This window comes from Octopus bimaculoides, chromosome 24, assembly GCF_046866305.1.
Source record: "Octopus bimaculoides isolate indiv1 chromosome 24, ASM4686630v1, whole genome shotgun sequence".
NCBI classification, from domain to species: Eukaryota; Metazoa; Mollusca; class Cephalopoda; order Octopoda; family Octopodidae; genus Octopus; species Octopus bimaculoides.
Window position 1 is genome coordinate 33,282,711 of NC_142951.1, and position 137,471 is coordinate 33,420,181.

At 36.7% G+C, this 137,471-nt stretch overlaps 5 protein-coding genes and 2 non-coding genes across 8 annotated transcripts in view; 6 read left to right on the forward strand and 1 right to left on the reverse strand.

Annotated features, from left to right (window-relative positions):
* Positions 1-648: 648 nt before the first annotated feature.
* LOC149131266 (small nucleolar RNA U3) lies at positions 649-880 on the forward strand. Its single transcript, XR_016238302.1, has one exon. It is a non-coding gene; the product is annotated as a small nucleolar RNA U3 (small nucleolar RNA).
* Positions 881-1,962: 1,082 nt separating this feature from the next.
* LOC128250837 (small nucleolar RNA U3) lies at positions 1,963-2,195 on the forward strand. The gene has a single exon (XR_008266811.1). It is a non-coding gene; the product is annotated as a small nucleolar RNA U3 (small nucleolar RNA).
* A 4,774-nt stretch (positions 2,196-6,969) lies between these two features.
* On the forward strand, positions 6,970-39,508 carry LOC106876774 (type-1 angiotensin II receptor-associated protein). Of its 2 annotated transcripts, none has more exons than XM_014925463.3 (7): positions 6,970-7,186; positions 28,166-28,200; positions 30,107-30,221; positions 30,767-30,860; positions 33,074-33,110; positions 38,426-38,532; positions 39,350-39,508. In XM_014925463.3, the coding sequence occupies exons 1-7, from the start codon at positions 7,160-7,162 to the stop codon at positions 39,457-39,459; spliced, it is 525 nt and encodes a 174-aa protein (XP_014780949.1). In that variant the 5' UTR covers positions 6,970-7,159; the 3' UTR covers positions 39,460-39,508. The 2 variants fall into 2 exon arrangements, with proteins under 2 accessions (XP_014780949.1, XP_014780950.1); XM_014925464.3 differs by lacking the exon at positions 33,074-33,110 and adding an exon at positions 34,833-34,863 and having other exon boundaries at positions 6,996-7,186.
* A 7,347-nt stretch (positions 39,509-46,855) lies between these two features.
* LOC106876761 (xyloside xylosyltransferase 1) lies at positions 46,856-51,120 on the forward strand. The gene is made up of 2 exons (XM_014925448.3): positions 46,856-47,507; positions 50,356-51,120. The coding sequence occupies exons 1-2, from the start codon at positions 46,989-46,991 to the stop codon at positions 51,028-51,030; spliced, it is 1,194 nt and encodes a 397-aa protein (XP_014780934.1). The 5' UTR covers positions 46,856-46,988; the 3' UTR covers positions 51,031-51,120.
* Positions 51,121-62,634: 11,514 nt separating this feature from the next.
* Positions 62,635-74,906, reverse strand: LOC106876753 (solute carrier family 15 member 4). Its single transcript, XM_089341169.1, has 8 exons — positions 74,075-74,906; positions 67,592-67,772; positions 66,018-66,141; positions 65,687-65,861; positions 65,294-65,416; positions 64,750-65,011; positions 63,892-63,990; positions 62,635-63,215 (listed from the first exon to the last, which is right to left on the reverse strand). The coding sequence occupies exons 1-8, from the start codon at positions 74,660-74,662 to the stop codon at positions 62,845-62,847; spliced, it is 1,923 nt and encodes a 640-aa protein (XP_089197295.1). The 5' UTR covers positions 74,663-74,906; the 3' UTR covers positions 62,635-62,844.
* A 13,972-nt stretch (positions 74,907-88,878) lies between these two features.
* LOC106876777 (uncharacterized) lies at positions 88,879-118,932 on the forward strand. The gene is made up of 3 exons (XM_014925484.3): positions 88,879-89,011; positions 110,168-116,845; positions 117,474-118,932. The coding sequence occupies exons 2-3, from the start codon at positions 111,042-111,044 to the stop codon at positions 118,195-118,197; spliced, it is 6,528 nt and encodes a 2,175-aa protein (XP_014780970.3). The 5' UTR covers positions 88,879-89,011; positions 110,168-111,041; the 3' UTR covers positions 118,198-118,932.
* An 11,376-nt stretch (positions 118,933-130,308) lies between these two features.
* The window catches only part of LOC106876767 (SUZ RNA-binding domain-containing), a 13,317-nt gene continuing 6,154 nt past the window's right edge, over positions 130,309-137,471 (forward strand). Inside the window, exon 1 of the mRNA XM_014925456.3 lies at positions 130,309-130,653. Within this exon, the coding sequence (XP_014780942.1) occupies positions 130,600-130,653 (54 nt within the window). The 5' untranslated portion in view covers positions 130,309-130,599. The remainder of the gene's footprint in view (positions 130,654-137,471) is intronic.

Consider the following 137,471-nt stretch of genomic DNA (forward strand, 5'->3'; position numbering starts at 1 on the left):
TTCAGTATCATCTCTTAATAATTTATAGTTTTCTGTTTGGGGTGTAGTTTATTTCATATTTGAATGAACACAATAATTGCAATTTACACCGAAATTGATTTTGATAATCATTTGATATAAATATAAAACAATACGATTACTTATGGAGATAACATCAGTCGGAACGTTTATTGGTGTTTCACCGGGAAGTAATTTCTTAAGCTTGTAAAAATATAATTCACTGTTGAACCATACGGAATTTGAATTAACAACGTAAAGTGAAATAATGTGTAGACATAAAGTATTATCATCTGAAAATATTAAGATTGATAATTATATTAAGTATAAACAGCGATAAGTGATAATACAAGCGAAGAATAATGACGCATGTCAAATACGAAACCGCATATTAGAAGCAGCTGATGATACAATCGCAAAATTTAACAGAAGTAGTTTATACAAACCAGTTTATACATACTAAACCTAATGTTTTTTCTTAATATTTAGATACAAAACAATTTAGAATAACTTTAAAAAGGAAAATATTTATTTAAACTTTACATTTACTTGAAAAATTAATTAATTTCTTTGTTAATTGTATTCTTCGAGACCACTACATAATTAGAACACCAAAATGTATATTAATCTGCCGGTTGCTGTTGGTTATTTAAGACCATGCTTTTAAGGATCATTTCTTAAGTATGTGTCGCAACGGTATCCGATTCTATTGAGCGGATCAACAACATCACGATGATGCGAGATCGTATTGGGTCCTGAGCGTGAAGCAGGATTTTCTTTATCGTTCGTTACTCCGCCTCCAGCGAATGTGAGAAATCCATTGAAGATCGTTCTTGAGAGGTTTAATAACCTCTTAAGAGGGACTCAATACTTTCTGAGTGATGTTATTTTTATTAAATTAACAATAGATTGTTTATCATCTTTGAACATGGTGTTGCGAGATTGTTAATTTCGGTTTGTCGTAAAGTCGACCTCGACGGAACATTGCGGCTCCAAAAGCATTTCGCAAATCGATTCGCCACCGTAAACGGATGAAAATATTAAAACTTCGGTTTGTTCGATAAAATAACATAGCTTCTATCAACTTTTACAATCAATAAAGTATTCCAATTTTTAAAAAATACCTAATAGAAATGAAATAGGATTATTAAAGACAGGGGTTACTCTTTTACTTGTTTCAGTCTTTTGACTGTGGCCGTACTGGAGCACCGCCTTTAGTCGAGCAAATCGACCCCAGGACTTATTCGGTACTACTAAAGCAACACGGTTGCGCGTCCTCGCTAGCTAGTCTTGAGTGGTCGATCCTAACCCTAACCCGCGTGTGCAAATGAATACGTGTTTAGGGTTAGGGTTAGGATCGACCACTGAAGACTAGCTAGCGCGACTGCGCGTTCGGGACCGTGCTGCTTTAGTAGTACCGACTTATTCTTTAGAAGCCTAGTACTTATTCTATCGGTCTCTTTTGCCGAACCGCTAGCTTACGGGGACATAAACACACCAGCATCGGTTGTCAAGCAATGTTGGGGGGACAAACACATACATATATACGACGGTCTTTCAGTTTCCGTCTACCAAATCTACTCAAGGCTTTGGTCGGCCCGAGGCTATAGTAGAAGACAAAAAAAAAAAAACTGTTAAGTAGTTTGTCCAGCTTGCTAAAGATTCTGTCAGCTCGTCGTAAATGATGACGCATGTCAAATGCAAAACCGGATGTAACAAACAGCTGATAGCACTACTACATAATATATATTTTATACAATGCAGTATATATATATTAAATCTAGAGTAATTTCTAAATTTCAATAGTCAGAACTATTTATAATGATGCTCGTGACCATAATAAATGACAGGATCTTGATTTATTTAAAACAATAATTACTGAATTTGCTAAATGTATTCGGTGAAATCACTATAGGATTGTTGAAGCCACATATATATGGGTTTGCTGGGTAGCCAAAGTTAATTAAGACCATGCTTTTAAGGATCATTTCTTAAGTATGTGTCGCAACGGTATCCGATTCTATTGAGCGGATCAACAACATCACGATGATGCGAGATCGTAGTGGGTCCTGAGCGTGAAGCAGGATTTTCTTAATCGTTCGTTACTCCGCCTTCAACGAATGTGAGAAATCCATTGAAGATCGTTCTTGAGAGGTTTAACAACTTCTTAAAGAGGGACTCAATACTTTCTGAGTGATGTTATTTTTAGTAAATTAACAATAGATTGTTTTTCTCATGTAGCAGGTGTCACGAGATTGTTAATTTCGGTCATCGACACCCATCAGCTGGATAGATGAAAGTCAGACCTCGGCGGAATTTGAACTCAGAACGTAGTGCAATTGATTGATGATTCATTTTTTTTTTCTTTTTAAACGAAAGACTTAATATACCTGCTAGAAACAGCAGTCAAAGCTCTTGTTTAAATCGGCGATTTAAATAAGAGTTTTGACTATTATTTCCAGCTGGTAGACATACTTAATCATGTGTTGCAATTAATTTTAATGCTTTTTGGGGCCTGCAATTCATTGTGAATATGCTAGTGTGTTTACGTCCCCGTAACTTACTGGTTCAGCAAAAGACGCTGATTGAATAAGTACTAGGCTTACAAAGAATAAACCCTGGGGTCGATTTCTTCGACTTAAAAACTCTTAAAGACGGTGCTCTAGTATAGCTGCAGTCAAATGACTGGAACAAGTAAAATAATACATATACACTGACTAACTTAAAAGCCGTCCTATCTGGCGGCTTTTAAGCAACTGACCCCGAATAGGAAGATCCGCAAACAGATCTCTGTTTCCTCCAGAGTCATATCCCAAAGATGATCATATTCGTCGCAAAAAAATCGCCAAAAACAGTCGCAGTAATGAAAACATAGGAATTGCGGATTCGGTCCGGAATGTTTTTAATTTACTCGCGGAGTCAGCCTGATTCCAAAATGGTATTATATGTTGGGCTACGGCCTCTAGGAGTAAAGTTGAAAAAGTGTGACACACTGACATTCGCATTTATTATATTAGATGTTTAATTTTGGGGAAACTGTATTTCAATCTAAGTGTATTTTATATATAGCTTAACGCTTTAGCAAAAAATGAAATAAGTAGCAGGCTTTAAAAATATAAGTTCCAGGGTTGATTAATTCGGCCGCTGTCTAATGACTGGAAGAAATTAATAAAAACACACACACACACACACAACCAATCACATATTTTTATATATTTATATGTTGGGGTAATAGTGATTCTCGAAGCACATCACATACAGCTATAAAGTGTAGCATGTAAATGCACACACACAATATTGATTTCTGACGAAGGGACAATAGAGTTGAATGAATTCGCGTCTCCCTGTATAAGACTGATACCTTTTGTTTTATGAACCAAGGAAGGGATCAAGAAGGCAAAGTTTGAACTATTTGTCTATTATTATAATTTTATTCACCTGAAATTATCACAGACGAATTTCGTATTTTGTGGGTCAGTTTTGTTCCGCAAAGGAAACGGGACATAATTAAGAAACATAACCACGTTTTCTTTTGTTAGAGTTATGCCCCTTTAAAATCTTTTACTTTTTTACTAATGTGTAACGTAAAATCAGGCCTCCTTCCAGGGTGGACTATAATAATCCCTTCTGCTATAGGTACAATGCCTGGAATTTGGGAACAAGGGACTAATCGATTACCAGTACACAACTGGTACTTATTTTATCGATGCCTGAAGGAGTGAAAGGCAAGAGTCGACCTCGGCGAAATTTGAACTCGTAGCGTAAAGGCGTACGAAATTGCCGCTAAGCATTCTGTCCGGCGCGCTAACGATTCTACCAGCTCTCCGCCTTCCTGGGTGAAACTATTCTTGTTGGCACTCCGTCGCTTACGACGACGAGCGTTCCAGTTGATCCGATCAACGGAACAGCCTGCTCGTGAAATTAACGTGCAAGTGGCTGAGCACTCCACAGACACGTGTACCCGTAACGTAGTTCTGGGGGATATTCAGCGTGACACAGAGTGTGACAAGGCTGACCCTTTGAATTACAGGCACAACAGAAACAGGAAGAAAGAGTGAGAGAAAGTTGTGGTGAAAGAGTACAGCAGGGTTCACCACCATCCCTTGCCGGAGCCTCGTAGAGCTTTAAGTGTTTTCGCTCAATAAACACTCACAACGCCCGATCTGGGAATCGAAACCGCGATCTTATGACCGCGAGTCCGCTGCCCTAGCCACTGGGCCATTGCGCCTCCACATGAGTGAAACTATAACACAAAAAACAACGTAAATAGAGGAATTGATAAGTGTATTTTTAAACTGTTATCGCCATAAATCATGTGATACATTTACGCATCTAATTATATCGTTTAGACTCTGCACAGTTTTGCACTCTTTCCTGTCAACCCCAAAAAGCTACCGTTCCAAATACTATCAGTCCGGTGGGATAAGGGAGTGGAACAGAAGGAGGGATGGCTATCAGCTGAAATGCCATGTGACAGACATGATGATTTTTACATCCTTCTTAGTTTTCGATTCTGTAAACCGTGTTCAAGTTTCCAGTCCAATTCTTTTATTCCTGTATTCTTTTACTTCTTTCAGTCATTTGACTGCGGCCATGCTGGAGCACCGCCTTTTGTCGAGCAAATCGACCCCAGGACTTATTCTTTGTAAGCCTGGTACTTATTCTATCGGACTCTTTTTGCCGAACCGCTAAGTTACGGGGACGTAAACACACCGACATCGGTTGTGAAGCGATGGTGACACACACACACAAACGACGGGCGTCCTCAACCATCGGGCCTCGGGCTAGTACCAGGCCGCGCAGAAAGAATAGATTTTAAGATTTTGTTTCCATTTTATTGACTTGACAGAATGTTTTTTCATTATATATGCATTATATATGTAATAACTAAATTATATATCATGTACTTAATTGGCGGGGTTGGGGGGTTGTAATGGGCGTGATTCCTTGAGACCCGTCCGTGATGCAACAAAGGTTGGGCACATTGAATAACCATCTCCAAGACCAGAATTTATTTTGCGATGGCGGGCAAGAAGCGAAACAAATAAACGGTTGATTGTATCGATTCCAGTCTTTGACATAATACTTTATACTTTATTTTATCAATCCTGATGGATGACAGAAAAACAAACAAGTTGACCTGGGTGAGATCTGAACTTGTGAAACAGAGAGGTCTTATCGTTAATATACTAAGGTATTTTGTCCGACGCTCTTGTGATCCATAAAAATTAATGTAATTGTCTTTCGTCACAGGATTTGCTTTGTAAATGTCGTCTGCGTTCATCTGCTTCCTTTTAACTGTCAATTTTCCTTTCCTTTCTTTCTTTCGCTCATATTCTATAATCTTTTGTCACTTCTTTTGCGTCCCTTTCGCTTTCTTCTTCCATATCTCTCTCTCTTTTTCCAATCTTTATATCTTCAACTGTTACTCTCTCTCTCTCTCTATCTCTCTCTCTCTCTCTCTCTCTCTCTCTCTCTCTCATTCTTCTTTTCTTTCTTCTTTAGGCTTCTTTTTTCTTTCTTCCTTTCTTCTTTTCTTTATCTCTTTCTCTCTCTCTCTCCACCGCTATCCCTCCCCCTCGCTCTGTTTTGCAATTTCCATCTTCATTTTCAAATACTAACTTTTTTTTTTTATCACCGTTGTTACTTTTTGTAGTTGTTCAACCCCAGATCTGCCCCGGTCGAGCTGACCTATCATTAAAGGCATTACAGCAGTTCAGCCATGACCATTACTTCTTATTTTCAATCCTTATATGTATGTATGTATGTATATATGTATGTATGTATATATGTATGTATGTATGTATGTATGGTAGGGGGGGCACGTCTAATCTATCAACCCTTCTTTAAGACAGGAGAGTGATTTTTGAAGGAGAATTGGCTTCTATTTCTAGACCACCCAGATGTTTCCCTATTCAGTTAATTCATTCAAACGGTATTCATATAACATGAGATGTGGTTATTTATTAAAAAAAAAACTACCCCAATGATTTCTACTCTATACTTTCAGACTTTTTTCACTTTTCATTTTCATTAAAGATCATCTTGTCTTCGTATTTTACCATCTTTTATTAAAAGAATGAATAAGCAGAAGGGAAAGATCGTATATTACAATCTTTCCTTTCTCCTTATTCATTCTTTTAATAAAACCGTTTTTTTTCTTTTATCATATTCTTAAAACACTTTGTCATTCATACCAATTCTTTCTCTTAGACTCTCATTTTAACACTCCTAGCGCTTTTTATATTCCTCGTTTCAGTTAGCTGTCAAGCAGTTGAGCCTTTTACACTTTTTCTTGCCTTTATTTCATTTTATTTTTACTACATTTTCTTTTATTTATGAACTCCTGTCTCTCCATTTTCTTCCCTCTATAGAATTCCCTCCCCGCTCTCTCTCTCTCTCTCTCTCTCTCTCTCTCAAAAGCACACTTGTCTTTCTGTCACTTTACATCATCTTTCTCTCTTATCTCCCTCTTTCATTTTTTATCACTCTATCACTCAATTTCCTTGTCATATTTTCGATGTTCCTCCATAAAATAGTTGCTCTTCACCGCACACACACACACTCATACGTACACATTGACACATACAGACACACATACGTACACACACACACACTTCCCCTCTCTCTCTCTTTCCATTTCTTTCAGTCTTTTTCTAGCTTTCCTCCTACTTCTATTGACACTCCTCCCCTTCGTTCATAATTTCCTCCCTCCTTCACTTCTTTATATATTTCACTCATTCTCTCTGCTATTCTGCCCATCTCTCTCTCTCTCTCTCTCTCACACACTTGCTGCTCCTCTCTCACTCACTCCCTATCTCACTCGCTCACTATCTATCTCTTCGCCTCTTTCTCTCACCCTCTGCATTTCTCTTTCTATCTCACTCGTCGCTTCTTTCGCTATTTTACTTCCTCCCTGTCTTATTTCACTCCCTCTCTGCTATCCTTTTCCGTATGTATATCTCATCCCTTCTCTCTCTCACTCTACTTCACTCACTCACTCTGTCTCTTCCTTCTAACCTCTCTCTATTTTTCCTCTCCTTCTCTGTGTTTCCCCAGCGTCGCGTAACTTTCCTCCCACTTTTCTTCCTCCCCTTCTCACGTGACACCACGATAACGGCTCCTCTTCAGTTACACAGACTGGATTCAGTCTTCTCTGGCCATGGAACCTCCTCAAGTTTCTCTTAAGGTAAGAAATCATTTACAATATAACCGGAAGTATATACCCCATCTATGTGTATATATACATATACTATACACCTTCTTCTATGTCGTATGTATTTAAAATATTTGTATATACGTAAGTATTCAGAACTTTAGTGGTGCGGTTTACGGGTTAACGCGCCCTTCACAATCAATGGATGAATGGGTTTTGCTGTGTTCTCTTATTATATTTATATATATATTATATATATGTGTGTGTGTGTGTGTGTGTGTGTGTGTGTGTGTGTGTGTATAAATATATATGTATCTATATATCTATGTGTGTGTGTAGAGAGAGAGAGAGGAGGAAGGGAGAGAGATATGTGTGTGTATATATATATATATATATATATATATATATTTGTGTGAAGCTACATGCATGGACATGCACATGTATAATGCATTCACACGCAAAAATCATGAATACATGTCATATATATATATATATATATATACACACACATACAAACACGTATATACACATGCATAACGTATACAGCATATATACGCATTTTGTTTACACGCATAACCTATTTATTTTTTTATTGTTAAAATGCATAGCTATAACGATTGAACATTATTAATAAGCGCCCTCCACCATACATACACACGTATTTACACACATACTCTCTCTCACTACCACACACTTCAGTATTGTGTGTGTGTGTGTGTGTGTGTGTGTATCAGTCATGTTCAAAGTAGTCCCAAAAATCAACAACCAGGGATTTTTTGTCAGGCGCTCTACCGATTTCGAACCCAACCAAAAAAAAAAAGGACCAGTTACGTGGTCTACTTGACATACCAGATATAGCAGTCAAATCTCTCCTGTTCATCCCCTTCGTCCAGACCACACATTTAGGGGCGGAGGTCAAGAATACGCACACCACCCGTTTTCGGCGTAACCCTAACCCTAAACCCCGGGTGTGCATATTCTTTACCTTCGCCCGTTTAGTAATGTTGTTAGTCTTAAATGTGCACCGATTGACCAAAAGAGGGCTAGCTCCTATGTAAGCTCTCGACCGGCTAAAAAGAGCAGTCAAATCACACTCTAGAAGTCTTTATATATATAAAGTGATGTGGAGTTAGTGAAGTTTTAGATGGCTTTCCTTCGAAGTCCCACCATACCTTATAGAAAACAAGAAGAGGGTTCGGAGGCGGGTAAAAAATCTGACCCTTACCTTTTTCCTTCCCTCATGTGGTATGACAGACATTCCGAAGCTCTGCTAAAAAGAGGGAAGGAACATGTTGGTGGTGGGGTCAAGTGAGAGGTTCATTATGAAAAGAAATGACAGCTTATAAGATGGATTATTTATGGTAACAAGTCTGCAGTTCAGAAACTGATCTGAGGTTTATCATTTAACAACAAAAACAGTAAAAAAGAAGAGAAAGTCTAGATGATCACGGCGGGAGCGCCTTTGACCATAGAGCTCGCTCAGGGCTGCGTGACCCAGGTAGAGAAAGGGTGATTTTAAAAAATCTAATACTTGACATCTGGCTATGCAAGATTGTATATATTACGTAGTCATATATATACAAATGCACGTACACATACTACCTCTACACGACCACTGGATGGCTAGAAATAGCAGCCAAACTTTCCTCGGTCTAGTTCGCAGTGGTTCCCTGGATTTTCACCCCCGAACACCCTTTTTATTTCAATTAATTTTCCCAACAAATGCCCCCCAGACTCTTTTAAAAGCTTTGTTTACTTGAATTTTTTGAACCCAGCTCATGGCCGCCAAAATTTGCGAACTTCTTCTCCTACGTGGATACCCGACAGGTTAGAAATAGCAGCCAAATAATCCTTCCGCCCACTCACATGTACTATCTCAGAGAACACCGTGCGTACGATTGTAATTCGTGATGTAACATTGATAAAAGATATGATGGTCTTAACTGGAACGCTTATCGTCATAGTTCTCTTTCTATTCGGTGTGGGCTAACCTGGGTTTAAAAAAAGAAACATTACCACCACCATTATCACACATATACACTCATAACTTGGGGGGAGAATTTAACGAGGTTAGACCAAATGGATTGATTCGATAGACATTGATGATGATGGTGTGAAATGAAAGAGAAAACTGATGGAAGGACAAAAAAATCTGGATTTGACATTTGATGGCGAAAGAGGAATAAAGAAAAGAAGAAAGAAAACAACCGTCCCGTCAATTACAAAGAGCAAAGATTTTATTTTATTTTATGCAGTTTCTCTGCATCAAAATAAAATAGGAATTGATGTGTTTAGATTAGTGGTTCTCAACCGGGGTCCATAGAAGATTTTGTAAAAAATCATGGGCAATAAATGGGTTATATTTCTATAATACATAAAATATTTTTGAAATTTTCTCATACAACTCCTAATAATAATTAATTGGGAAAATATGATAGAATTTTTTTAGACATCGAATGGCTAAGGGGATCCACCCGAGTAAAAAAAGGGAATCAACAAGGACCACGGGTAGAAAAATGGTTGAGAAACACTGGTTTAGATACATAGGAAAGTATTGTAATTTTTTGCTCTCTAATGGGACAACTGGTGGTGATAGAAGTGCCCCACGGTGCTAGTTTTATGTAAAAAAAAATAATAACGTCCAAACACAACAAGGTCCACGGATTTGGGGCGAAAGGCGTTCTGTTTGTTGATTGTATCGACACCCGTACTTGATCGGTTTTTTTTTTTTGTTGTTTTGTCTTTTTTTCCGGCCTGGTGGGAATGAAAAGCAAAATCAACCCCGTTGAGATCCGAACGCAGGATGCTCTGCCATTTCTCCCAGTCTTTCACACATACACACACACGTGTGTTTCTTTGTGGAATAAATAAGTATATATATATATATATATCACACACACACACACACACATTACTGCTCTGACGTTTAGTCTGCTTTTTTTTTCGGATATCTGATCCACTGACGTTATATATATATATATACACACACAGACATACACACTTCTGTGTATACATATATATGTGTGCGCTTGTGTATACGTAATATAACTTATGTTTTGGTCACTATTAGTCTAAGCTGTGTCTAACTTAATAGCAGCAGCACCACGGGGGTGTATGTGTGTGTATGTATGTATATACAACATTCGTTCGTTTTAGAGATTGTGCTTAGAACAATTCTGATGTTATCAGAATTGATTTCGTCATCATATATTTATATTTTTAACTGCGGAAATTGAAATGATGCCGACACGAAGATAGGAGATAATCCATACCCAGACAAAATAAATCTAAACAAAGTTACATTACAACGAATTAATCCACCTTTTTATACCCCCATCATCATCAACATCCACAACATTTATTTTCACAAGATAACATCGCTACCTGGTCACGCGATATGCTAGAAATAGCAGCTGAATCTCAACCTATTCCCAAACGATGCCGTCTTAAACAGAGGGAAAAGTTAGATAAGGATGTCTACCCTTAAAACTTTGCAGAGATGGTCACGCCTGGAATACCTCTGATTAGTATATCAGTTGTGCGCATGTCTTTAGTTTTCATTGTGTATGTTGACAAAATTTCAGTCGAGCCTTCCTCGTCCTGTACGTATAAAATCACGACCTATATATATATATATATATATATATATATATATATATAATAGGTCTCGATAGATGGGCGTTTATAGATGTGTGTGTATAGTGTGTGCGCGCGCGCACGTATATTTATGTATATTTATGTGTTTGATGTTTTCTCTGGTGTCTCCGTCCGTTTTCACTTTTAAACTGTTTAATATGAATATTAGATGTGTGTGTGCGCGCGGTCATTATAATTATTTTATCAGCTATTGCACCATTAGCCATTATGTGGTGATATGATGTTTACGTATGTACATATGATTGTGGACATTAGCAATATGAGTGTCTCCTGTGTGTGTGTGTGTGTGTGTGTGTGTGTGTGTGTGTAAACTTGAATAGAGAAATAGAGGAAAATTCTTGGAATAGGAACCTCGAATACTACAGTTTAGTGTTAGTTTCGCATTTATTTTGCGTAGAATTTGTGCTGTTTCACGCATACACACACAGTGTGAAGCTGGATAGGGTAGGTAGACATACATACATACATACACACATACATACATACTCACTCACTCAAATATACACGTTCGCGCTATCGAGTGTGCATATGTATATGCACGCACAACAAAAGCAGACATGTACTCACACACAAACTGAAGGCAATTATGGACATACATACTGAAATCTGACATAGACTCGTACACACACACACACACACCAAATACATCCATAGTCCAAGCAATAGAAACACATCTAGGAGACATGTAAACACACTCACACTCCCTCCCATTATCCCTCTCTCACTGAAGTTACCCAAACACATGTTCACTCTCTCTCTCTCTCTCTCTCTCTCTCCCGCCCTTCTAGGAATGTTTGCTAATGTTTTTGTTTCTTTTAAAATCAAATATAGGCAATGGAATCGTGTGTGTGTGTCGCTCGCCCGCGCATTATTATTATTATTGGCAGAAGTCACAGACTAACTCACGGGCCGGAAGTTTCGTACATTGGCATTTATCAAACTGACTTCAAATCACACTCCCACACTTATATATATAACTATGTCTTTCTAGCCCCTGTGTTTCTCTTGTCCTCAGTGCCAAATCTTGGTCTCCTAAATTGATAAAGACTTAAAGACCGGACCAGTCGCCTCGAGCTGACCGATAAACCCCCCACGCCTTTGCTCAACTTGCTAGAAATAACAGCCAAGTCTCCTCCTCGAACCACACCCTACCATCTTTCCAACAAGAAACGACACTTTAGATGACGTATTTTTAATTCGTGTCGGAAAAATAAGTTTGGACGGTCACCGTTGGAATATATTTGATTACAGATCTCGTTACTTGCCATCCTGAGGCTTACTAACGTGACAGCTGTTTGGTCCTCCCGCCACTTCGATGGACACTAATCAAAGGCGTTCCAGCCATGACTATTCCAATCACTCTCTTTACGATATAGTGTATCCAAGATTGCACATTGTTGTATGTCTTTCCTTTAATTTAAACGAACCTTTAAAAAGAGTTGGTCCGAGTAGACGCGTGTGTGTACGTGTGTCACACCCACTGACCTTTACTGAAGAATCTATAATTTTTCCGAAGAAATATTAGGAGACAGAATGAACGATTGGAGCAATTCTAATTCTTAAGCCTTCCTCTCGACTAAAAACACATTTCCAGTTTTGTACTTCACAAAACGTCATCTCTCTCTCTTTATGATTATATTATGTGTGTGATTCTACCTAGCCAATTAGTGGCGTCCTACATATTGGTGTGCCTCGATTTTTAACGAATCCTTTTAACTGTGTGTGTGTGTGTGTATATATATATATATATATATATTATTGTCTGAGGAGAGTCATTCTGTTTTAATGCCTTATTAACACACTCACCGGTTCGATTTCCACTCATTTACTTATTTATTCCGAAATATACATACATACATACATACATACATACATACATACATACAATGCGTGGCGTCGTGAGCAGGGGTCACTGGGTTGACATTTATCTTGTGAGTGTACCTTTAATTCCAAAGGTTACAGTTTTGTGTCGGCTTGTTCTATCTGAGAATTACGTCAAGGGTACACTTGTATGTGGAATACCCAGACACTTATAGGCTGATTCAATGAGCTGGTAATTCGATTGGTTGAACAACCGAATCCTTCTCGTTAAAGACAGAGATACATTTGTCTATTCATCCATCTATCAATCAGTCTTTATCTGTCCATCCATCTGGCTGTTTGTCCATCTGTTTGTCTAAACATGTCTGTCTCTGTCTCTCTCTCTATATATGTGTGTGTTTCTATCCCTCTGTCTGTCTCTGCATCTATCTATCTATCTATTTATCTATCTATCTATCTATCTATCTATCTATCTATCTATCTATCTATATCACCATTTATTCATCTACCTGATAGATGGCTCTGTCTGTCTCTATCTATCCCTATATATATATATATATATATATATATGTATATATAATTTTCCACAGGATGTTGAAGTTTCTATTTCTTTTAAATATACGAATTTAAAAGTTAAAAACCTTAATATATATATATATATATATATATATATATATATATATAATAGGAAGAGGTTTGTGAGTGTGACTACGAAAGTCTAGGACAACTTGGATATAGATATAAATCAAAAATATATATATATATATATCTTTCCATTTATCAATCCATTTGTCTGCCTGCATCTCTGTCTATCTTTCCGATAGATGACTCTGTCTCTATCTATCTATCTATCTATAACTTTTTTTTTTGTATACACACACACAAATTCAATAGAGATTGTTTATGAGAACAATATACTTTGCAAAATAAACTAATAATCTTGATGTCTGACAAAATGCCACTTGTATAAGGACATTATTTTTCTATTGACAAACACCAGAAAACACATACACACAGAATCGGATGTTGTATGGCCTGAAAGAGAATATAGTAAAATTTCTTTTCTGAGTAAACGTCTGGTTGACAAGTTGTTTGATGCTTTGCTCTTGTGTAATTACAGCCATAGGGTGTGTGTCTGTTGTGTATGGATGGCTGTGTAAACTCTTGTCTCTATTTTCTGTTTTCGTCTATATAATATCTTTCTGAGTACATGTATATATTATCGTGTGTGTGTATATATATATATATATATATATATATATATATATATATACATACATACATATATTTGTTAATAAATGTATATAGGTCTATATGTGTGTGTGATATATTTATGTATTAACGGCTGTGTTCGTTGCTGTTCCTGAGCAAACAGTCTTATGATGAAAGACACCCAGTCCAGTCGTGACCACCCCACTTTTTTTATTCCATACATAGTGTGTATCTGGGATGCCATTATCTCATTTGCTTTTCCTTTCGCTTCTTTATAGCTGTAAGGGATGAGTTGACTGCTATTTCTAGCAAATCGAACATTTCATTAGGCTTCGATATGCCTGTACGTTGTTGTTGTTTATTTCTGGAGCAAACCAATGGTCTAACCATGACCATCCCGTCTTTTTAGGAAAATTCGAGAACAACATTATCCAATGTATCCTTGCGTTTTTTTGAGACGGTAAGGTGAGCTTTGATGGATATTTGACTGTCCTTTTTAGCATGCCGAGCTACCTTGTCGGTTTCGATATATTTGTAGTCAGGTTAATCAATCGATTGGTCATTTGTCGAAACAATATTCTGTGGTCTTTCTCCAAATCCGAAACCCATTTTGACGAGCATATATATATATTTTCGATTTTTGATTTGTGTATAAAAACCTTGTGAATGGTCCATTATTGGCGTTTGTTCTTTTTGTCAACTCTGGAAATCATTTTAACGTCTATTTCGGACGACAGACTGTTTTAACGCCTGTCTTATATATATATATATATATATATATATATATATATATATATATATATCCTCTGTATGTGTATATCGTTAGTAAATCAGAAATCCGAAAAAGAAACACAGTTATAGAGCAGTAGAGTATATAAAGATAGATATGGCCGGTTTCTGGGGTTACCTCTTAGGCCCAGGGTCTGAAGAAACGCTGTAAAACTAATCGCTTTATGGACGTGAAACCTAGGGTAGCCCCATAGACCGGCCATATCTATCTTATATAGGAAAAATAGAAGTTGGAAATGCATTGAGAATAGTTAAAATATTTTTTATTAATATAGTTGAAGTTCCATATTATTATTTGAAACAAGTTCCATGTACTGAATCAAACTGTTTTAAATTTAAGGGTTGGATGATTAGACAGGATCCGTTGGGTCCAAGGACTGCACTGTGCTCCAATGTCTTTTGGAATGGTTTCTGCAGCTGATGCCCTTGCTAATCCCAACCATTTTACAATGTGTCCTGGGTGCATTTTTATGCCACCAGTGCTGCTGAGGTCACCATGCAGCATGCACGACTACGAACTCTGAAAGTGGGGTTAGTTTTATGCTAAGGAATAAAGGGTGAGAGTATGAGAGAAGGGAGGGGCAAAGCAGGTTAAGACAAGCTTCTCGGTTCTTCATAGATGCTCTACTTTCTTCACAATTTTGGTGAGACATTCATATCCACCAGGCAGTTGTTTCTTCTCCATATTTTCATCTCTTTTATCCTCAATTCTTCTCTTTCACTCTTCTGCTACTCGTTGCCTTCTAAATTCTACAGTTTTTATTTACTAAAACTCAAGTGTAAAAGGACACCAAATGAAAGTCTACGGTGTGTCAAGTGACCAGATTAGACATCCGGTTAATTGTGTGTGTGTGTAGTTCTATTTTGGGACGGTCATTTTTTTTTTATTCTTCACTTCAGATTTATTTTATTATCGTTCTTATTTTATGTCCTATGTCAGAACAGGAGGAGACACATGGAATGGAGAGTCGCTGAAGAGGTCACAGGATGCGTAACAAAAGATTTCCAGACAAAGGACATGAAACAAGAACAATAGTAAATCTGAAGTGAAGAACGAATATACAGTGCACGTGTTTAGTTGGCAAAAAAAAAAAAAATGACCAACCCAAAATATAACAAGTTTCAACACGATTTCACATCAAGAATTTTGCAAAACAAATACATAAGCACACACACATATATATATATATATATGTGTGTGTGTATTTCTTCTATCTTAATGAATAAAAATTCTTCTGATAGAATAAATGGGTTAATAGAAACCAATGTAGCAAAGAACACACAATAACTGTGGTTTAGTTCCTATTTTTAAGGCAGGAACTCCTTGAAATTTTGGGTATTTGAGTATATTTAAAAATTTAAGGAATGGAGAAAACGCATGTTATAATTGCATACTTTATTCCTACATATGTTTCAAAGGATTACAACCTGTGTGATCCATAGGGATAGATCCCTATGGATCACACAGGTTGTAATCCTTTGAAACATATGTAGGAATAAAGTATGCAATTATAACATGCGTTTTCTCCAATCCTTAAATTCTTATATATATATATATAAATAAATATACAGGCACAGGCATAGCTTTGTGGTATAAAGCTTGCTTCCAACCCACATGGTTTCAGGTTCAGTCCCATTGCGTGGCACCTTGGGCAAGTGTCTCAACCCGGCCAAATCCTTGTGTGTGGATTTGGCAGATGGAAACTGAAAGAAACCCATTTTGTGTATGTGTGTGTCTGTACCCCACCTTCGGCAAGTGTCTTCTACTCAGCTGAGTGGACTGGAGCAACGTGAAATGAAGTGTTTTGCCCAAGACCGCAATGTATCTCCCGGTCAAAAACCACAATTTTATGATCATGAGTCCAACACCCTAACCACTACGCCGTCTTCCTCCATATGCCATGTATCTAAACACATTTAATGCCAACTCCTCATCTCATGGCAATACTCACATGCACACACACGCACACACACACACACACACACACAAATGGTATACAAAGCGTCCTGCATTAACATAACTACAATCACACATTTCTGTAATGTGGTAGACATCAGTGCACCATCATGAATAATAAGCTATTGTGTTCGTTCATTGTGCGCTCTCAATGTTTTACAAATGGCATGAAGATATTGTGTTTTAAATGCATTGAATTTTGATCATTCTGTTTGGGACATGGTGACATTCTTGGGTACAGTGTTTGAGAATGGGGCAGTGAACCAGTCTTGCTTTTTGTTTAAGTCTGTAGTCGACATGTTGGCATAGACAATGTGCTCAACAAAAGGCCTCATATTTTAACTGGCACTCCGTCGGTTACGACAAGGGTTCCAGTTGGTCCAATCAACATAACAGCCTGCTCGTGAAATTAACGTGCAAGTGACTGAGCATTCCACAGACACACGTGCCCTTAGCGTAGTTCTCAGGGAGATATGGCATGACACAGAATATGACAAGGTTGGCTCTTTAAAATACTTTTCATTTTTGCCAGCTGAGTGGACTGGAGCAATGTGAAAATAAAGTGCCTTGCTCAAGGACACATGCCTCTGGTTATTGAACTTATAACCTTACAATCGTGAGCCGATTACCCTAGCTAATAAGCCACACACCTTCACCCTCATTTAGATTTCTGTGTCAAATGTAATGCTTATTTATTCACATTGTTTTCAGTTAATCATACATTATCTCATAGCTTTGAGATTTCAATGATGTAATTGTTTAGAATGACATTGTTAGGTCAGTGTGAGAGACCAGCTCTGGTCAGTTTGAACATAAGAGGTAGATTATTTGGCTGGATATGGCAGGGTTAAGGCAGTGAGCTGGCAGAATGGTTAGCATATCGGACAAAAATACTTTGTGATATTTCTTGCAACTCTTTACATTCTGAGTTCAGATCTTGCCGAGGTCAGTTTTTTTCTTTTCATCCTTTTAGGGTTGATAAAACAGGTACCAGTTAAACACTGGGGTTGGTGTAATCAACTAGCTATCTCCAAAATTTCAGTCTTTGTGTCTGTACTTTTTACTCTTTTACTTGTTTCGGTCTTTTTGACTGTGGCCATGCTGGAGCACCGCCTTTAGTTGAGCAAATCGACCCCAGGACTTATTCTTTGGAAGCCTAGTACTTATTCGATCTGTCTCTTTTTTCGAACCGCTAAGTTACGGGGACGTAAACACACAAGCATCGGTTGTCAAGCGATGGTGGGGGGACAAACACAGACACACAAACACACACACACACACACATATATATATATATATATATATACATATATACGACGGGCTTCTTTCAGTTTCTGTCTACCAAATCCACTCACAAGGCTTTGCTTGGCCCGAGGCTATAGTAGAAGACACTTGCCCAAGATGCCACGCAGTGGGACTGAACCCGGAACCATGTGGTTGGTGAGCAAGCTACTTACCACACAGCCACTCCTGCGCCTATAAGGGAAAGTATCATCATCATCATTCATTATAGTTGGAGAAAGGACATGTGATATCCCCATCAAATATGGATGGTCACTCTCCCCAGGCTTAGCACTGATAACATAGAATAATAGATGCAAAAGTGTGTGTGTGAATGTGTGCCCCCCCCCCCCCATATACACACGCACGTGTTGGACCAATTTTATTTATATCAGTTGTATAAGAAGTAAGATTGCATGACTTTACAAGCAATTATCAGATTTCTTTTCTTTTCTTTTCTTTTTTTTTTTTGTCTTCTTTAAGCCAAATCTGCTGGCTGAAAGGGACTCAGCAATCACACCATGTGATCCCTCTCTCACACTCTCTCTCTCTTCTCCCCCCCCCCCGCTCTTCTAGCATCAGCATCTCCCAAGTCCTTCAGCCTCCTTAACTAATCTATTTTTGTTTGGTTTTCTTTCTAAATCTACTTTTTTTTTATTTCCAAAACAAAAGAGAAAGTTCTAGAAACACTACCAGTTGTCTTGTTTCTCACATCTTTGTTCTAACCACTTGTAGGCTTCTTCCTCCTCTTCCTCCCCTTCTTCCTCTTTCTCTGCCTCCTCGTCCTCCTCACTCTATCTCTTATATAATTTTTTTTTTTTTTTTTTTTTACCTGCCTTTTCCTTCAGGGTGAAATTATTAATCTCAAGCGTTTCTGATTCGTTTTTATAATGTGCAGTGTGTGTGTGAGAGAGAGGGGGAGAGAGAGAGAATGTGCACATGTGTGTGAGAATGTGCATGAGTGTATGGGGGGATGAGACAGTGTGCCTGTGTGTGTGAGTGAATGTATGTGTGTGTGTGTGTGAGAGAGAGAGTGAGTGAGTGTGTGAGACAGTGTATGTGTTGTGTGTGAGAGAGAGAGTGAGTGTGAGACTGTGTTTGTGAGAGAGGGAAAGCGAGGGCTGAAACTGTGTGTGTGTGCATGAGTATGTATGTATGTATGTGAATGAGTGCGAAGGAGTGAGTCGATGTGCATTTGTATGTATGTGTGTGTGTGTGTTTATTCTTAGTAACAGCCATCTGTGTTGTTCATTGTGTAATCACATAGGTCTTTTCTTCAATTTCATTCAACATTTATAAAGTAATTTTTAGCATTGAAAACAAAAGACAAACAAAACACCGTACCATCAAAAGGATGCATTCATGAATTAATTAGGCCTGATGATATTAATTTGTAAAAATAATAATTATTATTATTGCTGATTTAGGTACAAGGCCTGCAATTTTGAAGGGGGGTGGGTATTACTCAACACCATTGATCCCCAGTACTTGACTGGTACTGTTTTGTCAACTCTGGAGGGGGTGAAAACAAAGTTGGCCCCCCATCAGGAATTGAACTCAGAACCACAATCAATAACAGATAATGGTTTCAGATCTTTGGCATGGGGCCAGCGATTGTAGTGGGTAGGGGTTCCTCGACTACATTGACCCCCATACACACCGTGCTTGATGAATGCTTTATTTTATTGACCCAGAAAGGTAAAGTTGACCTCGGCAGATTTTGGGCTTAGAACAAAAGTCAGAAGAAATGTTGCCGGCCATTTTATCCGACATGGTAAAAATCATACCAGCTTGTCTTATTCTTAAATGTAACTAAAGATTGCCATGCATTTAATGCAACCATATTATAGATTGAGTGGAGGCACAATGGCCCAGTGGTTAGGGCAACGGACTTGCGGTCATAGGATCGCGGTTTCGATTCCCAGACCGGGCGTTGTGAGTGTTTATTGAGCGAAAACACTTAAAGCTCCACAAGGCTCTGGCAGGGGATGGTGGTGAACCCTGCTGTAATCTTCCGCCACAACTTTCTCTCACTCTTACTTCCTGTTTCTGTTGTACCTGTAATTCAAAGGGTCAGCCTTGTCACACTCTGTGTCATGCCATACCTCCCCGAGAACTTTGTTAAGGGTACACATGTCTGTGGAGTGCTCAGCCACTTGCACGTTAATTTCACGAGCAGGCTGTTCCATTGATCGGATCAACTGGAACCCTCGACGTCGTAAGCGACGGAGCGCCAACAATACAAATGTTAAATAGAGCAGAGCCTATTGAGGAAAAGAAACTGGTGTTTGTGAGATTGAATTGTGTAGAGGAGGTCCTATGGCATGTGGCCCCAGCCTTGGGTGAATTCTCAGTCAGATGTCAAAGTTCATTTGGGCAAGGCTGGTGGTATATTCTCCACATTGTGCAAATGATGCAGTGCTCAGCGAATGGATTGAATTGAATTGAACCAGATTCAACTCACGAGCTGTGGCCATGCTGGGGCATTGCCAGTTAAAGGAATGTGCCAACCACCAGATGTCGAAACCCAGAATCGAACCAGGGAAAATATTCAGTCTAACTCTCTCACAACTGAGCAAAATTCAGCCGATGAACCATATTAAAATTGTTTTTGTTTCCAGAGGGTTTGTCTTGTGCGAGAGTACACCTTATGTACTCATAGATGCAATACGCTGGCATTAATTTAATAAAAATTTGTGGATATTGATTTGGAATGTATTTATGCAAACCACATTTTGGCATTTGTAGGAAACTGTGGCAGCGAATCAAAAAAATACAAGAGCTGTACACGAAATCATTAAACCAGTTTATAAATTTAGCTTTTTCGTGCAACATCTGGACTTGTTTGACTGCAAATCTTCTGATCATAATCTTCATTGTTTGACTGGGGTCTCTCTTTCACTCTCCCCACCTCTCCCCCACCTCCATTCGTTTTGTTTGTTTATTCCCTACTTTGTCCAGGTGCTCCCCCTCCTTTCTCCTTCCTCTCTCTCTATCTCTCCCTGACTTTTCTCTCCTCATCTTCAATCTTTTTCTCCTTCCTCTCTCTCTATCTCTCCCTGACTTTTCTCTCCTCTTCTTCAATCTTTTTCTCCTTCCTCTCTCTCTATCTCTCCCTGACTTTTCTCTCCTCTTCTTCAATCTTTTTCTCCTTCCTCTCTTTCTATCTCTCCCTGACTTTTCTCTCCCCCTCTCCTCATTCTTCAATCTTTTTCTCCCTTTCTCTCCTCTATCCCACTCCTCTCTCTTCTTTTCCCTCCCTTCTCTCAATTCCCCTTTTCCACCTCTTCTCCCTTGTTCCCCTTCTCTATATCTGTCCCCTTCCAGTCTCCCTCCTCCCACTTCCCCTCCCCCTTCTTTACATCTTGACCACAGATGTCACCAGCAGTCAGCATTATACATATTTACAGTTGATAAGTTGACAAATTAACTAAGATTGAGATTTTAACCACTCACTGTGTTGAGCTGTCCTTAAAAACCAGATTTTTATCAGCGTTTGTCTCTTCTTATTTGAACTCAGGCCATAAAAAGGTGGTAAGTAAACACAGGAGAGCATTCAAGTGATTCTGCTGTCCATCACACTATTAGTAGTAGCAGCAGCAGTAGTAATAGTAATTTTAAACAACATGCTGCGTGGTAGATCAAGCTATCCGGTGCCAGCATGAAGATAATGGTCATGAAAACTATTCAGATTGGTTGATGGAAACTGAAAGAAGCCCATCATATATATAGATATGTGTGTGTTTGTCCTCCCCACCATCGCTTGACAACCGGTTTTGGTGTGTTTACGTCTCCATAACTTATTGGTTCAGCAAAAGAGACCAATAGAATAAGTACTAGGCTTACAATAATAAGTCCTGGGGTTGGTTTGTTTGACCAAAGGCGGTGCTCCAGCATGGCCACAGTCAAATGACTGAAACACATAAAATAGAATGTAAGACTTTAGCTGAAGTTACTCTCGGTGTCGTGCAATGGAATTGAACCTGGAATCCCATGGATGTAAAGCAAACTTTTTAACCACGTGGCTATGTTTGTACCTGGCTTTCACTTTGCTAAACTCCAGCATCTTCCTAGAGAGACCAATGGGAATTGGCCCTTTTTTGCCACCAGCATAGGGGTGGATGGTGGGGACGGAAATAGGTGTGAGGTGTTTATTTAGCCTGGCAAATCTTCCTGTCCCATTCTTACAGTTTCACAACCTTCACCTATCCTAATGTTAATATGACCAGTTATAGATTGAAGTGAGGTGGTGGTGGTGGAGGAGTAGGGGCAGTAGGCGGAGGAGGGATGAAGGGGAGATTAGGAAATGAGAGGGATGGGGGAAGAGGAGTAATGCAAGGAGGAGCAACAAGTAGAAAAATAAAGTGAGGGAGGGGGAGGAGAGCAACAGGTGGAGAAGTGATAAAAGTCAGGTGGTGGGGTGGGGGGGAAGAACAGCTGGTAGAAATGTCATGAGAGGGAGAGGGAGATTAGGAATTGAGAGGAAGAGGGAAAGGAACAGCTGGAGAAGTAACGGGAGGGAGAGGGAGATTAGGAAATAAGAGGAAGGTGTAGTGAAAGCTTAAGGAAACTAGGAAAGGAAAGCCAATCTGTTTGGGTGGTGGTGGTGGTGGTGGGAGGTAGAAGTATTGTGAAGCCAACTTCCACCCCACCAACCCACCCATCCACCCACCCTCCTGGTCAGCGACTAAATATACTCTGACATTGTATTTATTCGATGTTGTAATTTCCACAAATAATTACTACAATTGTTCGGAACATTTGAAAATTGCTGCCCACTTAACAGAATAATCACCACCCACATCGACAACCCCCCCCCCCCAAAAAAAAACTGAAAATAACATGATCACCTTTCTCCCCTCCTTGAAAAATAGAAGCTCCCATTTACTATATTGTACCAAATAATGCAGCTGATCTGCATTATTGAACACACACACACATACACTTGAATACACACATGCACACGCACAAACATGTTCACATATCTACATGTATTTACACATGCACATACACACATACCCATGTATGCACCTGCACGTGTACACACACACACACACATTCTTCAGTAGCTGTCCCCAAGCAACTCCTAAGGCTGCATGTAGCCCTCAAGCATCCTCCAGGCGGTCCCCTGACAGTTTTCCCTCTATAAATATAATAAATTTTCTTTGACTGGTGTTTTACCTTTTCTTAGTGTTTAATATATATATACATACATATATATATATATATATATATATATATATATATATATATATATATATTGTAGTATTAAACAAAATACAGAAAGCATGCATGGTATTCTTTTAAAACAGAAAAGCAATTTGACAAATTTACTGCCAGAATTACATAATTGTTTGCTGAAACCTTATACAATCTCCCTAAATTACTGCTCCAGTGTTTAATTTCATATATTTTTATGTAGGCGCAGGAGTGGCTGTGTGGTAAGTAGCTTGCTTACCAACCACATGGTTCCGGGTTCAGTCCCGCTGCATGGCACCTTGGACAAGTGTCTTCTACTATAGCCTCGAGCCGTCAATGGTTTATACATAAGGAGGGTGTGATAGATGTCTGTCTGTGTGTCCATCCATCTGTTTATTCTTCTGTCTGAATATCCCTTGCATCACACCCTACCATCTTACAAAAAAAAAAAAAAGAGCAGGGTGTACATTGGATAATGTAGTCCTAGATACACTAAGCCTGAATAAAAGATGCAATGTCCTCAGTTGAAACACCTTTGATCTTAAGTCTTCTCCATTAAGGCTGGTTTGGTGCGAAATAGCAGCAACAACAATAAATATGGAAGTCTGTATGCGGTCACTTAGTGTACTAGAAACAGCAGCCAAAATTCTCACAAATCACTTCACGCTGTGATATTTCTTTTGAAATGATGACCTTATTTGAATAATGTAGTCTTAGCTATATACTATTTCTGAAAATGGGATGTTCTTTGATTGTAGCTCTCTGTTGGATCAGGGTTAAAACGACCACAAAACCTAGCAATTTTGCAATAATGCAATAATGCAATAATGCAACAGCCTGCAAAGAAAAAAAAAGTTCTTTTGAATTCTCTCAACTCTAAAAATACTGTAAATGTATATATGTTCGATTGTCACAGCTTGTCCATGCCAAAGTTGTGGCAAGCTCAATTTACTCTGTTAGATTAGAAGCTAGATGAGATATTATCACCATTCTCGTTTTAATGTCAACTTTATTTCCCCCATGGGCAGATACATTTTCAAAGAATATTGGAAATGAATGACACTGCTTGTATGACAGTGATACTCATTTACTACTATCACACAGTGTCAGTACAAGGAGATACACACACACACACACACTATATATATACTGGCACGAGGGCCAGTCAGGCTGTCCTGGCATTGGCCACGCTTGAATGGTGCTTTTTACGTGCCACTGACTGGATCCTGTGCCGGTGGCACATTAAAAAGTGCCATAAGTGTGGTTGATGCCAGTGCCACCTGACTGGCCCTCGTGCCAGTTGCACGTAAAAAGCACCCACTACACTCTTGGAGTGGTGGGCATTAGAAAGGGCATCCAGCTGTAGAAACCTTGCCAGATCAGATTGGAGCCTGGTGCAGCCTTCTGGCTTGCCAGTCCTCAGTCAAACTGTCCAACCCATGCCAGCATGGAAAGTGGACATTAAACAACGATGATGATGATACATATATGTATATAGATTGTTGGAGTGCCGTAGTAATATATGTATGTATGTGTGTGTGTGTGTGTGTGTATACACACACATACATACATGTACAATGGGCTTCTTTCAGTTTCTGCCTACCACATCTCACAAGGCTTTGCACTACATATTCGTAGATAGGACTCTTTTCATTGAGAGTCTAATATATCATGTCCATGTATATAGCTACCCCACCCCTTAAAACAAAATACAAACTGGAAACAATTCAACCTGCCAAGTCAATGAGAGAGTCTGTATGTGATCGCTTGACCTTCTAAAAATAGCAGTCAAATCTCCATCAGATTACTCGATGCTGCAAGGCTGTATTTGGATGGTTATTTCTAGATATATTACGTCTGAACAGTAGACAGAATGGTCGTAGCTGGAATTGTGTTGTTAAATCTGTCTGATCAGAGCTGACCTAATCAACGAATTTAGTGTGCAGGCTTGATACCTTATCATCTCGCCCAGTTGCAACATTCACACACACCAATTCACACCTTCACCTACATCACATACAGGCACAGCAATACATATCTGGACGTGTGTGATATCGTTTATTTTATTACTCGTTCAGCTGTCTCGGATCAGGTGGATTTGATATATGTTAATCTTCATATCATTATTCTCCATTATTGCATCCAGAGCGGAAAAAAATCAATACATTCAGGGCTAATTAAAGCGTTCGTTATTGATGAAAGCAATGTTGTATAATAAGTAAATAGAGTGCTGCTGAGCTCTGTAGAATATAAAGTTACTGGTTTCAAGCCATCTCTACACTACTAATTCGTGAATTCCATGGGGTGGTCAAATCATTATAGTAACTTGCATTTCACCATTTACACTGGAATCATGATTAGTCTCACTTCAGATCATGAATAGTCAAGCACCTTACTATCATTTTATATATGTATGTGTCATCATTTAACGTCCGTTGTCCATGCTGGCATGGGTTGGACAGTTTCACACTTTCACTGTATGCTACGTGGTGCTGAAATCTACTTCTCAGCCACACAGCCATCCCTACATACACACACACACACACACACACACACACATTTATATATAGACACCCATTTACATGTACGTGTGTGTATACAAGTGTGCACATGACACAATCTCCTGTCGATGTATTCAGCATATCTAATTGGATTCATTGAATACTCAGCAAATACCTTCTGTTCAGAATATATAATTTCTTTTATATTGATTTAGAGCAGAACATCTATTTTTTTTTTTTTTTTTACCTTTTAACTTCAGTTAGTGGGTCGATGGTGGTCTGATCAAATACCGTAAGACCTCACTTCTCTAACATAGTTAGTCGAAAAGCCTCAAACTACACAGTGGTGTTTGTTAAAAAGCAAGAAGGGAGGTAACTCCAATAAGCTCGGTTGATTGAAATGTTTGTACACTATACACCAGTGGTTCCAAATCAATTTTCACCAACAGACCTTTTTGGTTCCTACCTTGTTTGTGTTGACTCTCAGACCCAATCAATGTTTAAAAAATCCAATTATATTTTAATAATTAAATTTTATTAGGAATTGTGCTGAAAGAAATTGTTGAAACATTTTGTAGAAGTATAACTAGTGTGTGTGATTTTGTTGTTGTTGGTACTCCGTCGCTTACGATGTCGAGGGTTCCAGTTGATCCGATCAACGAAACAGCCTGCTCATGAAATTAACGTGCAAGTGGCTGAGCACTCCACAGACATGTGTACCCTTAACGTAATTCTCGGGGATATTCAGCGTGACACAGTGTGACAAGGCTGACCCTTTGAATTACAGGCACAACAGAAACAGGAAGAAAGAGTGAGAGAAAGTTGTGGTGAAAGAGTACAGCAGGGTTCACCACCATCCCCTGCTGGAGCCTTGTGGAGGTTTAGGTGTTTTCGCTCAGTAAACACTCACAACGCCCGGTCTGGGAATCGAAACCGCTATCCTATGACCACGAGTCCGCTGCCCTAACCACTGGGCCATTGTGCCTCCACATGAGTGTGATATGAACACATGAACTTGATTACAAACCCAGAACTAAGGCTGTGAACAGTCAGCATAATGGTTGCCGAGGAGAGAGAGAGAGAGAGAGAGACAGAGGCAATAGTCTTGCTACGGATCACAAAACAAATAGCCTGATTGTTATTCTATTACTTGGCAAGGGGGACATCAATAAATTGACAATTGAACAGGCTGGAAAGGTTTGAGACGGGAGCAACAGTTTTTTTTTTTTTACGACCCAGCCAAGCAGGCTCTGCACGTACAATCAATATTGATAACGAGCAGGATAATAAAAGGCCAGGGGTGGTAGGGGCTTGAGTACTGATTATAATTAATGAAGACACGTGTGAATCGGCTCATCAACCTGGCAACGAGGTTTTTATCTGTTCAACTGTTTCCATTCCATCACCAATATGGTGGAAAGACAGCAATAATCCCTGGAGGTGGGGGTGGGTATATTCTGCCTATTAAATACGGATAAAGGAAAGGCTCTCACCCATGTAATACAGAGATCATCTGCTATCTTGTTCCAGTTATTGGACTCTGGGCATGCTGGAACACTCCATTGAAAGATTTACTCAAACAAATCAAGCTCAGTAGACTTTTTTTACTTTTTTTTTTTGAAAGTCTGGTACTTATTCTATTGGTTTTTTTTGCTGAACTGCTAAGTTACAGTGATGTAAACAAACCAACACTGGATGTCATAGTGTGTGTGTGTGTGTGTGTGTGTGAAGGCTCATGGCCTAGTGGTTTGGGTGTTATACTCATGATCATAAGGTTGTAGTTTTGATTCCCAAACCGTTGCATTCTTGAGCAAAAACATTTCATTTCATGTAACTCCAGTCCACTCAGCTGTAAATGGATAACCTTGCAATGGACTGACCTTCCGGTCAGTGGGGGATGTTGGCCTGCTTGCTTAGCCAGCAGGGTGGCAATTGGAAAGCGAAACGCATTGTCACCTGCAATGTATAACAAGATCCGATAGTCTGGTCAATACCATGATATACATATATATACATATATATATATATATAAGTTTATGTATATATTAATATTATCTCAGTTTTAAAAAACCTTTGACAACCTTAGCCATGTAACATCTTAGCTCGTAAGTTACCTCATCATTTCGCATTTGTCTTGCTTTTATATGTTGATTCCCTGAAGATGAATATATGTGGAATTCCAGCAGCTCTTACTTCTTTGAAGGAGAGCTCACATATATTTTGAAACATGTGTAGGAATTAAAGGAACTTTTATTTATATGCGTTTTGCTCCATTTATTGTTATACATATATATAAAATGAGCTTCCACAAAGTTCCTGTCTACCAAATTCTCTCATAAGGTATTGGTTGGCCTGAAGTTACTTGCATATAGTGCCACACAGTGGGACTGACCCTAAAACCATGCAGTTTCAAAGCAAGCTTCTTAACCACACAGCCACACCTGTCCCTATGTGAATTTCTTAAAATATTCAATTTAATGTTGACTTTCTGAGTTTTGTTTGTTTGATTTTTTTTTTCTCTTTTTATTTTTTTTTCTCTTTATTTTTTTTTCCATTTAACTAAATTCTGTTTCTGTTTTTTTTTTAATTTTCCAGGTCATTGTTATAGTTCACTTTATTTTGACAGTATGGTGAGTAACAACTTTTAACTATCACTAAGATAAGATTTTCGATTTAACTTTCGCTCAAGGACACCACAAATTTGAGAACGAAAGGGAAATAGCATTATTTATCTATTTATTTATTTTTGTCATATTGACCTGGTAGAAGACTACTACACCAGGCTGAAACAGACACTAGCAATATGAGAATGTCTGTCATGGCAACTACCACAGGGAAGTTTGTTCTAATAAAGCATCCATGCTTAAGTGGTTAACTTAATGCTGCCTCTGTTGCTAATGTATATTTTTTTAACTAGCCTATGGAGGGAACATATCTGAGGACTGTAACTGCCACCCACTGACGACCCTCCCAGGAATAGAGCGGGGGACGGGAGAAAATAGAGAGGGAGCTGATGTCCGTATTATATTAATGTTTGTTTTATTGACTCTGGTTGACCTCTCAGCTCTTTGAAGACACAGTGGTATGGGGGGGGGGGTCTGACTGAGGAGGGTGGAGGTGGTGGTGTCATTAGGGAGAGAGAAAGAAAGAAAAAGGGTGTCTAGAGAGGATTGAGCAACTATATTGACAAGGATAATTGTGTGTGTGTGAGAGAGAGAGAAACAGAGGTGTTTGGGTGTACAAATGAGGGAAAAAGAATTTGGAACATGAAACTTTGCATCACCACTTGACAACTGACGGTGTGTTTACATCCCCATAACTTAGTGGTTCAGCAAAACAGACTGATAGAATAAATACTAGGCTTTCAAAAAGTCCTGGAGCCAATTTGTTTAACTAAAAACCTTTCAAGGCAGTGCTCCAGAATGGCCACAGTCAAATGACTGAAACAAGTAAGAGAATAAAAAAATGTGTGTGTGTGTGTGTGTGTACATAGATAGATAGCTGTGGATGTAGATGTTATACCCACAGACATATACACATGTATGCATGAATTGTGTATTGAAATTAAACTAATCCGGTTGAGTAATTTTTAACAAGCTTCGCTCATCTTTTGTTCCATTAACTGATCTTAAAATTTCTTTCAATCCAACTCCTTGGTTGACCTGTTTAAACAAACCAGGTATTGTATAGGCCTAACATCAGCTTCGATAGAGCAAATCTTTGGAAATTAGCTGTCCATTGTGATGGTAGGATGAACTTTGAAAGAGATTTAGCTGCTAATTCTAGCTGGTCAGACTTCCATTTAGAGGTTTTGACACTGACAGAAAAATTTTCTAAAGAAATACTAATGTCTTGAGTGTTTATCTAGGCCACTCCTACACCCGTGTCTTATTTCTGACAATCAACAACAGACTACCAATTGACAAACACTTCCAGCTATATAAACATTGTTGTTGAGCCTGTTGTTAAACTAGTTTAGGGGAAAATAAACTTGCATTGTGTGTTTGTTTTCATGTGTGGAAGTTAACACGAGTTACTCATCTATTTAGTATCAAGTTTATCATATTTTTGTTGTGTGTCCTCATCATCATCATTGTTTAACGTCTGTCTTCCATGCATGGGTAGGATGGTTGACAGGAGCGAGCCAGGTAGAAAACTACCTCAGGCAACCGTGTCTGTTTTGTTAGGGTTTTTGCAGCTGGATGCCCTTCCTAACACTGATCATTTCTGCAGAGAGGACTGAGTGCTTTTTACGTGGCGTCAACACCATTTTATATCTACCTTCCGTGCTACCATGGTTTGACAGAATTTGATGCATTGGATGATAGCATTATGTTCTGTGGCCAAACACTTTGAGTGTGCTGGGTTCTCCCCCCCCCCCCCCACTGACAGCCAGTCTTAAACACCTCTGTATTGGTTAGGGGAGAATTATAATAAACAGGAGAGGGATGAGGACTAAGCCCTGAGGGACCCCTACCTGCATGCAGAATTCATCACTGTCCTTATTGTTAATTCTCATCTTGTTTTGATTTGCAGGGCATCGATGCCAACCAGCTTTTTACCACTTTCCTATACATACATGAATGCCTTTGTCTTGGCATTTGGAGTTTGGGGAATTGTCAACCAGGAATCTACAGATGCCATTAGTATGGTAAGTTAAGAGTTAACAGCAGTTTTATGTCTTCATTTTATCTCTTGCACTTAGCTGTTGGTGTTTATGGTAATAGTAGTCTTATATTATAAAAGAGAAGTGGATTTTCATCTGTCTGTTCGTCACAATATCTGTAAGAGGGAAGGAGAGGAATCAAAATATACATCACAACTTATTTTTAGAAGAAAAGGTGGAGAAAAAGTTGAGAAATACAGTGAAAGAGAGAGAGAGAGTGTGTGTTCTGATCAGAAATGCAGGAATTTTAAGTGCAAGTCTGTCACCACAACACAACACACTTCAGAAAAAGGCTATATGTATCTATATAATATACATTTGGGGGGGGGGGGTATTTGTGTGTGTATTTCTGTCTTTCAACAAGGTAATACAAGCCTGAAAAATAAAATGCCTTTCACTTTGAACAATTTATGAAAGTATGTGCATGATTAACAAATATTTTTACCAGAAGTGTAACTACAGGCAACACCCTAGTAATAATAATAGTTGACTTGTTTCGTTAATAGATATTTATCTTTGTCTATTTTCAGTTTTTAATATTGAAAATATTTACTATAATTCAAGACATTGTTTTCTTGGGTATCTATCAACCAAGGGCCTATGCAGATAATGGAAAATCTTCAGGCAAGTATAATTAATATCTGCGTATTCTGTGCAAGTTAAGAGTGATGAGTGAATATTTTCTGCCTTGTATTGGCTATAGAAAATAGCCTAATATTAGGGCTTATAAACCCCTGAGAGAAACAAAATGAGCATCATTGCACATACCAATGCCCTTTTTTGTCTTTCTCATCAGGGGTTTATATTTTCTAACAGATTATTTTCTATAGGTCTATATGCAATGAAAACATATTTATAATCAGCACAGAATTTTGTCAGTGAACAGGTCGCGGTCTCAAAGCGACGAAAATATTTTGACAAATTAAATTTAAATGTTGAAGTGAATCTAACGGATTTTGTGTGTTATTTTAAATGGCTTATAAACACCTTCCACGCTGCAATTGTTTTCGTTCCAGCACACGATCTCAGATCAGGTCACTTGCTATGCAAGTGCATCTCCATATTTATAAGGATATCCATAGATTTCAGTTTATTTCCATTCACAACTGATATCCTGTTTAAAAAAACGTTTTCAGTACTGATAGACCTGTCTGTTCCCCACTGCCTCTCTCCATCCCCCATTTATTTTCTATGTTATGCTTTGTACGTGTTCTGCCAGGTTTTTGCTTTATTATTATTATTATTAGTAGTAGTAGTAGTAGTTTTTCTTCTTTCAATTTTATTTCTATTTCTTGCTGAAGTAGAAACAGTACTGTACTGTATATTCTTTTTATTTTTATAACTTGTATATGTTTATTTTATTATAAATGCAAAACAACACCACGGAGGACTCGACAGAAGCTTAAATAATAAACCATGATAGGTGAACCACAATATGACAAGGGATTACTTACTGTATACCAAATCAAGTTAAATTAAATTAAAAAAAAAGAATACATTTACATGGAAGGTTATTGTTGTTTAAGTGACAATGCTTCTTCTCAATACATGTGATGTTCCAGTTAAAACAAATCTTTTGCACTTCTTACAGGGATGGTAAGCCAGAGAGCATTCTCAAACCGTTTTCAGTTTCTGTTTTGGTCATTCCTTGCTTAATCAAGGTTGATCTAGGATTCAGATCAATCACTGATCCAATTGGCCATTCTGTGGTCACTTGAATAGAAAATCTAGTTGGAGGTCAAATAAAGAATTTGAATAGTTGGAAACCTTGCCACAGCAGTAACTGCAATCGGTCTATGGGGCAAGGTAGATAACTCTGCCCAGAAGAAACCAGCTCCATTTTTGGCGTACAGGTGAAGTGGTGAGCACTAGGAAGAGATGATGGTGATGAATATTCTGTTCTTTAAAATGTCTACAAAGTAATTTTCTCTGAGACAAAAGCAACAGCATCATACCTTTCAGTGGTGTATATATGTTAAGTGTGATCCACAAGTAGCTATTTTAAAATTTAAAATTCAAGAAAAAAAAAAAAACAGATGTTGCTGTTTAACCCTAGGTCATCCCTGGTCAACTAGGCCCATGATGAAAGGTGTTCTAACTATGGGCTTTTCTTTCAAACTCATCCTTTTATTTATTTATTTTTTTTAAATGATGGCAACATGATAAAAGGGAGATTTGCTTGCTATTTCTAGCAATTCATACAACTGTGTAGCAGCTCTCTTGTTGGCTCAAAGAGAAAGTGTTTGTGTCATTAGATCATTCATCATCATTTCCAGGCTTGCACAAGTTGGACAGAATTTGTTGAGGCAGGTTTTTTTCTACGGCCGGATGCCCTTCCTGTTGCCAACCCTCACCTGTTTCCAAGTCAGGTAATATTTTCCTATGACCGGAATATCACAGAATATTGCAAATGGAGGCCACTGCTTGCATTCACATAACAGTGACACTTGTTTACAACTTAACATGCAATGCCAAAGCAAGGAGACAGTAACACACACACACACACACACACACACACACACACACACACATACGTACAGGGCTATACAAAATGAAACTTGCTCGAGGTGTCACACAGTGGAATTGAACCTGAAACCATGGGGCCCAGAAGCAAACCACACAGCCATTCCTGTGCCTGTTTGATTCAAATGTGTTCTTTAATTACGCTTTCTATCTTAACCACCAAACTTCAGCACTTTTTAATCCTTTTTGCATGCTAATAATAATAATAATAATAATAATAATAATAATCATAATCTCTGCTTTCTTCTGCTTTTAATTCTCAAATGCACGCTGCACCTTGCATGTCTTAAACCCTGCTTTGTCTGTATTTTCAGAAATGAGCTGTGTTCATGAATACAGATTCTCTCTTGCGTATCCTTTTCCCCATTTAGTTTTACCTGAGTTTCTTTTTGTTTGTTTGTTTGTTTGGTTGTTGTTTTCTTGCTTGTTACATTCCTTTCTTTTTTCTTTTTTTTTTTGCTGCACCATTTTCTTAACTCTTTCAAGTCTTCAAGCATGTGGTTGTGGTGTGAGGTTTGCCTACGAGCCTGGCTGCAGTAGTTTTTAGTTAATTATTAAGATCTGTTAATTTTGAAGAATTCTAAGGAGTTAAAAACAAATTGGGGGTGTTTTTTTTTTTGTTTTTTGTTTTTTGGTGGAGTGGAGAGTGACTACAATACAAAACAATATAATATCAAAACAGTGAAATCTAAGGAAGTTTGTCATTATACTGTGACCATCGCTGTAACCAACAGTTTGCCAGTTATTCACCCTGTACTTTGAGAGTACACCTTCACTCACTCTCTCTCTCTCCCCCCACCTGTCTCTGGGGAAACAGACACCTGTTCTTATCCCACTCATAGTTCCACATAGCCTTGGGTCAACTCATACTTTGTGAATGAAACTTGGAGAATGGAAACTGTACAGAATCCCATCAGATGCACCTGGGTCCTGCAATGTCACACTGATCCTGCCTGAGAATTACATTGATGTACATGTGTTTGTGTGTGTGTGGAATACTCAGCCACTTACACGTTAATTCAAACAACTAAATCCTCATCACTGAATGACAGGAAACCAACTAAATGTGTGTGTGTGGGTGGTGTAGGTGGTGTGTGGGTGGGTGTGGAGGTGGTCTATTTGTGTGAATGTGTATGTATGTATATATATATATATGTATGCACACACATTTACCCACACAGAAAAAAATGTCTGACCACATGAATCCTGGTTTTACTGTGAGTATATTGTCCTGGAATTTAGCCCACCTCCCACACATGCCCACCTCCCTGCTACCATTTTTATAGAGAATAGTGGGGGTTGTCGAATATGTGACTGACTTGTCCTATTTAGTTCAAGTACTGGAAGGAAGTACTTGTCATTTATAATGATGGTGATGATAATTTTTTTTTTTGTCTATTTTTGGCTCAAGGTCAGCAGTTTTTAGGCAAAGGGTCAAGTTGATTACATCAACCCCAGTATTCAACTGGTACTTATTTTATCGACTTCCCCCAAAAGGTGGAGTAGCAAAGTCAACCTCTGTCGCATCTGAACTCAAAAGATGATGTGTCGGAAGAAATGTCACGAAGCGTTTCGTTCTTCCTGGTGACAATTCTGCGAGTTCATCACCTTAATAATAACGGTTTCAAGTTTTGGAACAGGGCAAGCTATTTCAGAAGTTCAGGTACTTGACTGGTGCTTTATTTTATTGCCCCCCTACCCTCCTCCCTCTCTCTCTCTCTCTCCTTTGATGGAAAGCTTCTTACAATGTGAAAAAGTAAAAGGTGTAATAATCTTTATATTTCAAGCACAAAAGCCCACCATCAGAGGTAAATAGTCAAGAAATGTTAGTCTATTTCGTACCTATATGGAACCAACTATCAACATGGCTAGCACTGCCTAAACTCTCATTTCTTAGCTGTTTGTCTCTGATGGTGGGCTGTTATGCTTGAAATATATAAAAGTTATGAAACCTTTTCCTTTTTACAATATAAGAAGCTCTCTGTCTTCACTATTTTGTAATACTAATAATAATAATAATAATAACAGCAACAGCAATAATCATCTCACTAAGATATTATTTTTCTATTTCAGATCTCATTGGTACATACCAGTTTGGTCTTGGGTATCCTTACCATTTGGGACTTTTTTCACAACAGGAAAAATGTTCCTTGCACATCCACCTATCTACTCTTGTACAGGACTTTAAACAGTTACATCGTATATTATTTCCTCCCACATGGATTTGGTCTGCAGTCTGAGTTGTCTCTGTCAACTTTTGTCTTTCATCCTCAGAGGGAGGATTTCAAGCTCAGTTGTGTTCTATGTTCTTCTAAATCTTCCAATTTGCAGTTTAGTGTGTGTTCTTACTATGAATAACTGCAAATATCAGCTTTACCACACTTTTCCTTTCACTCAATGTATTAAGAATGAATATGTACATTACTGTTTTGGTTTTCTGTTCTCCATGCATGGGATTATATAATCATAAATATAGAAATCTTGATTGATAGATATCCTAGATAGATAGATGGATAAATATCAATGGTAGGTGGATAGATCAACTGATAGATAGGTAGATAACAGATTGACAGACCGACAGATTGACAGACAGCTCGACAAATAGATTGACAGATCGACAGATAGACAAATTGACAGACAGGTTGACAGACCGAGAGTGACAGATCAACAGGTAGGTAGGTAGGAAGACAACTAACCTAATAGACATTGACAGATCAACAGATAGATTGATAAATCGACAGATAGACAGACAGACAGACAGATATCTGCTAGATTGTTGATCATATGATCATAAGTCACAGTTTTGTTTCCTCCCTTATGGAAAAGCATCTAGTGCAACTCTAATTTCCCATTGTTCCTTCTACTCTACACAATAGTGGTTAGCAATGGGAAGGACATAACCACCAGAGCAAAATTTGCTATTCCGACAAAATGTCAAAAAGGAAGAAATTGAAGTGGAGGCTTGGAGACTTGTGAGTTCATCTCTTAGAACTAGGGAACGTTATTTTTAAAACCTCATTCTCTCTCACTGAAGTGGATTTTAAGTTTTAGCTTCCGTCACTTCATTGGAACATTAATAGCTTTTATGTCATCATTTCCTCGAACAAATGCACTTGGAAGAAACAGCAGCACTGGTGGTTGTGGTGGTGAGGATGGTAGTGGTGGTGGCTTTAAGGAGATAGCAATGGTAGCTGTGGTAGAGGTGAGAGGCAGTGGTTGTAATGAGGATGCTAGTGCAACTTGTTTGATGGTGATAATGAGAGCTTAATGATGGTGATGGATCATATGACAGTGTTCACATATTGACAGCTGTGGTGGTAATAAAAAAAAAGCGCAACGGGCCACAATCATGGCCGTCAGGCCACAATTGTGGCCCAGATAGATGCATTTAATTTATGGGCATTTGTTGGGGTCTAATGTCACACAAATGTTCCAATACCCCTCAGAATGCAAGAGGACTAATAGTTCAACTAATGACTTTCCAGATGGTGTAAAACTTACCACCATTATATACTAAGAAGATATTTTAACTATTTTTTGTTTTTTGTCTGCCATCGTGCCTAGTATATGAATTCGTCTCACACGTCTTATATTAACATATTATATTGTGTCTATATGATATAAAACACAACTGGAGAAATCAACGAACATTCATATCAGCTATTATTAAGGGCAGCAAGCTGGCAGAATTGTTAGCATGCCAGGCAAAATACTTAGCAACGGTTCTGAGTTCAAACTCTGCCGAGGTCAACTTTGCCTTTCATCCTTTCGGGGTGGATGAAATAAGTACCAGTTGAGCTCTGGGGTCAATGTAATTGACTTACCATGCTCCCCAAAGGAGATTCAGTATGACACAGACTGTGACAAAGCTGGCCCTTTGAAATATACGTACAACTCATTTTTTTGCCAGCTGAGTGGACTGGTGCAATGAGAAATAAAGTGCCTTGCTCAAGGACATAATGCAGCACTGGGAATCGAGGTCACGGCCTTACAGTCATGAACTGACTACCCTAACCACTTAGATATAGACCTTCACAAGAAGTACAGCTTATGAGAAGACTGAAGGCTGACTGCAATAAAGACAAGGGGACTGGTGTCCATTGAAATTTATCTAAATATACCACAAAAACAGGTATGCTTCCCAGTTTTTTTGTTTTTGTCTTTGTCTCTCACCACCACTCATATTGTAAGAAACATTTCCTTTCTCTCATCTAATTGACAGGGGATTCTAACTATGAAAATGTTCACAAATATGTATATATATCCATGACCAATGAATAATCAAAATGGAGAGGAGAAACCGGTTGAGGTTATTTTAGTTACCATTGTATTATTAATTACTCTTTCTCTTTTTGTTTTGAGAATTACACTTAGTTGTGTTTTGGTTTTGTTACTCTCTCCCCTCCTTGGCCCAGCCTCGTCTAAGCTTTTCTATTTTTCAGAATTAACACTTTCATTAACATTTTCTAAAGTAGTACGTTATGTTTTTTGTTAATTTTTTAAAATAACTGTAAATTTGGAAAGATTTAATTAACAAGCTTTATTTTTAAACTGTTTGTTTGAATTTTGTTAAATCAGACAAAATTTGTCTGAGAAATTATTATTGTTCTTGGAGAAATCTTCTGAAATGTTGAGATTTTAGCAACCAGGATGAGGGCATTAATCCAAATATATCAATGTATTATGATATTAGCCCTGTTGATACCAATCCAACTGTGACCACCACTGTCTCTTTCAAAGTAATCTAAATTAAAACCTTTCACCAAAATTTCATGTTCATTTATGTTTCAAACACCATCTTAATAATGACAAAATTATCTTATTAAATTCTTGATTATTTTCAAAACTTATTGAAACAAAAGCAGTGTCTTTCAACAGAAATATGACAAGAGAAGGATTAACCCTTTTGCTACCAACTCACCTGAGACATGTCCTGCTTCTATGATATACAAACTTCCTGTTTTAATCCTTTAGCATTTAGATTTTTCTGTCAATTGTAAAGCTTGTCTATTCACATTATTTCAAATTAGGCATTATCTCATAGCTTTAAGAATTCAATAATGTGACTGTTGCATTTTTAAAATGACATTGTAGGGTAGGTGTGAAAGATCGAATCTGGCTAGTTGAACATAAAACATTAAATATCTGGGCTGGATATGGCCAGTTTAAATACTGAAGTGATCTAAATTTTAAATCTGCCATTTAAATTTCATGTTAATTAATATTCCAAATACCAGCTTAATAATGACAGTTATTTTTAGTAAGTTCGTTGTTATTTTCAAAATTAGTTGAAACCTAGGCAACATATTTCAACAGAAATATAGTAACAGTTGGGTTTAGTTGATGTTTGAAATATAGCAAACAAAATATTCTGATATAAAAGAAAATTTCGAGTTTCAGTTGAAATACAAACATTTTTAAAAGGAACAGTTTTGTACCCTGGAAACTAGAGGTTGGATTGTTATCAAGAGTTTAGGCTGGGTGGATTTGTAATTTAGTCTCCAACCTACTCGAGATTGTATTTTTGAGATGTATAGAGATGTATTTTTGGAGCGTTGTAACAGCAGTTTCTTGCCATCCTCATGCATTATTTCTCTTCCGTTGTCTTCAAATCAATGAATGTAAAAAACACGAACAAGTTTCAATTCCTTGACCTCAGCTGTTAGCATGAGCATTGTCAACTTAATTCTAAAGCCAGTCTCCTGTTTCTTACTGTATCGTATCTATCAAGATCGAGGAGGAATCTATGAGACATTCAGCATACCAGGCCTCAGTAAGTAGACTTTGTATGTCTCCTCTTTTTGTTCTTTCAGTTTTGTTTGTTCTTGTGGTTCTTTCTGATAATGGACATTAATACAAGAGATAATATCTGTCTCATCACAATGGGAGATGGGATTTGAAAATATATAGAGTTCACATATTTATCTTCTTTTTATCTATTACAAAATTCCTAAAAATTTCTAATTCGTAGTAATTCTGTGTTCCACTATTTCATTCTTTTTAGAACTCTTCAGCATATTTCATTAAAATTAAGCTGAATTTAACTGCAATGTAGAAGAAATTCATACTACAAGCAGTACTGTTCATATAGTGTAGTCTATACTGCTAACAATAAAGGCACTTTGTTAGTCACGATAATTAGGGTTCTGGTTAATTGGATCAACGGAACAGCTGCACATGGATCATCATGCAAGAGGTTGAGCGCTTCACAGACACATGTTCCCTTAATGTAGTTCTCAGAGATATTCGGTGTGGCACAGAATATTTGGCCTTTGAATTACGGGTACAACTCGTTTTTGCCAGCTGAGTGGACTGGAGCAATGTGAAATAAAGCGTCTTGCTCAAGGACACAAGGCACAGCTGGGAATTGAACTCGTGACCTTATGATTATGATCCAAATACCCTAACCACTTAGCCACATGCCTTCACACTACAAATAATAGTGTGCTCCCAAAACATGCCAATCAGCCATCACTACCCCCATTTTAAATAGCTTTTGTTTCCATGGTTACTCTATTGTTATTCTTATTTGTTCATGTTTGTTTTATCTTGTGTTGATTTTATTTATTTTTTTGTATTTTATTTTTTAGCATCCCATACAGGTGGAACATATGAAAACATTGATCAACCTGTCCCCACTAACAACCTCGAGGCAGCGTCCCCTCGTCATATGGCAGACAAGCTCCCTCTGGACCCCTGAAGTAACGAGAGGAAGCTGAGTTTACATGCAACAAGTTATTGATGGCAAGGTAATTCACAATGTCTTTCTTTTTTTAACACTTTGGTATTCAAACAGGCCAGATCTGGCTTCTCACGTCTATCTTATAATGTCATTCTTAAAATAAACTATTACTTTGTCAAAGTCTCAAAGCCTCATGATTAATACAAAACAATGTGAATAAATAAGCATTACATTTGACAGAGCAATCTGAATGCTAAAGGGGTTTATATTTTGAATTTATTTTAACAAAAAAAAAGCTTTTTAAGGTTTATTCACAAGCAGTACTGCTGGACTACTGACCACATGGTCTGCAAGGGCTGGTCTAACTTCATGGTCAAGTGCTGGACAATTTGACCACATGGACTCCTGGTGTTGGACTACAAACCACACGATCTCCCGGTACTGGACTAACCAACCACACAGTCTCTAGGTGCTGGACAAATGACCACATGGTCTGCAAATGCTGGTCTGACACCATGGTCAAATGCTGAACAAATGACCACATGGTCTCCTGGTGTTGGACTGCTTAACCACATGGTCTCCTGGTGTTGGTCTACCAACCACATGGTCTCCAGACACTGGACTAACCTACCACACGGTCTTTAAGTTCTGGACTGCTGACCACTGGTTGCTATGGTATGAAATGGCATATGATATTAGGTCATCTCCCAGACCAGACACCTTATTCAAACAATTGCAAGAGTCAGGACCCAAGGGACAAATAATGATATTAAACTGGGCAACAGATTAGTTCTGTCATCCAGCAGGCTTCCACACAGTTTCCATCTCCCAAATTTTATTCCTAAAGCTTAGGTAAGGCATGGGTAACCTTCTTCAAGAAGCAGTCCCCTTAAGACACGGCTCAATCAAGTGGGCTGTCGTACTGAAATAAATGAAGGCTATTTTCATCAGGCACAGCTTTCAGAATGTCCCACAGGCTGCAGTTTGCCCAGGACTAGTTCCGGGTCAATGTGAGGTTGGGGTTGAAGTCTGTTGTCCCAGTTTAGTTGAGAGAAATTTGGCTGGTATTTTTAGCCAGTGGATCAACGACATAGACATAGAGGCAGTCTAGTTGGCTCCCCCCACCAATTTTTTTCTTCTTTTTAATTTTATGGAAGCAAAGATTTACCCCTCTCTCTTCTTCTTCCTCTTCTCCATTTCTTTACATATTTTATATTTTGAACTATTTTTTTTTTTTGTTATTGTTGTTTCCTGTTTGAAATACTTTTTTTTTTCTGTTTTTCTTTTTCTCTTTCAGAAGAAAGGAGCCTCAGTTTCTCTGGCTTATTTCTTGAATTAATAAAAGAAGAATGTGAAGAATTACAAAAACAACAAACACCACCACCACCAACAACAACAACAACAACTACTACTACTACTACTACATATAGAACAACAACAACATTGTAATCATTATCATCATCAGTATTTTTTCTCTTCCCATTACTTTCCAAATTTTCAGAATTGAATAAATTTCTTTTATTTTAAATCAGCCCTTACTCCTACCCTTAAATATGGCCTCAACCTAATTTAATTTGGGAGTAAAAGGATTACATTTTGGGGTAGACTTTCCGTCATCAGCCATCAGCATTGTTGTCATCAATCTCACTCTAGAACTTTCTACTTCAAAAGTCTTTCCCATTCGTTTTGCTCATTTGTTCCTGCTTTCACTAATCTCTTTGCTACTACTACTACTACTACTACTGCACATTTTTCTTTTTTTCCTCAATTAATTCAGTCCATACACACACACACACACACACATATATATATATATATATATATATATATATATATATATATATATATATATATAAAGAAATGAATGAGACAATGGATAGTAACATTCTTTATTTCATACCTTTACTAATGCTTCCACACGTCGTTACACCCGTAGTACTTTGGTGAGATGATATAATTAGCATATTGTGCAATTACTGCCATCCATCACCAATGTACTATGGGTGTAACGATGTGTGGAAATAATTGTAACGATGTGAAATGAAGAATGTCGTGCAATCATTTTCTCTTATTCATCTGTTTATATAAACTTTACACATACTATGGAATTCCAGATATATATCCAGTGACAGGAGTATTCCTACTGAATGATGACATTTGATAGCCAATAACTGTGGAAGAGCTTTGTATAGCATAGTACAAGGTTTTTACCCAAATTTTATTCCACTATTCATATATATATGTATATATATATATATATATATATATATATATATATATATGATATATGTTTATGTATTTGTTTTGCAAGATTCTTGATGTGAGATCATGTGTTGAAACATGTTGTTATATTTGGAGATGGTCTTCTTTTTTTTTTGTTTTCTTTTTGCTTAAATGTCCAGACAATGGACATAAGATAAAATAAGAACAATAATAAATGAGTAAAGAATGAGTATATGGCGCAAGTATTTATTTGGCAAGGAAATAAAAAATGACCATCCCGAAATATAACAATACATATATATATATATATATATATATATATATATATATATATATATATATATATATATATATATGTGTGTGTGTTTAGTGTTGACTGTTGGAAGAAAGAGTACTTTATGCCATAGTAGAGTTTAATATTTTATTTTGGTTTGAGTCTGTTGCTTCTCTGAGTATCGCCTGTAGGTGGACAGGGTTTTAGGCGAGTTGTCATAACTTGCTTGGATACCCTGTGCACCCTCAAGCGAAATTCAGAGAAGCAGGAGATTGACTCCACCAAACTAACTAAATAAATATACACTCAAGCATAAGCATGCACTCATACACACACACATACAGACACTGTCTTGGTTTGTTTTGAAGTATTTCATGTTTTCGTTTTGTTTTCTTTCTTCTGTTGATTTTTTTTCATTTACATTTCTGATTAATTTATTCAAAAACTATATTTGTTGAGATTATTTTTTTAAATCTTTGAAATTCAGTTACTCTCTCTCTCTCTCTCTCTCACATACACACACACATGCATGTGTGTATATACTCATATACATGTTTGTGTGTGTGTATATACATATATAACAAATATATACATGCATACATACATACATACATGCACGTATGTGAAACAACTAGCAGTTTTGTCATTGTCTTTATCTGTAGACCTGTAGGTTTACATCCAATTTCATCATTTCCATTTCCTACATTACATGAAGCAACAATAAGGTGAAATCCCCTCTCAAATTATAATATTTTCCTTTTTATTTTTTTGATATTTCCTCCCTTTGTCCACAATCTCAATTCTAATTTAAAAAGAAAATATCAAATTTCATTTGGGAAAGAAATAAATGAAATATAACACTAATAATAATAATAATAATAATAATGATAATAAAATCTGGTGTGTTCAGTGAATGTGATATACAATATAACTCCAAGGCATGTTTACCTTGTTGTTTTATATATAATAGACAAAATTTATCACACCAGATGAAGACCAGGATCAAATCCTGGTCCCTGCTTTTCATGTTTTTTTTTTTTTGTTTTTTTGCTACATTCTACCTCCCTGTCCTCATCCTTCTGTCCCCACTCCCCCAGTTTTTTTCTAGTTATTTTTATTGTCAGGCAACAATCTCCCCCCTCCCCACCTACCTCTCATCCACTCCCACTTTCTGCTGATTTTCAGTTACAAAATTTTGACATAATATATATATGTACATACATACATATATATATATACATATGTATATATATATATATACATACATATATATATACACATACATATATATGTATATATATATAGATATATACACATACATTTGCATTCCTACATAAATATATTTATACATTCATACGTATGTACATACATTCATATATATATATATATATATATATATATATATATATATATATATATATATAATGCATGCATACATACATACACTCAAAAATAAACCTGATGAACCAATAAATGAATAAATAACAACAACAATTTAAAATATGAAGAGACAAAAATATCTATATATTTTTATTTGTTAAATTACTTGTTTAGCTATTTTTTTGCCTGACTAGCCCTGCATATAATTTGGAAATAAAATAATTTTAAAAAAATGAGAAAACTGTGAAACAATAAAAAACAACAAAAAGTGAAAATTTGAAAAAAAAAACAAAAAAAACACAAAAAAACAATTGAAAAAAATTTGTCTATCTGTGTGTCTACTCAATGCTAATTTGAAGTTTTAAATAAAATTAGAATTAAATGTTAAATTTGTTTTGTTGCCTTTTGTTTATGTTATGACTAATAATATCAAGTGTCCAATAAAGAAGTGATGACTGACGCTGCAGTGAATAGGAAACTGCTTCATGAGACAAGGGCCAAGCAACCGAGATTTCGGGGTCATGAGATGAGGAAAGAGGGCTTGGAGAATTTAGAAATGACCAGAAAGAATTGAAGGGAAAAGAAGCAGAGGAAAGAGAAGAAGGATATGGATGGCCAAGATTGATGAATTGGTTGGAAGAAAGTGACATTAAAAATCAGGAAGTGGAACTGTTACAAAATTCAAAGAACAAAGAATTGCAGCAGGATATGTCTTCTTGTGTCCTACATTCTGCACATCTCACCTAAAGATTATTAACCTTAACATGTTGCCTGGTTTAAGACCACAACTTGGTACACTTTGAGGAAAGAATTGACATAGTTCTGTTTAGCAGGTATGGTAAGAACAGCAACATCTAAAAAAAACACTAATTAACCTGAAATTTTGATAGGTTTTGATTAAGCTCTCTTTAAAACAGAAACTTTGTATCATAGAAGCAGGAATAGTCTCAGACAGGTTAATCAACTAAAAAGGTTAATCAACCATAAATCAATGGTTGTCGACCATTTTGTCTTCATGGTGCACTGAATATCAGATAAAATATCATTGGTGCATTCCTCACGGAAAATAAAGAAAAAAATATAGAAATTTTTTAATTTTTAAAAAATTTGTAGAAAACTGTTATCTTGATTTATTAAACACACTTTTATATAATGACATCATGAATAACATTTTTCAATCATTTAAGCATTGGGATATTCTATATCTTAAAATACATTTTTTGAAAATCTATGGTGCACCATTTAACCTATTTGTTACCATATGTTAAAATCCACTGCTTTTGTTTCAATTAATTTTGAAAATATCAAAGAATTTAGTAAAATAATTTTGTCATTACTAAGCTGGTTTTTGAAACAAAAAGTAACATGAAATTTTTTAATGGAAGATTTTAATTTAGATTACTTTTAAAACAAGAAATTTGTATCACAGACTTATGGGCAGTCTCAGGCAGATTGGTGTCAAAAGAGTTAATCCTTTTGTTACTATATTCCTGTTGAAATACATGACTTTTTGTTTCAATTTTGGAAATAATGAATAATTTAGTAAAACAGCTGGGGTTTGGAACAAAAATTAGCATGAAATTTTGATTGAAGGTTTTATTTAAAACAGTAAGTTTGTATCACAGAACAAGTAGAGTCTCTGGTGGGTTGGTGTCAAAAGGGTTAATACTATTGACACCATATTCCTGTTGAAATACATGTGTAGGGCACTGCTCATGGGCTGATAACAGATGAGCTGTAGATAAGAACTTCACTGTGGGCTACATAGTGAGCTGGTCTGCAGAGAAGGGACTTCTGGTTTAGCAGGAAAGGTGTCTGGGGATTTAGATGGCCAATCATATTCGCCCACAAAGTATGCAGCTGATTGAAGCGAAATAAACAATGCACCTACACACCAAAGCTATATATGGCTTTCTGTCTCAGTTTGAAAATAATGAAGAATTTAGCAAAAATAGCTAGTGTTTGGAACAAAATTTAATATGAAATTTTGATGGAAGGTTTTAATTTAAGTAATTTTAAAATAGTGAGTTTGTGTCATAGAACCAAGGTGTGTGTCAGTTTGTCAACAAGTAAAAACCATTGCCAGATATAGGACATCCGATATGCTTGTGTACATAAAGTTGAGATAAGAAATGTATTCGTTTCAAATTCCAAATTGACTAGAATTTAATATACATTATGTTTACAATAAGTTTCAGTCAAATCACAAACACATACACACACACAAACATATATATGTATGCATTTATGTCAGCTAAACAAGTTAGATAAAATGTTTACTTGTGCTATTTAAAATAGGCCAGCTTTTTTAACAATCTTACGATAGATCTATGTTGTTTAGCCCTAGGCCAACTCTGATCATCGAAGTATTTCATCCATGACGAACACATTTTGTTTTCAAATAATGTATCCAGGGCAGCATTATTCAATGTGACTTTCCTGTTTTTAAGGTGGTAAGTTTTGGTTTGAAGGAGAAATTTGGCTGGTATTTCTAGCAGGGCCAGTGACCACATAGTTCATTCATTCTGACTAAAGAATGAATGACTGATCTATTGATTAACAAGCTATAGTAGAAGACACTTGCCCAAGGTGCCACGCAGTTGGACTGAACCTGGAACCATGTGGTTGATAAGCAAGCTACTTACCACACAGCCACGCTTTTTTTTTTCTTTTTTCTTAGTTGTAACACATATGAGCACAGTATAGAACAATTTCTCCCATACACAGGGTGCAGCAGAAAATTTGCCCCGATTTCAAATTATTAACCTTTGAAATCAGGGCAACCTTTCTTCCGCACCCTGTATACAGTGTAATATATATACACAAATGCCTCCTTATATATATATATATATATATATATATATATATATATATATATATATATATATATATATATACATAAGGTTGACAGAATCATTATCACATGTGCAAAAGGCTTAGTGGAATTTTGTCCATCTTTATGTTTTGAATTCAAATTCTGTTGAGGTTGACTTTGTCCTTCATCTTTTTGTGGGTTGATAAAATAAAGTACCAGTTATGCACTTGGGTCAATGTAATCGACTACCCCCCCCCCCGCTCTCCAGGCTTTGTGCCTATAGTAGGAAAGAGTCGCTGTGTGGTAAGAAGTTTGCTTCCCAACCGCGTGGTTCCAGGTTCAGTCTCACTATGTGGCACCTTGGGCAAGTGACTTAAGCCTAGGGCTGACCAAAGCCTTGTGAGTGGATTGGGTAGGCAGAAACTATATGAAGCCCGTCGTATATGTGTGAGTGTGAGTGTCTATGTATCTTTGTTCACCCCACACACACACACACCAACCGGTGTTGGTGTGTTTACGTCCTCGTAACTTAGTGGTTCGGCAATAGATACCGATAGAATAAGTACCAAGCTTTAAAAAAAAGGGGTCGACTCGTTAAACTAAGAATCCAAGGCGGTACCCCCAGCATGGCTGCAGTATAATGCCTGAAACATGTAAAAGAGAAACACATATACGCGCGCGCGCGCACATACATACATACACTTACATATACACACAGACAAGCACAAACACACACACACACGCACACAAACGCGCACACGTACCTCTGGTAACGTTTACACAAAGAGCCATTGAGGTCATCAATTACGTGTGTGAGGACCATGAAGGGCCGCTTGTGTCGTTCAGTAATCAATTATGGCGGAAAGGCGCCGGGCAGCACCTGTCTCAGACAACGAAGTATCACCGGAGAGTCTTCGCACTTACAAATCCAAAAGACATGCTAATACCAAAGAGAAAAGCTTCTTCGATACCCACTTGAAAAGGAAATTCTTATTAGGGGTCCTCATCGTTTCTCTGTTGTTGTTTTTCTGTTTCGTATTATGGAATACCTTTTTTTCAGACTTAGATCAGGACTCGGACGGCGTAAAACGTTCGTCCAGCTCCCATTCTCAACCTCTTAATTACAGGACTGGTTCCGGTAATTTAAAAGGGTTTCGGGATATTAAAGACCAGATCAACATCGTACTCACTTTCACAAATATCGAAAAAAACCCGCGCTTGAGAGAAAAGTTGAAGATATGCGTGAATTCAATTTTGAAACACACTTCAAGTAAATTGGTTATTTTTCTCATCGGCGATCGTTTCAGCCAAATTGTGGCAGGAGAAATCATCGATGGTGCTGCTCTTGCTGTCAATTCCAGGATCAGGTATCAAGTAAGTAAAACAAGTTTCCTTTCCTTTCCTTTTTAAGGGGAGATAGTTACAAACATAAAGCTTTATGTAAAGGTATGTCTACACTTTAGGGCTCCATGCCGTCGACTTTAATTTTTTTATTATTCTTTTGAAAATGTATGTTTTTAAATCAAATTTTACACAGATGCACTTTCGAATGTGTAGATTATGCTTATTTCGATATCATTTTAAAATGATTTATCTTTCAGGAGTTTCGAATTATTCTTTACTCCCAAATGACTTTGCTCCAGATAATTTCCGTTACTTGCGCATTAAAATTTTTGTTTTCAAATTTATATATTTGAAATATTAACATTACATTATATGCACTTTCGAAAAAATATTTTTCCAAAATATCATTTAAAAATATGCTTTCCAAATTATTCTCTCCTCTCTCGCCTGTGTTTTGAAGAAATTCAGTCGAGGAGAGAATGATCCGAATTTCCTCTCTATTTTTTAATTTTTTAGTGTTATCATAAAAAAAAAAATAATATTCTACACTGTCGATAAGATATCTACAGAATTTTGTTAAAATATATATACATTTTCCCCCTGAAAGTTATGAGGAAGCGAGTTCTTGGGATACCAAACTATAGTTATGCACACAATTTTACAACCTTTAATGCAGAGAGGTTGGATATCGTAATATCTTTAGAGTCTACCCACAAAATTCCGTAGGAAAGGAGGAAAAAAAAAATTTTCTATTCACCGATATTGTTTCGAACCTAGAATTATTCCAATAAAGAATAAAAGAGATCGGATTAAAATTTAGGAGAATGGAATATTTTCCTAGAGGTGAGTTTATAAACAAGTGACAATTACTGGAGTACGTAGACGCCCTGGGAAGCAGATGAATTAACAAAACAAGGAACACAAGAATTTAATAGAAAGCGATTACGTTCCAAATCTTTCACAAATCAAAGAATTCTTCAAAAGGATGGGGAAATATTGGGAAGAATCAATAGATAAACAATCGAATTTTAATCCCCCGTCAATGTATAAAATGTATCATACACTGAGAAAAATTAATAAACACAAATTTCGTAAGCTTTGAACAGAGTCGTGTTTCTTAAAGCTATCACAAACAGGTCACAATGGAATCAGTCACTTTTATATTCTCGTGGGAAATATTCAGAAAAAATGTTTGGCATTTATTGGTTCGAGTGTAAAATGTACCAGTCTTAGAAAGAGAGGGGATATTTTAAAAAATGCTCTTAAAAAGCCCACCAAAGCTAGAAGTACGATTCCTTTTCAAAGATCCACCAACCAGTTTATATAGGCTACAATAAGATTTAACAACAGAAACATATAATTGTTGTTTAGTTCGGTAAAAGAGACCTATCGAACAAGTATCAAACTTGAAATATATATTGAAGGCAGTTTGTTTGACTAAACCATATCAAGGTAGTGCCCCAGCATGACCGTAGTCCAATGATTGAAACAAAAGATAAAACAACTGTTCTACCTTTGATCTTATTTATTATTTTTTTTTTTTTTATAGTTCTTTTAAATAAGGGTTCTAATATATCTTCCACGGTTTGTTATGTCCTACCTACACAAACGTATCCCCTGCACGAATTTGTTTCCTCATAACTTTCAGAAAAATGGCAATTTTTTTTTAATGAAATATTCTATAATAAGCTTCAGATGGTGTAGATTCCTATTATATTCGGAATTAATGGGGGGGGGATTCCGAAAGTGGGGAAGAGAAGTTTCGGAAAATTCACGTAAGTCGACTTCGTTTCCTCGTAATTTTTGAAAAAATTATATTTTTAATGAAATTCTCCACAAATACTTTTTAGATGGTGTTGAGTAAATTTTATCGGAATTTGATGGGGAAAAAACTTTTAAAAGTTATGAGGAAACAAAATCGATGGGGTAGGGCACACTTGTGTAAGTATACCATCAGCTTTAGCAGCAGATATTTAAATAAATAAAGCTGTTTGCTTGGCTTATGCAAGGTGGTCGAATAGTCACGAAATGTGTTAATAGTTCGTTTATGTTACGTTTTGAATTTACAACACATTACCATCATATACAGTAGGTAGATAGATAGAAAGGAAATATATGTAGGTTAGGTGTGAAAAATCACATCTTGTAATTTACGAAATAAAAAAGAAATAATAATAGTAATAAAACACATTTATTTAAATTTCAGATCCCTTTGTGAGTTAATCCACCTTGTATACTAGAATCGAGCAAATATGTCCTGTACTTAACAGTACAGCGATGTTTCGAGGTAGAAGACCCGTGTCACATGAGGAAGAAAAAGGTTACGGAAGAAGGGAAAAAGCAAAATGCTAAAAATATAAAATAATAATAATAACAATCAAAATTTTGGGGGAAAATATTTCTTTTTTCCCCACTAAAATCGTAATTTCTGTTGTATGAAAGTCAGCAATACTACTTGTAAAAACAAAAAGGATAGAAAAAAAAACTACCCTTTTCTTTTCCCATGTGGCATGGGACTTATTAATCCGAAACTCCGGTTAAAGAACCTACAATGTTCTCAGTCCAAGTAGTGTGGAGCACCTTGCTGAAGGATGCAATGTACAACTAAGAATCGAGAGAGGGGGAGGGAGTACACATATAGCAGTACGTAAAGGGAGATAACTAAACATTCAATATACCAGACTAATAAGTCAACGACGAAGCACGTATGTGGTCTCACGATCTGCTAGTAATAGCAGCCAGATCTCTTCAAATCATACCCTACTTAAAAAGAAATCGTTATTATTATCAGTTAAATTAATTTCTCTGTTTCTTTTAAATGTTAATCCTCTGATTTTTTTTTTGTTCAATTTTTTTTTTTTTTTTTCATATTTTGCAGTTGATATCTGTCGATATTGAAAGTCTCACTCGGACGCTTAGTGGAATTTTGGGAAACATCCGATCTCATTTCATTTCTAAACCAGGTGATTATTACAGCGATGATCTTTTTTTCGTCTCAATGGCCATGCATCAAGTGATGCCCACTCTACTACACAAGGTAATTATGATGGACATTGACACCAAACTACAGGCGGATGTGGCCCAACTCTTTGGACACTTTGACCACTTCGCCAAGGACAATGTCATTGGGATTGCTCACGAACTCCAACCAGTCTATCGGCATATTCTTCACCATTATCGGAATGAAAATCCGGCCACCCATGTCGGTGAACCACTCCCTGATGGCTTCCCAGGGTTCAACAGCGGGGTCATGTTGCTTGACCTCGATCGTTTACGAGAATCCACGCTCTACAACTCGCTGCTTCAGCCGGAGGTCATTAAGAATTTGACAGAAAAATACAAGTTCAAAGGACATCTTGGCGACCAAGATTTTTACACGCTGGTTGCGTTAGAGCATCCGCAGCTGTTCTATGTGCTTCCTTGCACTTGGAATCGGCAGCTTTGTCAGTGGTGGCGAGACAAAGGCTACGAAAGTATTTTCGATAACTATTATCGTTGTGAGGGCCACATCAATCTTTATCATGGCAACTGTGATACAGTAATTCCAGAGTAAGACCAGAGCGGGGGGGGGGGGGGGGGGTCAGGATCTAAATTATGTAATTAAAAGAGAGCACATTCCAAAGTGAAGTATTCCTGATATTGGCTCTTTATATAAGCGCAAGACCTGAAATTTATTGGTGAGGGAGTTTAGCTGATTATATCACCCTTGTATGTGACTGATCCTCCAAAATGTGGCTTTGTCCCTGTTGGAAGTCTGTATCGTGTTTATACATACATACAAATATACACACATAGAATTAGAACTCAAAACCTGTATATATATATATATATATATATTATTAATCTGCAGGAGTTACAGAGTGACTAAAAGGCTGAGTATTCCATGTATTAGTACTTATCAAACTCTTGGCCTTTGGATTACTCTGCAACATCTGCCAAATAATAGAAACATACACACACACACACACACACACACACACACACACACACACACACTGTGGAGGGGTTGGTGTTAGGAAGGGCATCCAGCTATAAGATCCCTGCCAAAACAGACACAATAGCCTAGGGTAGTTTTTCTACCTGGACCAGGTCCTGTAAACTGTCCTACCCATGCATGCATGGAAGATAGATGTTAAACGATGATTTTATCATCATCATCATCATCATCATCATCATCGTGTAACGTCCGCCTTCCATGCTAGCATGGGTTGGACGATTTGACTGAGGACTGGTGAAACCGGATGGCAACACGAGGCTCCAATCTAAATTTGGCAGAGTTTCTACAGCTGAATGCCCTTCCTAACGCCAACCACTCAGAGAGTGTAGTGGGTGCTTTTACGTGTCACCCGCACGAAAACAGCCATGCTCGAAATGGTGTCTTTTATGTGCCACCCGCACATATATATATATAAATATATATATATATATTTATATATATATATATATATATATATATATATATATATATATATATATATATATATATGTTTTCACACACACAACACACACATATATATTTCAAATGCAGTATCACCATTAAAACAACAGAAAAATTGGGTATCATTACTCTTACAAGGCGGAAAAAAGTTGTCAGCTTCGTCTTGTAAGAGTAATTTTTCTGCTGTTTTAACAGCAATACTGCATTCGAAATATCACTTTCTTGTCTGTATCGTATGATACACATGTGACGCTTCTAAAAAACAAATGTAAGTTTGCTTATATACTCACAAGGTTAGTATATATATATATATATATACACACACACACACACACACACACACACATGTATATACTCACATTATTGTTATAAAATGACTCAGGAAGGATGAAAGGTAGGGTTGACTTTGGCACGATTTGAACTCAGAACACAAAGGGCCATAAATGTTCTCCTGACTCTGCCAGTCTATCACCCAGAAGGTTTACCTGATGTCATTGCGATACTCAGGTGGCATCTGAAACAGGGTTCACTTCATCTGCTGACACTAGTAAATACCAGTGATATCCTAAGTTGGATTGGCAGAACCATTAAAGCATTGAACGGCATGCTTTGCAAAATTTAAATGTGGCTCTTTACATTCTGAGTTCAAATTCCACCTGGGTCAGCAACCAAATACTTGGGTTCATATGATTGACCAGACTCCTACACCAAGATTTATGACCCTGCGCTTATGTTAAAAATAATATACTAAAGTCAAAGGTCATGTATACAGGCTATATTTTTCTTACTCTCACAAAATTTGGATTTTATGCTAGACAAAAGAGTTCTACCTCTTCGCTTACACTTTATATATATTATTATTATTATTATTATTATTATTATATTAATCATAAAGCTAATTTAATCCAGGCAATCACCTCAACAGCAGTTTATGCAAGAGCCTGGCTGCCAAGATGTTCAAATAGTAGTGTAAGAACTACACCTTTCAACCATCCAAAGAGTGATTGGTTATTCTTCAGATAATTATCATAGGAGCATTCCACAAACCCAAGACATGTATACTAAGTAGATAATGTTATAATCGTTGCTGAGTAAATGACAGTAATTTTAATAATGGAATAGAGATGTCATGTTGATGTTACATATGTTTCAGTGAATTATCATTTATTTCATACTGCATACAAGATTTATGTAGTGTTATATAATTCATCTAAGAATGTCTGACAGAGCAAATTGGCTCTAAATTTATTATATAACATAACTCCTAGATAATGAAATAAATGGCTATTCATTGAAATACATAACATTAATTTGATTTCACTATTTCTTCATTAAAAACATATAATTATTATATATACATATATATATGTGTATTATTTACATTATTATAATATATATACTATTATTATTATATAGTATTATTATTTATATTATTATATTACTATATATTATCTTTAATATTATATTCATATATTGTTATTATATAATGGTTGTTGATTGGTAAAGTTCAGATTCCTCCAAGCTTGACTGTGCCATTTGTTCTCGATACATACATTGATAAAATAAACCACCACTAGTCAAATCCTGGGAGTTGAATAATTCAATTGTATTTTCCTCCAAAGTTGGTTTTGTCCCTATGTTGGGCATTGCTTTTGTTATATGTATATATACTATTAAAGCACCAATATGTGAGTTATGATTAAATGTATATTTATTTATATATTATATGTCTATCTTAAAAAACATATTGCAAATCCTTACTGTGAAATTCCTTTAATTTTTACCCAAGCAAGTAACCTCCTCAGAAATCAACATCATTCTACTCTCTTTCTCTCTCTCTCTCTCTCTCTCTCTCACACACACACACAAAACCATAATCCACTCTGACCAAGCTATCTGGATAGGAAAATACTTTCTAGCATTCCATTTGACATTAACATGGGCGGGGGCTGTTCAAGGTTCAGCAGAACTCAGCAATATTATTGGTCTATATTTCTTAACTAAATGAAAATTTAAACTTCTTTACACTGAAGGAAGTCTCTCCAGAGATAAGAGACTTCTGTCGTTTAAAAATCTTAACTCTTGATAAACTCCAGAAAACTTACATCTCTTTCTTTTAATAATTAAAAGTTCAAATTCTTGTAGACTCTAGTCTTGAGTAATGAATATTTTAACTGTAACAATGAACCTCAATAATTTCCTATAATTTATATGTTAATAAATGAGGCCCTACACTACATTCACAAGAGCTCTAACTATCCTAGGAATATAAACAACTTTACAATGACACTATTACAAAACTGCTCTTATATACAGTGAGTCTGAAAAGAAAATAATGGTATAATCTGCTGAATAATTTATCTATAACCATACCAGTCATGAAAATATTTTTTTTTTCATCTATTAAATAACATTCCCCCATTCCCCACTGCATAAATATGAAGAATTTTTTAATCAAAATATATTCTATTACACAAAATTTAGTAAATTCTAACTAATCCTGGTTATGCTTAACTCCCACACTATTCACTGTAACTGTACATAAATCTAAACAATTACCCCAGTCTGTAGAAACTAACAACTTGTCTATGTCATACATTGGTCTTCTTGAGAATCCCTTCAAATTAATATGTAACCTGCATCCCTACACTTGTCACAATCAAAATATAAGCATAGATCTTAGATTATTTCTATATTAATTAATCTCAATTCTTTTTTTTATCTTACTTCTTATTCTTACAACACATACCTCTTTTGTTTTTCACTCTACCTCTTTATTCACTTCTTGTTATGTATATGTATGTATATATAATTTAATATACACAATTACAAAAGAGTTACTAATAAATTCATACTTTAGGAATTGACAGATTTGTATAACGTGTCATGTATCTCCTGAAAGATTGCTTGAAGATACATGACATGTTATATAAATCTGCCAATTTAATGTAACTTAAAGTATGAAAATATTGGTAGCTCTCTCATAATTGTGTATATTAAATGATATTTATTTCTCACTGGATGGAGTACTATTTTTGTTGATTCTACCTATAATGGAACAGTAAACTATATATATATATATATATATATACTTTATTTAAAAGCAGCAGAAATATAACAAAAGACTGTTACTCTGAGTTTCACGTTCCCGTTCATCGGACAGTTTTACTCCGGTATATATATGTATATATATATATATATATATATATATATATATATTTATTATATTTCCTGAATCCAAATTTAATTCATTTTGAAATGATTTTGTTAATATTATTTATTTATTATTTCTTTGGGGTTTATTTAAGTTTTTTTCCTTTCCAGAATTCATGCTGGTCACTAACAAAGTGACAAAGCTTTTAACAGGGTGTGTGGATATGTGAATTAATTAGTGCGTGCAAATATGTATGCTTGTACAGATGTGCATGTCATTTTAGTACAGAAGTGTGTGTGTGCTTCATAATGGTTTATGCTTGTGTGTGTTTGTGTTCATTCCAGAAACTTCAAAAGTTGAATCCCTGGAATGTTTTACAAATTTTCACAGTTCCTCTAATCGATCATCTTTGGAGAATGTAAATCATTTTGCTTTGTTCTTGCTTGGAAAACCCTAGAATTTCTTGGCCCAGGATACCTATAATAACAAGTACAAATGGATGTAATATATTTTTCATTAGTTCTTCATTGATGTTTTCTTTTCCCCTAATTTTTGATAAAACATTCACATCTGCTTGACAGCTGATCTCTACAACAATGCATGTATTTTATTCCCCGTGCCATAGAACAATATCTGGTTCATTGCATTTATGTCAGATTGCTGTTTTTATTGGAATATTCCTCTAGTAATCTATATTTTTAATAAGTATTATTGCATATGTTTATATAAAAATATATACGAGTATATATACAGGAGGCCACTAGGTGATCTTCCTCTAGCACATTACCAGTCCACCTAGTGGCCACCTGTATATATACTTGTATATATTTTTATATAAACATATGCAATAATCCTTGAGATCTCAGATACTTTTTCTGAATCTCCCTGATTCTTTTAATGTGCTAGTTACTTGGTATTAAATTGATATTAATTAATATCCAATTTTTTACCCCATTGTTTAATTTTTATATTTTTAATAATGTAGCTACATTCTATTTACGTATGAATGTATGTATGTACACATGCACACTACGTCCTTCCTAGCTTCCTTTTTATTTTCTGTTATTTTTCCATACACAATATTGAAATTTGATTTTAAGATTTTTTTTTATTTTTAGAAACTTTGCAAGATAGAAAATAAATCATTTTAATGATATAATTCTGAGTAGATAAAAGCTACAAATAATAACATGTAGGTTATTGGGTTAAAAAAAGAAAAAAACTCTTGCATAGAAAAAGATGTCATGGTAGCACATCTGTCATGTTTGCAGATTATTGAAATGATTTGCATTGATTTGGGCCTTTTAATTTAACCCTTTAGCATTCAGATTACTCTCTGCCAAATATAACGCTTATTCGTTCACATCATTTTGAATTAATCATACGTTACCTTGCCTCCTTGGGATTTCAATGATGTGATTATTTAGTTTTAGAATGACATTGTAGGATAGGTGTGAGAGGCCAGATTTGGCCAGTTTGAAAACGAATCAGATAGAATATTTAGGCTGGATGTGGTCAGTGAAAATGCTAAATGGTTAAACTTCTGCAGAGTTTTTCTAATGATTTTCTGTTTACCTTGTGAACTTACGAAGGTGTGTGTATGCATGTATTCATTTTTAACAGTGGAACTTGAAGCAGATAACGCTATAAATAATAATATGTAAATATTAGGTTAAAAATCTCTTTTCATAGAAAAAGTTAAAGGCTTTTTCTAACCAAAGGCATTTTTAGTAGCTTTATCTTTGAGTTCCAAAGTTAAAAATGAATCACTTTATGCTTCTCAAAGTTCTTGTATTCTCATGACATAAATATATACGCACTTATACAAACACACATACACACACATTATCCAGTGTACCTCCCCATTTACCCTTCAGTACTGTGTTTTTGTGTTTGTTGATCCTACACCAATACCATTGCTCAACAAACAATGTTGGTTTGTTTACATCCTCCCAACTTATTGATTTCAGTAAAGAGACCAACTGAATAAGTACCAGACTTACAAGTGCTGGGGGTCAATTTATTTGATTAAATTCTTCAAAAGGTGCCCCAGCATGGCTGCAGTCCAGTGGCTGAAACAAGTAAGAGGTAACAGGAAGTACCCTCTGTAAAATGGTGGGGTGGGTGCATAGGAGGGGGCGTCCAACTGTAGAAACCATGGTGAAGTGAGATGTTTAAATGAGTCGTGATCTCCTGGCCATGCGTGGGCAGGCAATAACTCTGAAAGATAAACCATGACAACCCACCCTGTCCTTGTCAGCATGAAAAGCAGGCAGAAAAGGATGATAAGGTTAACAATATATATATTTATATGTGTGTATATATGTATATATATATGTGTGTGTGTGTATATGTGTGCGTGTATATATGTGTGTGTGTGTATGTATATGTGTGTATATGTATGTATATATATGTGTGTGTGTGTGTGTATATATATATATATATATATATATATATATATTATTGATAGTAATGGTAAGACGACAAAAGAATGAAAGAGACCTCAATATTATGTAAATAGAGGAATTTATCGGTAAATATAATATGTGACAATTATTCGGTAGCCATAATAAGACTCAGGGTTTTCCGCCCCGACATCTGAAACTCAGAGTTTTATCATGGCTACCAAATAATTGTCACATATTATATTTACCGATATATATATATATATATATATATATATATATATGATTCAACTACAATATTTTGTCATTTAGTCAGTGTGTTTAACATTCATGCGAGGTATCAAAATGTGTTATGTGTGTGATATTTATGCAGTGTATCATTATTATTATTATTATTATTATTATCCATGTAATATGTGTTGAATTCATGAAATATATTATCATCCCTGTAATATGTGCTGCCATAACATATTATTATATATCTGTCATCCCTTGTGTAATATATGTTAAATTTATGAAATATTTGTTGTCAGTCATGTAATATGTATCATTATAATGTGTTGTTGTTTATATTTTATAACTTATTCAATATGGGCAGCCACAAGGCATTATTATTTATGTGTCATCTTTTATGTAATATGTGTTAAATTTATGAAATATGCATTATTGGTTATGTAATATGTACCATCATAATATGTTGTTATTTATAAGTCATTATTTATAGAATATGTCATTATTTATTTAATCTGCGTAGCCATAAGGCATTATTATTTACATGTCACCATTTATGTAATATGTGCTGAATTTATGAAATATACGTTATCAGTTATGTAATATGTTATAATTTGTTATTATTTATATAACATCATTTATGCAATATGTAGTATGTGTTAAATTTATGAAATGTATGTTTTCTTTTGTGTAATGTTATCATTTATGCAATATGTGTTATATTGTGTTATTTATATTATCATTTATGTAATATGTATTATCATGTATGTGATGTTTGTTAATATTAATGTAACATTCAGTCATTATGTTTTTTATGTAATAACACGATTTATTATATAGACAAAAACTTCCCTCATAGTTTTGTGTAAGTTTTTTTTTTTTTTTTTAAACTTGTGTTCTAAGCACCAGTTTAATTTAAATAGCAATAAATAAAACCATTAACACTTATTTTACTAATTATTCTCCGAATTCATGATTGTTTTGAAAATTAATTGGATAACCAATTAGTGGAGCCACTAATGAAGTTTTATCCTTTATCGGTTTTTGACTATGTCCTAAAACAAGTTGGCAATTCTGTAATCTCTTGATTAATTTTATAGCATTCAGGTTACTTTGTTACTTATCTATTCACCTTGTTTTGAATTAGTCAGGCATTATCTCATAGCCTTGAAATTTCAGTGATGTGATGGTTTATTTTTAGAATGATATTGTAGGGTAGGTGTGAGAGGCTGAGTCTGGCCAGTTTGAAATAAAACAGAATATTTGGGCTGGATGTGGCCAGTTTATATGTTAAAGAGTTGGGCAACGGTAACATTAAGCTTTCGGATTACCCTGCCAAGTATAATGCTTATTTATTCAGATTCATTTGAATTAATCTTCTATAGGCACAAGGCCTGCAATTGGGGAGTCAGGGGTGCTAGTCGATTACACTGATCCCAGTGCATGACTGGTACTCATTTAATCTACCTCAAAAGGATGAAAGGCAAAAATCAACCTCAGCAGAATTTGAACACAGAACACAGCGGCAGAAGAAATGCTTCTAAGCATTTCGCCTGGCATGCTAATGATTTTGCCAGCTCACTGCCTTAATAATGATAATAATAATAAATCGACCTCAGGACTTATTCTTTGTAAGCCTAGTACTTATTCTATTGGTCTCTTTTGCTGAATCACTAAGTTACGGGGATGTAAACACACCAGCATCAATTGTTAAGCGATGTTGTGGGGAACAAACACACATACGACAGGCTTCTTTCAGTTTCCGTCTGCCAAATCCACTCAAATCGGTCGGCCCAAGGCTATAGAAGAAGACACTTGCCTAAGGTGCCGTGCAGTGGGACTGAACCTGAAGTCATGTGGTTGGTATACAAGCTGCTTACCTCACAGCCACTTCTGTGAAAAAATACTGCAAAACAGTTTCTGATGCTCTAATGAATCTGCCATATTGCTCTGTAGTTGGTATTGAGCTTATTGTTAGACACACATAAACCTTTACATGGATGGATAAAACAGGTATCACCATGGGTGATATTGGGAGACATTTTTCAGCAGGGTAAAAAGTGCATCTTTATATACCAGTAATTAGAATAAAAGAAAAAACAAAATTTAACTGGAAAACAACAGGAGAATTGTAAATATATTTATTAGCATGATATTAAAAAATACAAAAGTGTTGAAGGGGAGGATGAATTTGAGGAAAAAAAATAACCTCTTGGAAATATAATTGGTCATGGAATGAATGTATAAAAATTTACCTGTGTCTCAAGGTTTAGGAAAAAATATAAAATACAAAAATCATGAATTCAGTTCAAGCTTATTGAGCCTTTAAATTATATTTATTTATTTTTTTTTTAATTCACAACTGTTTTAAACTTTATCACAAAAACCAGTGTGGAAGCTTCTAGGGAGTTGCTGGACCTGTTAAAAAGAGCAACCAATTTTTCGTTGACGAATTCCTTAATGTCTTTAAAATATGGTGGAGTGAACACATTTGTTCTTTTTTTTTTTTTTTTTTATTTATCATAAATATTGGAGTAATAAGGTCACACAAAAATTAGAAATGGAACAGGCAGAACTAGAACTCCGATCAAAATGCACACAATTTACACAGGTTAACAAACTTAACATCTAATATCTATGGAACTGGACTGGACAGGACTATATTGGGGGAGACTGGACAGGGCCTTGGTGGGGTGCATGGATGTTCAAGTGAACTGGGTGTTGGATTAAAGGTCAGTATTTAAAAATAATAATAATAATGATAATTATTATTATTATTCAGAATTAGATAACAAGCAAAAAGCAAATCTTAAGTGGCTTCGTCCTGAATGCCTGGCTGGTTTCAATTGAGTGATGCTGAATGTGTGAGAGTGTGTGTGGGTGGGAGGGGACACAATTGAACAACAGCAGCAGTAACAACAACAACAACAACAACTGCTGCCACAACAACGCTATTGTCATACATAATTTCACTTTCAAAGTTAAGCAGAAAATATAAATTATTTTTGTTAATAAATAAGGAAAAAAAAAAAACATTAGGGAACGAGGTTTGACTGGCATGAACATCACAACAACACATTAATCTTTTGCTGTTTTTGTTGTTGTGGGCCATATAATAATATTAAAAAAAAACAAAAAAACTAAGATACACAATGCCAGGTAAAGGTGGGAGGGGTTAACTGATTAAACAATAACATTGGTTTCAAATTTTGACACAAAGCCAGCAATTTCAGGGGTCGGGCTAAGTCAATTACATTGACCCCCAGTGTTTCACTGGTACTTATTTTATCAACCCTGGGAGGATCAAAGGCAAAGTCGACCTCAGCAAGATTTGAACTCAGAATATAAAGATGGACAAAATGTGACTAAGTATTTGGTCTGATGTGCTAACGACTCTGCCAGCTCGTTGCCTTGCTACACACAATAAAATCAAGGACAGTAAGTGTTGTTGTTGTTGTTATTGTTATTGTTATTATTATTATTATTAAGGTGGTGGGCGGGCAGAATCGTTAGCACGCCGGGCGAAATGCTTAGCAGTATTTCGTCTGCTGCTACGTTCTGAGTTCAAATTCCACCAAAGTCGACTTTGCCTTTCATCCTTTCGGGGGTCGATTAAATAAGTACCATAAGTACCAGTTATGCACTGGTGTCGATGTAATTGACTTAATCCCTTCTCCCAAGTTGCCCTTGTGGCAAAATTTGAAATCATCATCATTCTATTATTATTATTATTATTATAATTATAAAGGTAGTGAGTTGACCAAATCAGCATGCTGGACAAAATGCTAAGTGACATTTTGTCCGTTTATACACTCCGAGTTCAACTTTGGCCTTGATACAATGAGTATCGGCTGAGCACCAGGCTCCAGGTAATTATCAAGCCTTGTGCCTATGGTAGAAAGGGTTATTATGACTTTCATCAGAATTATTCTGTGGGCGTGGAGGACCACTGGAAGCCAAATGTAAATGGTAAGTTATTGATAAATTACAAAGTTCCTTCTTGTATTACTGTTGTTGTTGTTGTTAGCATGTGAAAACTCAGTAATGTTATTTTATTACATACATGTGTGCATATTTGTGTGTGCGTATGTATATATATATATATATATATATATATATATGCACACACATGCACGCATACACAAAAATGTATATATATGCATAAAACATATATACAAATGTATACACACATATGAAGACCCATAGAAACACTCATATACACATATATATATATACAGGCATACACATATATACACACACAAAAATGCATATGTATATATATATATATATATATAAATATAATCATCATCGTTTAACGTCCACTTTCCATGCTAGCATGGGTTGGACAATTTGACTGAGGACTGGTGAACCAGATGGCTACACCAGGCTCCAATCTGATTTGGCAGGGTTTCTGCAGCTGGATGCCCTTCCTAATGCCAACCATTCCGAGAGTGTAGATATATATATATATATATATACACACATACATACACACTCATAAAAACTTATCTACATGTATACACGCACATATACATACATGTACGTATACTTTTACTGCACGGTTATGCACAGTTTGGTTGAGATTTGTACAGATGAAATAGGAAAAATATGAAAGGCACTTGGAATATTTGGTCGGGTGTTGCATTTGGAAGGATGCCCTAGAAAACAGTTTGGTGCCAAGTACAATAACTATCAGACAGACAGACACACAGTCACCATTAATTCTACTCAACTACTACTACTACTACTACTACTACTACATCTAGCAGAAGTAGTAAGTATCCAGTGGTAGTAACACTGTCATTGTGCCACACAGCCACCCGGCCAATGATATTTTTTTTTTGTAAATATATATATAAACTGTGGTAAATTAATTGTTAGTTTTGCTTTCGTGTTCGTTTTCCACATCTTCCTCACGGAACATTGAAGTTCTGAGGGATTTTTTCTTTCCTGCTCTATCTCAAAGCAAACACACACACACACACACACACACACACACACACACACACACACACACACACACACACACACACACACACACACACACACACACACACACACACACACCACTGTCAAGATTCCGGTCTGTCCTTTGTTTGAGGAGTCGACTGATTTACCTCCTCTTGCTTGCTGCCCATTTCATTCACTGCTGTTAATGGAACCCCTTTCGAATCTGTTCCTCCTCGAATCCCTCGTCGGCTTGGAAACAGGGTAGGCCTTATTGAAGTTGAAGCAGTGGGCAACAACGATGAAAATGAGGGTGAAGAAAGCAAGGAAAACAGCCATGGCAAAGAAGTAATAGTCAAGATGGTTGGCCTGAGTGACACGACCGTTGTGGTCACACTTCCGTATGTTGATGTCACCAAAGTCTTCACCAAAGAACAGAGTTCCTTTCAGAGATTGTATTATACCAATGCTGACAAGACTGCCAATACCGGAGAAAAACAAGAAAAGGCCCATGATTATTCCTTTCATTGATGTTGGCGCCATTGAATAGGCAAATTCCAGACCTGTCAAAAGACAAAGAAAAAAAGGAATTAAAAATTATTATTATTATTTCATATATGCACAACAGATTAGATTGCTGGATAACAAAAACCCTAACATCGGGCTACAACAAGTAACCTTAGATGCCAAGAACCCTCCTAAGTATTCTAGCTGTCCCTAATAATACTTTTATCTGGAGCTGCACTAAACTATTTTGAGATGCAAGCCGTTTGATGCTTTAAAAAAAAATCATATCTTTTTAGAATTAGGTAATAGAAAAAATTGTATTAAAAAGTTGCTAGAAATATTTTGTTTATTGTAGAATTTTAACCCTTTCGTTACCAACCTGGCTGAAACCGACTCTGGCTCTGAGTACAAATATCTTGTTTTCATAAGTTTTGAATTAAAATTTTCCACCAAACCTTAGTCACAATTTATGCTCCTAATACTAAATGAGTGATAACTAAGTTATTTTACTAAATTCTTTGTGATATTTAAAATTAATTGAAAGAAACACAGAGCATCTCAACATAAATACGATAATGAAAGGGTTAACTAATTTATTGCAGATAAATTTTAGCAAGAAAATCTTATATGGATTCCCCCGCCTCCCTGCCAAGGGTCATATGGACCCTAGTTGAGAACCATTAGTTCAGAGCATAATGGAATTAATGGAAAGATCAAAAGTTTGTTTCTTACCTGCAACACTTGCAAAGACTTCACTGATTCCAAGAAAGGCGTATTGTGGAACTTGGTAGAAGATGCTCATGTCTGCAGCATAGAATTGATCATGTTGCCCTGGAATGGTATATACGGCATATATAAATATTCTTTTGTTCTATTTACTTGTTTCAGTCATTTGACTGTGGCCATGCTGGAGCACTGCCTTGAAGGATTTTTAGTTGAAGAAATTGATCCCAGGACTTATTCTTTATAAGCCTAGTACTTACTTATTGGTTACTTTTGCCAATCCACTAAGTTACAGGGACATAAACACACCAGCATTGGTTGTCAAGCGAGGACGGCAGGGACAAACACAGACACATAAACGTGTGCATGCATGCACACACACAAACTTCTTTCAGTTTCTGCCTACCAAATCCACTCACAAGGCTTTGGTCAGCCTGAGGCTGTAGTAGAAGATGCTTGCCCAAGGTGCCACTCATTAGGACTGAACCCGGAACCATGTAGTTGGAAAGCAAGCTTCTTACCACACAGTCATGCCTGTAGATCTTCCAGTATCCCTGTACACATATATATACAGAGAAAAATGTATGCATCTAGAGAAGTCTGTCTTGCACAGAATATAAATGATAACAGGAATTAAAAGATTGAGTTTTACTAGTCCAACAGCTGTTTCTGGGGGCTTGCTGGTCTGGAATAATGATAGTAACTTAATTCCATCATCTGGTAATACCGCCTCCATCTTCAGGGGAGAATTTTACATTTGAGGTGTTGACAGGATGGCGTTTAAAGATGGAATGATTATGTACACACACACACACAGCCATATAATAATACACACACATATATACAGAGAAAAAGATGTTCACTTACCCAGAGTGCCAATGGTCTGCTCAATAATGTGACACTGGCATTGGTATTTGGGGTCGTAGTAGACAGTTTGCAGCCGAAATAATTCCACCACACCAGCAGCAACCATTGCAAGGACTGCGAATATCATACCAGTGGTGATGCGTTGAGTCAACGAGAACGAATAACCCACGGAGTCAAACCAAGGATAGATGACTTTTTCCATGAGAGGCAAGATCAAGAATATGAGGAGAACATCACAGAGGGACAGCCAGGCTACGGCTACCTGTTGGAAAGGTGAAATGTGGGGGTTTAGAATACTGTCATTACTGTGGAGTATATTGCAGAAAGAGAGGGTGAGAGAGGGAGGAGGGAGACAGACAAAGTGTGATAAAGGGAGGTATGGAAGGAGGGAGAGGGGAGATGGAAGGAAGGAGAGGGAGAGATGGAAGGAGGGAGGGAGAGAGAGACAAAGTGAGATAAAGAAAGAGAAAGAGAGATGAAGAAGCCTTAACACAGTAAATGTGATACAATAAAAAACAAGATGGAGAAAATAAATCACACTAACCTTTGGATAATTAACTTCTGATGCTTTTGTGCAATTATAGTTATGATTTTGTAAGACTTTCGCAGTGCCATTTTGCATTGAAAGCCTCATGTGCAGCCCCTGCACTAAAAATGTTGTCTCCATCTTAAGGAGAAAAGGGAAAAGAAAAAAACAGAAAAATCAGAGTTTGCAAAAATAAACAAAAAAAAGTGCAAGTTTTATATCCAACTTAATGTGGATGTCAGCAACAGAGACCAATAGAATAAGTATCGGGCTTTAAAAAAATAAAGTAGTGGGGTCAGTTCACTTGACTAAGAATTCTTCAAGGTGGTGCCCCAGCACGGCCACAGTCTAATGACTGAAACAAGTAAAAGATTTTTTAAAATGTTAGCATATTTTATGTTAAAGACTCACCTGAAAATACACCATCCAGTAGGGAATTAAAGCAATGAAGAAGATAAAAACTTTCCCAAGAGCCTTTACATCGTTCACCAGTGAATCATGGAAACGCCCTCCGTAACGAACTTTCGAATAATCCAAAAAGCTCTTCTTGTGCAAATTATCCTCGATTTGATCCAGTTGGGAATTACTGAAAGAAATTTTGGAACAGAAGGTTACATTTTGCTTACAACGGATGATTTAAGTGAATTGAGGTAAGCTTAGGGGCATGGAAATTTGTATGTAAAATGTAGGACTTTTTTTTATCTTTTACTGGTTTCAACAAATGATTTGTAAAAGGACTTACTAGGAATTAAAGGTGATCCGCTTCTGTTTGCACTTGCGTCTGTTGACAAAGGCATTGTTTATAATTTGGTAAATATTAATAAGAACACTTCCATTTGGCGGGGAAACTTTATAACAACATCGACCTGGAACAATATTGAAAATATATTGCAACACTAACAACAACAATAATGATTACCACAATGATTACACACACACACATATATATATATATATATATATATATATATATATATATATCAGGCATGTGCTTTTTTCAGTTACCATCTACAAAATCCACTCACAAGGCTTCGGTCAGCCTTAAACTGTAGTAGAAGGCAAGGTGCCACACAGTGAGACTGAACTCAAAACCATATGTTTGGGAAACAAACTTCTTAGCACACAGCCACACCTAATTATATTTCATGATAAGTCTTGTAACGATGGTAATTATCCAACAATACATAGAATTGGAATTTTCTGTGAGTCATATTGCCTCAATAAACTTGACCCACTTCAGCAAAAGATAGCTTCAAATGTAACACTCCTAAATAAAAAACAAATTGGTATATAAAACTAATTTCGACAGTAAAGTGTAACTAAATTTTGAGTAGAAATACCTAATTTCCAATGTAAAAAGGTTATAATTAAGATTTTGATCTTAAATCCTTGCAAAAGTCTTTAATTTTAAAATGAACACTTAAAAATTTTCTTACAAAATGAACACTTATAAACTTATAAATTTTTATGATCTTTGAATGTTGGGCCTCACAGAGGAAAGGGACAAGGTGGTGAAGCTTGATCTTTGAATGTTGGGCCTTACGGAGGTGATGATAAGTGACCAAGACCTTTGGTGCTATGCAGTGCTCGAGATGACTCATCAAGCCAAATGAAATCATAGTCGTGGCTGTTGCCAGTTCATGTTAATAGCACCTGGGAAATTATGGTCAAGGTCTTTGCTGGGGTCATTCACATCCACCTACTTTGTAGCAAGGTGGTGAGGGAAAGCATCTTGTTTTGTTCAACATCCTTTAAACATTAAGACAGTCTTGCAGATTTTTGTAGCCTCAGATATCATTGTCATTAGTCTATCAATTAAGGAGTTGTATTCTCTCCCCAAGATCCCAAGTTCAGCCAAACTTTGCGCCAAACATGATGGTATGTAGCCAGTTGCTCCAATAATGATAATAAGTATGAAACTGAATGTGTATCTCGGGAACTGGATTTGCAAACTCCTTATCAATGGGCCAGAGATGTCCTCTTTCTCTTGTATTTTTCTATGTACTATCTTCTCGATGAACAGGTCCATTTTTATTTCTGTTGTTCTGATAAACAGATTTTACCTTTGCTCCTTCGGGAGATATCTGTATCAGCTCTTATTTCATACCTCTCCTAAAGTTCATTAGCTATCCTAATTATGTTGTTGATTTCCTAATTATGCTGTTGGTCTCAAGGTTGCAAACTTGGGCAAGATAGTTACTGGTCTCTTTCCTCCGCTGCAGATGTGGTCAAACCGTCCAACCCATGCCAGCATGGAGAACAGATGGAAAACGATGACGATGATGATAACACACATACAAACAAGTACTAACTCACCTGCAACAAATACAAGAAATCCCAATGCCAGTGTTCCAAGAGCTGCAGCAAAACCATAGAAAAAGGAAAAATACTGCTGTATAAAAGTCAGCACTCCAAGACCGATGAAGGCACCAATATTCAAAGCCAGGTAGAACCAATTGAAAAAACTCCTGATGTTCACAGGTGAATTGTTTTGAACCTGGAATTACAGAAAAACAATTTTTTTTTTTTAGATGATTCAGTTTAATTAATATCCAAATTTAAATAATGCAACATGTATACCATGAAAGTACAGGGACAGTGGATTTTGTCTGACATATGAGGTGCAGGGGGGGGGGGCTGTAGGGTGAAGTTAAGTTCCACTGTGTGGCACCTTGGACAAGTTTCTTCTGCTGTAGCCCTGGGCCAACCAAAGTCTTATGAGTGGATTTAGTAGATACAAAAAGAAAAAGATAAAACTCATTCCCCAAGTCATATAGACTCATAAAGCTGGTTTCCTGGTTTCTGAAGTGTATATATTCCCCCTCCTGGATAGGACGCCAGTTCATTACAGGACTTCTCACTTTTGCTCGCTGAGTGGAATTGAGTAACATGAAATGAAGCGTCTTGTTCAAGAACACTGTGCATCACCCGGTCCCAGAATTAAAATTACAATCTTACAATCATGAGTCCAATATCCTGACCACTAAGCCATGTGCCTCTTGGATTTAGTAGAGGGAAACTGAAAGAAGCCTGTCATGTGTGTATGTATGTATGCATATGTGTGTGTGTGTTTCTTTGCCTTGTGGGAGCAAACCCATCAAACCCTCACTGCCATAGACACCAAAGAAAGAAATTGATGTTTTCGGATATGTCAGATCCAGAATTCTCAGGATCTGCTAAATTATTATATATTCCTTTAATTCAAAAATTATTTTTTATCCATTGAAGGCCATTTTTATCTCAACCCCCAGTCTTAATAAATTCAAACACACCATTTTAAATTTGGAGGAAATGAAAATACATTTTAAACATTCCATCTAATGTTTTGTATATAATTACAAGGTACATAAACTGTTTTCTGACACTGTAACAAAGATAATATCTATTTATAGAATGAATTTTCATCTTGATAAAAACCAAAACAAAACATAACGAAGAGAAAAAAAAAAACAATACGTAATTACTATCAATGCCAAATTTAGTTCCTGATTACTCCTTATCAAGGAACAATACATTTAGCCAAATTCTGCAGGATTTAACTGGATGCTGGTTGATATGACAGCCAATGTGAATGTACTTATAAAGAATATATAACACAATATTGCAACCACAGAAAAACTTAACATTATCATAATGATTTTAACTCTTTCTTGCATATCAGTTGACTGAGACGATAGAGAGATGGCATTTATTTCCGGCCATTGTCTCTAGTCTTCTTGAACAAAATACTTCATTTTACGTTGCTCCGATCCACTCGAGAGTTTGTGCAACAGATTAGCATCCTGTTCAGTAAGGAGTGTTGTGGTTTTGGTTACTTATATGGTATGGGAACTGAATAACTGACCCAGTGAAGTCTAGGACTTGGGTCAGTACTTACTTCACATCCTCCAGTATGGCTGGTCACACAGGGCCGAGGAAAAAGTGGGCAGAATTGTTAGGATGCGAGCTGGCAGAATCGGTAGCATGCTGGGCGAAATGCTTAGCAGTATTTTGTCTGCCGTTACGTTCTGAGTTCAAATTCCGCCGAGGTCGACTTTGCGTTTCATCCTTTCGGGGTCAAAGAAAGAAAGTGATGCCTTCAGACATGTCAAATCCAGAATTCTCAGGATCTGCTAAATTATTATATATTCCTTTAATTCAAAAATTATTTTTTATCCATTAAAGACCATTTTTTTCTCAACCCCCAATCTTAATAAATTCAAAGACACCATTTCAAATTTCAAAAATTCCTTTGTCTGTCCTTGCTTGTCCCCTCTATGTTTAACCCCTTGTGGGCAATAAAAGGGGGGGGGGAAGTAACTCACTTTTAAGGGTTTAGGCAGATTTATCTATCCTTTTTCTTTTAGATGGTTCTAAAATCCTTTTCTAAATTTTTAATATATAAATTTTTGCTAATTTGGGATACACCTCGTTACCTTCACTTTTAATTCCCTCATTTAACGTCCGTTTTCCCTGCTGGCATGGGTTGGACGGGCAAAATATGCACCTAATTCAATAGAATTATGAAGGTTACTCTGATTACCATGCATAAAATGCAATACATACATACATACATATATATATATATATTGTAGATTAGGTAGGCATAATTCGCCCCTGCTTTTCAATCTCAGTATTTAAGCTACGCATAGTACTGCTGTAGTACATGTGCTGCGTACATTTCTACAGCCCCCGCTTTCTTTACGTGCTACAAAAGCAGAAATAGATCTGCCTTCAACTCAGTCGAGCGCCTGTGTTTCCTCTTTATATATTTTGTGTTTTACTACATAAAGGTCGCCGAGAGCCTACCCTGATTAATAACTGACAGCACGTGCCTGACACAAACACACATAGCTCGCCTCCCTCCATACATTTTTGAACAGCTGAGAGTGAGGATCCGCTTGTAGTAAGCAGAATATTGAGTTGAGAGCAATGACATAATAATGTACTATTAGAACGTGATTATGCCAGTAGCTAGCAGGCCGACTGTTAGAATGCTGTTCGCGATATGGTAAACACTAATAAACAAACATCGATTTTCCTTCCACCACAGGCTTACATCAGAGTCGGGGGGGGGGGTGAGCAAACGAGAATGTGTAGGTAGATTCCATGCGTTTTTTCTAGAATTTTTGCCCTGCATGTGAAATTAAACATCTTCTGACTGTCCGTTATATGGAAACTGAATACATACCGTCCGTGCGCGCGCCCGTGTATGTATGGGGTAGGGTGGATGCTATAATGATTGTCTACTTGAAAGATTCGCTGCTGATCCACAATTAGTAACTTTTGTTCAGTCGATATTTTTAGTATATTCAAGAGACACCGACAAAATAAACCACATGCATATGTGCGTATGCTCGAGGGAGCGTGAGTGTAACGGAGAGAGAGAAAGAATAAGAGAGAATTAGTGTATAATTAAGTATGTATTCACCATTTGTTTATTCCTGTCACAACCGACACTTCAACATGTGTGTGTGTGTGTGTGTATTGTGTATGTGTAAGTCAATACGTGACCGCGTTAGATCACTTCTTAGGGTCAAGTGTTCCAGTAGTTCCTGTGGGAGAGTGGATAAAGTGTTGTACAGCGCTGGGCGGAAGTAAAGAATGGAGATGACCAATAACCATCAGCATTTCGGGTTTTTTCCCCGTCTTTTATACGAGCCAGACTTTGCACATTCTGTGAACATCCCCCACATTCTGTGTCGCAATGAATATCCCTAAGAACTACGTCAAGGGTTCCTTGTTGTTTGTTATCGACATTAAGGACTTGCCCAACTTTCCCAAATATTTTTGGTGTCATCTAAACAAAGGAATGCCCTGCAGTTACTAACCACTGTGGGCAAGCCATTAATGTAGATAACAAACAATAAGGGCCCAAGTACCAACCCTTGTAATACACAACCTGCTAACAGGGCCATCTTAGCAGCATTATAGGCTCCTGAGCAAATCAATACACTGAACTCTATAGTATTTCCTGACAGCAAGCCACAACATACAAGGATCAGTATTGGGCCCCTAAACCCATGAGGGACCCCAGGGTAATCAATGCACTGGATACTATAGTATTTAATGACAGCAAGACACGACATGTATAGATCATAACTGGGCCCCTAGACCAATTAGAGCCCTCAGACAATTCCCTGTACTGGACAGTATAACATTTATTTACTGACAGCAAGCCACCACATACAAAGATCAGAATTGAGCCTGTAGACCTACGAGACCCCCTAACAGCTGTCCATTGTGCCTGTGCCTTAAGATGGCTCTATTCATTACACCCATCCATGTTGATGGTTCCCCAATTACAACAATTCCTGGTTTTGATCCAAACCAAGAATATCTCTAACTCTGACGTAATTTTTCAGTTCTTCCAGCAACCTTCTGAACGTGGGCAGCCAAAACCCATCCTATGCCACTGGAATTCATATAATATCCAGGGAACACAACTATTATATGAACTGTACCCAGCCACTTAATATTTGTTAAGGAGTAAAAAATAAGGGTATCTTATGATTATAGTTTTATCCCTCTAATTCCCAAATACCCTTGATGTTACTATGCTGTTTGTGTGCGGAACTCTAGTCAGCTCTGATCAAGCAGACTTAAGCTAATAAGCATGCACATAGTAAACCACATCAACGGCACCCCTCGCTATAAACATTTAGCAACTTATGAAACCCCTTAATCAGTTGTGGTATTATCGATCTGCCAGAGATTAAACCAAATTATCACTAAACTGATTATGTTCCTTCAAATGTCCGTTTATCCTTTCTACAGATTATGAACTGTGGAGGCCATAATCTTTCACACGACAGCTGTTAGATTTACTGGTTGATATTTGCAAAGAATCCCTTCTCCGTCCATTCTTGTAGCTCACGGTGATGTCAAGTCTTCAACAGCCTCTGAGTATGGACTGTTCATGAAAAATTAATATCTAACTCCAGTGGGGCACTGAGTTGGCAGAATCATTAGCACACCAGGCAAAAGGCTTAGTGGAATGTCATCCGTCTTAACGTCCCGAGTTCAAATTCTGCCGAGGTTGACTTTGCCTTTCACCCTTTCAGGGTCGATGAAATAAGTACCAGTCATGTACTGAGGTGAATCTAATCAACTTGACCCCTTCCCCAAAATTGTTGGCCCTGTGTCAAAATTTGAAACCAATGTTTAACTCTAGTGGATCCAGAAGTAACTCTAATACAAAGTCGCCTGCTGGGCCCCTTCTCTAAATATAAGTTTAGCATCCTTGAATTTTGAGAGGACTTCAGTGAGGTAGAGTCACTATGTACGGTAGCCAAATTAGTCGCCCTCTTACTTAAATATAAGTTTCGAGACTACCCTGTGACAATCTGTACACCGTACGCTACGCTACTGGATCAACCACTACCACCACCACACGCTCCATCATCCCAGAACCCGAAATTAATGTTGTTCCGCCTTGTTAAATTTCTCCTGGACACCTTCGTCATTGTTTCTTTCTTAAAAGCCCTTGAATACTGCTATGCTTTAGATCAGTAAATTTACTCCTTTTCATTTTAACAACGTGCCTTGTTTATCTCAATTATTGATAACTCCGTAATCTATCTTGTTTCTATCCGAGGTATTTTCTCTACCAAGGTCTGTTGTGCGCACACCACTTAAAGTTAATTGTTTTCGTTGTTAAAATAAATACTTACGATTGATATACTGTAGTTTATTTATCAGCTAACAAAGCTGTGACATTATATACGGCCAAATATCAGCGTAGTGCGAGTTACAACCCGTGGTATTTTGAGACCAATTACGCATCTGACATACAGCATAACAAAGCGTGCAATAATTGATGTAATCCGCAAAGGACTTGTTGAAGTAATAGACGATGTACACATATATATTTCCGTTTCTTCAATAACGACTTTCACATGATTATTAAAGTGGCCAAGCATGGGCTGATGCGCAGAGTGGACCAAAGCAGGTGACCACTTTATATGTGTGTTTGCTAGCGGGCGGCCAAAACCAACGCAACGCCTTTACGCTTGATATGATAGTCAAGGAACACGACTAGCAAACGAGCTATATCTGGCCCACATAATATTTGTTTAGGGGCAAAAAGAGGGATACCATATGGTTACGGTTTTCCTATTCTAATTCCAAGTACCCTTGATGTTATTATGGCGTGAGTGTGTGTAATTACAGTAACTCCTGACTGAGCAGACCTAAGATATATAACCTTGTATATAGGTAGTAGCTTAAACAGCCAAGTACGGGTCACAGATCCGCCAGTCCGGATATACTTGTCTCTACGCCTAATTGAGGACCACACTAAAATCCCTGACATAAAGTAAGTTTATAGTATGAAGGTCTAGTTTTGACAGAATGTTTAAAGGTTTTTGAGGAAAGCCTAGCAGAGTCACGCAGAAGGAACTAGATCGAGGTGTGGTTAGTTACTGTTGCCCTGTGAGGGTGTGCTTTAACTGGAAATGAAAACAATACAAACGAAGAAATCCTGACAACTAAAAATGTACAAGGAACTTCTTCAACAGTTTTCAAATTCGAATAAGTGACAAAAGAAAAACACAGGAAGTGTTTGTTTTGTTTATTTTTGCTCTTAATCTCTTGACATAGATATGATTTCAGTGTGCATTCAGGTGTGGCTATTTATTTACTAATTGTTTTGTAATTCGCAGTTAAAATACAGCAAAAAAAACAAAAACTTTCTCTTTCTTAAAGTTAGGTAAGTTTGGTAGAAGTAATCCAGGGGTCGATCAAGCGAAGCTCTGGTCTTTAGAAACAATATTAGAAATTAAAATTTTATGTTAGTAAAATGTGAAACATACAACGTACCTGGTCAGCGCCAAAAGGAATGATGTTAGCTTTGAAGAATCCGATTCCAACGGCAGCAGTGGTTAAAATGAAGAAAATGGGAAGTGAACAGTTTTCCTCGAAGAGATTTGGAATGTGCATACTGCTGTTCCGTGTGTGGTTGGGGCAGAAATTATAGAAGACGTTCTTCTTGCCATCTTTGTGGACGGGTGCCGCGACGAAAAGAAGGAAGAAATAACCAATAACATAGATGAGGAAGGAAAATAAAAGTCCTTTAAAGCGTCCGAGGAGGGTATCAGCGATGAGACCCCCCAGCAAAGAAGTAATAAAAGACAGGCCCAGAAAATAGAAGGAGAGAGACGAAGCATTGTAAGCATTCCAGTGAAGCGGGTTCTCGTTTAGAAAAAGCACCAAGTTCCCTAAAAGACTGTAAAAAGCGATTCTTTCACAGGCCTCCACAATTAAAATCGCAGCACAAGAGGTTCTCGTTTTGCATTTCGATGTTTGATTGTCGTCGGTGAGGATCACGGAAGGGGGTTTATTCGTTAGTTTCTCGCTATACAAGCTGGGATTCCGCTCCCTAAATAATAAAGGATCGGATTCTGACATTTCATCCCCTTTTTTTTTTTTTCTCCGCTAGAAAACTCTCAGATGATTTAACTAAAGACAAATGACGGGAACCAAAACAGAAGCCATCTTCGTTTATCACATGCAGCTGATCTCAGCTGAGTTGCTTATAAAATAATGTCAGGGTCACAACTGAAACGAAATTAGCGAATCACAAAAAAGAATACTCTCTCTCTCTCTCCCACTATCTTTTCCCCCTCTCTCTTTCTCTTCCCTCTCTCCTCTCTCTCTTTTTCTTTCCCCCGTCTGTCTTTCTTTCTCCCCTCTCTCTCTCTCCCTCTCTTGCCGTCTCTCGCCCTCTTCCCTCTCTCTATTCCCTTCTCTCTCCTTCCTATCTATTTCTGTCTTTCTATCCCCTCTCCCTATCCCCCTCTCTCTCTGTTTATTTCTTTCTTCTCCCTCACTCTCCGTCTCTTTTCCTGCTATGTTGTAAACGATAGGCCTTCGTACTTTGGAGCTGGAAAAAATCCATTAATAATCTTGAAGTCATTGTAATCGTAAATTCAAATTAAATTAACGCCAAAAAATAAATATTTATTTATTTTTTTTTTGGTGTTAATACACTGATGTATTATTTTCTCTCTCTTCCTATCTTTCTCACCCCCTCTCTTTTTGTATGCGTTTGAGTGATGGGTGTATTGTCACCAAATTGCTAAGATAAAAATCAACAGTTTTTTTCTCAACTAGATTATATATCAGTACATAACATATTTTGAAACCAGACGGTATGTATATATGCATGTGCTTGTGTGCATGTGTATACATACATACATACATACATACATACATACAAAGAGAATACCTACGCTGAACTATTGATTAGAAGTTCAGGTTCATACCTGTAATTATTGCGGCTCTGGGTTATGTAACACACTGCCTAAGTACCAGTCTTGAGAAATTAGGCTTCTCAAAACCAGAAAGGAGAACGTTAATTCGAAGACTACAGATCCAATCCATCACTGGAACTGTTAAAATCTGTAAAACTTTCCAGAAGTTTAGTATTTAAGTATATGAGCATGTCTAGATATGTAAGTATATGTAGGAGAATGCATAGATAAAACATACAAATCTGCACATATAAATACATACATACATACATACATACATACATACATACAAAAATACCCTGTTGTTGATGTTGAAATTCCAATGAAGGAAGCTTGGATCTAGGTTAGAAACCGGTTCTTTCTCTATTGGCAGGAAATCTTGAAAGAAAACTGAATAACAACATACATATATGCATACATGCATACATACATACATACAGAAATAAATAAAACAATACATAAAAGTCTGCATATGCACTGGCTCCAAATACTGCACAGATGCATGCATGCAAAAATACTCTGTTGATGTTGAAATTCCAAGAATTCTAAGTTAGAAACCAGTTCTTTCTCTATTGGCACCACTACCACCACTGCTGCCACAGCCACTACCACCACCGCCGCTGCCGCCACCACCAGCACCATCACCTCCTCCACTGTTGCCACCACTTACTGTCACCATATCAAAGAATGAGAGATTCTCTTAATGGCTTTTCAACCTACTAGAAATAAGAGTCAAATCACTATAAAATTACATTACATCCTACCATTATAAAAAAAGGGTAGTACAAATTTGGATAATGTAGTCCAACCCCTGAAACATAAGTAAAATGAGATAAAGAACAAACAGGATGATCCCAGCAAAAATGCCTTTGATTCCCCCCCCCCAAACCACCACCACCACTATACCACCACCACCACTGCTGTCACCATCAATGCTACCACCACCATCACCAGCATCACTGCTACCACCATCACCAGCATCACTGCTACCACCATCACCAGCATCACTGCTACCACCGTCACCATCACCACTAATGAGAAACCCTCTATGAGGTTGTTTCCACTTGTTAGAAATATCAGCCAATTTACCATCAAACTGCATCCTACCGTTTTGAGAAAAGGAAGGGCACTTTGGACTCTATAGTCTACCATGTGAACGGAAGAACAAAAAAGCCTTAACAAATGCTAAAAACCAGGACAATTACAGTAAAACTTGCCCTCAAATATATCACATGTGCAAATTTATTGGGTGAACCTGAGATCACAGAACAAATATAATTATGGCTATGTCTTCTATCTACTTTTCTTTCAATAGTTTTAGCCTTTTGACTGTGACCATGCTGGGGTGCTACCTTGAACAAGTCGCCCCCCCCATATTTTTTAAAGCCTTGTACTTATTCTATCAGTCTCTTTTGCCGAACTTCTAAGTTACGTGGACATAAGTGCACTAGCACCAGTTGTTAAGTGGCGGTGGTGGGGGCAAACGCAGACACAAAGACACACTCATGCACGTGCACACACATACTGTATATGACGGACTTCTTTCTGTTTATATCTACCAAATCCACTCAGAAGAAGGCTTTGGTCAGTCTGAGGATATAGTAGAAGATACTTGCCCGAGGTGCCATGCAGTGGGACTGAACCTGGAACCATGTGGTTGGGGAACAAGCTTCTTACCACACAATCACACCTGAGCCCACATATATATATTTATGTGCATATATGTTTATATATATATATATTAAAAATAAAACAAAAATGATAGTGTCCAGTAGTTGGTTCAGTATGCTGACCACAGGAATTTCTGTCCAAGAAAGTTGTACATCATCTCCCTCTTTCTCTCATATACCCACTCTTTCTCTCTCTCTCTCTTATTATCACTCCCATTGCCACCATCAACATCTCTCCCTAAATTTCTTTGTCTCTCTTTCTCTTCCTTCCTCCCTCTCTCTCTCTCTCTCTCTGTCTCTCTCTGTCTTTGCCACCACCCTCACCATCTCTATCCTTACTATCACTCTCACTCCCAACACAAGGAAGTGTCATTGAATAGTGAGAGATGGGGGTCAAAGTGGGATACACTGACACACAGAAATTAGTTTTCGCATTTATTATATTAGATATATATGTATGTGTGTGTGTTTGTGTGTGTCTATATATATATATATATATATATACTCTTTTACTCTTTTACTCTTTTACTTGTTTCAGTCATTTGACTGCGGCCATGCTGGAGCACCACCTTTTTAGTCAAGCAAATCGACCCCAGGACTTATTCTTTGGAAGCCTAATACTTATTCTATCGATCTCTTTTGCCGAACCGCTAAGTTATACACACACACACACACACACACACACACACATATATACACACACATATATATATATATGCATACATATGTGTGTGTGTGTGTGTACTTTAATTAAAAACTAAAAGGATTAAAGTATCTAATCCAACTTTGGGCAATGATGACAAAGAATTATAGATTTGTTAGGTATTTCTATTTTGGTTCATGTAGCTTTAAAATGTATTTATCTCCAATTTGTCACCGCTGAACATTTTTTAAAAATGGAAATGACTCAAGCAATGTTGGTCAGGTGACTGTTGTTTACAAGAGACTCTATGACAGCAACACACAGCCTCACACATATAAATAATCTGTTATTGTTACCTAATTTATAGAGATATGTGCCATGGGAAGAGAAGTCTGTGTGTGTATTATAGCTAGATAGATATATGTGTATGCTTATATATATGCGGAGGTGTGTGTGTGTGTATGTGTGTATGTATACATATATATATATATATATACATATATATATATATATATATATATATATATATATATATGTATATATATATAAATATGTATATATATGTGTGTGTGCGTATACATATATATATATATATGCATGTGTATATATACATATATATATATGTATGTATATATATATATATATATATATATATATATATATATATATATATATATATATACATACATACATACATATATAGATATATATATATATATATATATATATATATATATATATATATATATACATATATAGCAGGCTTCCATACAGTTTAGGAGTGGCTGTGTGGTAAGTAGCTTGCTTACCAACCACAGGGTTCTGGGTTCAGTTCCACAGCGTGGCACCTTGGGCAAGTGTCTTCTACTATAGCCTCGGGTCGACCAAAAGCCATGTGAGTGGATTTGGTACACGGAAACTGAAAGAAGCTCGATGCCTTGTATTTAGTTAACAGGAACTGTATGGAAGCCTGTTATGTATGTATATATACATCAGAACTACAAATAGGATAGACAACTAATGATACAACAATAGCAGTACAGCCAATGAAAACATGGAAACATGCAAACATGAGAATGCCAATGGTAACAGAATGCTAACCTCCCCACCCATCCCTAAACCCTTATCCCCCAAAAGAATCTACCTACATTCATATTTACAGGAATCAAACAATAAGCAATTAACTCACACAAACCTACATACACCCACACACCCTCACACAATAAACACACATACAAATACACATATACAGGAATCCATGAAACTCATCATTGAAAGTCACTCAACCATAAAAGCGATATACTGAGCCAATGTCCCACAAACCATAACAGTAAAGCTTTCTGTGCAATTTGACCCAACAGGACAAGCAAACGTGACAGAGGGAATTCTCTGAAAATGACGAAATACAGGAGTGAAACCAATGAACCGTGAAAGACAAAAGCCTTTCAGTGCAATGACAGCGTTCTGCTGTCAAACAGGATGTATTTATGCTTTAACGAATTTAAAATTACATCAACAGAATATTTTCTACGAATAACAGAGTCTTTCAAAAAAACAAGTTTATATCCTTAATTGTATATGTGGATGTATGTGTGTTCAAGAAATAATTTTTAATATATGTATTTACACACACACACACACACACACACTAGTGGTGATGTTCATTTCCAAACTACTGGGGGAAATTACCTTTGGTCATGGGAAAATATTACCTTGATTAAAAACAGGTGAGAGTAGGTAACAGGAAGAGTATCTAGCCACAGAGAATTTGATACAAAGAATTGTTTCTGATCTATGGCAAGCATAGAAAAGTCAGCATTAGAACTAATAAAAGGACATACTAAGTATGTCTACCCGCTGGAAATAACAGTCAAAACTCTTATTTAAATTGCCAAAATACACTGATGATAACTACAGAAACCAAGCGAAGGCAATTCTCGTGAACTGTTTTCCCCTGTATTTATATATATATATATATATATATATATATATATATATTGTAGTACATTGGGACAATCATTCTATGAAGAGAACACCTGTACTGGTTCTATTTCACTTCAGTTTTAATTATTAGACATACAAATCTGTAAATTTAATCAACTGATTAATTAATTTGTTGAAATCCTTTCATTGCAGCCTGTAATTGGAGAACTTTGACAAACCAATTAATCAATCAATTACTTGGTTGACTGATTAAATAATTTATAGATTAATATGGTGATTAATTGATAATAAAACTGAGGGGAAATACAACCATTGGCTGAATGGCCTTCTCAGAGTACAACAATGTTTGAACTCATGATTTTGTGACCAAAATCTAGTAAAATAGAGAGAACTTTGTAATTATACAACCCTACCTGCTCCTACACACACACACACACGCACACACATGCATGCATGCATGCTCTTTTACCCATTTCAGTCATTTGACTGCAGACATGCTAGAGCACTGCCTTAAAGGGTTTTACTCAAAGAAATCAACCCCAGGACTCATTTTTTGTAAGCCTAGTACTTATTCTATCAGTCTCTTTTGCCAAACAGCTAAGTTATAAGAACATAAACACACTAACATCAGTTGTCAAGCAATGGTGGGGGGAACAAAGCTCTTTGAAATTTTTGAGGATGAATTTGGTCTTGTGTCAGCAAGTCTAAATAGGTTCATTTCTTGTATTTAAGATTGGCATAGAATTGTGGAGGAAATAGATCTTTCTGTGAAGTAGGGATAATATGACTATGATTTATTGTTAAATACTGCATCTTATCTAACATTACCCAAGGGATGCTACCAGTCTCTTGTCTTTAATTTCCAAATGTACTTTGAAAGTGATGTGGTATTTATTTTATAATTGATGAGGATATGACAAGCAGTTGTGCTGGTGCAGATGACTCTTAAAGGAACAGTAAAGGCAACAGCCTTGCTTATGATGTAAATGTTAGCACCACTAACCTTACCAGTCTTCTATTAATGTCTCACACAGCAAATTATTACATCATGGTGTGTGTGTGTGTGTGTTGACTTAGGTATTTGTATGCAACATACTGAAAGTAGAAATGACAACTAACTTCTGGAAAAAGATGTTAAGATTTATAAAGATTTACAATTTACTTTGGACGTATTTATGGCACAGAGGTTTGGGGCAGGAGTAAGAATCAAGGCAGAATGTCAAGAAATGCCCTGTCATAAGTCTGGTTGAAGGGGTTGAAGAAAGTTTAATAAAAAAAAAAAGCCTGTCATTTGAGTTTTGACAGGACAAAGTAATTTATTGAAGCAACAGTAGTTTGTCTACAGTTTGAGCTAAATTGATTTGTATAAAGTTTGAAATAAAATAGTGATGTTAGAATTGTGATTGCAAAATTTGTAATTTGTTGTTGCTGTTGTTGTTGTTGCTGTTGTTGTTGTTGCTGTTGTTGTTGTTGTTGTTGTTGTTGTTGCTCATGACAACTTTGGTCAAGGAGACCAAAACCATTCCAGTCATGACTGCCTCGTCTTTTACAGGGATATCTAGAATTACATTAACCTTGTCCTTTTCTTATTAAAAAAGGTGATGACGTATTATTCAAGGGTGACTTCATTCACATGCATTTCTAGCATATCAAGCTACCACACAGAGGTTTCATTATTCCCATCGTTTTGAATTAGTCATGTATTATCTTGTAGCTTCAAGATCTTGATGATGTTGTCGCTGTCGTCGTCGTCGTCATCATCATCATCATTTAACGTCCATTTTCCTTGCTGACATGGGTTAGATGGTTTAACTGGCACTGGTGGTAGTGACGACGATGACGACAACGACAAGGAGGAGGAGGAGGATAGGTTGAGTGATCTGGAATGACAGGTAAAGTTGTGGAAAGATATATATATATATATATATATATATATATATCCATCATTCACTACTAAACACACACATTGCGCATTTGTGTGCATGATAAATATCACTTCTCTACAGTTCAAAATGCATGTGTATATGTGTATACAAACAAGCTTGCATGCATGTATGCATATATATGTACATACGGTCATATGTATGTGCATACAAGTGTTATGAAGAAAATAGGAATGGTCAGAAAATAATTTTTCTTTTTCTGCAAAAAACTGAATTAGCTGATTGGTAATCAGTGCTATTTCACTGAAGACTCTCTGTTGGCAATCTATGGGAATGGTCCAATTAATTTAAAGATTTGGGATTTTGGAATTAAGTAATCTCTGTGTTCTTTTTGTAATGATTTCAGTAACTGGTCTGAGGCCATGCTAGAGCACTGCTTTTCAGAGTTTTCATTGGCTAGTCTTGCCTTCATATACTCTTTGTTGAATTAAAATCATCTTAGGGCATGTGGGTTTAAGTGGGTGTGGTACTTAGCTTATCTTATTGTTTACAATTTATTCATGCAGGTAGAACTTTGTAAACAAGTCAATAAGTGTTTCTCTTTTGTTCGGGAGGCTCAAGGTGTGACAGTATTTTTGCTGTTTTTGGTCTTATTGGTTTGACACTATAAAGGTCAAAAGTACAGAGTTTAGTAGTTAAACCCCTAGTTATTGGGTTATTGGGACAATCATTTTATGAAGAGAACACCTGTACTGGTTCTATTTCACTTCAGTTTTAATTATTAGACATACAAATCTGTAAATTTAATCAACTGATTAATTCATTTGTTGAAATCCTTTCATTGCAGCCTGTAATTGGAGAACTTTGACAAACCAATTAATCAATCAATTACTTGGTTGACTGATTAAAAAAATTTTTTAAATCTTAGCACACCCAATTACTAAGGGCTTAAATATTGGATTATTTTCTACCTTTATATGCTGCAGTCTGACAATGGCTTTGCTGGCTGGAACTTTGAAGTCACTGTCAACAACATTCTTGTATAAGAAGAATGAATATATATGTGTGTGTGTGTGTGGTGCATATATATATATATATATATATATATATATATATATATATATATATATATATATACACACACATACACACACACACACACACACACACACATGTTATTTCCATCTTTTCAGCGTATTGTAAATCTGTAGATAAAATTAGGGTACTTGGGTATGCCTCTATATGTGTGTGTGTGTGTGTATGTGTGTTGTGTGTGTGTGCATATGTATGCATGTATGTATGTATGTATGTATGTATGTATGTATGTATGTACATATGTATGTATCTATGTATGTATCTATGTATGTACATATGTATGTATCTATGTATGTACATATGTATGGACCTATGTGAGTGTTTCTTGGTATTTATTCATCCCTGCCATCACTGCTTGACAACCGGTGACGGTGTGTCTACGTCCCCTGATTTCAGCAAAAGAGTATGATAGAATAAGTGCTAAGCTTAAAAAAAATAAGCCCTGGGGTTGATTTGTTTAACTAAAAACCCCTTCCAGGCAGTGCTCCAGCATGACCACAGTCAAATGGCTGAAACAAGTAAGACAATAAAAGAATAAAGGATACAAATACAACACCTAATAATTGTGGACATTGTAAAATTGTAAACCTGCCCTACACATTCAAAGGTAAATATTAAAAAAAAACCCCACCATTTTATATTTATGTTCAGGGCATTGAGCAAAACAAATAATAAAAAGAATATATTGTTATAAAGGTCAGTTATCCTATGTTTATGAATATTTCATAGAAAATCAATTAGGAAAGAGAATGTTTATAGACAAATGTTTAACCACCTTCAAATTATTCACCCTGTTTACGAATTAACATCTGTGCATCTGTCATTCAGGAAGTTTATGTGAATCAGGGAGTTGTATTAATGGTGAACAGATGGTATTGTTAGGCAAAGAAGAAAAAGTAGAAGAAAAAAGAGACTGGCGGGCATGTTTTCTGAAAATGCAGTTTGTATGCAAAATAGTGAAAATATGCAAGACATTCATGAATTTAGTTTGTAATTCTGTAAGATTGCTGCCTCCTAAATTCCAGGTAGTTCAAGCATTTGGTTTCTTGAGTAGGAGACAACACCACTGAAAGAAGTCAAAAACAATACACATGGACACACACACACACACACACACACACACACATGATATGGAGGAAATAAGTATGATCTTGGCTTATAGCAAACACCTCTTGCTAAAGAACAGTTTGTTTCATTTCATGAACTGTCTCTTTTGGTGGTGCTAAAAGACAGAATCTCATATGGGGCTGTGTGTGTGTGTGTGTGTGTGTGTGTGTGTGTGTTAAATATAAAAGGGAGAGAGATCTTTTGTATGTCTGATAGTACTTTGTATCACTACAAGGCCACCATTTGAACATTTGAACCTGCAACAAAAATATGGCTGTCATCTTTGGACTGATGTCTCCCCTGGTTGTCTTGTCTGATCAAATTCAGAATTGAATTCTTAAAATAGCAGATCCTCTTCTTTCTGCAAGGTTGGAGTCTTTTGGTTTCAGTTCCTGGACTGGGTGATGCCTTGTGTTTTTTGAGCAAAACACATTCCTTCAGTCCACTTGGCTGGCAAAGATGTATAATCCTGCAATGGAGTGGCATCCCATCCAGGTGGAAAATATATATACCACAGGATTCAGGAAACCAGCTTTATGAGTCTTTGGCTTCCAAAGGACCTTTGATCTTTTTTTTTTTTTTATATAGATATTTAGGCATCTTGATTGTTACAGTCACAATATTTTGGCCATTGTACTTTTGCAGTTTCCTTCAGATGTCTATTGGATTTGATAATATTTTCAGCTGGTGCTCCAGCATAACTGCAGCTCTTGAGCTGAAGCTTGTCAAAGAGTTAAAGAATTATAGAGTAATGTCTCGATATATGAGTTAACTCGTTCCCAGAGACCGCTCATAAAGCAAAAAACTTGTCAAGCAGAGCAATAATTTCCCATAGTGGCAATGTTATAAATCGTATTTTGTTCTCAGAAAATATTTTACCTATAAAATTTATAATCCTCATAAATAAATGGCAATAAGACAACAGTAAAATGTAAAGAATATTTCATGCAAAGTAAAAAGAATGTCAAAATCATTTATAATGAAAAAATAATATTATAATCATTTTCTGAATCACTTTTACTCACACTAGACTTGTGCACACCCCCACTTGTAGACATGATCGTTGATTCACAAGCACAAGACGAGATGAGGACAAATATCCGTCAAATGTAAATAATGTAAATAATGTACATAATTCCTCATCTCTTAAATATAGAACTATATAGAACTATATCAGATGTTTGGACAAAATTGAGCAAAAGATTGTGAGCCACGTTTTGGTTCTGTTTTTTTACACAAGAAGAATAAGTTTACATTCTTTAGTAATGTCACAAAATTTCAATGTCTCATCCTTAATCTTTTTGATAGTATTTCAGGAAACTAGTCTAAAGATATCAGTTTATAATAACAGTACTTCTTCATTGTAAAAAATCTGACAAAATTAAGCGAACGACTGTGAACCCAATTTTGATTCTCTGTTTACCCATGGAAAATTCTTTTAGGTTCTTAAGTAAATGTCACAAAATTTCTACAGCCCATCCTTAACCTTTTTGCTAGCCACCCAGGAAACTAGTCTAAATATATCAGTTTATAATGATGGCAATTCCTCATTGTAAAAAATCTGACAAAATTTAGCAAAGGCTGTGAACCACTTTTCGATTCTTTGTTTACATGAGAAGAATCAATGTTTTATTGCAATCTCATGAAATCTCAATGGTCCATTCCTTAGCCCTTTTAATACTATTCCACTTGAGACTGCCTCTCATTCTGAGATACAAAACAGGCCATTTTGAAGTGTTTATGTGTATATTTAAGTCTCCTTTCATAATTTTATCAAAGAATTTTTTCCTTAAGTTATGTAATTTTGATGCAAATTGTCTAACTCACAATAGCAATCCACCTGAGACTATGATTTTATGATACAAGCTGTTTTAAAATAACCTAAATTAAAATTTTTCATTAAAATTTCATGTTAATTTATATTCTAAGCAATAACTAAATAAGGACAAAGTTGTTTCAATTAATTTTTCATTATTTCCAAAATTAATTGAAACAAAATCAGTGTATTTCAACAGAAATATGGTCACAAAAGTGTTAAACATTGCAAAACTCTATCATTCTATATGTTCTGTATTTCACCTGAAATTACCCCTGGTGCAATGATGCACTCTTTTTGTCTTGCAGTGATCTGACTTAAAGCCTTCTTCCATCAAAATATGTTAATTTCTGTTCCAGTCAAAAGTTTAACCAATTTGAATTCAGGTTACTCTGTCAAATATAATGCTTATTTTATTCACATTGTTTTGAATTAATCATGCATTGTCTTGTAGTTTTAAAGATTTCAATGATGTGATGGTTTATTTTTAGAATGACACTGTTAGGTTGGTGAAGGCATGTGGTTTGGTGGTTAGAGCATCACAATCATGAGGTAGTGAGTTCGATTCCCAGACCAGGCTGTGTGTTATGTTCTTGAGCAAAACTTTTCATTTCACATTGCTCCAGTTCACTCTGCTGTAGAAATGAGTTGTGGCATCACTGGTGCCAAGCTGTATTGGCCTTTGCCTTACCCTTGGATAACATTGGTGGCATGGAGAGGAGAGGCTGGTATGCATGGCCTGGTATGCATGTCAATACATGTATCTGTGATCACGAGTAGGAATAGTAGGAGAGCATCATAGCCATGTGTTGAGAGGGATTCTTTGGGGTTTGAATAAATGTAACAAAATCAAAATTTGAAGGAAATATTAGCCATTTTTCATACTCCCTAGGAGTCAGAAAATAAGAAATAGCAGTTGCTACCCAAGGACAGAAATCGTGTTAGTGTAATTGATAGTACAGGGCTCCTAGTTCTATATTTACTACCCTCCTTCTTTGTCAACCAAATTTGGGACCGGTTAAGGCAGAGTTATTCAAAACACGAGAATTATTTTAATTGGTAGAAGTTACAGAAGTTAATTGGCCCTTTAAGTCATTTTATAATTTCTGCCAATGAAACTAATCCTTTCTACTATAGGCACAAGGCCTGACATTTTTTTTTAGTGGGGTGGTAAGTCAATCATATTGACCCCAGTATATAACTTGTACTTATTTCATTGACCCTGAAGGGATGAAAGGCAAAAAAAAAAAGAAAAGAAAATTCCACCGAGATCAACTTTGTCTTTCATCCTTTCAGGGTTGATAAAATAAGTACCAGTTACACGCTAGGGTTGATGTAATCAACTTACCTCCTCCTCCAAAATTTCAGGCTTAGTGCCTATAGCAGAAGGATTATTTTAATTGGTAGAAGTTACAGAATGACTAAAGATCCAAGAGCCAATTTGTAACCTACATCAATCCTAGTACTTGACTGGTACTTTGTTTTATCCACCCTGTAAAGATGAAAGGCAAAATTTACCTCAGCAGAACTTGAACTCAGAATGGGAAGAGATGAAATGCTGTTAAGCATTTAGTCCAATGCACCAATGATTATGCCAGCTTGCTGCTTTAATAATAATAATGACAATCCTTTGTACTCTAAGTATAAGGCCTGAAATTTTGGTGGGAGGGGTCAAGTCATTTACATCAACCCCAGTGCTCACCTGGTACTTATGTTTTGAACCCGGAAATAGTGAAAGACAAAGATGACCTGAGCAGAATTTGAATTCAGAACCAAAAGAAATGCCACGAAGCGTTTTGTCCAATGTGGTAACAATTCTGCTAGCTTGTCATAATATAATATAATATTATTTTATACTATATACATATGTATGACAGATTTTAGACAGTTTCTAGTTTCTGTTTACCAAATTCCACTCTCAAGATACTGGTCAACCTGAGGTTACAATAGTAAGCATATGTCCAAGGTATTGTGCTACCGTGCCACGGGATAATGGGATTGAACCTAGAACCATGCGGTTGCAATTTGTACTCTGTAACCAGATGACTATACCTGTAGTGACATGTTTTAAACTCTAAGTTTTAGTGTAACATGTCTGGAATGGTATTTAGAAGATTGCTTCACTGACAAAATTTGAAGCAAGCTATTGTTTTAAAAGAGTTGGAGTCTTTGAGGCAACGAAGAAGGTACCATATTGTTGATAGATCTGCTAGCAACAGCAGCCAAATCACCTTCAAATTACACTCTCTCCTCTTGAGTGTTCAGTGTATCTTGGTTGCATAGGTTTATTGAAGGAGAGCTGATCTAATATTTTCAATAGCAGCAGAAATACAAGCGCATGGTAATTTAACCTAGATATTATTCAGGCAAGTTAAAACCAGCATTATTAGTGTAGTAATGAAACAATATTAATTTATTAACACTACCAATCATTAACATTAATTTAACCTGATTTTGGCAAGTAAGGGTAATAACTCTGCAGATGTTTCAGTGTTATTAGACCTCTTCAGAGTATAGCCTATTCTGTGCTTGCTAGATTAGTGACGATGAAATTACTGTATTGATGTGCAATAATTTACATAATTAGGTATGAAAAAAAAATCTTTTTCTGTTGGTTTTCAAAAACAAAAATTGTTTATTTATGCAACTCACGTTTTTATTTTATTTCAATATAGTTGACAATGAAGATTGAAACAAAGAAACAGAAACGTTTCTGAATTTTTGTTCTTATTTATGTGTGAAACATTACCCACCTATGGGAATTTAAAAATATCAAGTATTCAAGCCAAATTGATACAATATGGCTGGCTGCAAATTTGAAATTAAATGCCAGGCAACTGAAAATGCTTTAGCTAATTCCAGCATACTCTAGTTTAGCAAGGCTTGAGTCAAAAGCTAGTATTTTTCTCTTGAAAATAGACATTTTTGGTACAAATAGAAAATTGGAATATGACCCAATATTATAAAATATAACGGTTAGGTAGGTTTAATTTGAAAGGGAAACCAAGTAAAAAAAAAATATTGTCTTGACTTATTGTTTGCTACAGTATTTTATGTCAGCCATGTTGTTTATGGAAGTCTTTCGACTACGCTACAATTATAACTTAGTATTGATAAAAATATATATCGAAGAACTGCTCTCACTTGCTTTTACGGCGAGTTTGTGAATTAAAGAAATATTCGACATTAAATCTCATCGATAAACAACAAGTGATTAAATCTTCGTTTAATACCTTACAACACAGTACGATTATTGCGCAAACCGGAAGCTAGTCAGAATAGAGGAGGGAACTCCTATGGACGAATATTTACGTCGCTACGCTCTTGTGTGTTTTGGATGATTACTGTAAGTTTTTAGCAAGATTTTTGCATTTTTATCGTTGCTGATATGTACAATGTTAAAAATCATTCACTTTGTAGCATTTATTCACCGATGCAGTACCGTGTTGTGAATAAACATAGCAATGTCGATTCTTTATTTCAATTACCATCGACTACGATTGTTCTGACTAATATGGCGTCGGCTTTCTTCGCGCTGTTCAACACAATTCGGCAGCTGCATGTTTATGGTAGATTGCTTCGCTTCGTGAAATTTGTGTTATGTTGACTATATTTATGCCGAATTCTTAGATTTTAAACATCTTTAACACCTTTGATATTCGTGAATATTTTCGTGATTGCTATCAATGGCTGGTTCTTGTTGACTTTCGAACAAGACCAGAACCGTGTATTTAATGTACAATGACTGATTCCTTTTCGGTTCTTTTGCACATGTTTAACAGCAATCTGATATTAATTGTGTATTTTCTGGCATGTGTGTATTCGTTTTGTGAACTATTTAGAAGATTATCGAACGATTTCACATGTTCTCTTTTACGCAAAATGCCTATGAATCATTATATCTCTTTAACATAAAATTTGCACGCTGTCTTTTAGAACAATGGAAACAAAAGTCGATATTTTCAGTGCCATGTACTTTCTGAACGTGAACACGGTCGATTTTTCGTGATTTATAAACATTTCGACACTAAATTTTATTAAAAATTCCTTTTCCGTTTAATCTTATTTGTTCTCATTTTCGTATTCATTCATTATACATTGTAACGATCTTGATCGAAGGCTTGTTTCAATTTCAGTATATTGGACATTTGTATTCGAAACCGATTCGTATAACATTACTGTTTAGTACATTTGTATTGTAATTGCCAAAACATTCCAACCAGTTTGTTTAGGAATTTCAATTCCTTTGCCTTTCTTCGCTGTTTATCGATGCAGTACGGTTTGATTTCAATTCAACATGGAACGGTTTTGAGGTCAACTATTTTATCTGTCAATGTGGACATTATGAGGCAATACGATCGGTAACGTGGATGCGGACAATGTCGAAAAATGTTTGAATTTAAAGCCGTTTTTGAAATGGTTCTCGTTCTTTTATTAACCTAGTTCTTTCTTTTTTTCTTAAGGGCGGGGGTTGATATTCTAACGGCTTCGTTTTATTTACTTCCATGCATTCTTTTGTATCACCAAACGTTTCTGCTTCTAAAGACATTTTTCTTTTCACGAAGGAAAATGTTCGCATGCTTTATATATATATATGTTCAGGAGTATAAACTCAGAGTAACGACTGTGTGAATTATCAGATTTATATACATATTTAAATATATAATGTAGTTGAAGCTGATTGTATTGATATATGTATATTTATTGGGGATTTGTCTTGAAGCTTTTCGATTTAACTTTTTCTATTTGGGTCAAATGTTTTCCTGTGCTTTTCGCTAATTATGGAACAAAGCTAATGTTCTTCAATTTCACAAACGTTACTTCCCAAAATATAACGTGTACATTTCACAAATTTTACATGTCATTCGAATCGGTAATCGTTGTATTTACGATGTTTACGTGTCGTTTTCTTTTTGTTTGTTTGTTTTCTTCTCGAGAACTGATTTAGACATCGGCGAAGATCGCTCGATATATATATGTATATATATATATATATATATATATATATATATATATATTTGTGAATTTTGCTGGTTATATATATATATATATATATATATATATATATATGTATATATATATATATATATATATATATATATATATATATATATATATATATATGTATATATATATATATATATATATATATATATATATATATATATATATATATATATATATATATATTATATATAAAGTTCGTAAGCATTGATATTTTAGAATAGATAGCAAACGTTTCCTAGCGTTATATCGAAAGGTAAACATGGGCAAAAAAAAGACAAATCGATTAATTTAATTAAAAAAGAGGATTCGTAATTAAACACAAGATGAAAAAATGGTTTGGAGGCTTTCAGTTTGCATCTATTTGATGACTTTTACCCCTCGTCTCGGCCCTGATCGAACAGATCTTTGGTCAAAAGCAGTCCAATTGCGATCGTCATGTTTTTTCACCTGAGACTACATTATTCGGTGTACCCTTTCTTTTTTTAATGTAATTTTCATGTGATTCGATTACTACTTGGTTTCTAATTACCGTTGGTCAAGCGACCAAGCTCAAGTTTCCTCGATGGCTCGGTAATTTTAATCATGGAACATTTCGTTGCTGTTTGGTTATTGAATGGCGAACGGACGTTTTTGCTCAATTCTTCACCTTTGTTGACACATTTTTTTCGAGATCTCTTCCTCTTGGCAGCAATGGAAATGGATTTAATGAAGTAGGGGTACGTTAAGGTCCATGAGACTGAAAATGGGACGGAAGGCGAAGGGTTTAGATTCTATATGCTTCCGTGTTCACCGAAAAGAAGGAAACACGCCATCCTCCGAGATTTCGTTCTTTCTATTTCCTGTTTTTGTCCACGTTTTCAAAATCTTCAAGAACTATTCTAGAAGAGTTGATTCTGAATAGTTAAGTATATTAACTTCGTATGGTTTTTCTCTCTTTATTCTCCGATTTAGAAATGTAATAAGTCAGAGTTCTTCGTTTGCAGATGAACGGGTGGAGGAGAAAAAATTCGTGTACTGTTTGAAAAAAAAAATCTCTTAAAACATAGTTAAATGTTCAGAATATATAATATAAACAGAAAAGAAAACAAAAACAAACATGCATGCTTTGTGTCACTAAATATTACTCCCTTAAATGTTTTTCTTCCACGAAACACATATTTGTATGTATTTGTCTTCAGTGGTTTTCAACTATTCTTTACCAATGGACTCTTTCGATTCCTATTTTACTCAGGTGTACCCCCCAAGTCATTCAATATTATATTTCTTATAATTAGATATAATTAGGAATTAAAAAAAAAAATTGTTAAAATATTTTGTGTATTGTAGAAGTAAAACCAATTTATTGCACCAGAATTTCAACCAAATATCATATGGACCCTCAAAGGTCACTCAGACCTTGGTTAAGAACCACTTGTCTGTGTTCAGATAGATGCCACTGACCACTCTGAGATATTCTTTTTCACTCATTTTTGTTTAAACTATGCAAATTATCTAGGATCTAGATTCTAGGTCAAGATGTGTTCTCTTTTGTGTATGTCTAATATTCTTTGTTGCTAGAGATAAGGTTGGTCAGTTGTTCTGATAATGTCTACTGAAACAGAAACAGGTGCCCACAACTGTCCTCTTATCGCCAGACAATAAACTTGTCCTTTTCTTTGATGACATGCCAACTTAGGAAAATTCTTGAGTCTTACCTGATATAGAGCTAGTCTTAATTGTCATTGGACTAGTCTTTCAATCAGGGGGAATCTTGGCCTGCTTGCCTAGCCAGCAGGGTGCCATCATTTGTAAGCTAAAATGATGCAAAGCGCATTGTGACCAGCAATGTATAACAACATCTTGTTGATCATGTGATCTCTCTCTCTCTCTATATATATATATATATCATCATCATCATCGTTTAACGTCCGCTTTCCATGCTAGCATGGGTTGGACGATTTGACTGAGGACTGGTGAAACCGGATGGCAACACCAGGCTCCAGTCTGATTTGGCAGAGTTTCTACAGCTGGATGCCCTTCCTAACGCCAACCACTCAGAGAGTGTAGTGGGTGCTTTTACGTGTCACCCGCACGAAAACGGCCACGCTCGAAATGGTGTCTTTTATGTGCCACCCGCACAAGCCAGTCCAGGGGCACTGGCAACGATCTCGCTCGAAAATCCTACAGGAGCCAGTCAGGCGGTACTGGCAACGGCCACGCTCAAAATGGTGCATCTCATGTGCCACCCGCACAAGAACCAGTCCAGGGGCACTGGCAACGATCTTACTTGGCTTGCCGGGTCTTCTCACGCACAGCACATTTCCAAAGGTCTCGGTCAGTAGTCATCGCCTCGGTGAGGCCCAATGTACGAAGGTCTTGCCTCACCACCTCAGCCCAGGTCTTCCTGGGCCTACCTCTTCCACGGGTTCCCTCAACTGTTAGGGTGTGGCACTTTTTCACGCAGCTATCCTCCTCCATTCTCACCACATGTCCATACCAGCGCAATCGTCTCTCTTGCACGCCACAACTGATGCTTCTAATGTTCAGCTTTTCTCTCAAGATACTTACACTCTGACGGGTATTCACATTGACATTACACATCCAACGGAGCATACTGGCTTCATTCCTTGCGAGCTTATGTATGTCCTCAGCAGTTACAGCCCATGTTTCACTGCCATGTAGCATGGTTGTTCGTACGCATGCGTCATACAGTCTGCCTTTTACTCTGAGTGAGAGTCCCTTTGTCGCCAGCAGGGGTAAGAGCTCTCTAAACTTTGCCCAGGCTATTCTTATTCTAGCAGCTACACTTTCAGCGCACTCACCCCCACTACTAACTTGGTCGCCCAGATAGCGGAAGCTATCGACTACCTCTAGTTTTTCACCCTGGAATGAGATAGAAGTTGTTTCCTGTTTGTTTACAGTCTTTATTGCACCTGAACATCTGCCACAAACAAAAACTAACTTGCTAGTTAACCTGCCTTTGATGTTGCTTCACCTCTTATGTGTCCATAGCTTGCACCGGGTACATCTTATAGAGTTACTACCTACTCCTTTTCTACATACTGAGCAGGGCCATCTACCTGAAGGGGTTTGTGTTTTATCTACCTTCCTACTTATTAGGATTTTGGTTTCAGCTAGGTTGACTCTAAGGCCCTTCAATTCTAGACCTTGCTTCCACACCTGAAACTTCTCCTCTAGTTCTGATAGTGACTCCGCAATTAGGGCAAGGTCATCAGCATAGAGGAGCTCCCAGGGGCAACCTGTCTTGAACTCCTCTGTGATTGCCTGGAGGACTATGATAAATAAGAGGGGGCTGAGGACGGAACCTTGGTGGACCCCTACCTCTACCCGGAATTCATTGCTGTACTCATTTCCAACCCTCACCTTACTGGCAGCATCTCTGTACATGGCTCGCACAGCTCTCACTAACCATTCTTCTATCCCAAGTTTCCTCATTGACCACCAGATAAGGGATCGGGGGACCCTGTCAAAGGCTTTCTCCATGTCAACGAAAGCCAGGTACAGAGGTTTATCATTAGCTAGGTATTTCTCCTGCAACTGTCTCACTAGAAATAAGACATCAGTAGTGCTTTTACCTGGCACGAACCCAAACTGCATCTCATCTAAATTGATTCGCTCCCTAATTAGTTGGGCTATGACCCTCTCTGTAACTTTCATAACCTGATCTAACAGCTTGATGCCTCTGTAATTATTTGTATCTAAAGCGTCACCTTTACCTTTGTAGCAGTTGACTATGATGCTGCTACACCAGTCATTGGGTATGACTCCTTCGTGTATCACCTGGTTCGTAATACGGGTGACTAGGCTATAGCCAACACTGCCAGATATTTTGAGCATCTCTGCAGTGATTCCTGATGGGCCGGGGGCTTTCCCGGTCTTCATACTCTTAATTGCTTTATCTACCCTGGTACTATCAACTCGGATAGCTGGTCCCTCTATTGGGTCGACATACGGCAGGCTCTCTTTCTCCCATTCATTCTCTTTATATATATATATATATATATATATATATATATATATATATATATATATATATATATATATATATATATATGATGTTGGTGCATGTTGCAGTCCGACTTGTCTAGCCCTGTCAAACAGTCCAACCCATGCCAACATGGAACCCATTTGTTAAATGATGATTATATATAGCAACGGTCTTTCAGTTTTCATTTACCAAATTCATTCACAAAGCATTGGTCAGCTGTCATATAAGATGCTTTCTGAGCATGTTACTCAGTGAGACTGAGCCCAAAACCATGTATTTGTGAAGTGAACTTCATTGTCACACAGACATGCTTTCATTTATTACACGCGTATATGTATACACATCTTTTTACACTAAGCCTGCAATGTAAACAGGCATTGTAAATATTACCTGACTTGGAAACAGGTGAGGGTTGGCTACAGTAAAAGCATCCAACTGTAGAAAATCCACCACACTAAACTCTGTCCAACCCATGCAAATATAAGAAAGTGCCCATTAAAACGATGGTGATGATGATAATGATTATGATGATGACGGTGGTGGTGATGATGATGATTCGTGTAAATAAGGAACATCTTAGGAACTTATAAAATAAGAGTTAAATTTTTCCCTTTTCAAGGATTTTGTTTTCTTCATATTCGTCCTTTATGTTCAATTTGCGACAATGGCATTTCCCAAACCCATTAACATTTCAAGACCTTTACAATCCCCATTATCAGAATAAAGAGACAGTAACACTGGCTTGTTGATCACACACTTTGCAGTAAGGCCACAAAGGATTATACGAACACTGTTATAATAATTTAGAAAATGCTGGATTTTAAAATTATACAATATTATGTCCTAGTGGATTTCGTGATTTATTGTACTTGTGATGTATCTGTTGGATTTTGGTTTGTATTTTGCTTCTAGTAATGTTTCCATAGTTATTCAATTACTTGTGTATTTTTTTTTGTGTAATTTGTAATTATATATAAAAATGCAGTGATAGGTGATGTCAGCTTGTATTGTTCTGTCTCCAGTATTATTTTGTGTATTGTATTATACCTTGCATGTGTGTGTATATATATTTATATATATATATATATACTCTTTACTCTCTTTTACTTGTTTCAGTCATTTGACTGTGGCCATGCTGGAGCACCGCCTTTAGTCGAGCAAATCGACCCCAGGACTTATTATTTGGAAGCCTAGTACTTATTCTATCGGTCTCTTTTGCCAAACCGCTAAGTTATGGGGACGTAAACACACAAGCATCAGTTGTCAAGCGATGTTGGGGGGACAAACAGACACACAAACATAAACACACACACACATATATATATATACATATATATGATGGGCTTCTTTCAGTTTTCGTCTACCAAATCCACTCACAAGGCTTTGGTCGGCCACAGGCTATAGTAGAAGACACTCGCCCAAGCAAAATACCCTCCAGCCTTCATCAGGTGTCTCGGGGAAATTTTGAACCTGGGTTCTCATTCCTAAGGTATTTTTCGATGTTATTATTATTCAGGTCACTGCCTGGAATCAAATGTGTATGCAGAGTGTCCATAAATTACCGTTACAATTTGAGAAAAATGAAAAATAAAGGATAACTCAACAGAGTTTATTGGAAAGCAATCTTTTATTAGAAACTTCCATATGGGCTCTGTCAGTTGCACACAACACATTTAAATGATACAATAAATTGTGCGAGTTGTAATGATAATGTATGAACGCCCTGTATACATACACCCACACACATATATCCAGTTCAGTTTCTTCTTTGCTCACAAACACATTGGGCAGCAAGTCGACACCTGGTTTTCTCTACATCCAGCCTTGCGGTGTTGGTCTCTCTCATGTCAATTATGAATGTTCTGTATCATGTGGTCTTTGGTCTTCCTCTCTTTCTTTTCCCCTCCGGTGCTGTCCATTTGAAAGCTATTTAGAATTGCATTAATCTGGTAGCTGGAATAAGTCACCTGTTAGTTTTGATTCTTTGTTCTGCAATGATTTTGCTAAGTGGTCTTGTGTCAACTCTCTTTACACCCCCCCCCCCCACCATTTTTTAAAGCTATTTCTATAGATTTTCTATATATATATATATATATATATATATATATATATATATATATATATATATACACACACACACATATACAACTGGCTTCTTTCAGTTTCCATCTATCAGATCCACTCACAAGGCTTTGGTCAGCCCGAGGCTATAGTAGAAGACATTTGCCCAAGGTGCCATGCAGTGGGATTGAACCCGGGACCATGTGGTTGGTAAGCAAGCTGCTTACCACACAGCCATTTCTGCACCTATGTATATGTTCATTTGGTTTGTCTTTTTTGCATGTCTGTTTTTTTCTTTTTCATATGTTAGTGTAGTGGTTTATTATCCATCTGTCCTTATGTGCCTGGACTAATGCCCTTTAATTCAAATGTTTATGGAAAATTACTTCCCAAAAAATGGTGAGGACTTATATAAAGGAATTACATTAGATTGGACCTTGGAACACCATTTGTCATGTTTCTGCTTACTGATAACACAATGCCCAACTCATATTCTAATCTCAACAAAGATTTTTACAGGAATATGTTTAACCCTTTAGCATTTAAACTAGCCGTATGCGGTCTAAATATTCTACCTGTTTTATGTTCAAACTGGCCAAATCTGGCCTCTTAAACCAATTCTGTGATAATCATTCTAAAAATAAACAGTTGCATCATCAAAATCTCAGTTATGAAGTTGTGCAAGATAAAGTTATTTATGCCTAAATATCACTGTAAATGCTGTGAAATTTTTGGCAACACATGGTATTTTTCGATGTTTGAAGTGGAGATTGATTTGTTTTGGAATTACTGATATGGTTTCAGCAAATAGCAATTTCTAACTTGGAAGGATTTACACTTGAAGACTTAGAAAATGGAGAGAGAAAAAAATTAACAGTGACTTGTCTTTGGATAAATCAAATATAGATGTGTCTGAATTTCCATCTTTCAAGGAAGACGATTTTAATAGTGAAAGTGATAAAGATCTTCAGGTTGCAACACAAATAAAATATTACAGTGAGATGGTTGAATAATAAAACACCAATGCATATTCCTGATATTACTGAAAATATGATGGGGTGCTGAAAAGTTCCTGGCTTTGGGTAAAAGAAAACAGATTTTATTCAACAGATTCCCCTCTCAGATTCACACTCTTATTGCAGCTGTCCTTCAGTTTTTCTAAGCCCTGTAAAAGAACTAGGAAGGTTGGGCCACCAACCAGGCCTTTTGTGACACCCTTAAAACCATGTATATATATATATGTGTGTGTGTGTGTGTGTGTATATAAAAATGTATTAAACGAAAATATTTATATATTTGAGTTTATTGATGTCCATGATTAACATCTAGACAATTACAAAGTACTCTAGTTAGAAAATGAAGTAAAGTTAGCTTAGCTTGATACATTAGAATTTCAATGTGTAAGGTTCAAAAGTCACTTCACATTCACGTGGTTTCAGGTTTAGTCCCACTGTGTGGCACCTTCTTTGGGCATGTGTTTTCTACTATAGCCTTGAGTTGACCAATGCCTTGTGAGTGAATTCAGTAGGAAGAAACTGTACAGAAATTATGTGTGTGTGTGTGCTTGAATATGTTAACACTTTGTGTTTCACATGAACAAGCTATGGATTGTGATTGTTGTTGACATTTACCCTGTCAACAAACATTCAGTAGCTCTACACTTTCAAAGACGAGTGGAATGGGAACGCTTACTCAAAATACAGATAAGGGTTGGCAATAACCCCTCTATAAAATATAATCATCCGACCCATGCTATCATGGAAAAACAGACATAAAACAAAATTTTATTGTCTTCACTATGCCATTAGCTACATTTTGCATCACACCATTTGGGAACCCCTGGCGTTAAAGGCTCACAATATCGGTGCTGCTTCAAATAAAAATCTTTCCTCTAACTCTTTAGCATTCAGGTTGCTCTGTCAAATGTAACGTTTATTTATTCACATTGTTTTGAATTAATCATGCATTATCTGATAGCTTTGAGATTTCAATGATGTGATTTCAATTATTTTTAGAATGACATTATAGGGTAGGTATAAGAAGCCAGATCTGGTTGATAAAACAAATAGACTATTTTGGCCACATATGGTCAGTTTAAATGCTAAAGGGATAAATATTTAATATTTCTCAGACCACACCTTCAAAACCTGACATTTGTGCCCCCCCCTCTCCCCTATTGATTAAATAGTGTTCTTTTTTTACCTAAAATAGTCTCTTTTATTTTTTCACTTCTAATTATTGAGTATTTATTTTGTTTGGTTTAAACTGATTTGTTTGTATTCCTGAGTGTTTGATTATTTTAATTTGTTGGCCTTTGGTAATTATTGCTAATCAGACTCTGAATGGTCGTTAGCTACTAATGAAAATACATTATTTTCGTTACATTGTCCTCTTTAGAAACTGGAATATTTCCTCTTATATTATTATTAAAAAGCAAGTAATATAATGTAGAAATGCCTGTGTGTGTGTGTGTGTGTGCATATGCGCACATGCATGTCTGCTTCATGTGAGAAGTGTTACCAGCAAATGGTGATGTTTGTTAACATACTATGTTAACAGATTTTGCAAATCATCTGTTGACACTGCACCTTTGAAGATGTGTAGAATAAAAAAAAATGCAAATCCTCTGCTTGAAAAACCGGTAAGGGTTAGTGACAGGAAGAGCATCTGGCTGTAAAACAATATCTCAGTAATATGTACTCATCCAACGCATGCATGTATGGAAAAAAAACAAATGATACTATTTATGATGATCTTTACGTTCTGAGTTCAAATTCTACCACGGTTGACTTTGCTTTTCATCCTTTCGGGATCGATAAATTAAGTACCAGTTGCGTGTACTTAATTAAGTACCGGGCTGTGTACTTAGAGTAGAAAAGATTACTTATGATGATCATCCTGATTTATGATCCTATTTATGATGGTCATCGCAGATTAGAAGTGAACTTTGTTGAGTATTGGAATTTGTGCTGCGACAAGAAGCAGTGAGATGGATGCATGAAGATATACGTATGCACACACACACACACGTTTTCAAAGATTCTGGATATATACTTCGAATATTGAATACTGGACTTTGCGTATAAATGTGATCATTCTCTATCGAACATCTGATGATCGATGACAATCCACTGATACAAAACACACACGACCACACACTTATATACACGCATGATATTTTAAAGACTTTTGTGTCCTGCTTTTTTTATATTTATGGTAGAGGGTTGAGTACATTACAAGATGTGAACTGGATCTCGTAAGAGCCATCAATCCATTAACGAGCAAAACAGATCGTGTGCCTGCACCCCAGCTCCCCCCAAATAGTTACTATGGTTCTATAGAGCAATGCAGTCGCAGATATTTACAGTAAAACAACAGATGTTATGATAATAGGACAGGGAGCAGGTATATTGACAAATAATGAGTGAGATCAGACCTGAGAGTGCATTAAATTGACAAATGAAAGCCAAGGTGAGCTGGAAATCAGAGTAATAATAAATCAACAATTAGAAGTTCTTTTGCTTTTTGCTTTTTTTTTTGTTTTACTTGCGAGTATTGACTACAGTAAAAACCCTCTCCCTCCCTCTCAATCTCTGACGTGTGTATTGTTTATTTTTATGTAGAAACAATTTAACCTTAAACTGAAGAACTATTCAATACTTTTTTTTGTAAGTATATTTATTATACTTCTACAAGAAGACGGGTGACAGTAACTTCGAAGTTTTGACCTGTTAGCCTTCTAATGAAAGCAAGTAGACTGAAACTTTGCAGTCATTGTTACTCTTCTTCTTCTCAAACTATAATACACGTATATTTAAAAGTATTATATTGAAATAATTGTTCTAAAGCTAGCTTAAAATAACAAGAGGATATTTGCTAAATGGGGACTCAATACTGAGAATCAAGTTGAATCTATTTTATAGTCAACTAACAGCTTATTCAACCATTAAGCTGTTTGTCCCCCCACCATCGCTTGGCAACAGATTTTGGTATGTTTACGTTCCATTAACATAGTAATTTGGCAAAAGGGACCAAGAGAATAAGTACTAGGCTTACAAAGAGTAAGTCCTGGGTTCGATTTGTTCAACTACAAAAACCACAATCATGTGACTGAAACAAGTAAAAGAATAAAGCTATATATATATTTAGACAGATTTCTTTGAATTTCTGTCTATCAAATCCTCTCACGAGGCTTTGGTAGGCCTGGGGCTATAGTAGAAGACATTTATTTAAGAAGTTCTGCTTTTATATATGTAAACAGTACTCTAATGGAGGATGAATTTTCACTTTGTAATAGTTTAGTTGCCAGTCTGTACAAATACATATTTCTGACCCTGAAAATGGGTCAGCATAACTTCTGTGGAGCAAGCCACCATCAAAGGTAATTGTAATTTATAAGACTTAATTAATTCTTGTTGGAAATATGATTGAGTTTTAGCTGCATCACATAATGCAGTCGTAGCTTTGATATCTCGAGATTTATAATGTTTGTATTTTAGCACTGTGGGAAGTGAATAAACTGTTAATGCTTTATTACCTGGTGTTTTCAAGGCCTTTTGTTTGTATGCTAAGTATATCTGGTTGCAGATTAAAAATTGTGCTTATATGTATGCAGTGGTGGTGGTGGTGGTAGGGTGGGATAAGAGGCTTATCAGTTTGCATGGAAGGTGGGCGGGTATTGATTGTTTGTCAGTCTGAATGTGGATCCGATGAAATGAATACCAAGGACAAATCTAGAATCAATCACCTACAGTGATAGCTTTATTGGTATGGAGCATGAGGCTTCAGGAGAAAGCAGGTGGATGGTGGATGGGAGGGAGGGAGGGAAGGAGGTGTGAATGATTGGGGACAGGAAAAAACAGCAGAAGAAATTTTATGAAAGAAAAGCTATATAATTGAAAAAAAAGTACTGATACAAGAGAAAAAAAAAGCTTATAAGTGAAGCAACTGGTGTGACTAAGTACATGAGTTCATTAATTTTGTGTGTGTGTGTGTGTGTGTGGTTGGAAATACCTGTGTTATTTACCTGAGAGGATCTCTCAAGAACATGCGGTGCATAAAAGCCCATGTAATTATATTGTTGACAGATGAGAATCATCTGCTATGGCCACTGGAACTGCCAGATCACGTGATTTCACCCTGCTGTGGGTTCCTCAGTGACAGATGTCCAGCAGTGTGGTAACAACTGAATCTCCTGTCCATGATATGTAGAATCCAAGTGTCTATTCAGATCACGTGATTTCACCCTGCTGTGGGTTCCTCAGTGACAGATGTCCAGCAGTGTGGTAACAACTGAATCTCCTGTCCATGATATGTAAAATCCAAGTGTCTATTCAGATAATGTGATTTCACCCTGCTATATGGGTTCCTCAGAAATATTCGATAAAATTTTTACAAGCTTGTCAAACTGAAAAGTGAAAAGTTAAAAAAGTAATTGCTATATGTGACACACACACACAAAAAAAAAAACAGTCTTTTTTTTTTTAAATGCTCAGTAAAATAAATTAGGTTTTTAAAATTGTCATGTTTAACTCTTTTGTCTGCACATTTCAGTTGAAATACATTGACTTTGTTTCAATTGATTTCAAAAACAATGAAGAATTTAATAAAAACAACTTTGTCATTATTAAGCTGGTGTTTGGAAGAAATTAATGTGAAGTTTTGATGGAAGGTTTTAATTTACACCACTTTTGTATTGTGGAACCAGGGTGTGGATGGGTTGGTGGGTGTCTCAGGCATGTCGGTGTCAGAAGGGTTAAATATTTAAATTAAAACCTAGCTTTACATTTGGAAGATTCATAAAGCCTGACAATTTATTGCCATAGATTAAATGGCTGAGAGATTAACTTCATAAACCATTTTATGATAGTTTTTCATTCGACAGCATTGATTATATCTGAAGCACTGATCAGGCACTTTCCACAATGTTGATTACTGAAAGTACATGTTGACGGCATTCATCATTAAAGTTCAAAAATCACTGCCAGATCTCTTTTACTTGTTTTAGTCATTTGATTGTGGCCGTGCTGGAGCACCGCCTTTAGTCAAGCAAATCGACCCAAGGACTTATTCTTTGTAAGCCTAGTACTTATTCTATTGGTCTCTTTTGCCGAACCGCTAAGTTACGGGGACGTAAACACACCAGCATCAGTTGTCAAGCGATGTTGGGGGGGACACACAAACATATACACACACACACACACACACACACATACACATATATACGATGGGCTTCTTTCAGTTTCTGTCTACCAAATCCACTCACAAGGCTTTGGTCGGCCCGAGGCTATAGTAGAAGACACTTGCCCAAGGTGCCACACAGTGGGACTGAACTCGGAACCATGTGGTTCGTAAGCAAGCTACTTACCACACTGCCACACCTACGCCTACCACACAGCCACTCTGTTTAGGATGCCATTTTTTAAAAATAGAACAGATGTACTTGGTAAGGGTAGTAAAAGTGCAGATATTCAATATTTTATATAGCAATTGTAATAAACCAGACTAAATTCAAAACATAATAAGTTTGCATATTATACGTGAAAGATTTTTTTTCCTGAGATTTCATTATCAATAATTAAGGGTGAACATTATTATACTCAAGTGTGTATTATATATGAGCATACTTCTTTTGTTATATAAATCTGTTCCTGCTACACGGGAACATTGATGCCCATGGCAAGCTTGATGCCGTTACATTCTGAGTTCAAATTCCGCAGAGGTCACCTTTGCCTTTCATCCTTTCGGGGTCGATTAAATAAGTACCAGTTACGCACTGGGGTCAATATAATTGACTTATCCCTTTGTCAGTCTTTGTTTGTCCCCTCTATGTTTAGCCTCTTGCGGGCAATAAAGAAATAAAAAATATTAGTGTGCATGTGTGTGTAATCAGCAATGGTGTAGAGCAGCCTTAGAGAATGATGTACTCTGATGTACTTGCTGACATACATATGTATTTTTAATTAAAAATTTTGAATTGCTATATATCCACATCTATCAACTGGGGGTTTTTCCCCCCTAAACAAATACATTATTATTCCATAATGAATGAATTTCAATCAATTGTGTCAATGTAATAGTGGAATGCATAACAAGTAAGCACAGACACAACTATTGTTTTGTAATCTAGTCTCTTATTTGCAATGGGCCTCAGTAGTGGTGGTGGTGGTGGTGGTGGTGGTGGAGGAGGAAGAGTAGGAGGAGGACTCTCCTGTTGTGAACAGCAGATGAGGATTCCACAACCTTTTGCTGAACAACCTGCACAGATGATTTGTTTATTGTGGTGGCTGTGTCTGGTAAGGTGGAGGGCGTGTGGCTTAGTGGTTAGGGTGCTGGACTCACGATTGTAAGATTGTGGTTTCGATCCCTGGACCGGGCGATGCATTGTGTTCTTGAGCAAAACACTTCACTTCATGTTGCTCCAGTCCACTCAGCTGTAGAAATGGGCACCACTAGTGGAAGTGCATGGCTTAGTGGTTAGGGTGTTGGACTTACGATTATGAAATTATAGTTTCGATCCCTGGACCCGACGATCCATTGTGTTCTTGAGCAAAACTCTTCACTTCATGTTGCTCCAGTCCACTCAGCTGTAGAAATGGGCACCACTAGTGGAAGTGCATGGCTTAGTGGTTAGGGTGTTGGACTTACGATTATGAAATTATAGTTTCGATCCCTGGACCCGACGATCCATTGTGTTCTTGAGCAAAACTCTTCATTTCACATTGTTCCAGTCCTCTCAGCTGTAGAAGTGAGTTTAGCTTGGAGAGGGATGGGCTCCGCCAGGCTTTCTTACTCTAGATATGCTGTGTGGGGTTAAGGGATTTGCCAGTTGTCACTTGTGTGGTAAGAAATTTGCTTTGCAACTACTTGGTTCCAGCTTCAGAGGCCAGATTTGGCTGGTTTGAACATAAGGCAGGTAGAATATATGAGTTGAATATGGCCGGTTTGAATGCTAAAGGATTAAATATTATTAGGAATTTACTTAAAGAAAACTTCTTATCTATCTGACCATGCCTGTGTCCCTGGTCTATAAAAGGCAACCTCTTCTTTTAAAGTGTTTTTAATTTAAAACATTTTATCATAATTTTATGTAAGTCTCCTTTGTCCTAATGTTTAGAATATTATTATTATTAACAGATCAACAAAGGATTTTGGAGTAAAAGGTTTTAATTTCAGTATGAACACTTTAAACTAGAGATTTTGTATGACAGAAGTCCACTACCCTTCTTGTAATTAAGCCATGAAATGCACATATACTGTCGTTGATTCAGTCAATTATATTCCTCTTCCTGGCTTTATGATGGTCTCTTGGTGTCTAATTAAAACAAACATTATTCTAATAGCAGCTTCAGTTAATTTGATTTTATTATAATTAATGTTTCAAGTACTCGTACTAATTCCATTTGTGAAATTGGATTGCTGGCCAAAAGCAATTAAACTGTTACTCTAACTAAATATTACTTAAATATCTCTATTTCTGCATTCCCCCCCCCCCCGCCCTTTTTTTTTTTGCCTTTTATTAAAAGGCATGGATGTGTGGTAAGAAGTTTGTTTTCCAACCACATGGTTCTCGGTTCAGTCTCACTGTGTGGCATCTTGGGCAAGTGTCTTCTCTTATAGCCCTGGGCTGATATTGTTTTTACCTTTATGCTCCAAATCTTGAATATTTCTGTTTCGAAATCTTTGTATTTTGACAGTTTCTTCACTTCTTTTCAGGCAACATTTTGGTCAGAAGGGATTGCAATGTCCAACAGTAAGCAGGTGTTTCCTTCTCAGTCCTTTATTATCATACCTGGGCATTTCACTTAGATTTCTTTATTAGTTTGAAGAGGTATATACCAGATGATTGTGGCCCACTCATTTTCGTGTACCTTGTTTGGCATATGCTTATGCCATTTCTTGTTTCTTGTAATGTTGGCATCAGAGTTGTGAAGTCAAAACAAAAATCTTTGACTCCAACTCTGACTCTGACTCCTGTACTATTGGCACCTCTGACTCCCACTCCTCTTTATGTAATCAAGTGATTGTGGTCTACGCATCTCATAAAGCATATGCATACGCTTGTACTTTGAGTAGGCCCCTAGGTTATAACTGGTTTATATTGAAGAACAAAGATATTGTGAGTTGGAATCAAAGTCAGTATAGTTTTACCAACTCCGACTCTGGCTACCCCTTAATTATTAAATATTTATGTGGAACACAATTTTAAAAAAATCTGTCTTACATCAGTTTTATTACGTAATCATAGAATGGTTTTGAAAATTTGGCCTATCTGTATGTGTAAATCATGGGAGCAAGTATTTATTTTTACAGCTGGGTTAGTCATAAGACAGAGGCAAGAGTGTTAATTTTCACTCAGACAATGAAATGGAGCAGTGAAAATATAAATGGTTGCCGCTTACACAGTTTGGTTGTGACATTAGCAGTAATGGGGAGTGGCGGAATTCTTGCATCATTTGTCATTTTTAATGAAAATATCTAAAATTTGCCATTTACAAGCAATGTTTTACACTATTTTTTTCTGTTTTCTATTCTTTTATTTGTTTCAGTCATTTGACTGCGGCCATGCTGGAGCACCGCCTTTAGTCGAACAGATCGACCCGAGGACTTATTCTTTCTAAGCCTAGTAGTTATTCTATCAGTCTCTTTTGCCAAACCACTAAGTTATGGAGATGTAAACACACCGTCGGTTGTCAAGTGATGGTAGTGGGGAGAAACACAGAAACACAAACATATACATACATACATATATATATATATATATATATATATATATATATATATATATATATATATATATATATATACACACACACGATGGGCTTCTTTCAGTTTCTGTCTACCAAATCCATTCACAAGGCTTTGGTCAGCCTGAGGCTATAGTAGAAGACACTTGCCCAAGGTGCCATGCAGTAGTACTGAACCCGGAACCATGTGGTTGGTAAGTGATCTACTTACCACACAGTCACTCCTGCACCTACTATGATTATAATTTTTCAGACTATTAACTCCATCTCTAAAAATGCACCACCATCATCATCTTCATCATCTCCTCCATCATCATCTATCCACTTTTCCATGTTTGCATGGCACAGATGGGATTTGTTGAGTGGATTTAGTAGATGGAAACTGAAAGAAGCCCGTCTTATAACTATGTGTGTGTCTTTGTAGCTGTATTTGTCCCTCATCACTACTTGACAACCGGTGTTGGTGCATTTATGTCCCTGTAACTTAGCTGTTCAGCAAGAGACCAATAAAATAAGTACTAGACTTTAAAAAAAAGCCCCTGGGTCAATTTGTTCAACTAAAAGTCCTTCAAGGCAGTGCTCCAGCATGGCTTCAGTTAAATAACTGAAACCAGTAAGAGATAAAAAAATAAAAGCACTGGGTTGGATTTGAACTCGGAGACTCTTGTCCATAGCTTGGTTTCAGAATCATTATCTGGTATTTGGCAAGTGTCTTCTACTAAGTCCTGAGCCAGTCAGTATCTTGTGAGTAAATTTTGCAGGCAGAAACTGTGAGAAAGTCTGTCGTGTGTGTCCGTGTGTCTGTGTTTGTTCCCTACTACTGTAACTTAATAGTTTTGCAAAAGAAACCAGTAGAATTAGTACTAGAGTCAGTTTGTTTGACTAAACCCTTCGAGGCAGTGCCCCAGCTTGGCCACAGTCCAATGACTGATCCCAGTAAAAGATAAAATCAGCAACAGTTGTCAAGAGTGAGAGACAAACACAGATATTTCCCTTACTCAACTCGTTTCAGTTTGGCTAGTTACGAAAATATGATAAATAAATGTTGATTAAGGACCTTTGTTGCATTTTAAACTAGCTAACTTCTTTTCATGTTGTTTATTTATTACAAGGTCAAATCTTGGGTTGAGTAACATTTTTCAGAAAGATTTTGTTTTTCTGTCTTTTTTTTTTTTTTCCTTCATGTATTTCATAAAAACAATTCTCTTGGCTATGTATCCTGTTATCAACCGGTTCTTTTGAGAGTTGTGTTTGTGTGAGGTTTACTTAACGTTAGCTTGACTCTTCCCATGAGCAAAAAAAAATTCTAATTGTACCTTTTTTTCTTCTTCTTGACACATATGTATATAATAGATAACATCATATGTTGTCTATTATATACAAATTATTTGCAAACACACTTTGTATTGTTGTGAATATTGCTTTAGGGGTTGTGTGTGTTTATGTGTGTTCGTTGCTTAGCCAGAGGAAGAGAGGCAGCATACATGACACTTTTCAAGATCTCTGGGATAAGTAGATGGAAAGAAAGAAAAAAAATATTCTAAAACTGAAGACCTAGCCTGGACATTTGCAGCCTAGTAGTCTCTGCTAAAGGTACCACTCAAGTACCAAGTGCTGGTGTTTTCCTGCAATATTGTAGACTCCACTTAACATAATCAAAAACCAGATGGTGGTGTTCTATGCTGAGATAAACACCACAGTTTGATTCAGATTCACACTCAGAACCTTGTCTGTTATGACGCAAAAGCTTTTAGTAAAGAAACAAACATCGCTACAAGTTATTTCCCCATGTAGGATATTATAACTTGAAATAAACTGTGTTTAAAAAAGATTAGACTGGATGGTCATAGTTAGAATGTCTTCAGTAATTGGTCTGCTCAACCAGGGCCAAGATGAAACGAAACACCACCAACATGTTAACAACTATTCCTCATCCTACTTCTCAAGACGTAATATGGTTGCTACGTTATTTATATATGAAGCAGATGCTTTCAGAGATTTTCCTCAAATTTCACTTGTATCCGTGAAGGCAGTGTTAACACTATTATTTATTTACAAACATCTTTAACAATAAAGCTTTTCCGATTTCTTTTTTATCTTTTCTTTCTTTCGTTTCTTTTCTTTGTTGGAAATCCTTCAAGGAAATATATCCTCTGATTCCCCTCTTCCTTAATCCTTTGTCCGACGATGTACTGCGAATGATGTCGGAGAGACGGATTAAGTTACTTGTTTCATCTGCTAGAAGATGTTTCTCAGTGTTTGCCAGACCAGTCGTACATCATGTTAGGCTGCTTGCTTCTTTGGCTGGCATAGTCCTGCATCAGCATTGATGTGGTATTTTCTAGGTTGAAGATGTCTTCTTGCAGCAGTTTGGATAAAAAGGCAAGAAGGAAAGAAAGAAAAAAAGAAGGAATAAAGCAAACACCAGTTGGTTGGTACGTCTGTAAACCAAACCTCAAAAATGTCTGCTTACCATAAGCTTTTTGTTGTTTTCCTTCTTTCTTTCTCTCTTCTTGGTAATTATCCAAATAACTGTCTTTACCATGATTCTTCAATGTTTGTTATTTCTGTAAGTAGAAAATGGTATGGAATCTCAACTAGGAAAAAATATAAATAAGTAAATAAATAAAACAATCACTTGTTGAGTTGGGGAACTGAACTTCTTCATGACCTGGTGCCGGTGGAGACAACAAGAACTTGTTTATTATAGTTTATTGTATGTAAAATGTGTGTGTGTGTGTGTGTGTGTGCAGGCGCACATGTATCAGTGTTAAACATGTTAGATTTGCTATCTTATTTCATCCCAGATATATCAAGTTGTTTCCATCCTCTTGCAAACCCACCTTCATTCACTTCCTCCTAAAATGCTCTATTGCCCTTCCTCCTAAACATGCTCTATCGACCCCCTGCTCCTAAACATGCCCTATCCCCTGAGTGGGACTGAATTTGGCACCCTGTATTTAGGAAGCCAACTCCCTACCACACAGCCACACCTGTGCCTATAGATTGGCCATATTTGCAAAATTTATTTATTTCCATTTGTTTTAGCTTTCGTAATTTGAATTTCTTTCTGTTGTTTGCAGTAATGTCTGCAAGAATAAATATCTTCATAAGTTGTCAGTGTTATTTCACTGGAGAATATTCATTCGTTCCTTCTGAGAAATCAAGAATCCCTAAGGATCTACCTCAATGCTATAGCAACCGAAGTAGGCAGCTGCAGCCCACCCCAACCCTTGGACTGGCTGGTGCCCATTCTCCTTTGCTATCATGAGGCTTTTTTGTGGGGCTGGATTTTCTACAGGGAGCATACCCTTGTTTACTCCCAACCTCAGTTTCTAGACACGAGTGGTCCCGATACCAAAATGATTTTGAAGATATGTGGTGAGAAGCTAGCTCAAGCAGGCAGGGACGCTACTCCCTGAGACCCCTTTCAGAGTCCCCCCCCCTTACCTATATATATATATATATTGGGGAAGGTGTGGCCTCCAACCTCTGTATTCTAGTCTTGTTGCGTGTGCTATTGGTTAATGTTTCAACCATTATGTAATCCTGGCTGTTGTTTGCCAAAACAATCATATATTTTACAGAGCAAAAAATATTATTTATGTTTTCTATACCCTGTTAATAATGTGTGTGTGTAGAAATGAATTCATGTTTTTATTTTTTTAAATTTTTATTTTAAAAAAAAAATCTTTTGTAGGAAATCTATTTTGGTTCAAAACAAGAGCAGAAAAAGCTATTTTACTGAAGAAATGTAGATTGAAGTAAAGAACAGGAAAAATACCTCCAATACTGGATCACAAGGAATTAAATTGTTTTTCTTAGAACCAAAGAAGAAAGTGCTGCAACATATTCCAGAAAATCATCTTCAAATTCCAAGAAAGCATTCACTTTTATCTAAAGAATTAAAAACAAAAACAAAAAGAGAGAGAAATAAAAACACACACACATACAAAAAAAAAAAGAAAGTGATAGGTATTGTAATCAAAAATTAAAAAAAAGAAAAGAAAAGAAATCCAAACACTGAAATCAGCATTTTTTTTCATTATTTTGGCTATCTTATGCAAAAACATTTAAGTTTGCTTTTTTTTTTTTTTTTCGTTATTTTCTGAAGTTATATTAAAAAGCCTCTGCTTCATCTCAGTCAGTTGACATCAAGAACTGTGATCTGGCTTGAATTATAATAATTAAGAAAAAAAATTTTTGGTTCACATTTGAAACATAACGAAATATTGGTAACAAAGTTCCTCAATGTTATCAAATGAATTTTTAGCCCATTAACCATGCACCAATCATTAATCCATCACTCCCCACCGTCATCTATTCCAAAGTAATATGTTGTATCATTCCCTTTTTATGTCTCCGTCTTTCTCTTATTTTGCTAGCGTTACAGGGACTTCTGTTCTCCCATTAAACTATCAAGCTGAGTTTGTGTGCTTGCATCGTAGAAACTATGTATTTTATAAACACACTTTCTAGTTATGTGAAATGACTACCTCTTCCAATATTAATAGTAATAATAACGATAATAATGATGTTTTTTCTATGAGTTGAAAAATATTAAATCCAATGAAATGTTAAAAAAGAAAGCTGTCGAGAAATACAGGCAGCAGGAGTTTTCTCCACTGCATGAGTATGCAGAAGAGAATGAGCCAGTTCGGATACACAATAACAGCAACAGTTTCTTGTCGGAGAACAACTCGGCCGAGAAGCTAACATTGGCTAAGAGTAAGAACAAAGAGTCTCCGTCTGGTGATCCAGGGTTCACCACCATGGCAACAGATGACTTTACCAGTGGGAGACATTACAAAACTTTCCATATTACTGGCGGGAAAGTCTCAGAGACGGCTTGCGGTACAATTGGTCCCGTCGGAAGGGATGGCTGCAACAGTTTGCAAGATTCCATTGATGATTTCAGAATCGACGGAACCGATCAGGAGGATTCTGAAATGCTGGAGAATCAAGATAATGGTAGTCAGTTTTCTCTTGCCACTACTGCCGCTGCTACTGATGACAAAGATGATGATGATAATGATGAAGATGTGGATGTGGAGGAGGAAGATGAGGAGGATGATGAGGATTCCGACATTGATGTCGTTACGACTCCGACGTCACCGAATCGTTTACAGGAATCCTCAGTTACTGTAAAACTTGCAGGAGTCAGAAGCTTTTCTGATTTTGCTTCTTCTGCAAGGACTAACGACATCTCTACTGGTTTTGCGGACACGTCTCCAACACATTCGGAAAGTGCAGAAAGTTCCGAAGTCCTACCTGGCCTGACGATAACCTCGGCCTTTTCGCTCAGTGCTGACATGTGGGACGACGAAAACGACACGAAAGAGGAAGACACAGAAGATGGCACTTACACAGATTTCATTAAGGTCAGAGTCAACGAAGACTATGATGCCACCGACTATGCCACGTGGCGCGAATTGGATTCTGACCCTAGATGCAGTGTTAGTCATTTAGAAAATGAATCACCACACTTTGAACCAGGTCTACAGGAAAATGTTCCTGATCTCTCAGTGGTGAAGCAGGAAAATGAAGATCTTTTTTCATACCCGCATTGCCCCACAATCCTTACCGACCAGTTCTCCTATGAGCAGCACATCCAGTCGCACACAACCGCTCCTCGGTCAAAGGTTTACCTACATCAGTGCTCTGTACCAAGTTGTGATTTTGGTACCAACATGATCCGAGAGTTTCGAGCACACTACTCGGAGAATCATGACAATTTATCGTCTTACCAATGCCGCTGGTGCCAGACGTATCTGAACTCTCTTGGAGCATTCCTTGATCATATCGGAGATAACTTTGTTGTGCCCTGGGTGAAGTGCCCTCATTGCCATTTGAAAGAGAAAAGCAAAACCGAAATCCTTCGACACATTTCCATAGAGCACCCTGGAGAGTCTCAACGGGTGATCGCAGGTAGCATGATTCTTTGCCGAAGCAAGGTAGAAGCCACTGTGTCATCATTATCATCATCAGCATTATCATTACCCTCTCAGGAGAAAGAACACCAAATGACAGCAACCTATGTCAGCCTGCTGAATAAGCAGAAATTCGTTTTGAATAATAATGAAACTATCAATAGTAATGGTAACAGTAATAACAGCAATAATGATGATAATAATAATATTAACATTACTACCATTACTACTATTACTAAAAATAAAAGCAAAAGACGTAATGCTACCACCAATAATAATAGTCGTAATAATAATAATAATAATAATAATAATAACATTGTTGACAGTGAAATTGAAGAAGATGATGTTGATGTTGAAACACTTAGCAGTAGTAGCGTTGAAAATTTAAAAGATATTGTTAGAAGTAATAATATTACTGTTGATAGAATTATTAGTAACAGCATGAATATTGATAGGATTATGAATGGCAACAACTTGGATAGTAATCGAAACAATAGTAGTTACAATGCAGACGACGACGAAAGCATCAACATGAACAATAACGAATCTAGTAGTGTGTCGAGTAATTACACTATTAGCCGTTGGTACAATTGTCCGGACTGCGTTTTCAGTACGACCAAAGCACAAGTGTTCCTCGCACACATGAAGGTTTGCTTCCCCCTGAAAACTATGGTGAATCCCAAGGAGGTGAAATTTGAGTGCAAAGAGTGCACGTTTGCAACAAGCAGCAAAAAGGGGTTTTTGAATCATTGTCATGTAAAGGAAGCGTTGAAAAATGTCCCGAAACAGCCATATGGAAAGCATTTACCCATAAGCAATCTTGAGTCGTCAAGCAAAAAGCTCATGCCAGAGAAGAAAAAAATTGTGGGTGTGAGAGGTAAAAAAAATCGCAGCGCTCTTCGGCCTTCTGTTTATAATATTGTGGATGACAAGTACAAATTCATGTGTCCATACTGCTCCGAGAGCTTTGAAAAGATTAATTCTATGAAAATCCACATATTTCGTAGCCATCGAGAGCATTACAACAAACCTATCTCGTTGCATCAGTGTCTCTCGTGTCACATGAAATCGTCATCTCAGCTTGTTGTTCGGCAACACATTGAACGCACACATTTCGGTCGTAAGTCTGGCATCCTTCTTATAGACGAGCCTTCTGAAATCATATCCAGAAAATTCCGGGTGCAGCAAGACAATAATAAGAAACTGATCCAGACTATAGAGCCAATAGAAAAATTGGACAGTGATGCCGTCAAGAAAGTGTCCTCGGAACGCTGTAGTAGCTGGGGCCGATCGCAACAAGCAAACAACGAACTCTTCAAACAGAAAAATGTGCCAGCTGAAGGTAAAAGCTCTGAAGTAACCCCTGAAAAGCCATCTACGGAGCAGCATGTCTCAGATCCTGAAGAATCTGGTGCCTCAAAGAAAGAAGAACTGAAAACTGAAACACCTAACAAAGTGCAGGAAATGGAAATTATAAAGTTTGGCGTTGGGGACCATTTCACTGAATACATCCACTGCCCTCGGTGTTCCTATCAATCACAGAGCGTAATGGGTTTCTATGGACACATCAAACGGCATGAAAACATGGTTGTTTGTATAAATACGAGACGGAAATATGAATTTCACAAACCTAAATATGACAAATATTCGGAAACAGCTGCCAGTGGCAATACTAACTCTGCTGAAGATGCGCCCAGAACTTCAAATTCTGACTCAGTACCAGTAATTAATTCCGAAACTGAATTACCAGCTGCTATTAATGCAGATAAGTTGGTTAATTTGACCAATGAGAATTCCGAGAAAACAGCAGAAAGTTCCAAAGAAATTTCTGTGAACGAAATTCCCGAATCTGATGGCAAAGATGCATCAGCTCTTATGCAATACTCTGTTGAATCCGAGGCAGTTATCATGAACAAACAATCAGAAAGTGATGTCGACAAAGAAGAATATTCCAAATTAGGTGGCCCCGTTTTAACCTCTAAGTTGTCCCAACTCTACACTGTCAGAGGAATGCTTCAGGAATGCAACCTCTGTGATTATTCCTCTGATTTTCCGTCTTATATGCATCGGCATCTGCTTTCAAATCATCTCAACGTTCACTTCTGGCGATGCGGCTACTGTTTCTATCGCCATTTGCAGCAGTGTAAGATACTGAGGCACTGCATTAGGCATCATGCTAGCTGTGAGCCGTATGCCAAGTGGCTTGGCATTCCAGACTGGGAAAAGAAAATAAACATTTGTCTTGCCAACAAAAACCACAAGGCTCATAATACAACAGAAGCAAAATCTCCAAAGATGCCCCTCTCTCCTACGACCGCTTCCCAGTCTTCTACAGTCGAAGAGAAAATACCTCCCTTGTCGCCAAAATCGAAAGAAGACAACATTAAAGTTCCAAGTGAAATGAAAATTATAGAAATTGAAAAACTGCCTGGGAATCTCTACAAGTGTAAGGTCTGTTCTTACTGTAGCATATATCAGACAAACGTCTTGAGACATATTTCTTATATTCACGGCGCTTTTGGTAAAAGCGTTGAAGGTAACTTAGAATCTCCAATAATGAATCTGACTGCTTCCGTTCGATCCAAACTGTCTGGTGAGAAGCAAGAAAGCTCCAAGATTGATGGAAAGTCAGAAAACACCTCCCCCGTGCCATCTGCACCGCCAACACTGTATCGCTGTGTATTCTGCAATTCTGTGAACATGTCTGCTGACGAAGTGAAGAAACACATGTGGCAAGAGCACTCCGACGAATTAACCAATGTTGGTATTTTACTGAAATCCAAAGAGGAGAGCGCTGGGTCTTCCCGCAAGAATTCCAAAAGATCACAGTTACTTAAAAAACACTTACATCAGCCTGCCAAGGGTCGAAAGGTTAAAACTCAGTCCAAGAATGCCAGCGAACAATCTAGTCCAAGAGATGCAAATGAGGAATCGATGACCCTGAAGCATATTCGAAAGAATTCTGCCAAAGGTGATGGTTTTCAGGAAGGAAGCGAGGACGCCTTGGCTTTGAATTTATCATACAATGAAGACCAGGACTATTCACGTCCAGTTAAGCGTCCAGCCACGAAGCAAAACCAGCGTGTTCCAGCGAAACGACGTAAACAGAAAACTGCTCAAAGCAAAGCTAATGAAAGAAATTTGTTAGAAAACTTGAATGATGATATGGTTTGTGAAACCCTCCAAGATGGGGAATTTCATATGGCTGAGAAGCTGGCTGCTCCGTCAGGGAATGGCACAGAGTCTCAGACACAGAGATCAGGTGAGATATTGCCGGAATTACAGAAAGTTGATATGGAGATTTATAATCGCTATATATTCAAAACTTATGATGGTTCCTACCTCTGCAATTTCTGCATTACCAGCATGGCCACCGAAGATGAAGCGCGACAACACATTCTTTCAATGCACCCGAAAAAGGTTGCCAATCCCTCTGAACTACCTTGTCAGAATTTCCAGATTTTCCGACAGAAAACCAGACGTCCAGAAATTATCGTGCCTATTGCCGCCAAACCACGAGGTGCTACAAATGCAAACCGAAAGTCTAAAAACCTGAAGCCGAAAAGAGATCCTTACAAAGCCATAAAACAGCCAAAGAAGAGGAAAGCGAGTTCAAATAAGCCGAGACCGAATGCAAATAAATGGCAGGCAGCTGAAAAGAAGTTAATGCCAAAGCAGCTCAGGACAGTAACTGACAATGAGATGAGCACCAAGGAAGAAAGGAGTTACACGGATTCCCCTACGATGTTCCTTGGCGACAGTTTTACAGATGATGACGATGATGTTGATTGTATCTTCAGCTGGAGTTATGACGACGACCAAATGAAAGTCTCAAATAGCTGCACTGATCAACAACAGGTGTCGATCATCCGGATGATAAAGTATCAACTTGATGATTCTGAACTTTTCAAATGTCCATTCTGTCAGCTCAGGTCAAAAAGTCACCGCAAGGTCATGGACCACATTCGAATGCACCATTTAGAGCTAGAGGTGAATAAATGTTCACAATGTCCTTACACCAGTTGGTTTGACGGGGAGATGTCAAAGCATGCGCAGTTAGTGCATGGCTGCATCACGTCGACAGCTAATCACCGACCGCCAGATCCTATGGACTCTTTGCTAAATAATCCAGTCAAACCGGACACAGCTGATGTGGCTATCAAGAATGAACAAACACCCTCTGATGTATGTAACCCACACCGGACGACGAATACTACTACTACTACTACTACTACTGCTACTAGCTCTGAGTTCACTGACATCTACGTGACCACTGATTATAGAAGCTTATACTCAAAGACTTCTTGTATTAAAAACCAGGCTCTTCTCTACACTTGCACCATATGTTCACTACAATTGGTGAGCCAAAAGCTGTTTTTTGAACATGTCACTAAACACTATGGACGAATTTACCAGTGCTCGTTGTGCTCCTTCAAAACATACCCAAGGTAAGAGAAAAGCCTGTTATTTTTTATATATCTTTTGTCTTTTAATTAGGAAGGTAGGCAGTGCCTGTGACCCCTTGCAGGATCTCTAAGTCTGGTTAGGGAGGAAGGTTACTCTCAAAACTGGACAGCTGTTCTAAATACTTGTAATAGGGGTGTGAACACTTGCAATGGGTTGGACCCTGCTAAAGATACCGGTATCAGTCTTTGCCTTTCCTTAGGATAACATTGGGGACATGAAAATTGGGAGACTGATATGCATGGGCGACTGCTGGTTTCCATAAACAACCTTGCCTGTTGTGTCTCGGAGGGGAACTTTCTAGGTGCAATCTCATGGCCATTTATGACCGAAGGGGGTCTTTACCCTCTTATTTCTTTGCAACATCAACCTCCTGGAATTCCCTTCCAGCTAATGTATTTCATGCAGATATTGACTGGTGGTGTTTGGGCTCAACATAAACTATTTCAGTCCCATTAGTTCCAGAAGACCTTACAGAAGTTGTTGAGACATTAAAAGGGTCACAGACACTTCTCCATCATTCCCCCCCCCCGCAAAACCCCCCTCCACCTGTTTTAATTTTGCTTACTTTTTTCTATTTATTGTGTATTTTTTTTTTTTTTAAATTTCCAGAGAATTTATGGAGAACCACATCCGCACTCACCAAAATGCTCCCAAAGAGAACATCAACATTGTTGTACTCTGCCATGAATCTCTGATGGATATTCCGGAGAGTATTATCAAACCTTGCCAGATATTTACGTCTTCAGTTTATTCTCCTATGGGTCTTACTGCCAATACTACTACTGCTGCTGCTGCTGCTACTACTACTACTACTACTACTACTACTACTACTGCTGCTGCTGCTGCTGCTGTTACCACTTCCGACGGCCACTCTACCCCTCCTGCTTCTACTGCTGAGTGGTGGCCCTCAAGCCCCACCAGCCTGACCCTCACCGCCGCATCGGCAACCGCTGCTGTGTCTGCACTCTGGACAGACTACTTAAAGTACTGCTGCCCCTTCTGTACTTTCAAAACTGACCAGCTCAGTGCATTCGAACGGCACCTGAAAGGCTGCGGCGAGAAAAAGCTCGCCGCCGCGGCTGTCACTTCCGATCATCCTTCGATTTCCGCTTGGCCGGAGCCAGAGCCAGAGCTCCTCCCAGAGAGTGGCGGCAGCGACAGCGACAGCAACAACAACAACAACAACAACAGCAGGAGCAGCAGTAACAACTCCCACAACAACAACACCACCACCAACTCGAAAATTCTGCTGCCTACCATTTTCAACGTTCACGTCACACTACAAGACATTTTTGCATCGTATAAGCCTGAAATTTTTGATTTTTACACATAAGCATATATATATATGTATATGTATATATATATATTTATATGTGTGTGTATGTGTGTACACATATACACACACAGGCACACATACACACATATATCAAATGTATCGTTTCTTTTTGTGGCTTTAATTTGCCCCTTTTTCCTTATCTATCCCATCATTGACCTCGTCTCCCTTCAAATTATGAATATTGTTATCAATTTACAAGTTTTCTTGCTCAAACGAACAGAATATTTGGAAAGAAGAGAAAAGATTTTTCTTTGAGAAGGGACTATATATGTATGGATGTGTGTGTGTGTGTGTGTGTGTGTATGTATGTTCATGAATTAAAATTTTTTTTTCTTTTCATTAACATGAACAAAACCTAATAATTAACTTCTGTCCAATTAAAAAAATTTTTTTTTTATATAAATGGATTAAAATTTCAACGTTCACCCTCCCTCCCTCCCTCCCTCCCTCCTTCCCAACACTCACACGATGACCACCACCACCACCACATCATAGACAGATATCATGTTTTTTTTTTTTTTATTTTGTAAATGTTACCAAAGAACAGGAAAGAAAAGAAAAGGAGAAAAAAAAAATTTTTTTTTTCTCTTTAAATAACCAACAACTATATGTAGCAGTGTATGTATGTATGTATGTGTGCGTGTGTTTGTTGTTGTTGGGATAGGTGGCGGTAGTTGTATGAGTGTGAGAATCTCAGAACCTACATCAAAAATAAACAAAAAGCAAAGAAAACTATAAAAACAAACAATAATAATTGGATGGGTGTATTGAAATTTGCTGCTATTGTAAGATATCACAATTTTCTTTTTTTTCTTTCTTTTTTTTTGTAAACTTTATTTATGACTTTATTTATTTTATTTTTATTTATATATTCTCTCTCAACCGTGCTCTTTTTTTTTTTTTTTTTTAGTTCAAAGTGATGAGAGGAAAACTCGTGATATTATTTGAAACTGGTTTAAAAAAATCAAATCATCTTGCTTTAAAAAATATAATTTTTCTTTTTTTTTTTTTTTTTTCGAAGTTTAATTATCAGTGATTCAACAGATTTCCTACAGTGACTGTATTTCGATTTGATTGTCATTTATTTTGACAATTATCGTTTTATATATACATATTGTGTGTATATATATATATATGAGTGTGTGTGTATGTATGTATATGTGTGTGCGTGTATATATATATGTGTGTGTCTGTATATATATATATATATATATATATATATATATATATATATATGTATATATATGTGTGTGTGTGTGCGTGTGTCTGTATATATATATATATATATATATATATATATATATATATATATATATGTATATATATGTGTGTGTGTGCGTGTGTCTGTATATATATATATATATATATATATATATATACCTAAATGTTCTGAAAATAAAACAATGAAGAGGAATTTGTGGGAGGGTGGTATTCAGCACTAAAAAGCCAAATTAATGCCTTAAAGTGCTGAGTTTGGAGGTTCTATTTGATAAAAATCCAAATTTAAAAAAAAAAAATCCAGCGATCCAGAGGGTTCATAAATGTTTTTGGAACCGACCTGTACTGACTGGACAAATGGGGGAATAGAAAGCAAACATGCTAACCCATCAGCACTTATGGTGACATTACCATTATTGTTTTCATCATTGTTGTACGACCCATTTGGGTTGGCGGCTGGTGTATTGGGAGTGCTAGTATTCTTGCTTTCTGTTTGCAACTGAGGGTCACGCAGCTATCTTCTGTAATTGTCCTGGTGTATTAGATGTGCATGTCTCTAATATACCCAACATAGATGAGAAGGTGGTGGAGAGAAAACTGTAAATCAAAGAACATTGTTCCACTAGGCCACCATATAGCAGTTTTTTTTTGTTCAATTGCTCAATGTCTGTTATCCAGCCAAGCGTTTTAGGTACCAAAATTGTAAAACTCTTGAGCAATATATATATATATATATATATATAGGTATATTCTTTATTTGTGGATATACAATTCTACCATCAGTTTCATGCAATGCATCACAATTATCACTTAAAATATTGGTAATCCATTTCCTTTTGGATACAGCCACATAAGGTTACAAGAGACTTTGCGAGACTTGAAATGTTGTTTGGTGATATGGAGTGAAATACATGATATACTGATAAGAGGTGGTAACCCATAGTTGCATCATTAATTATGGAACACTTGATAATTGTAATGTTTCGCATGAAACCTCTGGTAACATTGTCTATCCACAAATAGAGAAAATATTTATCTGCCAAATGTAGTGTTGAGTACACATTCTCATTATCATTACATTTGTATATACATATGTTTATATGTATATATAGGGATGGCCATGGTTGGAAAATTATCAGGAATATATTATATTACCATGTAGCTAACACACCAGACATGTTTCATTCATGCATGTCTTTACCATGTTTTTTGATTGGCTACTTCCATGCCATAGACTGCCAAATCAGGACAGTCTATGTGACCACTCTCCTCTTTGTCATTTCCTCCCTATCTAAATGAGAGTCACCAACTGACCAATCAGTCAATCATACAAAGTGGGAGGATATCTAACATACTGGATAGCAGCTTAAAAATCATGAGTTCCCGATCAGCTGCGATAAGTAAGTTATGAATTTGCACCAAAGATAAGACTAGCTGCCTACCCAGTGGGTAATTTAATCTCTCCTCTATTTAATATCAGGAAACTGTCTCTTTTAAGAAAAAATACCAAAAAAAAAAAGAAAGAAACCTACAAAAATCTTATATAGGGCTTTTTGGCTGTTTTATATTGTATTTTACAACTAATCACTTATGTTGTAAACGAGTTCATATTAGCAGTGTGTTTTTTTTTTAATTATTTACATGCATGTATATGTATGTATATATATATATATGTGTCTGTGTATATGTGTGTCTGTGTATAATATGCATATATATATTTTTGTATGTTTGTGTCTATGTGTGCATATATACATGTCTATATATATATGCATACATGTACATATGTGTGTGTGTATGTATATATTATATTATATTATATTATATATATATATATATATATATATATATATATATATATATATTATATTATATATATATATATATAAATATATATATATATATATATATATATATTATATATATATGTATATAAATATATATATATATATATATTATATATATATATGTATATAAATATATATATATATATATATATTATATATATATATGTATATAAATGTATATATATATATATATATATATATATATATATATTTATATTATATTATATATATATATTTATATTATATTATATATATATATATATTATATTATATATATATATATATTATATTATATATATATATATATTATATTACATATATATATATATATTATATTATATATATATATATATATATATATATATATAATAGAATTGCATTACTTTGTTCATATGATGAGTCTCTGCTGCCTCGTACTTGTACACTGTTGTACTCCATGTACTTCATGTTCGCTTTACTTTCATTTTCGTAATACAATATCAGTGGTATTAAAAACCATTTCTATTAACTCGTTTTTCCTTCCTTTTTTTTTTTCTAACCTTCTAAACCGAGATAAAAACTGCAGATTTTTATAGTCAAAACAAAACAGGAAGATGTGACATTCACACCGTTCCTTCGAGCAGTGTCATCTTAAGGGCATAGACACACGTTTGTAGTTACCTGGGATACCCCTCACAGGTCTAGAGACCTGATTCTGAGCTCTGTACTTGCTGTCAATGAACACTACAGGATCCAGTGCATTAATTTGCCCAGGGATTATAATGCTGTGGAAGATGACCCCTGTCTTTGAGAGCATCAGTGATTGAGAAGTGAACTTGGGTGGATTTAAAAAATTAAATAATTAAGCTGCTAGGACGAAGTCCTTTTCTAATGGGGATTTTTATAGCTTTGCTATAACCCATGAACACATATCTCTACTAATGCTTCCCAACCACATAGTTCCGGGTTCAATCACACTGTGCAACACCTTGGGACAAATGTTTTCTGCTATATCCTCAGGCCGACCAAGGCCTTGTGAAAGAAACTGAAATAAACCTGTCATATGTATATATGTGTGTGTTTGCCCCCCACCATGCTTTGGCAACTGGTGTTGGTTTGTTTATTTCCCTGTGACTTAGCACTTTGGTGAAAGAGACCAATAGAATAAGTACCAGGTTCTAGAATTCTCGAAGGCAGTGCCCCAGCATGATTGCAATCTTATGACTGAGACGGGTAGAAGATGACAGGTGATATACCTGTCTCCTGTCTCCTCATAAGGCAGTGAGCTCAATCGTTTGCATGCTGGGCAAAATGCTTAGCGACATTTCATTCATGCTTATTCTGGGTTCAAATTCCACTGAGATCGACTTTGTCTTTCATGCTTTGGGGAGGAGGTTTCTTTTTTTTTGAAACAAGTAGTCTTTTATTCCATATATTTTCAAAGACACAAAACTTGCAGACAATTTGTCAACAAAGAAATCACCATTTGTCACTTGTGATATTCACTAACTTGGAAAAACGGCCTCAAAAACAAGAAAACAAACAATATACATATATATATATATATATATATATATATATATATATGTATATATATTTATATATGTATGTATGTATGTATGTATGTATGTATATTTATATATGTATGTATGTATGTATATATATTTATATATGTATGTATGTATGTATGTATGTATGTATATTTATATATGTATGTATGTATGTATGTATATTTATATATGTATGTATGTATGTATATATATGTATGTATGTATGTATATATATTTATATATGTATGTATATATATTTATGTATATATGTATATATATTTATATATGTATGTATGTATGTATGTATATTTATATATGTATGTATGTATGTATGTATATTTATATATGTATGTATATATATATTTATATATATATGTATGTATATATATATATATATTTATATATGTATGTATATATATTTATATATAAATGTATATATATTTATATATATATGTATGTATAATTGTGTGGTTCAAGATGTCTACCTGGGGATCACATTCTAGAGTGCAAGTGTCGGGTATACTCAGCCACATGTACTCTCGGTACGATGACTTTAGTTCTGTTGACCGAACAACTGCTACGTACATCATTGCAAATGATACATGATCTATCATTGTTGTCGTCGTCATCATCATCATCATCATCATCCTCATCATCAACATCATCTTCATCATTATACGTTTTTGGATATATGCATATTTTTTAGCTTGATGACTATGTATGTGTGTGCGTGTGTGTATAATATATGTATGTATATATATATATATATATATATATATATATATATATATATCAGACAAGTGCATTTGTTTTGGCATCTATGTATGCAGTGATATCATTGTTTAGGCTGATTTAATTGACTAAGCCCTGAAGCTATTATTATTATTATTATTATTATTCAGGCGGTGAGCTGGCAGAATTGTTAGCACACCGGGCAAAATGCTTTGTGACATTTCGTCCATCTTTGCATTCTGGGTTCAAATTCCACCAAGGTTGACTTTGCCTTTTCATCCTTTCAGGGCCAATAGATTAAGTACCAGTCAAGTACTGGGGTCCATGTGATCGATTGCCCCCCTCCCCACAAATTACAGGCCTTGTGCTTATAGTAGAAAGGATTGTCATTATTATTATTATTATTATTATTATTATTATTATTAAGGTGATTGATTGACAGAATCAGTAGAACATTTGTGGTGTCTACTGGCATCTTTTAAACATTTCAAGGTCAACGTTGCCATTCATGATTTTGAGGTCAATAAAAATAGAGTACCAGTCATATACTAGGATCAATGTTAATCATGTGGGTGAACTGCAATCCATGGCACTTAACTGAAGAATGGCACACCTAATGGAAAATTACCTTGGATATTTTGTTTAGTAGTGCGGCACCCCTGACGGTGAGCCATGTCTCATGTGGCCCACTTCTCTAAAAATATTGCCCTTGCCTGATCTAAAACTTCCCTGAGATTTTGTGGCCTTAAGCGCCATGTAGGAAATCATTGGTATTGTTAAGGGCAGGAAGTGAGTTTGCTTGTATGGTTTATGTGTATGAAATGACAGAATGTAATTGAGGCGAGTGTTAGAGGGATTGAATATCAGTGTGCAAGAGAGAAGACTGCGCTTGCATGTGGGTATGTGATGCGTATGATGCAAAGGCCGACAGTTGGTTAAAGAAGTGCCAAGCGATCCTACGTTGAAGGAATCGTGCAAAAGAGGAAGAAATGATGAAAAAAAAATTTGATCTCAGAGTAGCTGAAAAATTTCATGAAAGAAATGACGAATAAATAACTAATAATGATATAAATTTTAAAAGATAATTAAATGAATGAAAAAGAAAAAAAAAACCCCAATGAATTGCAACAAATGGCCAGAAACTGTGCCAGGAAAGACTTGTCCAAGCCATGAAGAAATGGTGGTGAAATGGACATGAAAATTTAAATAATGATGATGGCGATGAAGAACGATGAATTTCGGGATACTGACGCATGTTTATGGTGTAATGTATAATTTGCTTTATCTCTAATTGAAGAGCTTTAAAAAAAAAAAATTAATTAAAAAAAAAAACAAAAAAAAACTCTCTCCCCTCCTCTCACCTCCATCCTACCACCCTCCCACCCTACCTCTGAAATGAGAACAAATAAACGATGAAATACACATAGGCCGTGTGTCACAGGAGTTGTGTGTATTTCAGTCAAATAATAACTCTTGTCTTTTATTGTTTGTTTATTTATTTCTGTTCCGCTTTTAAAAAAAAAACAATTTTATTGTCATGCCTTTTTTTAAAGCTGGAATGATGGAATGGTCTGATTAAATGGTGCCAACCAATATGTTACGGTTATCAAAAGAACCAGACAGGTGAGGCAGTGCAGTCTTTAAGTTTGGTGCCACCATTGGTGTTGTCATTTTTTTTTTTCTGTCAAGGTTGACTTTGTTTTTCATCCCTTTGGGGTCAATAAAATAAGTACCAGTTGAAGACTGGGGTCGATGTAATCGACTCCTGCCCTCCACCCAAAATTGCTAGCCTTGTTCCAAAATTTGAAACCATTATTATGATTATTGTTATTGTGGTAAGTTGGCAGAACCATTAGCACGCCGGCCAAAATACTTGGCGGTATTTCGTCTGCTGCTACGTTCTGAGTTCAAACACCGCTGAGGTCAACTTTGCCTTTCATCCTTTCAGGGTCGATACATTAAGTACCAGTTAAGTACTGGGGTCAATGTGATCGACTCGTCCCCCACCCTCAAATTTCAGGCCTCGGAGTGGTTGGCGTTAGGAAGGGCATCCAGCTGTAGAAACTCTGCCAGATCAGATTGGAGCCTGGTGCAGCCTTCTGGCTTGCCAGTCCTCAGTGAAATTGTCCAACCCATGCTAGCATGGAAAGCAGACGTTAAACAACGATGAGGATGATGATGATGTTTCTATAGTAGAAAGGATCACATTATTATTATTATTATTATTATTATTATCACATTGTTTTGGATTAATCATGCATTCTCTTGTAGCTTCGAGATTTCAATGGTGTGTCCGTATATTTTTAGAATGACATTGTAGGGTAGGTGTGAGAGGCTGGATCTGGTCAGTTTTAACATAAAACGGGCAGAATATTTGGGCTGGATTAAATGCTAAAAGATTAATTGATTTGCGGCTACTGGTTGAAAATACTTGCCTAAGATACTGCACTCTGATTGACTGGCAACTTTGTTCTCCTTCATAGTTGCTTCACCCTCATTAACATAAGTGGGTGCCGACATGTGACTGAGTTAATTACAGATATGTTCAAAGAATGTCACAGGTGCTGCACCAAATCGACAATCCTCCTTCCTTTGCTGTTTGTGTGATTCTCCTTCCCACCCCCACCCGCATCCTAATTTGACTTTGATGCCTGTGTAGGTGAATGTGGCCATGTGACTATGAGTTCATACTTCCATAAAATGTGTTTTTTTTTGCTCCGTAGCAGACTGAAATATAAACTAGCAAGAAATACATTTTTGATTTACTTAATTTCATACAAAACAGTATCTGGAGTTAATTTTATTATTATTCCACCGAGGCGCAGGAGTGGCTGTGTGGTAAGTAGCTTGCTTGCCAACCACATGGTTCCGGGTTCAGTCCCACTGCATGGCACCTTGGGCAAGTGTCTTCTACTATAGCCTTGGGCCGGCCAAAGCCTTGTGAGTGGATTTGGTAGACGGAAACTGAAAGAAGCCGGTCGTGTATATGTATATATATATAAGCAATATTAATTCTCTAAATGAAGTATTAACAGTAACTGCACGATAAAGTGTAGTATATTGCCACTTAAATGTGGCTGACCCCTAGGGGTGGATGTTACTGTTGCTTTTAGCCCCAGGAGGACATCTCCTCCAGCTGGCTTATCGACACACTACTGTGTCCTGGGCTAAAAGCAACAGTAACATCCACCCCTAGGGGTCAGCCACACTTAAGTGGCAATATACTACACTATATATATATATATATATGTATGTATGTATGTGTATATGTTTGTGTGTCTGTGTTTGTCCTCCCCACATCGCTTGACAACCGATGCTGGTGTGTTTACGTCCCCGTAACCTGGCGGTTCGGCAAAAGAGACCGATAGAATAAGTACCAGGCTTACAAAGAATAAGTCCTGGGGTCGAGTTGCTCGACTAAAAACGGTGGTCCAGCATGGCCGCAGTCAAATGACTGAAACGATGGATAGATAGATAGATAGAGAAAGAGAGAGATGGCGTGCACGCTGATTCTTACTTGCTGCTGAGGGAAACAGAGACACGTATATGTGTTGGGTGGAATACATCGCAGATATGTGAGAGCCGTGTGAAAGAAAGACTGAAGTTGATCGGGGAGAACGAATACAGAACAAGCAGTAAAGCAAAACAGTAGCTGCATGTTTGTTTGTTTATTTATTTATGTATATAGCGGCAATGGTGAACAATAGCGTCGTTGGCTACAGGTATCTAATGATAGGTGGTCACTTATTGGTTTACTGTGTGTGTGTGTGTGTGTATAAATATGCATAATACGTGTGTACGATTTCTGTCCACTAAATTTCACTCACAACCCGAAGTTATTGTAGAATAAAATTTACTAAATTACCTAATCCTTCCTCAACATGCAGTGGGAGCCAACGAATCTCTCTCTCTCTCTCTCTCTCTCTCTCACTCTCTCTCTCTCTCTCTCACACACATATAAGGCACATAGAAGAAAAGCACGATTCGGTACATGATGCCAAGAGTTACGTGATCACCATGCAAAAAACTATAACATCGGTGTAGAATTTTTCACAAAAGAAAGAAACATAGGAAAGAAAATACCACGCTTTGTATGTCAAACGGCAGAAAAGACCCAATAGAAAGAAGAGCGTAAACAAAACGGTGAATACATTGTGCTATTCTTGGTCTGGCGAAGTTATCTCCCTTCATATGTAAATATCACCAAGTGAGCTTTCGTGTCCCACTACATCGATACGGTGGAGGCGCAATGGCCCAGTGGTTAGGGCTACGGACTCGCGGTCATAAGATCGCGGTTTCGATTCCCAGACCGGCCGTTGTGAGTGTTTATTGAGCGAAAACACCTAAATCTCTACGGGGCTCCGGCAGGGGATGGTGGCGAACCCTGCTGTACTCTTTCACCACAGCTTTGTCTCACTCTTACTTCCTGTTTCTGTTGTGCCTGTAATTCAAAGGGTCAGCCTTGTCACGCTGAATATCCCCGAGAACTACGTTAAGGGTACACGTGTCTGTGGAGTGCTCAGCCACTTGCACGTTAATTTCACGAGCAGGCTGTTCCATTGATCGGATCGACTGGAATCCTCGACGTCGTGCCAACAACAACATCGATACGATATGCATTTACGTAAAAACCGGGACACTCTTTGCTAGTGGAAACATACACACATACATACATACGTACGTACGTACGTACATGTTGGGGTGGGTGACATGCCTACACAAATATGTTCCACCGAATTTGTTTGCACTCTTTGCCTTCTGGAATTTGCTGAATGAATATCTTTTATCAAAATGGAATTTTCCAGAGATAAGTGCAGGTGTAGCTATGTGGTAAGAAGTTTGCTTCCCAACCACATGGTTCCGGGTTCAGTCCCACTGCGTGACACCTTGGGCGAGTATCTCTTCGGCTGACCAAAACTTTGTGAGAGGATTTGGTTGACGGAAACTGAAAGAAGACCGTCGTGTGTGTGTGTGTGTGTGTGTGTATATATATATATATATATATATATATATATATATATATATAGATGTTTATGTATTTATGGATCTGTTTGTCCTCTTGTTATTGTTTGACATTCCCAGACCGGGCGTTGTGAGTGTTTATTGAGCGAAAACACCTAAAGTTTCATGAGGCTCCGACAGGGGATGGTGGCGAACCCTGCTGTACTCTTCCACCACAACTTTCTAAGTTACAGGGATGTAAACACACCAACACCAGTTGTCAAGCAGTGGCTAGGGACAAGGGGCAAACAGAAACACAAAGACACAAACACTCACACACACATACATGGTGGGCTTCATTCAGTTTCTTATTTCTTTATTGCCCACAAGGGGTTAAACATGGAGGGGACAAACAAGGACAGACAAAGAGATTAAGTCGATTACATTGACCCTAATGCGTAACTGGTACTTATTTAATCGACCCTGAAAGGATGAAAGGCAAAGTGGTTGAGTTCTTTTCGAGTGTTGGTCCTCATGGAGGCAATGACCGAGACCTTTGGCATTATGTCGTGCTTGAGAAGACGCCCCATCAAGCCGAGCAAAATCACAGTCATGGTAGATACCAGTGTCGTGCAAATGGCACCCATGCCAGTGACATGTAAAAGCACCCCTTACACTCTTAGAGAGGTTGGTGTTAGGAAGAGCATCCAGCCATAGAAAACCATGCCAAATCAGACTGGCATCTGGTGCAGCCTTCCAGTTTACCAGCCCTGGTCAAACCATCCAACCCATGCCAGCATGGACAACAGATGTTAAATGATGATGATGATGATGACGAAATCCACTCACAAGCCTTTGTTTGGCCCAAGGCTATAATAGAAGACACTTGTCAAGGGTACCATGCACTGGAACTGAACCCAAAAGTATATAGTTGGGAAGCAATCTTCTAAACCACACAGCTATGTCCGAACCCTGGAATTGTTTTAAGAAAGTCTTTTGAATTTATGAACCTTGCCAACCCTTGCTTTTCTCTAAAAGTGAATGGAGCAATTTAGAGAATCATTGAAAGTGTATGGAGAGAAGTATAATTTATGCTTTATATTTTTGTTACATCCAAAATTCATTTTTACAAGTTACATACTTAAATAGTAATTTACTTTAAAAAAAAAAAATGAAGGCATAGGAGTGGCTGTGTGGTAAGTAGCTTGCTTACAAACCACATGGTTCCGGGTTCAGTCCCACTACGTGGCACCTTGGGCAAGTGTCTTCTACTATAGCCTCGGGCCGACCAAAGCCTTGTGAGTGGATTTGGTAGACGGAAACTGAAAGAAGCCCGTCGTATATGTGTATATATATATATATATATATATATATGTATGTGTGTCTGTGTTTGTCCCCCCCACCATCGCTTGACATCCGATGGTGGTGTGTTTACGTCCCCGTAACATAGCGGTTCGGCAAAAGAGACCGATAGGATAAGTACTAGGCTTCCAAAGAATAAGTCCTGGGGTCGATTAGCTCGACTAAAAGGCGGTGCTCCAGCATGGCTGCAGTCAAATGACTGAAACAAGCAAAAGAGTATATATATGTATATATAATCATATATACATATATATATTCATATATACATATATTATTCATATATATGTATTCATATATACATATAAAGTAACACACAACTAAGTTAAAAAAAAAGACACACTACAACCGCTACCTTTCGGGGCAGGGAACCACACACACACGCACATATATATATATTTTTTTTTAAGAAAAAAGGCAAGGTCCCGGCAGGTGCTATTTTAATTATCAGGGGGAGGTAAATCCGTCGAGCTCAGGTTATCTTTCCTTTGTTTTAGAGAGGTTCTTAAAAGAAGAACCACAACTACTTCACGTTTTTGTCACATACACACACGGAGCGAACCACATTCAAAGACGGGGGTTGTTGTTGTCTCATATTATTATTATTATTAGCATCATTATTACATTACTATACGACGACGACGACTCCCTCCTGTGCTGTTCTGCTGCTCTTGTTTTTTTTTTTTTTTTCATTTGTTTGTTTGCAAACCAAAGAAGATAGCAAATGTTTCTAGTATTCGAAACATCCAGTTGACTCCAGTTTACATTTTCAAACTATGGCTGACGACGGTGAAGTACTGGATAGTTGGGAGGAACTGGATGATAAAGCAGTAAGTACCAAAAAAAAAAAGATAAAAACAAAAAAAAGAATCCCGTCCCCTTTCGATTGTTGCCATTTGCACGGGCACAAAGTGAGGGATCCATGATACACTCTGATGATCCCCGACTTTGTGTCCTCCATGCTCTACACTTTGATATATGCCGAATATAGTGGTGGTGGTGGTGGTGGCGGCGGTGATGTTTCTATTACTATTTGTTATTGATGATGATGATGTTGATGATTGTGGTGGTGGATGCAGCGGTGATGTTATTACAACTAGTGTTTGTTTGTTGATGGTGATGGCGGTAGTGGCTGTCCAGTTGTCTTGAAGGAAAAACCCTTCATTATTATCACCATTAATGTTATTATTATTAATAATACTGTTTCTGCTTTGTGAACCCTTATTATATCCAGACCAATTCTTCTTCCTCTTCTTTTGTTATTTTTTGTTCTGTTCTGTCTTTGCTTTGACCACATTCTTCTTGCACGTGTCACACTTAGCGGCTGGGCAACTGCCCCAACCATTTACCAATTGTTATTTATACAACACACAGACAGACCCCCACAAAACAATATAACATACACACACATATATATATATGTACATATGTATATTGCGATATATATATAACTACATGTGTATGTTTATATAGGTGTATATACAAGGGAGGGCCCTAGTATTCAGAGATTCTGTGGAATTTTCCGGTGCCTCATAGATGTGAGGATATATACACATATATATACGCACATACACATAACGTAATAAACGATTGTACATGCACATCTTGTATAGATTTAATTTAATCTTCGGTCAGCTGCCTTCAACTGAAATGTCAGTGAACTGTAGACCTAACTTTATATATTTCTACCTGGATTAATACAACTACTACTTCTACTAATAATGAGAAATTTACCTTCGACAATCACCTTTTTTTCCCATCAGATGTTAACAGCTCATCACCTTCGTTTTCCCCCCTTAATTCTGTAAAAATATCCACGATATATATTGTTTCTTAACTTCCTACGTTGATCCTTTTTGTCTTAAAACTCTAAATATGGAAATATTCGGTCCGGCCCGTGGGATTTAAATTCTGGTTTCTTTCTCTCCTACTTCTGTCTCTGATGTTCCATCTTTCGGTAAATGGTAACTGTTTAGAATAATCCCTTTTCATTTCATAACCACCTAAAAAAGGGGAGCTTAAAGACTAAACAAGATGTTTAGAGATGTAATCGGTTTAGATATTCCTTATCTTAAATATTTTTCTACCTTGTTGGCGTTGTTAACAACTTTAAGAATTTCCTTACTTCAACAAACCTTTCCTCCCCCGATATTTTCACACCCCAGTCGGTCTATTGGACATGTTCTCCTTTCCTGATGAATGAATTAATCTTTCGAAGGGGTTTCCCTTTTCCTTGTTCTCCCTTTTCTTTCATGAATATAAAAAACATATCATTATTTAATATTAAAAATAACATTTCATTCCCAAGACTCGTTTTACTCGGAATATCAAAAAATTACTCACACACACACACATACACACATACAGAAAGAGTGTTGAACTATTAAGAGAAAATTACATGTATAATTCCTACTAGATGATAATTCAGACATTTTTATTGTATGTTTAAACTTCATGGGAGATTTTAGACCCCTAAAAAATGCAAATATTGTTTTGTGGGGGCTATTTAATGTATTTTATTGCGATAGTTTGTCACGCACTTGACTTAACCAATTATGGCGAAAAGTACTAAAGTAAGCTTGTCGTGAAACATAGCCACTTCCGATGGCGTGATGAGTGGAATTTTCTTCGATGTCGATGTTGTTTTTAACTATGGAAATACAGCTTCCAGTTAGATTTCTATATCTTTCTGCCATCCAACTACTGCTAGAGCTTCTACCTCCTCCACATCACTCTTAAATTCGACAAGACATTCGATCGGCCTTACATGATGATGGCATGTAGTCGCCATGCTGTTTTCCTTTCTCAAACACCACATGTCATTCTTTGACTCCCGGTGAGTCAAGTCTCCGCAACAAAATCCTTGTTTCCAGCCGAAATTCGTGTCAATTTGACATATCACTTCCACACTTTAACGATTACTGGTTTAATTATTATTTAAACTAACCTTAACGTTGTTTCTGACAGTCGGGAGTTTCCCAAATGTTTTCGCGTCAATGACTTCTCCCTAGAAATAGTTGGAACACTTTGTCTGACAGTCCCAAGTAAACATTTTTTAAGAAATATACATCGGCCCGCCTTACGTTTTAATTATTTAAGTAAATAAATATCATAAACAGTTGTTATTCGTAGTAAAGTCTCTGTTTTTCAGTTTTAGTTTGCTATAAACACAGTTTTTGATATATATATATATATATATATATATATATATATATATATATATATATATATATATATATATACTCACATATATATATATGTATATATATGTGTGTGTGTGTGTGTTTTCATTATCATACGTACGTTCCTTAGTTGAGGTTTCAATCGGATGCACAGATAGAGTACAAATAAACTCTGCCGAGATAAGGTATATCAGTACCTGCTTCGTGGGTCACAGAGTTCAAATCCATTATTTGTGTAATCGTTGTTTTCGTTCGATTCTACTTCCACGGCATCATTTCACCAAGTTCTTTGGGGGAAATACTTCGTCTTCTGAGAATATGTTACGACTTAAGGACGGACGTACCGATTCCCCCTATCATCATAAAGCCACACTCTTAAAGTACTGCATCTAAGGTTCTAAGGATTCTTCAGTTCTAAGGAGACATTCACCGTGTGTGTGTGAAATAATTTGTTGGGGGTAACCACTGTAAATGTAGAACCAAACAATTCTTGCATTGGGGCGGATAAATAAATTGTTGTTTGAACCAAAGTCAAGTTATGATCAGAGGTGTTCCAACCACGACCAACTCATCTATTTTTAATAATATATCTAGTACTGCCTTGTCTCGTGTCCATCCGGTTAAATGTCTGTAGAGTGTAATTTTGAGAGAATTTGGTTGTTATTTTTAGCAGCTCAGACGACCATGAAGAGGATCCCTTAATGGCCTGAGTACAGATAAAATGTATACTTTTTGTTGGTGCTATGCTGAGTTATACGACAAGATGTTTTGGTTCATCTTACTGTTGTTTGTTATTCACTCCATGTCAGCCCCACATCAAGCAGATCTATGATCAAAGACGTTCCGGTCTTGAACGTCCCCCCTTTTTGTATATTGTATTATATTATCCTCTGTATTCTATCAGTTGATAGTATAATTTTAGGGAGATTTGACTGTTACTTCTAGCAGTTCAACCAACTATTTGGAGGTTCCTTCATAGGCTCAAAATAGGTTGTATGCTGTGGGTGGTGTTCTGTTAGGTCTTTAAGATGTCTAAATCTCAATTAGGTGAAAATTTGTTTTACGTCTATGTTAGGTCATGTGGCTTAGTGGTTAGGGTGTTGGTTTCGTGTTCACAAGGTCATAGGTTAAATTCTTGGACTCGGTGTGTGTTGTGTTATTGAGCACTAAATTTTCGTTGTTTTCAAAATTGATTGAAATAAATGCAGTGTCTTTCTACAGAAACATCGAAACAAAAGGATTAAATCTTTTGATACAAGCCTGCCTGTATCTACTCCTGGTTCTCTGATATGAACTTCCTGTTTTTATCAGAGAAGCAGGGTAATGAAGAGGTTAACAAGCTATCATTTTGAGGTCAAATTATGCCAAGCTCTTTGGTGCTGTCTTACTGAAAGTTGATTTTACACAAATATATATGTCTTTTATTAAGATTGAGAACTGAAGTCTACATGTCTACAAATTATATCCAAATGTAATGAGAGAATCAGAACTAAATGTTATACAACAAACATGATTGGTACGCCAGCACTCCTTAGGCTATCCTCTGTCCTAGAACAACTACTCAGTGAAGCTTATCCTCACTGATACAACCAAGTGTGTGTAAACTGCAAAGTAAATGATTCAGGAAGAAAACCAGCATGTTGATACCAAACTGCTTGTGATCATCCCTGATTCTAAGATCCAAACTTCCTTTTTTTTAACCTTTTTAGCATTTAAATTACTCTGTCAAATGTAATCCCCATTTATTCCCATTGTTTTAAATTAATCATGCCTTATTTTGTGGCTTTGACATTTTGATCATGTGGTTGTTTATTTTGAGAATGACATTGTAGAGTAAGTGTGAGAAGCCAGATTGGGTCAGTTTGAACATAAAACAGGAAGATTATTTGGGCTGGAAATGGCCTGTTTAAATGCTAAAGAGTTAAAGTTTTCTGTCCAGCCACAGAAAACTTGCCTCAACAAATTCCATCCAACTCATTTGAAGCTTGGCGATGTGGACATTAAAATGTTGATGAGAATGATACACTAACCACTTCATATATAAAAGATCTTTCTCCACTAGTCTACCTGTGATCCCGCTACCCTTGTGTACCCATAATTACTAAGGGTACATTGTCTAAAGTTCCTGCCCCTTTTCTACATATTGCACCCATCCATTTACCTGATAACAGCAAGGTTGTCTTCTTCCCTGCTTATCTTGATCTCTCCCAATTCTAGATTTTGTTGGAACATTTGGAATTTCTTCTCTAAATCTTTCACAGATCCTGTTACGAGTACAAAATGATTAGCAAATGAGAGTTGCCACAGATACCTGGTCATAAACTCATCTACTAAGGCTAGAGAACTGTAATGAATAGAAGTGGGTTGAGAAGAAAGCCTTGAATGATAATTGCCTGCACATTTAACATTTAAACTGGTCATGTCCAGCCAAACTATTCTCCTTGTTTTATGTTCAAAGTGACCAGATCCAGCCTTTCCAATCTATCTTACAGTGCCATCCTAAGAATTCTCTCTCTCTCTCTCTCCATTAATAGGTATCAATACAGCTCTGAATGGATAGATTAAACATTTTATCTGTTATGTCACTGAAATAGGTACTATGAAAAAAAAGCACAATAATGAATTAAGGGTTACCAAACTACATCCTTCTGGAACTTTGGAGTATGAGCAATTCTCTGGTTTACACTAGTATAAAAAAAAATTATATAAGCAAAGCCCTTGACAAAAATAGAATTAAAACCTCTTAGTTAAACTATGTTAATATAGTGTGACTCGGGGAAGATTTGGCTGCTATTTCTAGCAGGGCAAAGTGACTACATAGAGGCTTTCTTGTTTATTTGTCCTTGAGAAGTGCATGATGCTTGGTTTTGGTTTCATAGCATGAAACAAAATAGATAGAAAACGAACCTTTTGTTGGGAAGGACACTAGTCTCTTACCCTGCTACCCATCCCAGAGAATCTGGGTCACATCATATGGCCTTTGAGTACTTTATTTCTGGTGAGGGATGATTACTCTTTGTGAAGATTTTGACAAATGAAAACGAAATTTACTTGAAATGGGATGAAGGTCAAAGGTCACTATCTGCTGAATGCCTTCTCATCTCATTTTTCTCACTGGTGGTATCCTCCTTGTTTCTATTGATACTATCCTCCTCTTCATTTTCTTTTTAATCTTTTAGGCAGTGTCTATGACCCTTTTGGCACCTCTTTTGGGAGAGAGGGAAGAAGGGATCCTCAAACTGGTGACTAGGCCCAAATACTTGCAGACACAGTGGGGTTTGCTAAAGGCACTTGATGGGCCAGGTGGTGTTGATTCTGTTGACAAGTTAAGTCTACCACCCATGTAGGCCACGGGAGTATTTGAACTCAGGATGCAAAGAGCCAGAACAAATACTATCAGGCATTTCATCCCATTTTCTTACACTTCTATCAAGACATTACCACGAATAGCTCCCTTTTAATCCTTCACTCTGTCAAATGTAATCCTTATTTATTCACATTGTTTTGAATTAATCAGGCATTATCTCATAACTTTGAAATTTTGATGAGTTTATTTATTTTTAGAATGACATTGTAAAGTAGGTGTGAGAGGCTGGATCTGAACTCATAACAAATAGAATTGTAACAAATGCCACAAGGCATTCCTATCTAATTCTCTAATGACTGCATATGGAAGTATCTATCTATAGCCCCAAAGTTCCATAATTCTACCAATTAGCAAGAAATGTTGATAGAAGGTTTTAATTTAGATCACTTTATAACAGGAAGTTTGTATCCTTAGAACCAGGAATGGTTTCAGGCAAGTTGGTACTAAAAAGGGTTAAATTAGAAACATTTGTTGTTGTTGTTGTTGAAGACTGCTGCTTTTGTATTCGCTTGTGCCATATTTCTGTGGATAATGTCTGTTTTTGCGATTCTCTTCAAAAATTTCTTTTTAAAACTTTAGTTGCCATAGTAACTGCCAGAAAGGTCAGAAAAGCTAGCCAAGACGGTCGAATGTAGAATTGGATACTTAAATAGTTTTTTACCTTCTCACTGCAAAAAGATGAGGGAGAAAAAGAAAAGAATTTTTTTCTATTTTTTCCTAGTGGAATATAAAGATTTGGTGGGTGAGGAGTGTCTTTTTTTTTTCTTCTCAAGACATTATTGTTGGATGCTACAGCACAAACAGTGAAATCAACACAAAACTATGTAGAAAAATATAACTAAAAAAAAAATAGTTTTAGTGAGTTGGTAGCAGAGAGTAAACCAAGAAGTTTGGGTGAGCCAAAAACACATTTGAGTGGGGTAAGGCTGCAAAGTGAGATCTAACTGCTAAGACTGTTTTAATCCTTTAGCATTCAGATTATCTTGCCAAATGTGATGCTTATTTATTCACATTGCTTTAAAATAATCATGGATTATCTCAAAGCTCCGAGATTTCAATGATGCGATTGTTTATTTTTGGAATGGCATTGTAGGTTAGG

Coding starts and splice junctions, on each gene's coding strand:
- LOC106876774 (XM_014925463.3), top strand. CDS start 7,160: ATGGAACCTCCTCAAGTTTCTCTTAAG. Junction 28,201..30,106: donor CACTTTATTTTGACAGTATG/GTGAGTAACAAC, acceptor TTTGATTTGCAG/GGCATCGATGCCAACCAGCT. Junction 30,222..30,766: donor CTACAGATGCCATTAGTATG/GTAAGTTAAGAG, acceptor GTCTATTTTCAG/TTTTTAATATTGAAAATATT.
- LOC106876761 (XM_014925448.3), top strand. CDS start 46,989: ATGGCGGAAAGGCGCCGGGCAGCACCTGTCTCAGACAACGAAGTATCA. Junction 47,508..50,355: donor ATTCCAGGATCAGGTATCAA/GTAAGTAAAACA, acceptor CATATTTTGCAG/TTGATATCTGTCGATATTGA.
- LOC106876753 (XM_089341169.1), bottom strand. CDS start 74,662: ATGTCAGAATCCGATCCTTTATTATTTAGGGAGCGGAATCCCAGCTTG. Junction 66,142..67,591: donor ATTTCTTGTATTTGTTGCAG/GTGAGTTAGTAC, acceptor ATATTGTTCCAG/GTCGATGTTGTTATAAAGTT. Junction 63,991..64,749: donor GCAGACCATTGGCACTCTGG/GTAAGTGAACAT, acceptor ATACCATTCCAG/GGCAACATGATCAATTCTAT.
- LOC106876777 (XM_014925484.3), top strand. CDS start 111,042: ATGTTAAAAAAGAAAGCTGTCGAGAAATACAGGCAGCAGGAGTTTTCT. Junction 116,846..117,473: donor TCCTTCAAAACATACCCAAG/GTAAGAGAAAAG, acceptor TTAAATTTCCAG/AGAATTTATGGAGAACCACA.